This window comes from Mus musculus, chromosome 5 (genome assembly GCF_000001635.26).
Source record: "Mus musculus strain C57BL/6J chromosome 5, GRCm38.p6 C57BL/6J".
Lineage (NCBI taxonomy): Eukaryota > Metazoa > Chordata > Mammalia > Rodentia > Muridae > Mus > Mus musculus.
Genome location: NC_000071.6, coordinates 106,599,480 through 106,743,658, shown reverse-complemented (window position 1 = coordinate 106,743,658; position 144,179 = coordinate 106,599,480). Strand labels below are relative to the sequence as shown.

Genomic DNA, 144,179 nt, shown 5'->3' with positions numbered 1-144,179 from the left:
GACAAGATACTGCCCCCTCAAAAAAAGATAAAGAAATCTTTAAAAGTTTAAATTAAAAAATATATATATATATAACCAAAAATTCAGAGTTCAGAATTCTCTCTCAAGCATGAACTAGGAGACAGGAAACTGTGAACCTGGCTAAAGGCAGTTCTCACGTATGCTTTGGCTAAATTCTAAACTGTAAACTGAAAGGCAGACAGGACTTACCACACATATGTCACACAGAGAGTTTTGGCTGCAGAGATGGCGGTTTCACAGTCATCTCGAGCTTCCACTGAAAACATTTAAAACAAACAAAAACAACAATAAGACAAAACAATCCCCGTGGGTGAGACTGTAAAAGCACTTGTCACATAAAACTGGGCCTGAGTCCCATCCCAGGACCCAGGCAAAAAGCCCAGAGGGAAACGGGCACAGCAGGCAGGTCATCTTAGTTTGATGATCAAAATGCCTCTGCGGCTGGAGAATCCCCCAGCAGCCAACGGGCGGGTCCCTGAGCTTAGAGGAAGGAACAAGTTAGTCAGTCCATCATGGGTTGAGAACCAATCTCTTAAGCCAAACATTATGGCCCAAGAGACAGACACACAGGAGGAGATGGCCACGCCATTCTGCCCACACGGCTAGAGTACAGAAGAGATGTGTAGCCTCCCAGAGAAGGGGGTGACATGCATGGTTCCATCCCAGGGAACCAAGGCAACACTGTTATCATAGTCAACTGCATGGTGGCTTCTGAGCTTGGTACTAGGTTCCAAAGTCAGAGGGAGGGTGGAACATCAGAAACATCTTAGAGAAGTGTCTGTGGTGGGCTTTTAGTCATACAGAGGACTGAAAAAAGACTCTATGGAAGGAAAGAGTCCATCTCCAAGCTGATGCTTGGGTTGAACAAGCTTGCATAGCTAGGAATGGAGAGTCAAGTCTATAAGTGACTCTCATTAACCACAAGCGGAACTCTCCCACACGCCCCGTTAGCTATCTATTATCCTAAGGCCTATCAATAAAATAACTGTAGCCAGCAGGATACGTGAAACTCTATGTTCAGCTTAAGGTCTGGACATAGGAGACTGCTCAGTTTTGACACTACCAACCTGGAGACAAGTGTCAGGTTCCTCATGCTGAGGGCTTCACACTACAAGACCGCCTCTGCCTTTGGGGTCCACATGCAAGTGCTGGTTGTGACCCATCCTTCTGATGCGCAGCTGTAAAGTGGGGTCCCATTGACCCCTTTTATGTTTGATTTATTTGCTGCTATAGCCCACAGAATTCAGAGAAAGATTTCAGTTCTCAGCTTATTATAAGGATACAACAAAGGAGAGTGTGGCCCACAGGCAGGAGTATGGGGCATTAAGCACTACACTTTCTGGGAACTTGCATGTGTCCAGCTACCCAGAAGGTCTCATAACCCAGTCCCTTTGACTGTTTATGGAAGCTTTATTATACAGGCATGAATGATTAAATCAGTGGTTACTGGTTTATCCGCTCAACCTTTGACCTCTTTACCCTCCCCAGAGATATGGGGATGGGATGGGACTGAAAGTTCCCATCCTGCAATCACTTGCGTGGTTCCCGTGGCAGCCTAGTCTAACTTGAGACTTGCTAAGGACCCCAGCCATCAGTCATATCCTTAGGACACAGAAAACACTTAGCACTTGAGAGGCTCCAAAGATTTCTGGAGCTTTATGTCAGGAACTTGGAAGGAGAATGGAATTGATTATTTTATACATGCAGCTGAAATTTTCTCTTTCGCAAGTTTTTCCTACTTTCTTGTTCCAAAATATTTTAATTTTATTTATAAATATTTTATTGCTCATGCGAATGTGGATAACACTTGCTACATCTGAGGAGGCTTTGGGCCACAGAAACCCCGACGTGGCACATACAGCACGGGGCCCCTGGCAATGCCTGGGTTGGAGAATAAAGTCAACCCGGGATCAATTAATTGGATGTAATTCAATCTCTCAGAAATATAACTGCTTTAACATTACATTACTGAACAGTTAATTCGGATAAAGTGAAAGTCTTCCCTTCTTCTCCTTTCTCTTCCCTGATAAGTGTGAATTAGAATCCCAGGCTGATTTTACAGAGGAGATTAAGTTATTCATTTCATTTTAATGGCCTTCTAGGACCCCCGCTCAACCGTTGGTGAAATTTACTATTGCCCAGTAAGGTGACACCCAGGTTTAATGAGTTTCCTGGGAAAATTATTATAAGGTGGCATAGACCCAAATGGCAGATCCCATTTGAAAAACACGTATCATATGATATTTATTTTCTTGGGTCATGTCTCCCCACTAATTTATCTTACCGCTGGGATATACATTTCTCTAAAACAAATAGAACACCCATGATCACTACAGATGTTAAAATACCTCCACCCTAGAGGAAGATCCATCATGGGCCTCCAAATTAGACAGAAGGTAGTGTGGCATAAAGCCACAGAGTCAGTTACTCCACCTGGTCCGAGGTCAGGTGGGGTATGTGCCAGAAATCAGGCCAAGCACATCAGTGACTTTTTAATAAAAAATCCAACACTTAGTCTTCTTGTCTTTTTGGAAGGGTGGGGTGTGTGGCCATCGCCTTACTGTGTATCTAAGGAGAATTTGAATGTTGGACTCTCTATCTGCTTTTTAAAATTATCATCATCATCATCATTATTATTACAGACATGTGCAAGAACTACTCAGACCTGGAACTCCATGCATAGCTCCTTCTGCCGCCCCAGTTCGGGCTGTTTAGCAGTCTAGTCCCTCTCCCCATTCCACCTTGCTCCTGTTGTAATTGCACGCAATCGCACACAATCACACACACATCCGATTCAAATATATCTCTGTCAGTGTGAGCCAGAGAGAGTTGAACATTCAAGGAAGACAGAGTCCTAAGAGGTAAGACAGAGCACGGGGCTCTCACAAGAAGTCCGGGGCTGCTGGGGCAGAGTGCTAGAGGGCAGAGTCTGGAGAGGCACAGCGGACAGGGGCTTGCCTCATTATAAGGACAGTGGGAAGCTACTGGAAGGTTAAGGAGCTCATATGATTACAGCTACACTAATGGGCTGATCTCTAACTGCTACATGGAGACAAGGAGGCTGGTAGAGGCTGAGGTAGAGAGAAGGAAGCCTCTCAGATTTTCGATTTGAGCCACGAAGCAAGTGGGACTCTGGACCGCAGGCAGGCAGGCAGGCAGGCAGGCAGGCAGGCAATGCAGGAGTCTGGGGCATTTTGCTGCGTTTTGTTTATTTGGAGATCATGGGAGCAGAGGATGAACTGTTTCAGATGCACAGAATTTGAGATGTCTAGAGCCCATTATGTTAATTAGGTCAGGGTACAAAAGCAGAGATCACAGACTGGTTGGCTTAAGCAACAAATAGCAGAGATGGATTTCTTACAGCTCTGGAGGCTAGGAAGGCCACAGTCAGGGTGCTGATGGGCGAGTCCTCATTCTAAAGTTCTTTTCCCTTTGATAGTCTGTATTTTAAATCTGCACTATGACACTGCACATAGGATAAAACCCATTGTGAAAGAACCATGTAGACTATTTTCAGTCCAGTAACAGAAAACTCAAGGACTCCACCCTGGTAACTACATCAATCCTGATTCCTTGACACGTGAGAGTTGTCCTTCCACACACCGCTCTCCGTCTCCAGTGTATGATACTTTCAGTCTCTTCTAGCCTCCTTTCCCAAGGGACTCTGGCTTCAGCTGCCACAGCTAGGGCTGAGTCCCCCGAAGAAAAGGTCACGCTCTGTAAAGCCAGGCATACACTATGGTGCTGAGCTTCCTCCTCTATGTTGCCTGGAGGAACCCAGAGCCCTGAGAAGATCCTAGTGTAATAAAACCCTTCAGCAGGCCGCCTGCACTGCTCCCTGACCTGGTCATCTCTCTCCTCCCTCCCTCTTCATGCAGACACAGCCCTTTGAAGTGACTGACCTTTTGACACTGGGATAAGGGAGGTTTGTTTTGTTTTGTTTTCCCCCTCAAACTGTCCCTTGAGACATCTCCCTTTGCTGAGTTTCTGTATGTCTTCTTCTTCTTCTTCTTCTTCTTCTTCTTCTTCTTCTTCTTCTTCTTCTTCTTCTTCTTCTTCTTCTTCTTCTTCTTCTTCTTCTTCTTCTTCTTCTTCTTCTCCTTCTTTTTCCTGATGGGTTCTTAATCCATGTTCATTTTCTGCTTTTCTCTCTAAGAGAAGAGAAAGAGTGTAGGAAACCAGATATCCTTGATAAAGTCTGACACCAATTTTGTCTATGGTCTTTATAGCGACTCACATCTGTGGTACCTGGATGACCAGTCCTAGGAAGAGAAAAAATGTCTAGCATATGTCTGCATGAGTCAAAACCAGGAGCAGGGAAGCAAACTAATGCTTATTGACATTTATTCTAAGATCCAGACATTCTGTTAGACACTTTTTTTTTTTGGTTTTTCGAGACAGGGTTTCTCTGTGTAGCCCTGGCTGTCCTGGAACTCACTCTGTAGACCAGGCTGGCCTCGAACTCCGAAATCCACCTGCCTCTGCCTCCCGAGTGCTGGGATTAAAGGCATGCGCTGCCACCACTGCCCGGCTTAGACACATCTTATATGTGAATTTTTATGGTTAGACTAAGATAAATATTATCAACATCATTTTACAAATGATGAAATTATATAACAATCCACAACCATTAAGCTAACTGTGGAAGAGGTAAAGCAGAAATCCACCTCCTTCGAGTCCTAGGATAAGACTCTTCTGAGGCAGCAGCTGGTTATTGGATTCAGTGAAACCTGGGAAGGGAATCTCAATGAGGTGTTATCTAGGTAAGGTTGGTTCATAGATTTGTCTGTAAGGGATTGAGTTGATTGTGTTCGTTGATGCAGGAGACCCTAACCTAATAGTGGGTGGTATGTTCCCTGGGTTGGGTTTCAGAAGGGTGGGGCCAAAAGGCTCATCATCTCTGCCGATGCTCCCATGTTTGTGATGGGTGTGAACCACAAGAAGTATAACAATTCACTCAAGATTGTCATCAATGCATCCTGCACCACCAACTGCCTAGCCCCCCTGGCCAAGGTCATCCATGACAACTTTGGCATCATGGAAGGGCTCATGGCCACGGTCTGCCACTCAGAAGACTGTGGATAGCCCCTCTGGAAAGCTGTGGTGTGATGGCCGTGGGGCTGTCCAAAACATCATCCCTGCATCCACTGGTGCTGCCATGACTGTGGGCAAGGTCATCCCAGAGCTGAACGGGAAGCTCACTGGCATGGTCTTCCATGTTTCTACCCCCAATGTATCGGTTGTAGATCTGACATGCCGACTGGAGAAACCTGCCAAGTATGATGATATCAAGAAGGTGGTGAAGCAGGCATCTGAGGGCCCACTAAAGGGCATCCTGGGCTACAGTCAGGACCAGGTTGTCTCCTGCGACTTCAGCAATAACTCCCATTCCTCCATCTTTGATGCTGGGGCTGGCATTGCTCTCAATGACACCTTTGTAAAGCTCATCTCCTGGTATGATGCTGAATACAGCTACAGCATCAGGGTGATGGACCTCATGGCTTACATGGCTTCCAAGGAGTAAGAGGCCCTGGACCACCCCTCCCAGCAAGGACACTGAGAGCAAGAGAGAGGCCCTCAATTGCTGAGGAGTCCCTGTCCCAACTCAGCCCCAACACTGAACATCTCCCTCACAATTTTCATCCCAGACCCCTATAATAATAGGAGGGCCTAGGGAGCTCTCCCCACTCTCTTGAATACCATCAATAAAGTTCACTGCACCGCCCCCCCCCCCCCCACACACACACACAAAAGAGAGAGAAGTGAGGGACTGGAGAGATGGCTCAGCAGTTAAGAGAACTGGCTGCTCTTCCAGAGGACCCCGGGTTCAATTCCCAACACCCATATGGCAGCTCACAACTGTCTATAATTCTAGTTCCAGGGGATCTGACACCCTCACACAGACATACATGCAAGCACCAATGCCCATAAAAAAAGTAGATAAATATGTTTTTAAAAAAAGTAATTTAAAAACAGAGAAAATAAGCTGAGAGTGTGCCTTCCCTTCTCTGTCTGCCTGTGGCTGTGGGCGAGATAACAGCGCACAACCGCTTCAGGCTCCTGGATTATGAACCTAGAATAAACCCTTTCTTCTGGAGTTGCTTTTGTCTGGCTATCTTTTTACAGCAATAGGAAATGAAGAGAGTACCTCAGGGTGATCGCTTTGGGGAAATGCCCCACAGTGATTTGAATGGCACTGGACTTGACTGGGGCCAAGAAGGAATAAAGACAGGGCAGACACACACATGATGGAAAAGCTGGGACTGGATAGGCCATGTGCTCTGATGGAGTCAGACCAGCAGCAGCCTAAACCTCATCTCTTTTATTTTATACTTCTGAATCAAGAAGGTGGGTTGTTGTACACAGCTGAACAAAGAGGCAGGTTTAGCTAATCCCAGCAGGGTGTCTCTGTGGGGAGCAGCCACAGGTTGCAGAAATCCAACATGAGGAAGCTGTGGTTGATAGATTCTGTACATTCTGACTGGGACCAGGGGAAGGTCTTGCCTCTCCCATTGACACTGAGGCTCTGGGGTTTTTGACGTGGCTGAGCCCATGTCAGCAATACATATTCATTCTGGAGTGCATCTGATCTATCCCTGCACAGGGGATTGCTGGTGACCTCTGGGTAAGACCTTCCAGGATAGCAGGATGTCAGGGAACATAATGCTGTAAGAACATACTGAGGATAAGGCCTCAGCTCTGCAGATAGAGCTCTGTTCATGTCAGTGTACCCTGAAGCAGAGAAGCCTCACACCATCTGCACCCCAAAGAGGACTATGTAAACCAGAACCCTGTTTATGTGACTTTCCAGAATCTTGTAGCACTCACTGTTATAGTCCGAGCCTACGGATATTTCTCAGTTAGAAATAAACTTCTAATCAGCAGGAGCTTGGGAAAGATTTTGAGCTAAAGAATCAGAAGCGGAGAAGATGGCCCTGGTCATCTCTCTTGCTGGAGCAACCACTAGGTCATCTTAAATAACAAAAGGGAAAGCGGAGAACCAAATGTTTCCCCTACTTGTGAAGTGGGCAAGTGCTCACTCAGAAACCTCTAGATTGACCCTCATCCTGCCTTCTTCTGAGATGTGTGATTTGGGGCACATGGTAAACTGTGGGAATAAAGATAGTGGAAGCGCGGTGAGTCGGGAATGATGGTAGGCTGTGTTGAAGGCTTGTACCTGCAAGTGCTCAGAGAACTGAGTTTCCTTCTGTCTTTATTATGAACCATCCCCAAGGCTTGGCTACTCAATCCTCCCAGGGAAACAGTTTCCATTTGTACCAAATCAGCTGTTTCTGCTTGCAAGAGATGGTCAGCAGCAAGCCAGCCTTTGACGGCTTTCACGCCCTCAGAGGAGACGGCGGGGAGGGTCATTGGACCCTCCTCTGAGATTCTAGCTGCTCCTTCCTGCTCTTCCCAGCCACTGGTATGCAATTCTAGTCCTACTGCACATGACCTCAGAGTCATGTATGCAGGCTGGAGAAGGTTAATGCAAGAGGGACTCTATCCTTGTGGCTATGGGGCAGATGTCATCTATGCTGGGACTGGCTTTGTGTTCTCTGCAGTCCTGTAAATAGCCCTTCATCCATGCTCTGTGCATAAGAACGATAAACTCACTGGCTCCCCAGGATGAACTTAGATGGAACTGTTTGTGGTTAGAGACATATAAGGAGGATAGGCACGTTAGGTTTCTCTAAGGAAGGAATTCTCACAACACTACTCAGGCCTTCACAATGGCAGCCCAGGCAGTACCTGGAAGTTTGTGAAGTGGACAGAAGTCCAAATGGGCCAGTTTATGCTTAGATAATAGGGTGCTGATACGGCTATGTGTCAGTTAAAACATGGCTAACACTGGGTTCTGGGGAAACCAAAAGTAAACAGTGATATAAAATCATATTGTTTTTCCTGGCAGAATATCACTTTTTTTTCCTAGAGATTTTATATGAATACAGCTTCAAGGTCAGAGGCATAGGTCTTCTCATTTGCCTAATTCGAACTATGTGTGCCAGTCTGTGCATGTGCCTGTGCCCTCCTGTCTGTGGCCAGTTGTCTTAGTTACTGTTCTGTTACTGTGAAGAGACACCATGACTAAGGCAACTCTTATAAAAGAAAGGATTTAATTGGGGGCTTGCTTACAGTTCTAAAGGATTGATCCATGACTGTCATGGTGGGAAGCAGACAGGCATGGTGCTGGAGCAGCAGCTGAGAGCTTTACATCTTCATCCAAAGGCAGCAGACAGAAAGAAAAGGAGACGCTGGGCCTGAAGGGAGCTTTTGAAACTTCAGAGTCCCTTCCCCACCCCCCATAACACACCTCCTTCAACAAGGCCACACCTCCCTCCTAATCCTTCCTAAACAGTTTATCAAACATGCACCCAGACTGACTTGGGAGAAACCATGTAAATTTCAGATTTTGATTCTGTAGGTTTGTATCTGACACTCCTATGGGGGCCTATGGGGGCCATTTTCATTCTAACCACTATACTAGTGTGCTAAGGAATAAAACTTCATATCTGCCTACAACTCTTTAAATTATCTTCAATTCCCTGGGACCCCTGGACCCTCTTCCTTTACTTATTGTGGTGTTTGAACCCCACAGTTTGGCAGAACTGAGGAGTGTCAGTCAGATGCATACCTATAAATTCAAAACTCTGCATTTAACATGGTTTCTCCAAGTCAGTGAAAAGACGAGAGAGAGAGAGAGAGAGAGAGAGAGAGAGAGAGAGAGAGAGAAACAGAGACAGAGACAGACAGAGAATGTGTGTATGCATGCATGTGTGTATGTGTCTTGTGTGTGTGTGGTATGTATTTGTGCGATGTGTGTGGTATATGTGCTGTGTGTGTGCTGTGTATGTGTTTGTGTGATGTGTGTTATGTGTAGTATGTGTGTCTGTGTGTGTGGTGTATATGTGTTTGTGTAATTTGTGTAGTATGTGGTGTGTGTATGTGTGTGTCTATGTCTCTGTGTCTGTATGTGTGGTATGTATGTGTTTGTGTGATGTGTGTGGTATATTTATGTGATGTAAATGTATAATGTGTGTGGTATGTGTGGTATGTGGGTGTGGTGTGGGTGTATGGCATGTGTTTTTGTAGTGTGTGGTATGTGGTGTGTGTGGTATGTGGGTGTGGTGTGGGTGTATGGCATGTGTTTTTCTTGTGTGTGGTATGTGGTGTGTGTGTGTGTGTGTGTGTGTGTGTGTGTGTGTATGCATGCGTGCGCGCGCATGTTCATGCAGTCACATGCTATGAAGAGCAGAGAGCAGCTGCAGGTGCCACTCCTCGGGTACCATCTGTATTGTTTCTTGTTTCTTTGTTTTCATTTACCTTAGAACAGGGCCTCTCACTCTCCTGGAGTTTGCAAAGTAGAATAGGCTATCTATTGAGTCCCAAGGACCTGGCTTAGCCTCTCCAGAATGGACGTGGTGACCATGTACCACCACACTCCTATATGAGTCCAGGCTCTGGGGATCAAATTCTCTGCAAGCACTGTAACAAGGAAGGATCTCCTAAGCCCTCTGTCACCTCCTAATACATATTAGTTTGAAAAGAACTGCTCTGTCATTCTTGACCATAGAAATGAAGCACATTATAAATCATTAATAAAAGCTCACTAAGATCTCTCACAAATGAACTGGGGAGATGGGTTTAAATTCAGTCAAGCCTGAGTACCATGGAATGGGGATATGCACAGTCTTTATCCTTTGCCAGAAATAAAGATTTTGGAGACCGGCCCCAAGATTAGCAAATAGCATGTTGGGGGTCAAGTCGTGTATTATTCATTGCGATAGGCTCTGCAGGTAATTCTTATGAGAGAAGTTTGTGAAAACCAAACTAAGATGTGGCTCTAAATTAGATTTTATATATTCCCAGAAATGCCTCTTTCCAAAAGCCATCTCACCTGGGATACCAGCAAAGCTCTCGGCTATGGAGCGAGACCTCATTTCTCAGCGCATCTTCTCATTTGCTTCATCCTTACAATACATATTCATGACATCCTTACTTGCATACTTAAATTACCATAAAGAGTGTATAAAACTTTAAAAACCCTAAGAATGCTTGACAGCCTAACCTTCATAAAAATCTAGACACTGGAAATCCAATTATCAGGTGAATGGGGAAATTTAAACCGCCAAGTATAATTTAAATTACAAATCCAATATCCCTTAATCAGCAAAACCACGTTCACAGTTTTTAGAACAAAGCAAACCCAACAGTAAACAATTATTTCCAAGATAGAGGAAGGCACTTGATAGTCTGTGGGCACTATGACAGTATCTTAGTGGGCCGGGGGTGAGGCTCACTGATAGACCTTGGTGGAAGCCTAAGTTCCATTTCCAGCATCACACACACACACACACACACACACACACACACAAACACACACACACACACACAAACACACACACACACATATACACTATATACACACTCACATATACACACCATACATACTATATACACTCATACACCACACACACACATCATATACACTATATACACACTTACATATACACACCATAATACTATATACACACATACACCACACACATACACACACACCATATACATTATATATATACTTATACATACTCACCATCTCACCATACACACTATATACTCACATACACCCCCCCCCACACACACCATACACACACACCATATACACTATATATACACTTACACATACTAATCATCTCACTATACACACTATATACACACATACGCATGCATTATATTTGAATATATAGTCATATAACTTCTGATTTTATTGCAAATCCAACTTTGGAAATAACTGCATAAAGACAATTTATTAGCACCTCTAGGATCCTCAATAGTGTATACTGCTGCCTTCTTACTTGAGTATTTGGATACACAGTTGTATGACAATGTAGTTGGTGGGTCTTTGAATCTATATATGTCACCATAATACTCTTTCAACACTGTTTTATCCTCATAATTTTTATAACCAAATTTGTGACAAAGGACCTAAGTAACCACCTACCACTAACTGCTGTGTATTAGACTACACAACTGCACAGGACAACTGTACAGGACAACTGCACAGGACAACTGTACAGGAGAACCTGAGCACCACTGTCCCTCAGCCTGGGACACTCATCTCATCCTGGACCTCTAAGATTTCATTCAAAGCTCATGTCACTTCAGTTCTACGAAAATATACAGTTTCCCAACATGGAATTGTCCGGAGCGTCCTCTGTCCTATATTTTTTAATGACTCCTAATATATACTTATGGGTACTTCATTGGTGAGGGCAATGCCCACATTCCTGTGGGTATGAGGCTACAGCCAGAGCTGTAGAACATCAGTTTCCTTGCCCATCGGCACCACACTCCTCTCAGAGGAGTGTGAGGATCTGGTGGGCCCAAAACAAAGTGCTTGGGAAACCATCCTAAAGCTGGGTGATCAAGCTAAAGCTGACAGAAGTAGTTAGACATGATGTCTACCTTTCCCAAGCATTATGGTGCTGTGCCAAAGATTGCTACACAGAGTTAAAAGGCCACATCCATGAGCATACCTAGCCAGAGAAAGCTCTCTGCTAGTTTGGATACATATAAGGAACCATAAGATTTAACTCCTAAAGCCAGGATTATGTATGCTAGTGTCTGTGTTGGTCGTGGATAATTACAACATCCACGGTGTCCTAACACAAAGCAAATATCCTCTTTTACAGACCTGTTCCGAAACTTAGAAGTCCAAAGTCAGTTTATGTCTCACTGGAATGATGGATTGCTTTTGGCAGCCCCAGCAGGAATCTGGTTCCCTTCTCAGCCTTAGTGGCTCCTGTGTCGCATGGGTTCTGAACTGTTCCTGTGTCTATCCACTCTATCACTCTGGCCCCTGCTTCTCCCATCTGTGGCCTTCCTCTCAGTAAAGCATGACCCACTGCTCTTCCCACATAAGGATATTCAGGAGTATGAACTAATATGCTCGGGAAAATCTTCTCATCCTAAGATTATTAGTAAACTTCTGCAAAGTGTCCGCTAAGGTAGTCCTCATAGGTTCTGATGTTAGTATGAGGTCCCTTTGCAGGTCATTTTTAAGACTACCACATAGATATTTTGTAAAAACAAAAGCTTTGACATTGTTAATTTATTCCCAACATTTATAACAATATTATTATAACATTTTTCTCTTACCCTGTTTGTCTTAGTGTGTGCAAAATACATATTTACAGTATGTAGTAACACAAACATTACAAATCTGGATTGAAGCAATACATTTCAAAATGTTCTGTAGATGGAACTAATGAGAACTAAAAACATACAGGACTATGATATACATTAGGTAGTTGAACACTATTCATAGAGTCAATGAACCCCTCCCCAAAACACACACAGATATGCACACGCACATGAACAGTCACAAGCACATATAAATACAGGACTATTGTCCTTCACAAACAAAAGCAAACTCTTTTCAGGAAAAATTTAAATAATATTGTATTTTTTTATTTGTTGGGATGTGCACATACAGCGGTACACGTATGGCAGTGCACATATGACAGTGCACATGTGACAGTACACATATATAATGCCCATGTGGCAGTGCATATGTGACAATGCACATGAGAGAGTACACATGTGACAGTGCATATGTGGCAGTGAGCATATATAGTGCACATGTGGCAGTGCACATATGACAATGCACATGAGACAGTGCATATGAGACAGTATACATGTGACAGTGCACATGAGACAGTGCAATATGACAGTGTACATATGGCAGTGCACATGTGTGACATTCAGATGACAACTTGCAGGAGCACATTCTCTCCTACATGTGGGTCCTGGAGATCAAACTCAAGCTGTTAAAACATGCCAGCTAGTGTTTTTCCCAGTGAGTTATTTCACTAGCCCTCACAAGATCATACTTGTCTTGGCCAAGGCTGCTGTCACCCTAATGAAACACCATGACCAAAGCAAGTTGGGGAGGAAAGGGTTGATTCAGCTTACACTTCCACATCACTGTTTATGATTAAAGGAAGTCAGAACAGGAATTCACACAGGGAGGGAACCTGGAGGCTGGAGCCAATGCAGAGGCCACGGAGAAGTGCTGCTTACTGTCTTGCTTCCTCTGCCTTGCTCAGCCTGCTTTTTTGTAGAACCCAGCACCACAGCCCAGGGGTGGCCTCACCCACAATAGGCTGGGCCCTGTCACATAAATCACAAACTTAAAACATGCTCTACAAGTTTGTCTACAGCTGAATCTTTTGGAGGCATTTTCGCAATTGGGGTTCGCTCCTCTTTGATGACCCCAGCTTGTGCCAACTTGGCCTAAAACTAGCCAACACAAAACTCTTATGGCCATATTTACCCTATGCATTTTATGCTCAGTAGATTAGATTAAAAACTAGATGTGTGGAGCTAAATTAATCAGATGGTCGTCCATCTCCCCCCTGCCCCCCCGCCCCAGGGACCTTTTACATATGAAAAAGCAGGGAAATTGTCTGCCAAGAGAATGAGAGAAGCGTGTAAAGGAAAGCTGTCTTGTTTCATAGAGGAAAACAGTGGGCAGAGTCAATGGTTGAGAGCTCTTGTTGGTTCTGATTCTCCTTAGCGTCTTTTTTTTGGTTTTTTGTTTTTGTTGTTGTTGTTGTTGTTTTTTGTTTTTGTTTTTCGAGACAGGGTTTCTCTGTGTAGCCTTGGCTGTCCTGGAACTCTGTAAACCAGGCTGTCCTTGAACTCAGAAATCCTCCTGCCTCTGCCTCCCAAGTGCTGGGATTAAAGGCGTGCACCACCACTGCCCGGCTGAGAAACCATGTCTTATGAAACCAAAAATATTGGGGGCTGAAGAGATGGCTCAGCGGTTAAAAGCACTGACTGCTCTTCTAGAGGTCCTGAGTTCAATTCCCAGCAACTATATGGTGGCTCACAACCATCTGTAATGGGATCTGATACCCTCTTCTTGTGTGTCTGAAGACAGCAAAAGTGTACCCATATTATTAAAAGTAAATAAATAAATAAATCTTTAAAAAAAGAAACCAAAAAACAAACAAAAATTTAAATAAATTTAGATTTGCAACGTCTAAAGAAACAGTAGAGAAGCTTTTTGTAAAGTTTACATTTTCACTGTTTGAACAGTAGTGTTTATAAAAGATTTGTTGTTGTTGTTGTCGTCGTCATTGTTTCCTTTTGTTCTTTAAGTAGGTATAAAGCAAAATGAGTACCCAAGCAATCACTGAAACACCAATCTTTATATTTGTTTTTTATTTACTACAATCAAAGTTTTTCCTTTTGGAAATGGAGTAACCTTGGGTTTGTCTTACAAAGAATTATGGGATGACAAGCAAACCTGACCTTTCTGTGTCTGTGCAGCCTCTTCAAGGGCCGGGTTTGGAAACTCTCTCACCTGTTTGGTCCAGTGAAGTTACTGATTTCATACTCTTTTGCTTTGTAGAAGCAAGACTTTCAAGTCATTCAACCTAAAAGTTTCTGATTTGGTCAGAGACTTGCTCTGTTTCGCTCTGCGTGAGAGGAAGCATTGGGTAGTTGCTGCTAAGGAGGCTGATGGGTTTCCTCTCCTGTCCACCTATTGGAAAATACTCTGGATTTGCTTTCCGATCTCAGTTCCAGCTGTGCTGCCTCCATCCCTACCTAGGTCTCTCCTGGTCTTCCCTTTCTCTACTGTACTCCTCCACAGCCCTTCTGAAGGGGAAGCCAGACCAAGGCCCTTACATGCCAATCACTTGCCTGCCTGTCTCATGCACTGTCTTCCCAATGGATTCTTTTTGTGTTTAGTATAAAATCAAAACTCCAGGGCTGGCGAGAAGACTTGGTGGGAAAATGAACGTTCTGCAAGCCTGAGGAGCAGAGTTATTCTCGCTGCTCTGAAGAGTATCAGCTCAGGACTCCCAAGACCAAGTTCTCAGCACAAAGGAGATTCATTTGCTCCGGAGGGACAGAGCGCAGGGGATAAGAGACAAAGACAGGAGATAGGGAATGAGGGAGAAGGGGACGGGAACAAGGGAGAAGGAGGAGGGGTATTTGTCTCAGAGGGGGACTGCCTCTGGATAGAGAGGAGACAGACAAGGCACACAGGAAAATTTTATAAAGGAAAACCCATGTTAGGATGACTGCTTAATTTTAATTGGGCATGGTAACTAGGTGAGTCGAAGGAGGCTTTCAACTGCTGGATTTCAATACTTTGATAGTTGGACCTTGGTAGTCAGCATCAGGAAGAGGAAGTGGCCAAATAGACCTTGGGGGCTGGCTCTAGGAATGTCATCTAAAGCTTTTTATCAAGGCAGAGGGAATGGGGGAGAAGGGCAAGGCCTGCCAGAGCCATGCTCTCCACACTCAAGCTGGCCCGAGTCCCTTCAAGCTCCATGAGAGGTTGGGCTATTGAAAGTTTTGTTCCAGCAGGGAACATGACTCCCTGAGTGAGACAGTTTGCTGTTCAAACATGGAGACCTGAGCGCAGATCTCCAGTGACCAGGTGAAACACCGGGTGTCACTGTGCACGCCCCTTACCTCCATGGGGTGGGGGGTGGGGGGTAGAGGTAATGATACGGAAAATTTATCATGTGTCTCACTGACTGCCAGCCTTGTCAAAAATTGGCAAGCTCTAGGTTTCATGAGAAACCCTGTCTCAAGGGAATGAGGTGGAGTGTGACAGCACAGGACTCCTAACATCCTCTCCTGGACTCCACACCGATGAGTCCACCTGCACATACATCATATATACACATACACAGTCGCACAATACATACTCACACACATATACACTCACAAACATACATACTCATACACATACACACTCATATACACACACACTCACACACATATACACTCACACACATACACACTCACATACACACATACACACTCACATACACATATACACACTCACACACAGTCACACACATATACACTCACATACATACACACTCACACACATACACATTTATTCACACTCACACATACAGTCACACACATACACACAGACATACAGTCACACACATACACACATACAGTCACACACATATACCATACCCACTCATACACATACACATTCATTCACACTCACACACATATACACTCACACACATATACACTCACTCACACACATTCATACACACATATGCCATACACAAGCATACATAGTCATGACACCTAAAACTACATCTGACAGTAGGTGCTCAATAAATAACTATTTATTAATTGAACAAAAGAAAATTTGCCTGAATTTGATGAGACAAAGTGGGTGGCTTTTGCCCTGGATGTGAGTAACAAGCTCAGCTCTGCTGCTGGGTCAGTGCTGGCATGTGGTTCTTACAACCAGCGAGGGAACATGAACCCCACCCATCTCCTCCTCTCTAGCCTCCTTGGTGCAGTTCCTTCCATTTTTGTGTTGCTGGAGAAATTTTTCTATTTTCTATTTTTTTAGTATCCTTGTGTGTATATGATGGCTCCCATAGGGAGGTCAGAGGGACACTCAGAGGGGACTTACATCACTCCTTCTTGTCCCTGGGGCTCAGGAATCAAGTTCCCAGACTTCTTTATTAAACATTTTAATTGCTGAGCCATCTCACTAACCCAAACTTGTTTTATTTTTTAAAAAGGATTTATTTTCACTTATGTTTCTATGTGAGTATGTGCTACATGTATAAGGATATCTGCAGAGACCAGCAGAGGGTGTCAGAGACCTTGGGCCTGGAGTTACAGGCAGTTGTGAGCCACCCAATTGATTATGGGTTCTGGGAACCAAACTCTGGTCCTCTGGAAGAGCAGCAAGCACTCTTATCCACTGAGCCATCCCTTCAGTCCCCTCTCTGTTATATATGTGATTAAAGTGTGTCTTCTGCAATAGCCCAGCTAATAGAACTCATTCAGAGGTTCCAGGGATCTGTGTGCATTAGGTATTGGGGCCTCTCTGCCTCAGAGGTGATAGACTACATTTTTATCTTATTTAATGTATGCTGAGGGAGTGGCTAGGGGGTTGTTTATGCACAGGTGGAGGCTAGAGGTTGATGTCAGACACCTTCCGCAATCACTCTCTACCTTGTAGATTCTCAGGGGCCTTTGAGTCTAAGGATCCTCCTGTCTCCCCATGTCTCCCACTCCTTGAGGCTGGGATAATCACACACACACACACACACACACACACACACACACACACGCACGCACGCACGCACGCACGCACGCGCGCGCGCGCGCATGCACGTATATGTGTATATCATCGTGTAGCCCAAGCTGTCCTTGAATTCTGGGTCTTCCTGCCACTGTCTCCTGAGTGTTGAGATCGTGGCTGTGTGCACCATGCCCAGTCTCTGATCAGATTTCCCAACAAGCTCTTTCGGGTCATGTAGATAGAATTAAAATGGATTAAGACTGGCAGTTAGGTGGCTGCTCCAGGTTTATTATGGTAAAGGACTGGGCCTGAGGGACACTGGAGAGATGCCATCTCCAGGGCTGGTTACTAGTGCTCCAGCCAACTGGACTCAGAGATGACTCAAGCAGAGTGTCATTTGGTGGATAGGGTGTCAGGACAGGTTTGAAAGAACACTGTAGTAACAGACCTCCTATTTACCTAAAGATTTTGCTGCTGAGGCGCTCATAATCTAAAGAATGCTGAAGCAGTTATAGTAATCATTTTAACAAGATATCTCTTTGAGGGACTTCTACCATGTTAAGATAGTACTTAAAAGCAACATTACTAGTATCCACATATGATTTCCAGATTATAAACATTCTGTTCTTTTGTCACACACAGTTGATAAGCCCTATAAAGTCCTTCTTTCTCCTTTCTTGTAAATGATCTTTACAGATGTTCATTTTCTATCTTCTGTTGACAAGGACAGAGAGCTGAGTGCCTGAGAAGTTACTGAAGGGCAGTCCAGATGCTGCAGGAAGAAGACATGGGGCCACGTGACCCTTATCTTTGTATCTATTGATCTTTTAGGGTTGTTCCAGTGTGAATCTAAAATGTGCCCCAACCCTAGTTCATGTGTTGAAGGCGTGATCCCGAGTAAGCTAAGATGGGCCTGGAGTTACAGGGAGGGTGACTGGGTTACAAAGGTTCCCTCCTCCACAATGGATTAATCCTTCTGTGGATGGGATAATAGGGTTAAGTGGGATATTGAGAATTGAGGTCTACTCAGAGATGTGTCTTTGAAGGTATTGCCCTGTTCCTCAATCTTCCGTGCTTTCAGAAAGGCTCCATTTCATGCCCTCTACCATGATGTTTTACGTTATCACAAACCTGAATGAAGGTCCAGATAAACCACTGACTAAAACCGAACCAAAACAAATACTGTCTCCCTAGAGACAAGAATTTGATTAAGACAAAGGACATTGCTGGTAATCCATACAGTAAGTAATCAGCACATATTTAAAGTCAACCGAAAGGCACGGCAAGTCTTTCCAAGTGCCTGATACACAGGTGCCACTTGTCGACACAGGACACATGGATTATAGCAGCCTTCTTTGTTGGTTTGTTTTCAAGACAGTGACCACTGGCTGGGTATCTTGTTTTATTCTTTAACGTTATCCTCACAGTAAGCCAGAGGAGAGGGACTCATTATCCCAATATTCCAGAAAAGGAAGCTTTAGTCTAAGCAAGGTTACACGTGTCTAAATTCTATAATTAGTAAGAAGTACAGACTGAGGAAAGCCAGGGCTGATCGCAAACCCCATACAAGGCCAGTAGAGGAACTTTCAAACTCCTATATATGACTTCAACCTCCTATATGTGACTTTATCTTGGGGACTCATCTTTGACCCACTTGAGTTTGATGGGCACATCCCCACAGCAGTGATGTTATAATGCAATTGCAAACATGACATCAATTTCCCTGCTAGGCTGAAATTCCACACACTGGACAGTCCCCAGGTCCCCTGGGGCTTGTATACAGCAAGTGCTTAGCATTTCTTTGTCCACAGTTGTGTGCACATTCACATGAATGAGTGCCCTTTAACTTCCAAGAACCCCCTAGTCTGCACTCAGTCAAGTGAAGAAATGAAGACAGATTATAGCATTCCTATGCTACATGGACAGCTGCAGGAGAGAAGTAAGTCTTGGAAATTCCATGCTGCTCTGGGAAGTGTGATGGAGTCTCACTGTGTTCTGCTGCCCCTACACACCCAGCACATACATGCCGCATGCACCTGGCCTGTTAGCTACTTGATGGTTTTCATGGTTATTTGGTCCACTGCTCTGGTGTTCCAAGTCACCCCGAATTTACTGAATAATGACCCCAAAGCACAAGGCAAAGATATTTGTAATTGGATGAAAGGGAGAGCTATGAAGTGCTTCCTTTAAGTGAAAAGGGAAGGTTCATCGTATCTATGTATTCATGGAAAAAGACATAGAGGGTATGTGTTACCTCTACAGCTCTACAACAAAATACCCAACAGATGCAAGGAGATAGGAAAGATGCTTCTGCTCACAGTTTCGGAGGGCTCTGCTTTTTGTTTTTGTAAAACTTCCTTTCCAGCTAAAGTTATTAATTACCACTCTGTTATTAATAAAACCCTTCTGTGAAAGTTATTAAATATATGGAATATTTTTCCTTTGTTCTTTTTCCTGATTATGTGGAAATATTTAAATCCTATCCTAATATGGTTCATTAGTAATGCTGTAGATGTACTGTCAGTAACAGTATCAGGGCTTTTAAAAAATGTATCCTTTTATTTTTTTTTTTAAAGATTTATTTATTTATTATATGTAAGTACACTGTGCTGTCTTCAGACACTCCAGAAAAGGGCATCAGATTTTGTTACGGATGGTTGTGAGCCACCATATGATTGCTGGATTTGAACTTAGGACCTTCGGAAGAACAGTCAGTGCTCTTACCCGTTGAGCCATCTCACCAGCCCCCAAATGTTTCCCTTTCTATTTGAGAAAATGCTGTAGATTTAGGAACGTTGTTGGGCTAGATTTCTATCTTCTCCCTTTTCACTCCTCTCTTTAGTAACTTAAACTGATAATGTAAAGCACTGACTATGTGACACTGATCATGTAAAGCCCTGACTGTGTGACCCTGGTAATGTAAAGCACTGACTGTGTGACATGTAAAGTATTATTATATCTGCTGCATCTCATTCTCTCTAGCAGTTCTGGAAAAGGAGCTATGGAGTGCTACAGTTTATTTTCTGCAGGCTATTGCTTGCTTGCTTCTCTTCACCTCCTCCTCCTCTCCCTTCTCCTCCTCCTCCTCTTCCTCCTCCTCTTCTTCCAATAAAAATCTATCTATCTTAGTGAAAATGTGTTTTTCCCCCAATCAGAAACATCATAAGAAGAAAAAAGTCGTTGACACCATGTGGAGAACAATTTGGCAGCATGGGTCATTTGTGCACACAATGACTAACAGAGCATTCCTAGGAGTTCTGCCTCACAAGTTGAGGGTACAGCAGGGCCCCACGACAGGGCAGTCACGATGTGTGAGGCAGCTGGTTGCACTGCAGAGGCTTCCAGGAAACAGAGAAAGATGGGTGCTGGTCTCCAGCTGGCTTCCCCTCTATTTTCTCTGGGCTCCCAGCCTATGGGATGGTACTGTCCTTACTCAGGGCAGTCTTCCCTGCTCTGTGAAAGCTTTCTGGAACCGTCCTCACAGACACACCCAAAGGCATGTTTTCATAATAACTACAAATCCCATCACGCTGACATGAAATATCAACTGACATTCAGCATCATAAAAAGAAAAAAACAAATTTCCTAGCTGAGCCCAGCACTCAGGAAGCAGAAGCAGGCAGAGATCTCTGTGAGTTCGAGGCCAGCCTGGTCCACTGAGCAAATTCCAGGACAGCCAGGACTACAAAGAGCAACCCTTTCTCAAAACACAAAGCAGAACAAAACAAAACAAGGCTTTCTTATCATAGTTATAACCGAGGGACTTCGTGGTTGACATTTAACTGACATCCTTTAGTGGGAACTTTTTTTGGTTTGGGTGAAAACAACCATCTCAAGATAATTATCATTAAAATGCAAGAACAGACTTAAGGTAAAAACTTCTTAAAAGTCAGCAACGTCTTCACCCGTTCTTTATGTATTAAAGTCATAAACAAGTATTCCAGAATTTTTCATTGATTTTTTTCAATAACTGTAAACTAGTCACCACTTCAATGCTTATTTCCTATAAGGTGATATATTTAATATCGATGGAGAAGGACTAATTTTCTGATCCTTTCTTATAATTATCTTAAGCAAAGAGAGAAGCTGTATAGCAGTGCATGATAGGACTCCCTGCCCCCTGAGCCCACACTCTATCTACATGCCCTTCTCTTTCCCACAGTAAACAGTGTCAGAAATGTTCTAAATAAGTGAGAGCACTTTCCAATATTTCACTGTATAACCCTTAAATTTATTGGGAGCTAGTAACTACTGAGAAAGGCACCATCATTGAAGAATATGGCATATGGTAAAAGACTTTTGGAGAAAAGAGGATGTTATGGTTTGTATATTCTTGGCCCAGGGAGTGGCACTATTAGAAGGTGTGGCCCTGAATGAGTAGGTATGTCACTGTAGGGTAGGCTTAAAGACCCTCATCCTAGCTGCCTGAGGACAGTCTGTTCCTGGCTTCCTTTGGATGAAGATGAAGAACTCTCAGCTCTTCCCACACCATGCTTGCCTGGACACTGCCATCATTCCTTCCTTGATGATAATGGACTGAACCTCGGTGCCAGTTCCAATTAAATGTTGTCCTTTATAAGAGTTGCCTTGATCATACTGTCTCTTTATAGTGATGCAAACCCTAACTAAGATGGAAGTTGGGACCAAGGATTGGGGTATTGCTGTGATAAGCCTGGCCAGGCTTTTGCTTGGAGCAACGTGGATTTGGGGACTTTGTAAAGCAGCAGAAAGCTTTGAGTGGGACTTACGGGGCCACACGGGTGGAAGCATGGAAGACAGTCCCTGAGGATGTTTTGACTTTGGGGACCTAGCTCAAGTGGTTTCAGAGAAGAAGACTTTTAGTATGTGGCCTAGAGACTGTTTTTATGAGATTTTGGTGAAGAATGTGGCTGCTTTTTGCCATTGTCTAAAATGTCTACCTGAAGCTAAGGTAAAGAGACCTATATTAACTGTGTTGACAAAAGAAGGCTCAAAAAAGCCCAGCAGAGACTTTCTCTTCTGGTTTAGTCTTATGAAGAACGTTTTAATGAAAAGGAGCAAGCTGAGAAAGGAAAAAATAAAAATAAAATTATAGTTCAAGTAATAAAGGGGCACCAGGAAGTGGAATCAGATGCCCTCTTCTGAACTGAACGAACCACATTCATGAATTGGAGGACTAAATGCCGTTGCAATGATAGATCTTCTCAAACTGAGTAGTAGATTCAACTCAGACCTTAAAAAAGCATTTGCTGGGCTGGAGCGATGGCTCAGCGGTTAGCAGTCAGATGCACTGCTCTTCCAGAGGTCCTGAGTTCAAATCCCAGCAACCACATGGTGGCTCACAACCATCTGTAATGAGATCTGATGCCTTCTTCTGGGGTGTCTGAAGACAGCTACAATATACTTATATATAATAAATAAATAAATCTTTAAAAAAAAAGTATTTGTTTGCCCCACCTCTACTTTTAGAAAATGATTCTAATCTTTTTCTTTTCTTTTCTTTTCTTTTCTTTTCTTTTCTTTTCTTTCCTTTTCTTTTCTTCCCTTTTCTTTTCTGACAGGATCTCTCTATGTAGTCCTGGCTTGTCTGTCATTTAGGCCAGGCTGTCCTTGAATTCATAGAGATCCACCTGCCTCTGCCTCCCAAGTTCTAGAATTGAAGGCTTGTGACACTATGATATTATGCCCGACCAGAATCTAATTTTAAAGTGTATATTAACATTGAAAATAGCAACCAGGTGGTAGTGGTACATGCCTTTAATCTCAGCACTTGGGAGGCAGAGGCAGGTGGATCTCTTAGTTTGAGGCCAGCCTGGTTTACAAAGCAAGTTCCAAGACAGCCAGCACTACATAGTAAGAATAAAAAAAAAAATCTAGATTACTCTAAACACCTTTTTAAACTAAGTGATGGGTGGGGTATCTGTTGGTATAAGGAAAATGCTTGTAGAATGTTGTTAGGCACTCTGCTGGGTCAGTAAATTAAAGGTTGTAGATTTTCATGTAGATAACTATAATTTCACTGGCACTCGTGTTTAGCTAGGTATCCAGTACCAGGCACAGTGTCTCTGTTGTTTAGCTCATCTTCAAGTCCATCTAGAGAGCTGTTGGTCACCTCCAAGGTTTGTGTGTCATCACGGCACCCTTAGGGTTATTACGCCCTCCTGGCTGTTGATGTGTAGGACTGAAGGCTGTCTCCCACCTCCTCTGGAAGCTTGCATGGCACCTTCTTCTTTTTTTATTTATTATCATATGTAAGTACACTGTAGCTGTCTTCAGACACACTAGAAGAGGGCATCAGATCTCATTACAGATGTTTGTGAGCCACCATGTGGTTGCAGGGATTTGAACTCAGGTCCTCTAAAGAAAAGTCAGTGTTCTTACCCGTTGAGCCATCTCTCCAGCCCCCGCATGGCACCTTCTGTTACCATGAAAGCAGATCCTCAGGTAACTGAGTAAAGCCGGAGGGGTGGCTCTCCTCATAGATGAGCACGCCAACTGCCTGTCCAGAGCCAAATCCTCAGACCTGCATACATACAAGTAACACTGTATCAGTGGGTCACAACCTTCCTAATGTTGGGGCCCTTTAATATAGTTCCTCATGTTGTGGTGACCTGCCCCTACTATAAAATTATTTCACTGCTCCTTTATAACTGTAATTTTGCTACTGTTAGGAACTGTAATTTAAATATCTGATATGTGACCCCCTAAACTGGTCAAAATCCATAGAACTGCTGCACTATATGGACATAACAGGTTTTATTTAGGAATATCTATGTATACATTAGTATGGGGGGGGAATGAAGGGAGGAGGGAGAAAGGGCCATGAGTTTGCAAGAGAGCAGGGAGAGGGTATATATGAATGTTTGGAGGAAGGAAAGGGTAGGGGAAAATGTAATTAAATTACAATCTCAGAAATAAACAACAAAAATAATGAATAAGCCTCTGTTGTTTGTGTTCTTGCAATAGTGGTTGTTGTGGCTATTCCTGGTTGTCAACTTGACTATATCTGGAATGAACTACAATCCAGAATTGGAAGGCTGACCAGGGATCCTAATCTGGAGGCTGGGAGATAGATACAAGTTTCTGATCTGGATCTTGGCATGGAGATCTTGAGGCATAGTGGCTATGAATTCCAGAAGTTTAAGACAGGGAGATCTCTGAGTTCAAGGTCATCTGGGATTAAAGGCATGGTGGCACACACCTTTAATCTGGGCCACATCTTCTACTGGAGACCTACATAAGGACATTGGAAGAAGGAAGATTTACTCTCTCTCTTCTTCGACTGCTTGCTTTGTGGGACTGAGCAACTGCTAGATCTTTGGACTTCCATTCACAGCTGCTGCTGACGATTGTTAGGAGTTGGACTACAGACTATAAGTTATCAACAAATTCCCTTACTATATAGAGACTACCCATAAGTGACTCTAGAGAACCCTGACTAATACAGTGGTATTCTACTTTTTTTGTTTCATGGGTTTCCAATAGGAAAGAGAAGCTCATTATAAAATTCACAAATACAGCTAGACAAAAATAGAAAAAAGTGTGTGTGTGTGTGTAAAACAAACGTGCCAGGGGAATTCTGAAGAGGATGATTTGTCTCCGGGACTTGGAGATTCAGGCAGTTGTGAGCCAGCTGACATGGGTGCTGAGCATCAGACTTGGGTCCTCTTAAAGAGCAGCAGGAGCTCTTAACCAGTAAACCATTCTCCAGCCTCCCAAACAACTTTTAACCAGGAGAAAACCGGAGGCTGGCTCAGTCCACAAAGGGTTTACCTTGCAAGCAGGATACCTGTGTGATGCCAGCCCAGGAGAGACGGAGACTGGTAGATCCTGGTGGCTTGCTGACCAGCCTGGCCTGATTAGTGAGTTCGAAGCCAGTGAGGATCCTACCAAAGACAAAAACCAAAACCAAAACCAAAACCAGAAGAGGTTAATGGCCATGGAGTGACACCCAAGCCTGCCATTGTTCCCTCACATCCACATAAACATGTGTGCCCCACAAGCATGCATGTATACAAATAATGAACTAATCACTTAGAACTACTGTGTAGAACAGGTAATCTGTTCTTCTTTACTTACCCAGAAGAAATTAAAATGCATCTATAAACCCCTTCACAATAGCATCACTAGTAACAGATGAAAGTTGGAACAATCAAATCAGTGCCCGAGACCTTGTCCACGAGAAGTATTGTGGCTGCATCCATATAATGAATAAAGGAAAGAAGCAACGGTCTTACAATGCACCCCCGTAGGCAGATCGCACAACCCCCATGCTCAGTGAGTGAGGCTGTGCACAGAAGGCTCAACTTGAAGGATGCTGTTGGCCTGGGCAAGGCACGTAGACAGAAGATGGAGCACACATTCCTTGGGTAGAAGAGATTGGGGCAAATAGACATGAGGGAACATGTAGGATGAGAAAGGTGCTCTGAAACTTGATTGTACCATAGTTTGCACAACCGTGTATTTTTCGGGTACAGTGAGTGGTACATGCCTGTGATCTCAGCTCTCGTGGGGAAGAGGCAGGAAGATCAGGAACTCAAAACTATCGATGGCTACAAAGGGAGTTAGAGCAGCCTAGGATACAAGAGAACTGTCTCAAAGCAACCCCCCAAAACAATACAGAAGACATGTAAATGTATTATGCTCAGTAAGTTTTGCGCTATGTAAATTACACTGCCGTAAAGTTGTTTTTAAATAAACACAGTTAAAAAGATAAATGCTAGCTGGGTGTGGTGGTGCATGCCTTTAATCCCAGCACTTGGGAGGCAGAGGCAGGAGGATTTCTGAGTTGGAGGCCAGCCTGGTCCACAAAGTGAGTTCCAGGACAGCTAGGGCTATACAGAGAAACCCTGTCTCGAAAAACCACACACACACACACACACACACACACACACACACACACACACACACACACAAAGATAAATGCTGTGAGAAAGTATCTATGACCTACAATCAACAAAAGATTAATATCCCTCAAATCTATAAACTCCGTTAAAACGAATAGGATAACTAAACATGTAGAAACTAGGTAAAAGGGGACCTTCCTCATGCCAGCGTGCTCTCAACTCCCTCACCCACTTGCTTTAATGCATATTTTAACAGAGTTGGATGATGGATTTTTAAAAGCCAGATATGTTTTAGGGGGCTGGAGGATGTTTTCAATTGTTTGATAAGAAGTCCATGAAATCAGATTTTAAACTGTAACACCAAACAAGAGTTCTAGCTTGAACAATGGATAAGGGAAACAACCTGTCTCCCCTCGCCGCCAGTTTCTTATCTGTGAGTCTATAATTAGTGCTAACCTAAAAAATGCTGCCAGGCTTCTTTTTCTCTGGTCTCTTTACAGTTCAGTTAGAGAAGGAATCTTGAAAACTGAGTCTCAGCTGGGATGTAGGTCAGTATTGTGCTCATGGCCTGGCTATGGTCCCCAGCACTGAGTAGAGCAGGCATGACCGCCTATATGCCTATAACCTCAGCTCTCAGGAAGATGAGGAATTCACGACTGTCCTTGGCTGCCTAGTGATTTGGAAGCCAGCCTGGAACACAGGAGACCTATCTGAACAAATCAATACAGTTGAGTCTGTCCTCTGTCTAAGGAATGGTTGGGGGTTTAGTGTGACAAGAAGGAACATCTTACATAGGCTTTTCTGGAGGGGAAAAGAGGCATGATTACAATAAATAAACAATGACAAATTATTGAGTAGTTAAAAGCTTTGAGATCTTATTTGAATACATTCTCATTAGTCAGTTTCAAAGCATTAGCCCCTTCTTGGCATTTTGACATGGGCTCTGCTGCCCTCCTTACAACACACTTGATTTCCCTACTTCTTCAGTTCAGCCTTTCTTCTGCTCATCTTCTAAGCCCCTCCTCTTTGACCTCTATAACTACTTCTCCCTCAGCAGACTGGCCTTCATTCACAGACCACCCTCCTGATGAACAATGTACCTTGTAAGGTCAGACCTAGCTCCCTGCCTCTCCCTACAGCCCCTCCTGAGTGCCATAAGACATGCCTGTGGGTACGATCTATGGGCTGATAGCTCCCAAATTTCTGTCTCCATCCCTAGAGTCACAGACCTGTGTACACAATTGCCCATGTGACATTTCCACATCAGATCTTTTTTTTCCAATTTTTTTATTAAGTATTTACTTCATTTACATTTCAAATGTTATCCTGAAAGTCCCCTATACCCTCCCCCACTCCCCTACCCACCCACACCCACTTCTTGGCCCTGGTGTTCCCCTGTACTGCGGCATATAAAGTTTGCAAGACCAAGGGGCCTCTCTTCCCAATGATGGCCGACTAGGCCATCTTCTGCTACATATGCAGCTAGAGACATAAGCTCTGGGGTACTGGTTAGTTCATATTGTTGTTCCACCTATAGGGTTGCAGACCACATCAGCTCCTTGGGTACTTTGTCTAGCTCCTCCATTGGGGGCCCTGTGTTCCATCGAATGGCTGACTGTGAGCATCCACTTCTGTGTTTGCCAGGTACTGGCATAGCCTCACAAGAGACAGCTATATCAGGGTCCTTTCAGCAAAATCTTGCTGGCATATGCAATAGTGTCTGCATTTGGTGGCTGATTATGGGACGGAGCCCCGGGTGGGGTAGTCTCTGGATGGTCCATCCTTTAGTCTCAGCTCCAAACTTTGTCTCTGTAACTCCTTCCGTGGGTGTTTTGTTCCCAATTCTAAGAAGGGGCAAAGTGTCCACACTTTGGTCTTCATTCTTCTTGAGTTTCATGTGTTTTGCAAATTGTATCTTGGGTATTCAAAGTTTCTGGGCTAATATCCACTTATCAGTGAGTGCATATCATGTGAGTTCTTTTGTGATTGGGTTACCTTACTCAGGTGATACCCTCCAGGTCCATCCATTTGCCTGTGAATTTCATAAATTCATTGTTTTTAATAGCTGAGTAGTACTCCATTGTGCAAATGTACCACATTTTCTGTATCCATTCCTCTGTTGAGGGACATCTGGGTTCTTTCCAGCTTCTGGCTGTTATAAATAGGGCTGCTATGAACATAGTGGAGCATGTGTTCTTATTAACAGTTGGAACATCTTCTGGATATATGCCCAGGAGAGGTATTGCGGGATCCTCCAGTAGTACTATGGCCAATTTTCTGAGGAACCACCAGACTGATTTCCAGAGTGGTCGTACCAGCTTGCAATCCCACCAACAATGGAGGACTATTCCTCTTTGTCCACATCCTCACCAGCATCTGCTGCCCCATGAATTTTTTAATCTTAGACATTCTGACTGGTGTGAGGTGGAATCTCAGGGTTGTTTTGATTTGCATTTCCCTGATGATTAAGGATATTGAACATTTTTTCAGGTGCTTCTCAGCCATTTGATATTCCTCAGTTGAGAATTCTTTGTTTAGCTCTGTACCTCCACATCAGATCTTAAAGTTATCTCAAATTCAACTTGCCCAGGACTGAACATGTGAGTTCCAGTCAGCCCATCTGAAAAAGAAATGAGAAGAAAATAAGACCTCGGTAGCTGCACATTGGCAACTTTGTAGGTTCTTTTTTATTCCACCCTTCACCATCCCTTTTCAGCCATCCCTTTTTGGTTTTATTTATTTATTTATTTATTTATTTATTTATTTATTTTGGTTTTTGGTTTTTGAGATAGAATTTCTCTATATAACAGCCCTGGCTGTCCTAGAACTCCTTTTGTAGATCAGGCTGGCCTCGAACTCACAGAGCCTGCCTTGAACTCACGGGCCTGCCTCTGCTTGCAACTCTTAGTGTTAATTCCAGATCAGTCTGTAGGTCTAGGTTACTCATCATCTCCTGTGCTATTCGAGCCCTTCAAAGCATCACATACTTCCATTTCATGGTAAAGTTCAAATTTTAAAATAAAAAAAATGTACTTATTTATTTTGTAAATGTAGACATCATGAGGGCCACTTGCAAGAGTCTGTTTTCTCCTTCCACTGAATCCCAGAACTAGGCCTTAGGCCATTGGGCTTGGCAGCTGGTGCCTTTACCCACCAGTTCATTGACCCTAAAGTGCATTTTTATGTGTTGATCATTTGATGATTTCTGTCTCTGCTATTAGGCTCTGAGCTACATGAGTGGAAGCATTTGTCCTCATCGCCTAACCAAGCTAGATCTCTGTTTCCAGATATCACAACTACCTGCAGGTTCCTGATAACCGTCTGTTACATTGTAACTGAGGAATGCTGAAGGTACCAGAGAGGCAAGGGCCTTTAAGGCGTAGTCTAGATGAGAAGCAGTTAGGTTAAAATGTGAGGTTCTCCACAGAAGGAACAACAAATGTGCGGGCAACTTGAAAGGGGAGCCCCAGGTCATTCGTGTGCCCCATGGAACAAAGCATCAGAATGGCTGGAGCTGGGAGAATTAGGGACTCAGCTCCATAAAGAGCTTGGAATTTATCTGAAGGGCAGTGATGAAGCCTCTGAAGGGTTTGCTTGTTTTCTTCATTGGAAATCACTTGGAGGGCTTCACTCAGGCTGGACAAACCCTCCATCATTAACACACTCACAGCACTTTAGGAAGGAATTTTTAAAAGCTATCGATCACCATGGTCAGATTGACATCTTCTGGCTGCTGGGAGGGGAGGTTTGAATGTAGGATGGCATCGCAGTGGTCTGGTGTTGGCTGCAAGGATAGAGAAAGGAACGGACTTTGGGTATCCATACTGAAGTGGTACAAGGGACAATCCAGGTGACAGGTTAAATGAGATCTCTGGGGGTGGGGGGTGGGGCATGGAATCAGGAATCCAGCGCTGGGGTGGATCTTGCTGGCTTTATTGAGATTTCAGGTGCCAGAAGGGGCTTGACAAGGAGAAAAGTGGCGTTTAAAGATCCTAATTTTGAGGTATTCACAAGACAATCAAAGGGAAGTCTACTCCCTAAACAACTGGAAATTTGAGTCAACTGAAAACAGAAATAATCCATACAGAAGGTCTGCGAAGGAGATAGAAGTTGTGGGATTATATAAATGGCCCTTGCTGCCCTGGGAAGCAGATATTAGATGAGCACATAAAGATGAATTCATGGAGGAAGGAAAGCCCCTCGCTGGTCCTGAGGAGTCCCAGCATATACTGATGGGTAAGAAGGACCCACTGCAGGGGACAAGAAAAGCAGGACAGGGTGGTGCCATGCAAGAGTTCAGGGGGCTTTGTCCTCTTACAGGGGATCCTAGATCCCCTGGAACTGGAGTTATAGACAGTTGTGAGTGGCCATGTGGGTGCTGGGAACTGAACTTCGGTCCTCTGGAAGAGCAGCCTGTTCTTCAGCCAGTCCACCATATGTGTGTGTGTACACATATGCATACACACACACACATACATATGCACACACAGTGTACATGCCGGGCGGCAGAGGGTAACCTTCAAGGGTTCTCTCTTCCCACTGCAGTTACTGGGCTTGAACTGAACGTATTAGGCTGATGGCAAGTGCTCTGACCTGCTGAACCATCCCTCTCAGTGAGACACTTTCATTTTTTGAGGCAAGGTCTCCTCACTTAACCTAGAACCTGGCTTTGGCCAGACTGACTGGCCAGTGAGCCCTGGGAACTGCTGTCTCCACTTCCCAGTGCTGGGGTTACCCTTGTGAGATGCTGCCACAGGCTTTTCTGTAAGTGTTGAGGCTCAGACTCAGCTCCTCCTGCCCAAGCAGCAAACACTGTGTGCACTAAGCTAACTCCCCAGTTCCTGATAGACCTAGCTTGCTGTCATTGTCGTCGTCGTCTTCTTCTTCTTCTTCTTCTTCTTCTTCTTCTTCTTCTTCTTCTTCTTCTTCTTCTTCTTCTTCTTCTTCTTCTCCTTCTCCTTCTCCTTCTCCTTCTCCTTCTCCTTCTCCTTCTCCTCCTCCTCCTCCTCCTCCTTCTTCTCCTTCTTCTTCTTTCTTCTTCTTCTCCTTCTTCTCCTTCTCCTTCTCCTTCTTCTCCTTCTCCTCCTCCTCTTCCTCCTCCTCCTCCTTCTTCTTCTTTCTTCCTCCTCCTGCTCCTCTTCCTCCTCTTCCTTCTTCTTCTTTTGATTTACTTATTCTTACTTTATTTGTATGGATGTTCTATCTACATGCACATTGTGTATTATGTTTCCCAAGGAGGCCCAAAGAGGGCACTGGATCTACTGGAACAGGAGTTAGAGATGGATGTGAGCCACTTATGTGGGTGCTGGGGGTTGAATCTCGGGCTTCTGGAAGGAGCTACTGAGCCATCACCTCAGCCTCTGATATAAACCTTTAAAACAGAAACTGAAGGGCATAATTAGTTCCATAGACAATGCAACTGAAGCCAATAAAGCAGCCCGGTCTTCCAAAGACACAATAAACTGCAGGGAGGTGATTGACAGGCAGGCCTTCCTGAACCCAAAATCCAGGCTTTCAGCCACCACACCTCCCCAAAGAAGGAAATGCTCACACTTCCAGACATCTGTGGAGACTTTTTTTTTAAACTGGCAGCTTTCCTAATTTATCTCAAATTATAGCACGGGAAGAGCAGCCTGCTTTCATTCCAAGAATGCTTTGTTCTGAGCCAGGCCCCTTCTGAGCAGCCTTCCCCGCTCTCCCCTTCATCCCCTCCCCTCAGCCTGCCTGCCCCTGCAGATTCTGGCTCCTTTAATTCCAAGTGCTCATAGTAGTTTACCTGCACCTAGTGTGGTGTTACACCATCAACAAGCTAGCTTGTAGGCTCCATCAGGGATGGCGTGGCTCTCCCTGAGAGCTCTGCGCTCAGGCTGCTCCGGGGAAAGTAAACGCCTAAACCCTTGCTAACCAGACAAAAGCTCGGCAGAGAAACTCCTTTTTTATGAAGGTTAGCCTGAAATACCCGGCAGGCCAACCCTCCCTCCTGTGAAGAGAAGAAGCCATGGTGCCACCGGGGTGTGTGTGTGTGTGTGTGGGGGGGGGGGTGGTGGTGACAAACTGAGGAATTTAGCTGTTTGTGAAAGTATGTGCTCTAGTATCTAAGCAGAAAACCACCGAAAGTGTGCTTAGAACATGGCAACTACTTCCTGTCTTAGGTAAGGTCCCAGCTGGGTGTAGTGGCACAAGGCTGTAGTCCCAGCTACTCTGGAGACAGGCCATCAAGAGGCCTAGACTCTCCCCTCCCTGATCCCTCCTCCCTGTTTCCTCCTTTCCTCCCCCCCCCCAACCCTCTCTCCCTTCCTTCTGGGCTAGGGTTGAATCCAGGGCCTCATGCATGCAAGGCAGGCTCTCTGACACTGAGCAACAGCCCTAGGTCTCATCTCTTTAAAAAACCAAAAAGTTCTGAATAGCCGGAGGAAAGCATGAATCCCAGCACAAACCTTCTCCTCTTTTAAAGGGCTTTTCACTGGCCCTTGCTTATTTTCCGTCAGTACTTCAGCGATTTCTCCTGGTACATCTACCTGCATGCTGGGTAACTTCGGCTAGAGTTCACACTTAACACTTAGTTCTGGATGGTGAGCAGCCTGGAAGTTTTGACCGGATGACTTTTCATTACAAAATGGAGAATATATGCACAGGCCCACCTCGGGCAGCTACCGGATACATTTACTATCAAACAGCAATCAGTGTTGCTGCCTAGAGAGGCTGAGTTTATTTCAGCGTCAACCTATAGGTCGAGACCCCTTTGAGAGTCTAAGGACTCTTTCACGGGGGTGGCCTAAGACCATCAGAAAGCACAGATATTTACGCTAGGATTCATAACAGGAGCGGATGTTCTGAAGTAGCAATGAAATAACTTTAAGGTCGGGAGTCAACGCGGCACGAGGAACTGTATCAAAGGGTGGCAGCCGTGGGAGGGTTGAGAGCCAGCCCTTTATCTCCTCCTTCTGTGCTGTTCCTTAGTCAAAGCTTGGGATAGAGCTGTCACAAGACCTCTTCACTCCTAAGCAATTCAAAACCTATGTTGCTTTTCTAAGTTCCTTCCAACATTCTTCTCATATTAGCTAGATCGGCCTCCGCTGCTCATTTCCAAAGCAGACTGCCAAACTCATCAATTTCTCTTCCCACCCTTAGGGCTGTGCCTTAGTTTCCTCCTTATTAACAGGATGTTATTAAGGATCCTGTTAATCTTATTCCTGTATGTGTTTTTATGTGTTCGAGCATTTTCTCTTTTTTCTTTGTTCTTTCCTTTCTTTTCTTTTTTTCTTACCTTTCTCCTTTCTTTCTTTCTTTCTTTCTCTCTCTCTCTCTCTCTCTCTCTCTCTTTCTTTCTTTCTTTCTTTCTTTCTTTCTTTCTTCCTTCCTTCCTTCCTTCCTTCTTTCCTTTCTTTCTTTTTCTTTTTTCTCTTAAAACTGAAGAGGAAAGAGTATTGTTTCAAGAATTTCCCCCAGAGTAGGGGTGTGGTAGGAGGAGAGGCACTATCTCCCACATACAAGATCCTAACAACAAAACACTGTTTGATTCTGCCAAAGTTCCAGATAGGTTACCGGTGACGTGAGCCAATTTAAACCAGATTAGATTATATTAAAGGCAGGTTTATAGGGAAGCTGCTCTCCAGATTCACTGGCCCAAGGACCAAGGCCCGGGAAGTCGTCATGGGGAAAGGGGAGGTGGTAGGAGAGGAAGAGAGAGAGAAAGGGGAGCAAAGGAGAAGAGAAAAAGAGGAGAGCGAAATGTCTGGTTATATAGGGAAGAGCCTCTGGGGGAAGGGCAGCCCAGCCGCTGGGCTGGAAAGTTTAGGGTTGGGGGCAGGGTGTGCCAGGTATGGAGTGGAGGATGTCAGGAGACCCTGGAAGCCAGGACTGCTTTGGTATGTAAAATATGCCCCTCAGTTTCATGTCCCCTTGTCGAAACCAAACAGTTCCCCTTTGGGAGCCAGTGAGAAGCTCTCTTGGTGAGAGGTTGTGGGCGGAGCACGTGCTTATCTAAGTAGCTATACTAGGGCGTCAGTGCCCAGCAGGGTGGCTTCCTCCCATAGGTGAAGAGAGAGAGTTCCCTCTACTGTTCCCTACCATATACTCTCGCCCTTCCCTAAAGCCCAGGCCACCCAGGAATTGGGGCAGAATTACGCTGTCCCTGCTTATAAGAGCTCACAGTGAACAAGTTCAGCTGTGGCAATCATTTGCAAGCAGGCATGAAGATGGAGGTTGTCCTGCTCCCGGGAGGACAGGCCTGTGGAGTATGAACACACATCTTTGTCCTTATGTGATGGCTTTTAATTCCCTTCCACTGTGCCTTTGTAGACAGCAAATTGACTAGATTCTCACCCAGAGTCATCTTGTGTAGGATTTCCTACAGAGCTCCAAACATGCTTGTATTTGTTCTCTGTCTCTGTTGCTGGGATTGCTGGGATTGAACCCAGGAACTTCAATAGCTGAGTGCCAGTAAGCTATAGTTTCAGCCCCTGACATCCCTCTTTTGAGAAGATAAAGGGATACATTAACCTGTCACTTCCATTTGATGCATAATAATTAATTATGTGATATGCAGGCTTTCTAACAATCTGTTATCCAAACTGTGGCTGAAATTAAAATTAGCATTTGAAAAGTTATTTGCATATGTGTTTGTCTGAGCGCTAGCTTGTACGTGCAAGTGCAGTAGGTACAGAAGCCAGAAGAAGGGGTTGGATCCCTAGGTACTGGAGTTACAAGTGGTTGAGTCACCTAACACAGATTCTAGGAATTGAACTCTGATTCTCTGCAGGAGCAGTCTGAGCTCCTGACCACTGAGCCATCTCTCCAGCCCCAGCATCCATCTTTAACCAAAGGTTAGGGATGTAGCTCAGTTGGTAAAGTGCTTGTGTGGCATGCATAGATCCCTGGAGTAAGCCCATATAAACCAGGCATGCTGGCTCGGGAGTTTGAGGCCCATATATATGTTACACACACACACACATATATACATATACACATATATATGTAACAATTTCACATCTATACATCCTACGTACTGAGCACATGTTGACCCTCTCCCTGCCCAACACTCTCTAGCACATTCATGTTTGTATGTTTCATTCTGTGACTCTCCTCCCTGAAGATTAACCAGGCCCATTTGTGTAATCGGGGGCTTTGGAGTCATCTGTTGCAACCTGGTGTGCCCCAGAGAACACACAACTAAAGATTGATTCTTCCACTCCTAGGATCTATCGATTGCTAATAGTTCAGTTGTAGCAACCCCCAGCTCCCCAACTGTCTTGTGTTGGTGTAGGCAGACAACTACAGTTGATGTGAGTTAATGATTTCAGTACTTCTGTGAAATCCAGACAGTAGTACTGCAAAGCCTTCAGCCTCTCTCTGACCCTTACATACTTCTGCCCTCTCTCCCACCACACTCCCTGAGCCTCGGAGGAGGTGGCATAAGTTACATAAGTCTGGGGTCCTCATCCATCACTCTGTTTAGCAGAGTTTGGCAGTTTCTGTATCCTGGGAAGCCATGGGTCTCCGAATTGGCTACTGTAACTGTTAGAAGAGGTTTTGCTGACTGGGGCTGGGGGCTGCTTTTGTCTATGGATGTAAGTGTAGTATTTAGAATTCACTTTGCAGCTATGCAGGCCTGCTCCAGCCACGTCACTAACCTCACAGCAGAATGATTTCATACTTTCTGAAATTGAATTCCTGGAGCCCTTTTTATTTTTCAAGTACTGTGGGACTGAGTGTCACATGAGGAGAGTAAATGTAACGAGAAGCACAGAATGCAGTGTGAGGCCGAGGAAAGCCTCTCTGAGGGAGGGATGTTCTGTTGAAATGGTGGGCCCTAATGCTTCATATGCAAGCATTTATAGAATAGTGTATGAAAAGAAATGCTCAGAATAAGGGCCCAGCTCTGGCTTGGGCCATGAGCTGAGGCTGTGCAGGTTCCTGGCAAACAGTGATGGTACTGTTCTAGTGATGCAGGGGAGTTCCAGCGAAGGGTCACAGTGGCTACTGTATAGTGCCTGCAGGGGTGGGATAAGATAATTAACAGGACCTGTTTCTATTGTGTCTTAAGAGACTGAGAGGGGAGCGGTGGTGGTACACGCTTTTAATCCCAGCACTCGGGAGGCAGAGGCAGGCAGATTTCTGAGTTCGAGGCCAGCCTGGTCTACAGAGTGAGTTCCAGGACAGCCAGGGCTACACAGAGAAACCCTGTCTTAAACAAACAAACACATACACATACACATACACACAGACACACAGACACACACACACAGACACACACACACACACCAACAGAGGTTGGGCATGGCAGCGCTCACCTCTCACCCCAGGATTCAGGAGGGAGAGGCACAGGAATCTCTGTAATTTCCTGGTCAGCGAGGGTTATATAGTGACTCCCTATCATAAAGCAAAGAAAAGCTAAACAAAGCAAAAACGAAAACCAACAGAAAGTAGGCACGGTAGACTGTGCTCTTGGGAGAAGGTCTGATGGATGACCAGCAATTTCAGCACTTACTATGGGACCCCCACTAAAACACCAAGCTTTCACAAGAATTAGTAAAGTGTCCTAACATTTGTATGGAGCCACCAAAAAAAAAAAAAAAAAAACCTCCATGTGTGTTGGTTATATCCAAAGGCCATTTCGTTAGGTTTCTATTGCTATGACAAATGCCTAAGGAAGCCATCTTTAAAAGAGAAAGGACTATTGCAGGCAGCGTCTGATCTGCCGCCCAGTCCCCCACCCTTACTTAGTGTATTCAATAAACTGTCCATAAACAAAACAACAGAGACTTACACAGAGGAGAAAGGAAGAAAGACTTGTTTTGGTTGATGGCTTCAGAGTTCTCAGTCCACGATGGCTCTGCTCAGTTGTGAACATAGCATGTCAGAGGCAGGAGTAGATGGATGAAGACTCATGATGCAAAGACAGCAAACACCTATCCTGGGGTCCCAAGATAGCCCTCAAGTGCATGCCCCCAGTAAGCTGCGTCTTTTGAAAAGCCCCATCTCCTAATGTTTCCACAACCTCTCAGGTCTGCAGTATGACAAAGAGACATTCAAAATATTGAAGAAACATCTGTACTCTCATATTGCAGCCAGGCTCAGAAAGACAAGCATTGCACAGTCTAACTGATATGGCAAAAACAAATGCCGAAGACGTTAGGAGACGAGTGCTGTCTAGGTGATTATCTGAGATGGAGTAGTGAGATAGGAAGCCATGGTGGAAGGTTGATGTAGAGACACTAACTTAGGAATCAGAAGCTCTGCTGTGCACAGTAAAATGACTGTAGGTACTAATATGCTGTGTATTTCAAAAACCTGTAAGAAATGATAAAATGCATAAGAAGATAGATATGGGATTTACTTATTAATTATCATGTTCTGCATAGGTCTCTGTGTGACAGTATGTGCACAGATGTGTGCCTATGCCCACAGAGACCAGAAGTGGGTGTCAAGTGTCCCTGTCAATCACTCTCCATTCAGTCCTTTGAGTCAGAGTCTCTTCTCTGTGAACCTGGAGTTCACAGTTTTCTCAGCTAAGCTAGCTACTGCCAGCAATTCCTCTGAAGTCATAGGAGCTACTATTAAATGCACATGTCAGATGCCCAGCTTGTGACAAGGGTGCTGGTATCTGACCTCTGGTCCTCATGATTGAGAAGCAAGCACTCTTAACTGCTAAGCCATCTCACCACTCCTGAGATGATTAATCTGATATAAGCATTCCATGATGCATTCATATATCAAAACATCACATGGCACTCTATTACTATGTATAGTTTTTAAGTTTTCCACATGTCATTTAAACATGTCATTTACATGTCATTTCCCATGTCATTTTTTCACATGTCATTTAAACATAAAATTAAAGGGTAGGATATACCTCAGTGATAAAACGTTTGCCTGAGGTCCTGAGAAGACACACAGACAGACATACAATAGACAGATGGATTGACTGACCAACAGCTAGATGATAGACAGACAGACAGATAGATAGACAGACAGACAGATAAAGTACCGAGCACACCAAGAAATCAGAGTGTGTGCTTACATCAGTTGGTAGGCAGGCTGCTTTCTCCAGCAATCCAGATGGTACAAAGCCCATGATTTGGGAAGCAGACAGGCTGTCATCAGCACATTTCACGTACCTACCATACCTGTGATGAATAACCGGTATAATCATTCAGTCTGGTAATGCTGGCAGCAGACAGTGACAGAAAGCTACCCGAGAGGAGGTAAGGAGTGTTTTTAAAACAGACAAAGCAAGAGTGTGGCCCTGTTGGCCCCTTCTTCCCTGAAGACAGTGGTGTCTATGTTTCCTATGTGTTGTTGGGGCGTTGGCCTCTGATTAGAACTTATCCTAGGCAGCTGGCGAAGGTCAGTGGTTTGTCTCCTTGGCCCAATGCCCTGTGCGACTTATCTTCTTTCCCCTTCTCTGATGTCATGCTCTGTGTTTCTGATCCCCTTATGCCTCTAGAGTGTCCCGATGAAGTCCTCAGCTTGCCAGGACTTCTTAGCCTGATTATCCTTGGCCCCACTTTGCCTGGGTCTTATCACTTGTCTTTATGGATATTTATAAAGAGTCCTGAAGATAAAACGCCTGAAGAGAAAGGACCTGCTGTGTCAGAATTCCTCAGCTTGAGGCTACATTGTAAAACTTTGGGAAAGGTTCTTAATTAATGAGCCTCCCATTATGAATTTGTCATGTGGAAGGCTTATTTCTTAGGGCAAAAATAAATCATCCTGGGACTGAGGTTGTGGCTCAGCTGGCAGAGTGCTGTCCTGGCATGCATGAAGTCCTGGGTGGGATCTTCAGCACTGTGTAGGTGTGGTGGTATGTGCCTCTGAAATACACTTGTGGCTGAAGTAACCCTGATGTCCTGCGTCCTTTTGGGACTTACCTAGGTTATGAATGCCCGATGAATTGTTCCTTCACTGGCATTAGAGCCTACTTCTTCCAGATTCCAGCACCTACTGAAGACCAGCTGAGACATCCAGCCTTGTGAAACAACCACTGGATTCTTGGAACTTCCATTCATAGGTGGTCATTGTTGGATTAGCTGGACCACAAACTGTAAGTCATTCTAATAAATATGTATAATATAAATATGTAAACATATATTCTATAAATAAATATAGACAAATATATGCATTATGTCTCTCTAATATATATAGTTAGTTCCGTTACTCTTGAGAACCCAGAATAATACAGATTTTGATACCAGAAATAGGGTGTTGACTGATAGACCTGGCCATGTTTTTGGGAGGATTATGGAAGGACTTTGGAACTTTAGGCTAGAAAAGCCATTGAGTGTTGAGAGCTTAGTTGGGTGTTCTGTAGGAGCTTATAAGAAAAGACGGGACTGGAGAGATGGCTCAGCGGTTAAGAGCACTGACTGCTCTTCCAGAGGTCCTGAGTTTAATTCCCAGCAACCACATGGTGGCTCACAACCATCTGTGATGGTTGTGATCTGATGTTTTCTTCTGGTGTGACTGAAGACAGCTACCGTGCACTCATATACATTAAATAAATAAATAAATCTTTAAAAAAAGAAAGAAAGGAAGGAAGGAAGGAAAGAAAGAAGGAAGGAAGGAAGGAAGAAAGAAAAGACAGCTGAGATCAGTGCAGATAACAGAGGCTTAGCTTGTGAAATTTCAAAGGGAAGAGACCAAAACCAAAAAAAGTACAACCTTTGAGTTACTGGGTCAATGGATGCTGTTCAGCTGGAGTTGTGAAATTAGTGGTGATTAAGAGAAGAGAATATCATTGAGGTAAATCTTCTGGAATGTTTTCCTCAGGGTCAGCACTCAGAAGCTGTGTTCCAGAAATAGTCAAGGTTGTACCTTGTGCTGGCAGCCATACTTGGTAGAGTAAGAGTCACCCAGGTAATACTGACTTTGAAGGCATGAAGGCATCATGGAAAGCAGCTTGGCTTGGCACTGTGTATGGCTGGGCTGGAGTCCCTGAAGAGACTCCAGGAGAAGCTATTGGTGAAAGTGCAGCCCAGTTGCAGCAGAGACCCCAGCGTTGTGGAGATGCAGTACTAAGGTGTGGTCATGAGGAACAGCAGCTGTGGTGGAGTGGAGCCAGCTGGGGTATAGAAGCCAGGCTGTGTGTGCTGCCGCGGGCGGGGACAGAGAAGTGATCTGTGCCCTTTAGATGACCAGAAGATTGTGAGTCGGTCCTAGACATTGGCCATTGAGTTATTTACACAGTTGGAGTTTGGTTTTTTGTTGTTTGTTTTTACTTTTATTTTTTTTATTTTTTGGTTTTTCAAGGCAGGGTTTCTCTGTATAGCCCTGGTTGTCCTAGAACTCACTCTGTAGACCAGGCTGGCCTTTACTCAGAAATCTGCCTGCCTCTGCCTCCTGAGTGCTGGGATTGAAGGCGTGCAACGCCACTGCCCGGCTGGAGTTTGGTTTTGCTTTCATTGTATTGCTACTGTGCCTAGTTCTTCTCTCTTGAAGTAAGAAAAGTATTTAGCATATTTTTTTATTTTATATGAGCCCATTGCTGAGAGAGATTATATGGTTAGAGACTTTGGATTTTAAAAGAGACTGAATTTTAAAATGTTTACATTTTTAAATGTTTGAATTTTTGAAGGCTGAGGGATGTTTTACGTTTACCAAATGTTTTATATTGTGATGTCTTTATTAATGCATTTTTTTAAAAAAGAGAATTATTTACTTATTTTATGTGTATGAATGAGTACACTGTAGCTGTCTTCAGACACACCAGAAGAGAACATCAGATCCCATTACAGATGGCTGTGAGCCACCATGTGATTTCTGGGAATTGAACTCAGGACCTCTGGAAGAGCAGTCAGTGCTCTTAACCATCTCTCTAGTCCTAATGTGTGATTTCTGGGGAATGAATAAGAGAGGAAAGATTGCGGCTTAACAGGGATGTGTTTGTGCATCATGTTGACAGGGGGTCAGTCGTGCTGGCTGGTTTTAGGTCAGCTTTACACACGATAAAGTCCTTCTCAGGGAGGGAGTCTCAACTGAAAAAATGCAGCTGTAAGATCAGGCTGTAAGTCACTTTCCTAACTAGTGATCAATGAAGGTGGAGCAGCCCATTGTGGGAGGAGCCATCCCTGGGCAGGTGATCCTGGTTTCTATCTGAAAGCAGGTTGAGCAAGCCATGGGGAGCAAGCAAGCCAGTAAGCAGCACTCTTCCATGGCTTCTGCATCAGTTCCTGTCTCCAGGTTCCTGCCCTGCTTGAGTTCCTGATCTGACTTTCTCTGGTGATGAACAGCAATGTGGAAGTGTAAGTCAGAATAACCCTTTACTCCCCAAGCAGTTTTGGTCATGGTGTTTCATCACAGCAGTAGAAACACTAACTAAGACAAAAGGTCACAACTATCACTCTTTCCTTCCTTTTCAACATAGTTATAGAATTTTAATTAAATATCTATCTCAGCTGTTTGAGTATTTGCCTAGCATGCACAATGTCCTGAGTTCAAGTCTTAGCTCTGTATACACAGATATTGATAAATGGTAGCACTCAGGAGGTCAGGGCAGGAGGATCTGAAGTTTGATGTCATCTTTGACTACAAAGGGACTTTGAGTCCATTCTTGAATTATAAGGCCCTGTGTCCAAAAATAAATAAACAAATAACCACTTATAAAAATGATTTGAGAGTTCATATTCCTTTGGAAGTGATTTCATTTCATCTATATTTAAACCACCCAATCTGGGGCTATTGATATGTAGTTAAAGGAATCCATTTGTTCAATGGGATCTCCCTGGTTTTGATTACAAGCAGAATCAGTTCATGTGACCTAATTCACTGGCATACTATTCTACACTTTTTCTTTCTTTCTTTCTTTCTTTCTTTCTTTCTTTCTTTCTTTCTTTCTTTCTTTCTTTCTTCCTTCCTTCCTTCCTTCCTTCCTTTCTTTCTTTCTTTCTTTCTTTCTTTCTTTCTTTCTTTCTTTCTTTCTTTTCGAGACAGGTTTTCTCTGTGTATCCTTGGCTGTCCTGGAACTCACTCTGTAGACCAGGCTGGCCTCGAACTCAGAAATCCACCTGCCTCTGCCTCCCAAGTGCTGGGATCAAAGGCGTGTGCCACCATGCCCGGCTCTACACTTTTTCTTAATAAAGCAGATGGGATAGCTGAAATTACAGATGCCTTTCCCCCCCCTTTCATGGATGTCAAGAAAATATTATAGAATATTTGGAATCTTTGACTGAAAAAAGAAAACATGGATGCTCACAGTCAGCTATTGGATGGAACACAGAGCCCCCAATGGAGGAGCTAGACAAAGTACCCAAGGAGCTGAAAGAGTCTGCAACCCTATAGGTGGAACAACAATATGAACTAACCAGTACCCCCAGAGCTTGTCTCTCTAGCTGCATATGTAGCAGAAGATGGCCTAGTCGGCCATCACTGGGAAGAGAGGCCCCTTGGTCTTGCAAACTTTATATGCCCCAGTACAGGGGAACGCCAGGGCCAAGAAGTGGGAGTGGGTGGGTAGGGAAGGAGGGCAGAGGGAGGGGATAGGGGACTTTTGGGATAGCATTTGAAATGTATATAAAGAAAATATCTAATAAAAATAAATAAAAGAAGAAGAAGAAGAAGAAGAAGAAGAAGAAGAAGAAGAAGAAGAAGAAGAAGAAGAAGAAGAAAACTAAGTCATGTGTCAAGTTCTCTGTGTGTGGAAATTTGGTGAAAGTATTCTGGAGGTGGCTCTTATCCAGGAGAAGCCTGGCTGCTTTGATATAGAGAACCTCTGGGTATTTACCTTTAACTTTCTATTTGTCTCTCAGTTGTGTAAGTCAATGGCTTGATCTTATCAGCTGTCTTAGCCAGTGTTCTATGGCTGTGAAGGGACACCATGACCACGGCAGCTCTTATAAAGCAATGCACTAACCTGGGTCTTGCTTACAGTTTCCAAATTTTAGTTCACTACGGTCATGGCGAGAAGCACGGCAGTGTGCTGGTAGACACCGTGCTAGAGAAGTAGCTGAGAGATCTACATCTAGATCTGTCCATAGGCAGCAGGAAGAGAGCGATACTGTGACTGGCTTAGGTTTTTGTAACCCCAAAGCCCACACCCAGTGACATACTCCCTCTAACAAGGCCATGCTTACTTCAACAAGGCCATACCTCCCAATCCCTCTCAGGCAGTGACACTTCTTGATGACCAAGCATTCAAATATATGAGCTTTGGGGGCCACTCTTATTCAAACCACCACATCAACTTTCTATAACTGGTAGTCTCTCTCTCTCTCTCTCTCTCTCTCTCTCTCTCTCTCTCTCTCTCTCTGTGTGTGTGTGTGTGTGTGTCTGTTTGTCTCTTTGCCTTTTATTTACTACCAAGAACCATTGGAGTCATTCATGTTTTAGAACTTAACACCTTGACCTTGTACATACTCTTGACTCTCCTATCTTTTTTTTTTTTTTTCCCCCTGAGACAGGGTTTCTCTGTGTAGCCCTGGCTGTCCTGGAACTCACTCTGCAGACCAGACTGGCCTCAAACTCAGAAATCCACCTGCCTCTGCCTCCCAAGTGCTGGCTGGGATTAAAGGCATGCGCCACCACTGCCCAGCTTTGGACATCCCTATCTCTCACGAGCCTTTTGCTACATTTACTTAGGAACTCGACTTTTTCCCCACTTACCTCAGTGGAATAGAATAAACTACATTCTGGAGTCTGTCTTTCAGTGAGTAGGGTCACGTGCCTGGATGGCTGACTACTGAAACTGAGAAGTGTTTTCTGTCCATGTCTGATGTATATATTATGCACTGAATAACAGGGCATAATAATGTTGATTATTATGCCCTGATTATGCTCCGTGGCCTCCTCTCCCTCTCCAACTTACTGCAGAGGAGTAGTGTACGAACAAGCTTACTGTTGTTATACCACTGAAATTTGGGGCCAGTTGTCATAACACGAAGCTGTTACCAGTACTTCCTTTGCTACTGCGGTATTACTGTCTTGCTTCATCTTTTTTTTTTTTTCTTTCCGTCCTTTCATTTGTTTTCTTGTGCTTTGTTATGGTTTAAATCTGAATTCTCCCGATGGCTCATGCAGGAGAGGCTTGGTCCCCAGCCGATAGGCCTTTGGGACGTGATTGGATCATGAGGATTAACATCGGTAGTAGATCAAGCCATTGGTGAATTCACAATTTGAAGGCATTATTGATAGTGATGGGGTCTATTTGGGTGAATTAGGTCACTGAGGTGTTCCTTGGAAGAGTGGACCTCGACTCTGACCCCATCTTTCCATTCTTTCTACCTTCTGGTTCTGACGTGATGGCTAGTTTTTCTGGCAGTGACTGGTGACTTTGCACCATGTTTCTGCCATTCTCTAATCTGGCAGTGGAGCCAGTTAACCATGGACTAACACTGCGAGCTAAGAACAGTCCTCTCCTCTCTTAAATTGTTTCCTTGTGGTATTTTGAAATTAACAAAACTAACAGGTCCTTCTGTGTGCACTGCTTCAACGTTCTACGTGTAAGGTTCCCTGGCTCAGTGTTCCTTTCTCTCAGCATCCGAGTTTGAGATGCTAAAGAGAATGACAGTAAACATGCTCCTTTGTTTTTGAGTGAGTGATTACACATATGTGGAGGGGTGCACCTGCATACATGGATGCCTAGAGTCCCGAGGGTGGTACGACGTCTACGTGCTGGATTGCTCATGCCTGTGGAGTTCCGAGGTTGATATGACATCTTGATTGCTTTCTTTTTTCTTTTTTTAAAGATTTATTTATTATATATAACTACACTGTAGCTGTCTTCAGACACACCAGAAGAGGGCATCAGATCCCATTACAGACGGTTGTGAATCACCGTGTGTTTGCTGGGATTTGAACTCAGGACCTCTGGAAGAGCAGTCAGTGCTCTTAACCGCCGAGCCATCTCTCCAGCCCCCTTGATTGCTTTCTATCTCATGTATTCAGCAGTGTCTCTTGCTGAACCAAGAGCATTTAGTGAGTCTGGCTAGCCAGCTTGCTGTAAGGATCCCTGTCTCTGAGCCTCACAGGCTACAGTTACAGACCTGATGTCATGTCCATCCAGCTCTTACAAGAGTTCTGGAATCTGAACTCCATCTAGTCTTCACACTGAACAGTGCGCTTTGCCCCCTGGGCCATCTCCCCAGTTCAATTAAACTTTAGATATATTTTATAGGAAAGTATTTGCATACTGAGTCTATTTTCTGTTTTATGAGGTTATTTATTCGTTTATTTATTTATTTTTCTCAACAGGATTTCTTTGTGTAGCCCTAGCTATTCTGGAAGTCTCTTTATAGACGAGGCTAGCCTCAAATTAGCAATTCCCCCACCTCCATAGTGCTGGGAATAAAGGTACTCACCACCGTGCCTGACTCTCATGAGAGCTTTTGTTTATAATTTTAAAAGCTTTATGTTTTTAACCTCCCCACTCCCTACTAAGATGAAAGTAGACTCTTTTCTTAGAACTATGGAAACTCATTTATTCAACACTTTATATAATCTGAATACACACACACACACACACAAAGTATCTGGAGATCCCATACATCGATATATTTTATATATCTGAAATGTGCCCTGAAGTATGCAAGGCTTGGTTCCAGGTGATAGGCCTTTGAGTTCTGCAGGTTAACAGACCTGGTGGGTCAGGAGACATGGCTCACTGGCCAAGAGTACCTTATGTGCTTGCTGGGGACTCAGGATCAGGTCCCTTGTGATATTTCCACATGATGGCCTGTCATTTGCAGCTCCAGTTTCAGGTCCTTCCTGAGGCTCATTTGGACTCTGTGGTACCAGGCATGAAGCATGCGGTGCACAGCCATACATTCAAGCAAAACCCAAACTCATGAGATGAGAATAAGTCTCTAAAGTGCATCTCCTCCAAGCAGTTGGCTGAAAATGGACACAGATTTATTTGTTGTGTATCTATCTATTCGTATATATGAAGGAAAGCTTTCATTTTGAAACAGCTCAACAGTCTAATCTCTCTTTGCCACTTTAGGTTGTAATGAACTTGAACAGGTGACAAGAATGCCTGACACACACACAGCATGAACTCTAGTTGTCAGCAGTTACTAGCAAGCGAAATAATTAGAGTGGATAGTGAAATGTTCGTTCTTTGGGATACATTTGCTGCTTCTGAAGGCACCGTTTTTCAGGAAAGATACTCCCATTCTTGACAAATAAATGTAATTATGGTGTATTCCTGTGAATGTTAATAATATCTCGAAGGCTTGGAGGTGCATAGTTCATGATTACTGCTTAACTACTAAAAAACGTTTTAAAGTTTTTCATGAGAAAAAGTTCAGCGAAACCAAAGAATTTAGTAAGGCAGGCCCATCAGAGTATTCTAGAACGTTTAGCTCACCTTCAACAGGTTAGGAACTTGTTGACTCGGTTCAAAAGCAAAGCGAATACCTCTAATTAGTGCGCTGCTTCCCTCAGAAGCCCATGGCTGAATGCTTGTTAAAAGGGAGATTTAGAAGACCCTCTGGGGAATCTATTGATTACCTGAAGAGTTAACCAGCATTTCTGACGTCTCTTTGCATGACTCCAATTTGGACAATCAAGGCATGTTCCTTAGTGCAGAATCTGCCCTTGCAGAGTCCAAGGAACCCAAATCCGGGCCTTCTTTTTGGGTGTCTTGTCTGGGTAACTGAATTTCTATACCTGATGCTTTTGCCACCTGGCCTGTTTAACATCATAAAACCTGTCTGTGCCAGTTCTCCAAGGTAGGCCTGATATATGTTGCTGGTTCTTTCAACAGCTGGAAAAGGGAACAGGTTTTTGGCAAACTAGCGATTGCAGACACCAGAGATGGGCCTATTCCACCTTAAAGGGCCTAGGCATTCCTGGTACTTGGGTCTTGCAGAGTTTGGTCGCCACCATATTTGGAGCGTGCCTACTTTGGGGCGGGAACCTCCTCCGGAGTGGTTAGGTCACCGCTGGGGGAGGTGACCTTGTTTGGTTTTGGCACGGGAGAGCAGCGGTGCAGCGTTGCTGCCGCCCCCCGTGGGTCTGATTGGCACGGGAGCTCCGGCGGCCCGAGAGCACGGGCGCGCCTCGCTGGCTTCCCCCGGCGGCCGGCGGCCAGGCAGAGGCGGGAAAGCCGCGCGCCTGCGCCGTGGGAACCGAGGCCGGAGGCGAGAAGCGGGGAGCGGAGGGGGCCGTTGGAGCCGAGTAGCGTACAGAGCGGCGTGTGACGCGGGGACGCCGCGCGCTCCCAACGTCGCCCCGGTTTGACGCACACGGCACCAAACTGTGAGTTTCGGGGGTCTTATTCGGTCGGATTAGCCCCGGCCCCGGCCGCGTTTCGGACGTCCGGGCTGAGGCGGTGGCGGGACTGAGGGTGGCGGAAGAAGTTGTGGGGGGACCCGGCCCGCGGCGCTCGGGCCCGGGGAGCTACGCCCTAGGCTGGCTCCCAACCCTCGGAAAGGACGCGTTTTGCCGCACAGGCTAAGATGGCGGCTGCTGCCGAGGAGGCGGAGTTGCTGCTGCACAAGGAGCCCGGGCCGCGGGGTCCGGGAGGCGGCGGTCGCGGGGGGCCGCGGAACCTTAGGTGAGCGGCGGCGGCCGCCGCGGGGCGGGACTCGGAGGCGGGCGCGCGGGGCGGGGGGTGCCTTTCCGCTGCGGCGGCGGCGGATCCGGTGGCGGACACAAAGGGGCCGAGCCGGGCTCTGGACTCGGGGGGTTTTGTTTAGTCACATGTAGCGGAGCAGCCAGTGAGCGGTAGGGGGAAGGGGGCCGAGACCCGGAGGTCCGGGGAGCCCTGCGGTCGCCATTGTAACTCCCCGAGTAACGGGGGCGGTCCGAGAGCAGTCAGGCGGCGCCCCGTGCGCGGCTAGGCTACTCTGTCCGGGCCTGTAGCCCCGGCCCTGGAGGTAACTGTCCACACCCCTCCCCTGACTTTGGGACCAGAGCGCATAGCCTTCCCCTTCTTCCCACTGGTCTGCAACATCTTGTGCCGCTAAGTGCCTGAGAAGTAACTCCAAGAGGTAAAAAAAAAAGAAAAAAAAAGAAAAAAAAACACTCGAAGTGTTTGGGTGGCCACGGGGCTTGGTGGGTATCTAGCTAAAGCTTTTTGCCTCTCCAGGTCTGATTCCCTGGCCTTTGTGTCCCTGGGAGCTTAATCTCTGCCAGAGGAAAGCAGGTGTGTGCTCCGTCCACTCCTCCCGAGAACATGAAGATGAGTTGTCCCAGACCCTTCCCCGTGATTGGAAACTTAGGTGGTTTCTTGTTGCGAGACTTCCACAGACGACTCTCGTGTTGGGATCCATCCATGGTTTAGCGACATTAGTGGAAAAGTTCTCTTCAACTGTTAAAATAATACTGACTTAAATGTAGTTGTTATAAAACTTTCGTATTAGCTTTCAAATTTTATGTGATAAAACTCAACGAGGGGATGCCCACGGCTTGTGGCCCTGAAATGATGTTGGTCCTGTTGTGTGCACAAGTTAATTTCCACAGAAGTATCCAAACACCATCACGTGTTGTGGCCAGTCCTGACTGATGCCAAGTTTACTGCATCTGGGAGATGTGTTGGATTTGCCTTAATCGTGTTGTAGTTTAGTTAATTTTGGCCCCACGAAGGAAAGTGTTTCAGAACCTAAACAACTAAAGTTCCCCAGATCAAGAAAACCTGCTTCAGGGCCATGTGTAAGTATCTAGGGAACTAGGTGTCAGCTATACAGCTGTACCTTATTTCCAGTAGGTTTGGTAAGAAAGAAATGGAGATTCTATATTGAAGTTATAATTCAGTGTAGACCTTTAAACTGGTGAAACCTGAGTGCTTGACTGGTACTAATGCAGTTTGTATGTTGCTGTTGAAAATATGGCTGTAAAAAGTTTTAAGTACTTTATATTGTGTTTGCATCATGCATTGTATTTCAAGTAATACTGAAGTGTGAATTCCAAAAGAGCTGGTGCCTTGTATGTGCCATTAATATAATCACATGAAGGAATATTACACCTTTAGATCTTTGAATTTTTTTTTTTTTCTTTTTTTTTTTTCTGAGACAGGGTTTCTCTGTATAGCCCTGGCTGTCCTGGAACTCACTTTGTAGTCCAGGCTGGCCTCGAACTCAGAAATCTGCCTGCCTCTGCCTCCCAAGTGCTGGAGTGCTGGGATCAAAGGCGTGCACCACCACCGCCCAGCTAGATCTTTAAACTTTTTAACATTACTTAAAACTTTAGTTTTCCTCGTTTCTTAGCTTTCTTTCAAATACAGAGAAGTTTTGTATTAGGAGGCAGGAGATATGCTAACAATCAGATGTGTCCCCTGGATCATACAGTATTAGAAAGGAAGATGGCCAAGAGCTACTGTTCTTACTCATGGCCTTAGCCCTGTAGTGAGCGAGTTAATGCTGGGATGGAAGACGGTCTCTAACTCCTACCCTAGTTCTAGTTTTGTTAGCACCTGGTAGTGGTTTTAAAAACAAGGGGCATTACTGAGCATACCCGTTAATTAAAGTGTCATTAGTGAGACCTTCTGAGACAATACATTTAATGTTATGTAATTTTTAGCAGTGCTGCTTATGTATATATTTTGAGCACTTTCCAACACTGACATGACCCAGAAATGTAAAAGTTAAAAACAAGGAACATGCTTGATAACTAATCTTGGAAAGTTGGAGATAATTGCTGTTACTGCTGCGAAAGTCCAAGGAATGTTGAAGGCCACGCTAGTATCTCTCACTTGGTAATGCCATTTTGTTGGATAAACACATAGGCCTCTCACACTACTATTTAAGTGACTTTTTAAGACCAGCTACTGCTAGTACAAGTCTTAGGAAATGCAACAAGCGGTGAGATCACTCATGGTGGAGTTCACAGTGCTGCTTGGTGTGAGGCTTGTGTGGGTCATTTACAGTGCTTTTTAATTTACTCTAAGAGGGCTGAAAGGCTAGTTCACAATTTTCAACCCTGTGTGTATTTGATTACACTTAGTCTTGCACTAATTAGGGTTACTTTGAGTTATTTTGTAATTATACAGTGAGTGTCACCTGCATGCCTTAATTGCCTTCCAGGTTTTTGAGTTTGTTCAAGTTCTAGGAGAGCTTGGGTAGCAGAAGAAAAGCTTGAGAGACACAAATGGTGGAAGGTCTATTATACCAAAGGCACTGTTACTGTGTAGGATTAAGAGTCCGGACTCTTCTCACAGTGTGACTGGGAGGAAAAGGGTTACTTGCTAAGTGTACCAGCCACACAGTAGAGACTTGGTGTGTAGAAGTTGGCTTGTCAAGTTGTCTATTCTGAGTTTATAGAACATTCTGAGTGGTTTACAGTCCTGTTAGAAAATTAAAAAGAAAGATTTAAAATTAACAATGGGGTTAATGGTGGATTTTGTAATTTGGATATTTATGAGGTCATTGTTTTTCTGCATTTATCTGGTATAGATGTATTTTGTATGTGTAAACATTGGACAGTTTATGAGTTGTAGTCCTAAAGGTGCTGTTTGTGACTAGAAGGAGATAGCTGCTTTTAGTACTACCATTTATGTCATTGAATTTTGGGAGATTTTGAAAATGACTGATTCTAGCGATAGCTCACCCTGCTGGTTGGCTGAAGTATCTCTCTTCTCTTACACAAACAAGTACCTCATCAGATCTGGAGGGTGGAACACCACATTTAGTTGAGTGTTTCATCAGGGCATGGAGTCTGTGTGAAAGGATCTTTTCTGGTGTCTGAAGGTCTCGGTTTCTCTGCTCCTTGGTTTTTCTCAGCCCTCCGTAGTTGACCTGTGGGGTTGCGTGTTTGAACTTAACCTGGAACTCTTAGGTGATGATGGGGTTTGTATGCATCTGTGTTTTTAAATTGTAGATCTCTTGAGATTTGAGACTTGCCAGGCTTGGAAGCCCACACTAGCAGTTCTCTCACTGGTGTAGCTAAGGCAGGATTGTGAATTTGAGGCCTACCTGGGTTATAAAGTTCCATGGCCCCTACAGTCCCATCTTCTTGGTCTCCCAAAATCCCCTCCCAGTTGGTCGATATTAACAAGAAGTCCTGTGATATAACGGTTGCTCTCTTAGAAGAAACGATGAGATTTCAAGAGGAAAAAGAGTGACTTTGTTGAGGTTGGGGAAGGAGGCTAGATTAGGCTAGATTGTCTTGAGATTGCCTCTGCTAATCTTTGACAGACTTTTCTATCTGTAGGGAATTGTTGAGGATTCTTGGGTCTGTAGTTTCATAAGTAAAAGTCTAGATAAGTGATTCATTCTATGGCACTTGGTTCCATTAACATAGAGTGTGTAGAGTTGAGGTCTGACAGTCTTTATGGAATGTGCCTTTCTTAGCATGCATACCACTCCCTTCCTGTGCAGCGTTAGAGAAACCCAGGGTGGACGAGTCTTGGGACTAAAGCACCTTTTACCAGACGTGCTTACCTGTATTCTATCAGGTATTGAACTTAAAAGTTTTTGTTTTGTCTCTCCACGTAGCTCTGGCTGTCCTGTAACTCTGTACGTACCAGGCTTGCCTAGAACTCAGAGATCCTCTTGCCTCTGCGTGGGGTTGAAGGTGTGTAAGACAGGTGCTGGGACCCAATACAGTACCACTCCTTGCTCAGTTATTTCAGTCTTTGACTCTTCCTCCATGGTGTTTACTTGCGGACACACATACACATGCTTTCTGTTTTTTAGTATCAGACCACCATTAATTGGAGAGGGAAGTGGTTCCCAATTTATTTGCAAATGGTTTATGAAGGTTTAGAGGAAAATCTTGCTGGAGTTGGAACTGATTGCATTTGCTAATACTGATAGATTTAAAGTGTGTCTGTAAGCATGCGCATACAGAATCAGCTGAGGCAGGGAGAGAGAAAAGTTTAGCAATGTGAACCTTCAGGTGAAACTGGCAATGTTCACACTCACACTGCAAGCACTGAGTAGATCTAACATCACCATCTATTGTAGAAGTCAAGTAAAGTTAGCTCTCCTAATCAACAGTAGTTAACTGTCATTGTGCATTCCTACAGGAACTCAGTTCTTATTGTGGTAGGGTTAGAATTGCTGGCTTTTGTAAATGTCCTGTTTTTAGGCTATATTTACAAAAATGAGAATGTTAAAAGCATCTTAGAGCAGGCATACAAGTGTACCTCCTCTGATCATAGAGTAAAACCTGTAACCAGGTCAAAATTCATGATTCTCCACTTACTGAAAGTGGATGAGCAGAGACTTGGGAGTGACTACTTTTTAGTGTCAATGCCTCTGTTTACACCATTCTGAACTTCATTACTGTCCTTTAACATTTTGATCATGTGGCTGTGACCATTAGAGGAAAGAGGGTAAGTTGGTTATGTGTGTTTCAGTGTAACACACAAACACGTGCACGAGCACACACAAACACCCTAGGGAGATGGCAAGCATGGGGACCCTGAATGACATTCTCAGTACCCATGTAAAAACCAGCTGAGGTATGTGCCTGTGAGTCACCCCAGTAATAGGCCAGTGAAGACCTATTCCCAGAAACTGGATCTTGAGTTTCAGGATCAGGGGAAACCCTGTCTCAAAAAAGTAAAGATGGAGAGCTATTGAAGACCTGATGCTAACCTCTCACCTCCATAAACATGTATACAATGTCACCACCTAGAAACACACACACAAAAACAGGTGAGGCAGGAAATGAGATCTTTCCAGAGTGGGGTTTTTAATTTCTCTGAATAGAGCATTTCTTTGCCCATTTTCCTCTTTTTTTTTTTCTGTCCCCCCACCCCTATTTAATATGATGCTATCTTTTCCCCTTTTTAATATTCTTTTTCTCCATCACAGACACAAATTCTTAAGCTAAACAATCTTGTACAAGCTAGTAAATTTTTTATTTTACACAAGGAGATATGTAAAGATGAAATGTTTTATTTATATTTATAAGTTGTTTTTGGCAATTTAAAGAATCAGGAAAAGTCCTGAATAATCTTTTTCCAGACAGGGTCTCATGTCGTCCATGCTGGAGCCCACTTCATCATGTAGCTGAGGGCGACCTTGACCTTCCTGCTGCCTTCCACGTGCTGGGAACAAGTCTTCCATCACTCCTGGCCTGAAACGTTGCCTCTGATCCTAGCACCATCATAGAGTAATGAAATTCATATAAAGTGAAATTTGTCTATTATGTGTTTCTGTGATGCTAACGAGGTATATATATCTCCACTTTACATATAAGGAAATAACTCAGAGTTAAAGCATTATAGTTAACAGGTCACCAGGTTTGAATTTGATCCCAGAGATGGGACGCTTTTATCTTCTCAGCTTGTGTGTGTCTGTCCATCTCTTTACCCTCTTGTATAGTGCTTATCTCCTGGTTCTAAAACTCTGCAGTATAAGAAGCATTTTCTGCCTATTCTTATTTTAAGTAGTATCTTGATGCCCATTATGGTTAATTATGACCATTGTATAAAGGCTCTTTGTCTCAATAGCTGGATATTGGTATGATGATATTGGCCAAAATTGAAGCTGCTTTTTCTTTGCTGAGTGACTAAGATGCATAAAATTAATTATAACAGAATCTCAGTGGACTAGGATTGCTACAAGTTTAATCATGCTTTCATGCTCTGTGGAGGACATTTAATTCAAAATTAGATATAGGTAAAGTGTACATGACATACTGAATGTAGCCATCTGAAATTAGTTTCTCTTGTATCTTTTTTGTTTGTTTTTTTTGGTTTTTCGAGACAGGGTTTCTCTGTGTAGCCCTGGCTGTCCTGGAACTCACTTTGTAGATCAGGCTGACCTCGAACTCAGAAATACGCCTGCCTCTGCCTCAAAAGTGCTGGGATTAAAGGCGTGCACCACCATGCTGGGCTCTCTTGTATCTTTATTCTCTAAAATGCCATAATCTTTGTTAAAAATCATTAAGATAATATTAAAAATAGGCAAGTATAGGCCTATGCCTCTAATTCCAGAGCTTAGTAAGTCAAGGTTAAGTGTTTGGTTACATAGTAAGCTCTAGGCTATCCTGGGTTACACAGTGAATGAACCTTTATCTCAAAAACAACAAAATAACAAAGAGCTGTAATTTTAAAAATCAGAGGTACATTAGATTATTTTTAAGGAATTGTTTTACAAACAATAGCTATATTTACTTTTACCTCTTTTGGAGGAAAAATTTCACATATTCAAAGATAATCTGTGGGGTATTACAATTGTGGGTTAGTATTTTATTCCTGGATGTTGTACATTTTAGATGCTCTTACTGTTATAAATGTGTGAGCTATTATATACCTTAAGTTTAGTTTAGCTATTCTACAATATATATATTTCATATATGTGTATGTGTGTATAACCCCTCCCCCCCCCCCCCCCACACACACAGAGGCAATTTCTGTCAATTTGAAAGAGAAAAGGCATGACAGTGTGTACCCATAATTCCAGGGCTGGGGTGGTATAGACAGGTTAATTCTCGGGGCTTGCGAGCAGCCAGTCTAGTCAAGTCTGTAAGTTCCTGGTTAGTGAGAGACCTAGGGTAGAGCAGTTGAGGGGACACTCCAGCTTCTGGTCTCCACGTGACTCTCAGTACAGGTCAGTACTGCACAATAGAGGTGAGTTATAAGAGTTTAAATTGTAGTCACACTGAAATAAGAAATTGGCCAAAATGTAAATATATTTCAATCCAGTATATCCAAAATGCTGTTCTAATATATAACTGAAATATTTACATTCGATATCCATATCAAATCTTTAAAATCACATGCTACTACAGACATAAAGCACATATTTCTATTTAGACTAGACACATACTGTTACTGAATTGGACGTGTGGGTATAGAAAGTCGTTTCTAGGGTCTGGAGAAAGTGTCAAGTTGAAATTTAATTAAATGCGGTTGAGAAAAAGGAATGCCTGAGAACTCAGAATGTCACTTAAAAATAGGGATGAAATTTAAAGCATTGTACCCAACTGATATATTGGAATTCTGGGTTAGGATATGTAAGGTATAGAGACACAGGCTAATAATTATATAGTGGCATGTGCATAATCTACTAGTTACTTTATGAATATTAGGCTGGTATTTAGGAGAATTAATACCAGTGCAGAATAAGTAAAATGCTGAAAAAATACCAAAGGCGTGTAGAGGATAATGTTGTGTGATGGCAACTGATCAAGAAGATTGAAAAATAAGGAATAGATTTTAGTGATTTACAGTGATTTGTTTTAAAATGCTTTATTTAGGCAAAGCTTAATCCAAATCTATTAAATACCAAAGAATATACAAAGGTAGCTTTTTCCCTAAAATCTAGATCATGAGAATGGACATTTTTTGCAGGGGCTGGAGCGGTGGCTCAATGGCTAAGAGCACTTGCCATTCTTCCAGAGAATCTGGGTTCAGTTCCCAGCACCCATATCAGGATATTCACAACTACTAACCTCAGGCTCCAGAGTACTCTGTGGGTGCATGTGTGTACACACACATACACACACACACACACACACACACACACACACACACACATACACACACACACACACACACACACACACATACACACACATACACATACACAAATACAATCTTTAAAATTTTTTTCTAATTCTAGCACTTTTATAGAGGCAGGTAGATCTCTGTGGGTTCAAGGCTAGCCTATACTCTGTATTTCAAAACATAACAACATTTCTGCACTAAAAAAGGTGTTGTGTATTGCCTTGCCGTAATTCCCTGTCAGACAGAGCCAGCGTTCTGACCTTTCATCACCTAGGTTGGCTTTGTCTCTGAACTTATTGATGGCATACCTAGCTTTCTTATGAAGGGTGGGAAGAGTTAATGAGTCTTATGTCCTTGCTTGCCATTGTATGACTTTAGACCTAAGTCAGATGACACTTGGTAAGATGGCTTTTTACCCCCATTGTGGTTTATGTTGGAGAAGAGCGTCTCTGCTTTTTTACTGGCAGTAATCCTTTAGTGGTTAATGTTATGACCTGGAAGTTTATTTAGAATTTAGAGATTCGAATTTCCCCTACAGATAACAGCTGTCTTTTCATTATAGTATTATTTATGCATATAGACAAGAAGTATGTGGATTGTCCCTTTAATTGATGCCTCTTGGACCCTTTTTAATAGTTACTTCTAGATTAACTGTGAGGTTTTTCAGGGAGCTTAATAAGGTATTTGACGATTTCTTACTGTAATTGTGGAGGTAGTAACAAATTGTACTTGTTTTACAATTTAAATATCTTACCTCTTAAGTAAAAGGATTCTGGCATTTGTTGTTATCCTATGAATAACTGGAGCCTAAGTTTATAGGCTGTTGCATATGAGTATAAATAGTTAAAAGCTATAAAGGAAGCTTTACCAACTAAACATTGTGATGGGACTGCTGGCCAGGATGATGTTGGCCTGTTACCCTAGCACATGGGATTGGGAATTGAAGGTCAACTTCTGGCTGCAAGGTTAATGAGGCCATCTTGGGCCACGCTAGCCTGTCTCAACCCTCCTCCCCACCCCTCATCTCCACAGAAAGAAGGAAGAAATGGAGAAATGTATTGTTTATCATGATTTTTGCTTACACTGTTTGACTTTTCTCTTCAGTTGGAAGCAGTAATTACATGACTGTTACTCATTAATGCTAAGCAGTGGAAGTCTTATAATAAGCTTATATTAAGTCCTAAGGTTATATTAAGCTGGTGCTTTGGAGAAAATTTCTTTTTCCCTGAAATCTAGAAGACTTAGAATTGTAAAGGTATATAGTAAAGAAAATATGCATCTTTATATTTTATTATACTTAGTTTTGAAGAATGGATGTTTTGTATATTCTGTAGAAATTGCCATAAAATATTTTATTATTAATATTTAGATTATGAATGTGTTTGAGCTAATGAATAAAAATTTGTATTCCATGTGAAAATTTTTGTTTTTGTTTTTGTTTTTTGTTTTTGTCTTTTGCTTTGAATAAATGTATTTAATATATTGCTGCTCTTGAGAATTTGCATAGTTGTCTTGAAGAGATGGCTAACTGTATCTGCTGTATGTTCTTAGGGTAGGCGACTAGGGCTAATGTACAGTTGGGTAGACCAGACATTAAAGTACATGCTTTGACTTCAAAATGTTAAGATTTTTATAAAGGTGGGGGTCTTTTTGTACTGGATTTAGGAATTCACAAAATAATTTGGATGCCATTGAAGCTTTTGTGTAGAAAACCTGAAGAATGTGTTTTATGTCACTGTGTTGTGTGATAACCATTTGTGAGTTTGGTTTTGAGAAAGTTGATTTTGTTTTCAGAAACATTGTTTGTATTATGGCATGCTCCACTTTTCATAGCCTTATTTTTTTTAACTGTTTGAAACTTTTTATTGCAAAAAATAGTTTTTACTGTAGCATGTGTTTTGTTGAATTTTCTAGTTGAAGGTCAGTATGTCACACTTTGAATTGTACCTGAGCCTGAGCAGCCTACCTTGACAAACAAGCAGGAGATGCAACAAAAATCAAAGTCGGAGCCAGGGAGATTAAATGCAGAACAAATCTATAAACGTTACAGAGTTAAAAATTACAATATCGGGGGCTGGAGAGATGGCTCAGTGGTTAAGAGCACGACTGCTCTTCCGAAGGTCCTGAGTTCAAATCCCAGCAACCACATGGTGGCTCACAACCATCTGTAATGAGATCTGATGCCCTCTTCTGGTGCATCTGAAGACAGCTACATTGTACTTAGATATAATAATAAATCTTTAAAAAATTACAATATCAGTAAGAGTGATATGGTTTATAGGGGAAATCTGCCTACCACATGTATTTGAACCTGGAGTGATAGAATACGTTATTTATGTTATTTATTATGTTTTAAAAGTTTTGTTTACATCAATTGGAATTGGCAATCTGTGCTTATACTTTTAAAAAATAGAGGCAGGGCAGAAATCTGGACTAAAAAGTAATTTTCTCTATGGAAATCCAAAATCTTACAGCTTCTTCGACCAACTATTTGTTAAAGACCCGAAATAATTAACAAACCCAGAAAACACAGCTATGCTGCAGCTGCCCTGCATTGTCTTCATCTAGGGTGGTTGTGCAGTTGATTCAGTGTCTGCTGAGGGTGCTCTGCAGAGCTGTGTAAATGTGTGTGGATTGTTTAGTAAAGCTGTTTTGTAAACTAGTGTTGTACCTACATTTTGAAGAAGTGCTATGAGATACAAGGACTTAGCAGGGAGAAATGGTAGTTCAGAGAAAGTCGGAGGTGGGAATTATAGGATGTAGTAATTTTTCTTTACTAGAATTAATTTTAAAACAAAGGTAACACGAATAAACTTGATACATTGTAGCCTGAACTGGAAGGATCTGAAATTTTCCTTGGAGAATTGAAGTAAAAGGTTTCACTGATCATTGATTGACCAGAATTCTATGAAAAAGAAAAAAAGGTAGGGAGAATATACTTGGGGAGGTGGTGAAGCTGCAGGGCTAGGCAGAGCAGAGCAGAGGAGGCAGAGGCACTAAGAGAGAGGATGGGTGGTAGGTATGCTTCTGAGACCAGTTTTCCAGATGCTGCCTTAAACTCACCATGTAGATGAAGTCAACTTTACATGCACAGATATGTACTTGCCTCTACTTCCCAAATGCTGTGTGTCACCACATCCAGCAGAAGATGGATTTTAGAAAACAAAACAACAACAACAACAAAACCCAATTGATAATATGAACTGGTGAGGCTCCTAATCAAGTAGTACAGAGCTAAATTAAAACTGAGCCACATGGTGCTGGAGAAGTGGCTTGGTGAGTAACACAAGGGTGAAGACTTGAATTTGATAAATGCTGAGTACAGATTTGTGCATTTGTAGTTTCAAGTTCCTGTGGGGGAGGAGAGGAAAAAAGGGGGGAGGGGTGTGTGTGTGTGAAGGAGAGGTGTGTGTGTGAAGGAGAGGTGTGTGTGTGAAGGAGAGGTGTGTGTATGGGTGGAGTGGGGTGGTGATTGAGGAGACAGGTGGGTCTGTGGAGCTCCTTTCCAGGCCAGTGTCAGTCTAGCTGAATTGACAAGCTTCAGGACATCTCCAGCCTCTACAGGCAGGCACACCTGTGAATAAATGACCAGACAGAACACATGCACTCACAGGAACATATACATACCAGGGTACTATTCACAAAGTGGAACAATGTTACTATTTTCTGCCATTCAACTATTTAGTTGGTGATAGAGTTTACATTTGAGCTATAAATTTTAAAAATTTATCCATCTATATAGATATGGGTACTTTTCTGCATGTATATCTGCACACCAGAAGATAGCATCAGGCATTGTAAGCTGCCATACAGATGCTGGGAATTGAACTTGGGACCTTTGGAAGAGCACTGAGCCATCTTTCTAGCCCTTAGTTATAAATTTTAGAATACATGGTTTTTTTCCATAAAAGACTCAGTGACTTGAGTTTTTGTTAAGTTTGGTGTAAGAACACTTGAGACTAGCCTGGTCTACATAGTGAGCTCCAAGACAGTCAGGGCTACACAGACCTTTCTCCAAAAACAAAACCCACATTGATACCCAAGAAAGTTGTACTGTAATGATTGAATTTTGAATGAAATATTTGAGTTCAATGGAATGTGATGCTGAATTTTAATTTAAAAAGCACTTTAGTCATAGTGTAAGAGATAATTGATATAAGAGCTGATAGAAAACCAGGCAATAGTTAAAGTTAATTATCTGGGCCATCATTATTAAATAGGTACCTATTTTGAAAATGTAGAGCACTTGGAGACACTTAGCCCTGCACTAGAGGTGGGAAGAAGTCAGGTCTCACGCTTGGTCAGGTCTGCCTCTGAGCTATGCCTGTGCTCAGCATTAGACAGAGATACGCACGTTTACTTCCATGACTGGTACGTGTTTTTATAGTTCAGATCATTTATCTTTACTAGAATTTTTAAAAGCTCCTTAATTGAATGTGTATGTGTAGAATATTATTCTTGGAATAGAATTAGGAGAAACATGAAAGTTACAGCCATAACAACATTTAAATATTTTGCTTTTTAAAGAGTTCAAAAATATTGGAGTAAATGGAGTCTTAACAGCTTTAAGTTGGTGACATGTTAGTTTTGAAATAAACTTACATTTTAGCCATAACAGTATTAGCTTACAGAAGCTTTTAGAAACATGGGAAAATAGTTAAATTTGAGTGTCTGAATTACCTGTTGTCCCCCAAATCAACTAAAGGAAAGACATTTCCCTTGCTGTCAAGTGGAAACTAGAGGTTTCATCTATATTTTTCAACCTGGGAGTTCCTATAGATTGGATGGGTGAGGAGAGGCAGCAGACAACCACTCTGAGTGTGTGTGGGCACCAGGAAGCAAAGCTTTTCTCAGGTCTCACTCCCGCCTCTGTGGCTCCTGAGCTGTGGGAGTTGCAGACCACTGGCATGCTTGCTGTGGCCCTGGGTCCTTGTCAGTAGTAATGAAAAATGGGTACCCACAGGAGCAGACAGCACCCTGTGAAGGGCACCAGGACATGACGTGACTGTCAGAAACTCTGTGGAAGCACTTAGCCTAGGAGTGGTGGAGGACCTAGAGGCAATCTCAGAAGTCCTGTGTGATCTGGTGAATGCCTTAGGCTTGCTGTGCTGTTATAAAGGTGGCACTCTAGGTAGACACCGTTTGCTAGGGGAATTGTTTTTCTGGCTGCCTCCTGGTTATCTTGTGTTCTAAGCCCAATTCACCAGTTTTCTTTTCAAATGTAATTACCTGAGACTCAATCAGAATTGATTTCTACTCCTTATCCATTAAAAATTTGCTGGATTTTGTTTTGTTTTTTCTTTAGTTTCCTTTCCCTTTTCCTTCCCCTCCCCACCTCTCTGTTTAAGGCAGGATCTCACTCTGTAAACTAAGCTGGCCTGGCTCAAGCTGGAATTAAAGGCTTGTGGCACTCTGCCTGGCCTTGCTGTGTTTTTAACAAGTGATAACTAATGATGAAAAGAAAAAATGGAAAAACCATACTAAAACACAAAAGCAAACGGATGATACCTCTGTGCTAAACTGATTGAGTGAAAGAGGAATTTAATTGTTTCATTATTCAGTGCATTAAACACAGTTCTAGGCTTAAATTTGTGATTAAAAAATAGCTTTGAGACATAAACAATATTTCTCAAGTTGATAACCACCCTAGGGTTGGATTTTAATTTGCCTTTCGAATTTTATAAGTCAAGTAAACCATAACTAAAGATAAAGACCGGAACGATTTGAATATAAATGTATTTTCTCAAATTCCTGTGATTCCTTCTGTTTTATTAAAAAATGTTTTGGAAAGTTTTCTATTGGGGGTTGGAGAGGTGACTTGTGGATTTTGAGCACTTGTTGCTCCTGCATAGAAATCTTTTAAAGAAGGTTGTATATTGGCCTCAAAGAGGGTTTTAAGTTTATAGAAGTCCATTCTATGGACTGTTATTTTACTGCAGTGTAGTAAAACTCAGTGCTAAGTGGTAGTAACCAAAGTAACCACTGTGCTTTGCTCGGACGTGAAAGCAGTAGCATCCTTTATGTGAACGTGGTCGGTTACAGAGCCGTTTAGTATCAGCATTCCACCACCGCTGAAGTAGACCTTGGCGGCAAGCGGTGACGGCCCTTGTAGAGAGACCTGCTAATGCTCAGTGGAAGGGGCCTAGAGTTGGTTGTGAGTTGGTGGGTGCAGGGACTAGTAAGTCTGTGAACAGGCAATACTCATGGATCTTTTCCCTTCAAATTTCTTTTCTTACTCTGTATTGGAAGATCTGTGTAGATGAGAATAACTAGGCACAGCTCAGGGAAAGGATATCATACCTGAACTCAGAGACGGTAGACCAGATAGCTACACGCTGCACTAGGAATCAATACCAGCCCATTTTCTCTTCTCAGTAGTGGCTGTCAGGATCCTATCCCAGATGCAAGACTGGAAAATTCCTCCTCCTCTAGCACACTGATGTGATAAAGAAAAAACAAATCTCCATTGATAACAGAAGACCCAGGTAAATGGTTCAGATTGGCTGCACTGTAGTGGAACCTACGTACACAGCTTCTGAGCAACTTTTGAAAGAAGTATTTACTCTTAGAACTGAGGATCGCCAAATATTTGATAATAGGCCAAAAATGGTAGAGAAGAAAGTAGAAATAGAAATGCTGTAAGAACACAGTAAAATGTTTAGAAATTAAGGAAGAGTCATAGAAATGTGGACTATGGAGTAACAGGATGGGAATTTGAAAACACTACACACTTAAGAAAAGAGTTGGGAGTTCAGAATCTTAATAGAAGGTTGAATGATAAAGTCAAGTCTTCAAAAAGTAAAAAGGGGTGCACAGCGGAGAAGGTAAAATTAGAACACTTTGGAGGTTCAACATGGGAAAACCAATTACAGACTAGGAGAAATGGATGGAAGAACTAAGTGGTTGAGCAAGAGTTGAGTTTTACATAACAGTGGGGTTCACTGGAGCCTGATGATGGTACACATGTACCTGAAGCACATGTACCTGATTGCAGTTTGAGAACTGTGTGGGGTATGGAACTAGTTGAGGTTCAACTTAGGTGGTGTAGCAAGACAATGTCTCCAAAAAAAAAAAAAAAAAAAAAAAAAAAAAGTGAGGGGTGTGGTCGGGCTGGGCTGTAGCGCAGTGATAGAGCACTTGCCTAGTGTGCTCAAGGCTTTGGATTCATTCCCCAGGAAAACACAGATGCCTTACAGAGTGTTTAGCATAGTGTTTGAAAACATGACCATGTTGAAGTTCTAGACAACAGAAATAAAGGGAAGTGCTTTCCCTTAGTCATGAAAAGGATTACAGATCAGCATTGGGAAGTAGTTGGTGATGGGATAATGCTTTTAGGACTCTGCAGAAAATTACTCTATTCCTCCTTTTGTACTCTACTAACTTGTCAAGTGTGGGAGCGGGTATAAAGCCAAAACCTGGTTGGAATGTTTAGTTCAGATGCAGTATGCCTCAGGAGGTCACTGAAATGCACACATTAAATGATGGGATAAATGCAGAGAGGAACGATCCCATTCTAGACAGGAGTGCATAGAATGTTTGCAGTGGAGGCAGAGGGGGAACCAAGGACCGAATGTGGAAAGTAGCCAAGTAGCCGGTTCAGATTGGGGTGGGGGATAAACAGTTCTATGTGGTTTTGGGGAAAACAAAACCCTGGTTGAGCCCTTTCCAACCCCTGGAACCAGAACTGTTATAGGTTTCAGAGATGCCCCTAAAGTTTTGGATTTAGGAGCTTTAGATTTCAGATTTTTGGATTAGGGGTGTTTATAGAGTGAAATTTTATGGATTATATTTGTAAGGTATATATATATATATATATATATATATATATATATATATATATATATATTTTAATGGTTGCTTTTGGCGTGTGACTTCCTAGCAGAGTTCGGGAATATTCTAGTTTTTTGAAACTTTGAAGAGTGATGCTCATTCTTCAGATTCTGGCATAGATGTCAACCTCAGAGATGTCAGCTGAACCTCTTCCTGATAGATCTGTTTAGAGTCCTTATATCTTGAGTCAATTTTGGCAGTCTATGTTCTTATTTTATGGGTTTTTTTTTTTTTTTTGAGACACAGTTTCTCTGTGTAGCCTTGGCTATCTTGGAACTCGCTCTGTAGCCTACGCTGGCCTCAAAACTCACAGAGATCCACCTGCCTCTGCCTCTTGGTGCTGGGATTAAAGGTGTATGTTACCACTGCGTTGTATATGCTTGTTTTAAATAAGAAAGTTTTACGATTTGCATGTAGGCTATGTTAATGTGAAGAAGTTTAGATGAGGTATTACTGTAAAGTACCTTGGTGGCTGAGAAAGGTGAATTAATGTGCGATTAGAATGAGTGGCTGAACTGGCCAGCAGTGTTTGTGGCCATGAGTCTGCATTCAGCAGCATGTCAGGAAGGTGACTGTCTCTGTGGATCCTGACTAGCTTCCTTCCCATGACTAAGGGAGTTCCTTGGCTATAGCTACTCTACAGTGGGTGAGGCAGTGAGACATCTTGTCAGACTCCAGCTGAGTAGAGTGTTTGAATGGTGGTGGCAGGATTCTGAAAAAGAGAAGTGGTCTATGTGCCCTGTGACCTCCTGCTGAAGTCTGTATGCCTGTGACATGCTGCACCCCATGACAGACTCTTCTACCATTCCTTACAGGGTCAGCTCAAGAACCGTTGTGGTTGGAGAAAAGACTACCTACTACCTCCTGGTGGGTTTGGAGGTGGGTTTCATTGAGGGTGTCTTGATGAGTGATAACAGAATACATTTGTGATTTTATTCTATTTATATGTGTAGTGTATGGGTGCTTGGCTGGCCTGTTGGTTGGGTCACTAAGACTGAAGTTACAGGTGGGTGTGACTGTAGGTGATGGGAACAGAACCCAAGTCCTCTGGAAGAGTAGACAGCCTTTTTTTGTTGTTTTTTTAAATCTTACTTTTGAGATTATAGTTAGATTTCTCCCTTGGTCAAACCTTCCAGTATACCCTCTCCAGCTCTTCTAATTCATGACTTCCTTTTTCCACTAATTGTTATTGCATACATGTTATATATTCCTAAATAACCTTCCAGTATACCCTCTCCAGCTCTTCTAATTCATGACTTCCTTTTTCCACTAATTGTTATTGCATACATGTTATATATTCCTAAATATATTGTATACAGTCCATACATTTTATGTGTGTCTTCAGAGCTGACCATTGGGACTGGACAACCAGTTGGTGTGCTTTTCTCTAGGAAGACTCTCACTCCCAGCTTTCCTCTGCTGCCTAGAGTTCTTTTTGTAGAGTTGAGGCCCTGTGGGTTTTTCTTTCTCCATCTGCTGTGGTGTGTCCATCATTATCATCCTGAGTCAGCTCATGTTCTGGCAGTCGTGTTGGTGAGGCTTGTGGGTGCAGCTTCTGACATCACTAGGAGACACAGTCTCACAGTAAACTCCCTGATCCTCTGGCCCTTAACATCTTTCTGCCCCCTCTCTGAAATGTTCTGTAGATATGTCCACTGGGGCTAGACTCCACAGCTCTACATTTTGATTGGTTGTGATTTCCTGTAGTGGTCTCTGCCTGATGCAAATAGAAGTTTACTTGATGAAGGATAAGGACCACATTTATCTGTGGGTTTAAGGACAAATGTTTAGAAAGTAGTTAGTGATTATACTGGTTTAATAGTGATGGGAGGTTCTCCTCCAGTAATTGAGTTCCCTAGCACTGAACAGTTAGCTAGGTTTCCAGACATGTTTCCCTCTTGTTGAATGGGTCTTAACTTCTATTAGAGAGTTGCTGGTTACTGCCAAGGTTCGCAGGCCTCTGCTGCTCCCTTAGTGTGATTGTACCCTGCTGTTGTTGATATGGTTCAGAGGCACCTTAGCTGGGTATGATTGTTGGTTGTCTCCCTCCTCTGGAAGCTCGAATGGTGCCTTCCAGTGCCATGAGAGCCAGTCCTCAAAGGGGGGTGTTCAGGTCAGCTCCAGCTAAAGGGTTTCCTAGGGTGGCCAGTCTAGTTTTAATTGATAAGCCATTTCTTCAGCTCCTGAATTCTGTTTTGATTCTGCCTATTAAAGTAGGTTAATTTTTATTGCAATTTAACAGGAATTTTATGTTGTCCATTTAATAGTACAGGTGATTTCACTATGTTTGTTTAATAGAGTATGTTATGAGACTTTGGAAGATTTTGTTTACATATTGGGTTACAATCTCTCCAATTGTTGAAATGTTGGCAAATTACAGATTATGAGCGATAACTCATTTGTACTTGACCCTTCTGGTTGTCAATTGCATTATTCTTTTTGAGTTAATTTATTACCATTTTTCAAGTTTTCTGTTTGAAATTGGATTTTTCTTAAATGGCATAATGTGAGTATTTTAAGTATTGAGAAGTAGCTGTCAAATCATACATTTAAAATTACAACTAGAACAGATTTGGTAGCTATAGACACCCATGTAATTAGCACTATGTCACGCTAATGAACGTGTCCTTTACTTTCAGAATTCTTATGTCCCATCAAAATAATCCTTTGTTACTGTACTTCTCTGTGTCCAGGAATTGACTGATTGCATTTTGTCATTTTTGGGATAGTTTGCATATTCAAAGTTTTATTAAATGTTATTATTAGGTGAGATCAGAATTCTTTTGCGTGGAGTTTCTCACACAGCATAATTTTGAGATTCAGACATCCACTTCACTGACACTTAGTATGATTGATCTTAACAGTTGTATAATGTATGATATCTTACTGTGGCTAGTGACAAAGATGCCATGTATCTTTTCAAATAAGTCATTCATGAATGAAGTAAAAATCTTAAAATCTTCTGCCTATTTTGCAGTAGTTGTTTTGTTATTGAAAGTGTACCAACAGGCAATAAAGCAGACACTTATTTGTAGCCTGTTTTATGTCCATGGAGCATTAGTTACAAGACCCTGAAAGTCTCCAAAATAGATGCCGTTCAAAAGTCTTCTATGAAATGGTTTAGTATTGGCATTTAGCTTTAACATATCCTCCTGTATTGTTTAATTCCTGACACCAGCTGAGTGCTCTCCAAAGTTTGTGCTGGGAAGTTGTGTGAGCCACTTTCCTTCTCTTTCCCTCCCCTTTTATTGTGTTTTTAAAACAGCCTGTCATTTATTTACTATTACCTTCTGTTTTTACTGAGTCAAGGTCTCCTTTTATACTGAGTGTTAACTAAATTATGGATGTTTTCTATGCTATCTGAAGGAGACAGGCATTATTTCTGGCTCGTTTGAGTCAAGGACAATCTTCGTTGTCTTCTTTGGGGATGATTTCCAGGTTTGACTCGTTTCTCTGTAGGTTACATCACGGCTAGTGCTCACGGCTCGACACAGGTGTTCTTTCTCTAGTCGGTTCTTCCACACTTTGCCCTTAAGTTGCTGGTTGTGTGGTTTTGGATTGCAGCCGAGTCTCTTGTGAGAGACTACCACATCCTCTGGCTGTGTTCTGTGAGTTGGGGCTGTGTCTTTTTCAGGTACTGTGCTGCTGCTTCCTTATTTCTCTTGTAGGGTCACTCTGAAGACCGTTGTGCTGCACTTTTTGGGGTGGTTCTTAGGCTGCTCCAGCAGAAGAGCATTATATGCACTCTTTCTCTGTATGTTTTTAGTTGGTTAAGTAATGTAACATTAAAAAACTTTTAAAAAATTTATTCTATGTTTGCTTGTATGCATATCTATGTGCCATGTGCATATTTGGCGCCCAAGGAGACCAGAGGAGGGTATTGAATCCTCTGGGACTGGATTTACAGGGGTTGGTGCTGGGAATCAAATCTGGGTCCTCTGCAAGAACACTGTCACTACTGAGCCCCAGTACTCTTCAGTACCCTCCTCAGCTCCAGGAGCATAGAGTTAAGGCACACCCACCCCAGCCATTCGCAAGGGTGCAGTTGACCAGGCTTAACCACCGATGCAGCAGGTCTCTTCAGCTTTTAGTACTAAAGACTGAAATTCGGCTCCCAGTAAGTTCTGACTTTTTTTTGTGTCCATTCTCCATTTGGATTTTGTTAACCATCTTTCTGTTACTATTCTGTTACTAGTTTTGACTAGATATTTCATAGGAATAGAACCAGATAGTATTAACACTTTTAATCATCTTATTTGAGTAAGAATAATGTCAAGTTTCATCCATATTCTTATATATGACATATACATGTAATTTTTGAAGACTATATAGTCTTTTATTACATATAATTATATAATCTTTATTTGTTAATGGACTGTTGAGTTGTTTCCATGATATGAGTATTGTGACTATGGCTATGTAAATACATGAAGTTCTGCTGTGAGGTTTTTGTTTTTTTGTTTTTTACTTATACACTTGCTAAGCACATGCTAATTTATTAAATTCTTTTAGGTATTGCTATTGTTGTCTAGAATGGTCACATCTTCTTATATGGTTGACAGTGTACCATGTGTTCAAGTGTTTTTGCATCCTCACCAATGCTGCTTTCTGTTTCTGTTTATAGTAGCTGTCCTACTGACTGTGGGGTAATGTCTCAATATGGCTTTGATCTGTAATGCTCTGTAATAAATGATGTTGAATTTTTTTTGTAGGCTTATTTTTTACTTGTCTTTGGAGACTCGCACCCTATCTTCCCCCATCCCCACCCTCACCCCCCCCCCCCCCACACACACACAAATATTACTGTTTCCAATTGAGTTTGGAATCCTGTCTGCCTTTCTTGTTGAATCAAGGAACTGCAGCTATGGACAGTTTCAGGACAACGACCTGAACCTTTTCCCCTAGTTTTTCTTTTAGGCATTTCATCTTTTTATATTGTGTGTCTTGATTTTTATCCATTTTTAGTTAATTTTTGCATATGATGTGAATTGTCTTTGTTTTGTATGTGGCTATTGGGTTTTACCAAAATCATTTTTGAAGAGATGTTTTTTCCCCACTGTCTATTCTTGGTATTCTTATGAAAAACCATTTAGCCTTATGCTGGGTATCTTTCTGGGTTGTTTTGTTCCATGAGTTTGTCTTTAAGTCATTATACTACTCTGTTGATAATACTGATTTTTTACTATGGTTTGAAATCAGGAAGAGTCAAGTCTCCAACTGCATTGCTTTTATTCAAGATCCATTGTCTTGGCTCTTTGGACTCTTTCTGTTACTACAAAACTGTCATGAGGTTTTGATAGGGATTGCATTGATTGTAGATTGCTTTAGGTGATTTTGCTAGTTTAACTTTATATGTTTATTCATGTCTCTAATATCATTATTACGATTTTCATAGTATACTTTCTTGGTTAATTCCTAAGTATTTTTGGTGCTATTATAGATGAAGTTGCTTTTTCAGTTTTTTTCCCCCCATTGGTCATTGCTGTATATATAAGTAATGGGTGTTTTTAATGTGTTGACTTTGTATTTTGCCATGTTGCTCAATTTCTTAATTAGTAGCAACAGGATTTTATTTTGCACTCTTTAGAGTGTTTTTCATTTAGTATCATATCATCGATAGAGAAAATTTTCCCTTTCCTGAATTGGATGCACTTTAGTCCTGTCCTAATGACGTCATAGGAATGTCTGGTGCTGGGCTGGATGGGGATGGGAAGAATAGGAAGTTGTGTCTTCTTCCTGATCTTAACTGAAACATGTTCAGTCTTTGACTCTTGTGTGTTACTTGTGGGCTTTTCACAGATATAATCCTTCCAGTTTGTGGTCTGTACACATCAGGTGTCCAGGATAGCTGTGAATGTTGCCAAACATGTTTATAGATCACAGCATCATGCTATGGTGTAAGAAGGTTGGATACCCTTTAATTGTATAGTTTTTATTAGCTTGAAGTGGTTACTATATTTAGTTTTATAATAAAACAGTGCTGAGTTTGGTTGGGTGGGTTTTGTGCATCAACTGAGAAAGCTACCCCCCCCATTACTGTCGCCGTGTTGATTGTTCTTATGTTGAGCTGCCCTTGCAGCCCAGGAACACGACTCACTGGGGATGGTGCAGACTTGTTTACTGTGCTGGTAGATTGTTTTCACAATACTTTGCTCAAGTCATTTGCATCCTCCTTTAAAGATATTAGATTAGTTTTCTTCTTGTGCCTTTGTCTTCATTTAGTTTCAAGATAATGTTAACCTCATGCTAATTCTTTTTAAGTGTTTGGAAGAATTCTCTAGAGGCTTTTTTTAGTTGGAAATTTTCTAAAAAGGAGTTTTGCTTGAATGTGTATGTGTGATCCCCTGGAATTGGAACTAGATAGTTGTGAGCCACTGTGTGTGTGCTGGGAATTGAGTCTGGGTCCTCTGCAAGAGTACCAAGTGTTTTGAATCACTGAGCCCTCTCTCTAGCCCCTTAGTTGAAAATGTTTAATTTCTGCATCTTGTTACTCATATCTCCGTGGACTGAAGTGCTTGACAAGACCAACTTTAGGGGAGGAAGGTTTCTTATGGCATGTGATTGTAGAGCTTGTCAGTCTGGCCGCTCAGGTCATGGCAGTGCAGTTTGTGACAGGAACCTGTAAGCTTTCAGAGGCTCACCCCAGCTGACCTACATCGGACATTCAGCCCCACATCATGAAGGTTCCACAGCCTTTAAAAATAGTGTCACTAGCTGAGGGACCAAGTCTTCAAAGCACAAGTGTTTGGGAGGTGTTTCAAATTCAAACCATAATAGCATCTAATCCTTTCAATAGTTATGGATTATTCAGAGGTTTTACTTTTCTTGTGACTTAAGTTTTAGTGTATATATATGTGTGTGTATGTATGTATATGTATATATATATATGATATATATATATATGATATATATATATGATTTATTTTTAAGTATGCATATATACTGTGTCTGTGTGTGGATATGAACATTTGAGTATAGGGGCCTACAGAGTCTAGAAGAGGACATTTTATCCCCTGGAGCTGGAGTTAGAGGTTGTGAGTCACACAAACTAGATACCAGGAGCTAAACTTGGGTCTGCTGGAAAGACAGCACATTCTGTTAACTGCTATTTCTTATCCCTAGTAGTTGTGTCTTTATATATTCACTTCTGGGTGTTCTGATCTGTTGGTCACTGTGGTTCACAACCTTTGAGTATGACCTCCCAACATCAGCTTTTTTGCAGTGTCCTCTTTCGTTTTTGTTTCTAGTAGAGTCTTCATGGTTTTTAGTTTTGCAGGCCTTTTTCATTTATCAGTGTTTTAGTTTTTTTCCTGTCCTTCTTTCTAATTTGTTTTAGCTTAGTTCTTTTTCTAGTTCCTTGGCATAGTTTCTAAATTCCCTAGTGATGTCTATTTAGATACAGTGATTGGCTAAGAGTGAGGTTTTAGGTCAGTGGTACAGCAAATGCCTATGAATTGTAGGACGTGAGGTAGCCTGGGCTACATATTTATCCAGGGCTTGTCTCGGAGGTACATTTCATAGATTTACTGAGAGAACAAGATGCTAAGTTTCCACTGATATATAAATTTTCTGCTTCCCTTCTGCTATTGGCTTTAGTTTCATTGTATTAAAGTCAGATAGATGCTTTTATATCCTTAAATTCTTGACACTTGTTTGGTAGTTTATGTGTATCTGAATGTCTGATTATTTTTCTGAAGTATGTTGATTTCTAAAATATATTTGTCTGTTCAGCATATTTTCCCTTTTCACAGCAGATGTTATTATGGCAGTTTTGTTATCATTACTGAACAGATCTTGTCACATACTACTAACTAAAGACCTTTCTTCCCTATTATTTCCTTTCTGTTCAGTGTAGTACCTAACATTTGCTGCTCATTTTTCTGTAGATTTCTCATGACATTTTTAATGGCTTTAACACTTTGAGATGTATTGGTTAGCTACATTGGAAGATCTCTGTTGGAATTTGTTTTTCCATTGATTAGAATATAGTGTGTGGTGTTAGGAAGATGTATTTGACAGTTTCCAGTCCTCTCCCAAACACTGCTGAGCTACAGTAGCCATGCTGCCCGCTCTTGCTTTCTCCTTTCCTGTGTCCCTTCCCTACTGCTTACGTAGAAATATTCCTCTTCTATTTCCAGTTAGGTATTACCTTGAAAGTGCTCCTTTCAAAACAACAGGAGAAGTTGAAGGTGCTGGTTTTGTTAAGAGTGCAGAGAAAAGAGGACACCTGTGGACTGCAGTGGAATGTAATTTAGTAGAGCCTTTATGGAGAGCAGGAGCGGGAACAGATTGGTCAGTGCAGTCCAGCAGCCCCACTTGTGCTTGTGTTTATTTCCACAGGAATTGAAGTGTGCATGCACAGAGCTGTCTGTGCTCCCAAGCAACTGTAGTAGTAATTATGATAGTTAGATACATGGATGAAGGCCAGTCGTCCATTGTCTCATACAAGAGTGAGGAAGGAAGTGTGTACAGACAGAGTGGACTGTTTGCTGTTCAGCTTTCAGTTGAGACTATGGGGATGAACACGGCAGACCTTATGCTGAGGGAAAGAAAGGAGCCAAAGAAAAGACAGCAGCACATGGCTTCCTATGTGTTCTTACAGGAAGCTGCAGGAAGTTGAACTCAGAGGACAATAATGGTTTGCCTTAAGCTGGATGTAGATATGTATGGGAAAGCATTAAATATTGATCAAAGAACACAATATTTTGTTAGAATAGGAGATAAAATGTATTAACACAGAATGGTGACTGATAACGCCTTGTGTATTTCAGAGTTTCTAAGAGTAGAGGAAAATGTTTTACCACTAAACCTTAAGTTATCTGTCAGTGTAAACCTAGGTCAAAGCATGACATTTACCCCTTCAGTAATGTGTCTGGTTTTGTTTGTTTGTTTGGTTTTGGTTTTTTTGAAACAGAGTTTTCCTATGTAGCCTTGGCAGTCACAGAATTTGCTCTATAAACCAGGCTGGCCTCAAACTCCAGATCTGCCTGCCTCTGTCTCCCATATGCTGGGATCAAAGGTATGCACTACCACACCTTTATATAACATATATTGTAACAATTATTATTTGTTAGCTAAAAATAAGTTTTAAAGCATAAATGTTTCTGAAGTGTGATTTTGGGTGAACATACATTTGAAAAGTTTGTTCTTCTTCCCTGATTGTGAGGAGAAGAGTGAGAGGGCAGCAGGAGCTGTTCCACTTGTGCTGTGACTGTGACCAGAGCAGTGAGAGGGAGGGCAGCAGGAGCTGCTTCATTTGTACTGTGGTTTTGTGTCCTCTTGGGGTACATGTACTTAGCAAAATTTAATGTTTTAATAAGTTTTACTTATAGTTAGGCAGATTTACAATCTTTTCTAACCATAAGTGTCCTTTTATGTGTATTAGTCTACTTGGCCTGCTGTGATAACAATGCCTCATAGTGATGGAGGCTGGAAGCTGATGAGTGTAAGGTTTCTCTGCTGAGGCGTTTGCAGGGAGCCTTTCCTTGTGTGCACAACTGGTGTTTGTTCTCGTGCTGTCACTCCCAGTACTAGATTATGGATTCATTCTTGGGCTCTGGCTCATTATTTGCCTCCTAAAGTGCTCTTCTTCCACACATAGTCAGGGGGTTGGGGCTTCCATGTAGGACATTTGAAGGAACAAATGGATGGCCAGTTGTGGAGGCTAGGAGTCAGGTGTTACAGCTTTTCAGGAGGCTGGGGCAAGATGACAAGTTCAAGGCCTGGCTGAGCTACAAAGTGAAAAGCCTGGGGTGGAGGTGGGGAGAATCAACAAAATAGACCCAAGCATTTGCTGTATGTGTGAGGTTGTAGGTCCTGTGCAGGGGGTGGGTGGGGGGAAGGGGTGGTGTCTGCTTGTATGTTCATAGCCTAGTGATGCAGAGAGAAGAGGGCTGAAGTTGTACCCATCTCTTGCTTCTTCATGAGGCTGCTGGTGGTGCTCCTGCTTGTGGCCATACTCCCCAGTCATCAAGGCCATCATGTATTCTCCTTGTCTGTGTGTATTCTGTTTTCCTCCAGCTTCCTCACACAGTTATGTGCACTCTCACTCAGAATGCAACAGATAATCCAGCTGTCCCCCTCCCCTCTCCATAAACCAGATGGACTGGTTACACAGTACACCAATGATTTCTGCATAGAAATCATTCCCATGGGGGCTGGAGAGATGGCTCAGTGGTTAAGAGCACTGGCTGCTCTTCCAGAGGACCTGAGTTCAATTCCCAGCAACCGCATGGTGGCTTACAACCATCTGTAATGGGATCTGATGCCCCCTTCTGGTATGTCTGAAGACAGCAACAATGTATTCATAGACATGAAATAAATAATTCTCTTAAAAAAGGGCAATCATTTCCATGAGTTTGTGCATCTGGGTCTGTAGATGTGTTGCAGTCTCTGCTTCCCATCTTCAAATCAACATTCTCAGGCCACAACAGTAAGTAAAAACTTACTATGGGATGGCACCGAGCAGATGGCAACACTTTAACTGTGTGTATTGTCAGGCCCAAGGACTCCTTCCATCTTTGTCAGGGTCTACTAACTTCTTCGTGTAACATTCCAAACCATTTATCAGTCTTCTCTGCAAAGACTTTTTTTCCTATGGGAGACAGCATGCAGAGGTTGAAGAGATGAGGATGGTGTCTTTTATGGAGACATGCTTTAGCCTATCACACAGAAGTTTATAGTGGACCTTGAAGAGCATTGTGTTTGTTTTTTGACAGGTCATGGTATGCAGTTCCAGGCAAGTGGAGTAGCCCTGGCACTGGGGAGGAGAGAGTGTTCTCATCCAGACAGCACAGGGAAGTGGAGGGCTGTGGTCCTCAGTGTGATCTCCACAACAGCATCACCTCAGGAAACACATCGCCTCTCAGAAGGGCAAACCTGCAGGTCTCAGTGTAGACCCTGCAGAAATAGACAGTGGCAGGGCAGGCAGTACAGAAAACCCCCAGGTCGTCTTTCTCTGCACATTTAGAACCTCTTTTCTAAAGTACTGGCATCTTCTGTGCCTGCACTGCATTTGCTGGTCTCCAGGCTTTCCTACAAGATACTAACATGAGTTTAGGGTTTCTGCTTCACAAACTTCTATAGAGATAGAACCCCTTAATAACTAATTCCTGGTCCTAACGAATAGACTGATTCAGTAGAAGATACCTCTGGGCTGTTTATTATCAGCTGTCATTGTGAGTTAATGTGGTTATTTCTTAGTGTTCATATATCCAGAGATAGAAGTAGACTTTCATTTATTTCTTGAAAATGTGAACTGAATTTATTACCCCGAGTTTTACTTAATTATTTTATATCAAATACATGTTAGAATTTGAAAATGTGAATCTCTTAATCAGTCTACATTGCTATGGTTTTACAAGTGTGTCAGTAGGGCATGATGGCGCATGCACACCTTTAATCTCAGCCTGTGGGAGGCAGAGGTAGGTGGATCTCTGATTTTGAGGACAGCCAGGGCTACTTAGACCCTGCCACTAAATAAACAAACAAACAAACAAACAAACAAACAAACAAACATGCACACCTTTAATCTCAGCCTGTGGGAGGCAGAGGTAGGTGGATCTCTGATTTTGAGGACAGCCAGGGCTACTTAGACCCTGCCACTAAATAAATAAATAAACAAACAAACAAACAAACATGCACACCTTTAATCTCAGCCTGTGGGAGGCAGAGGTAGGTGAATCTCTGATTTTGAGGACAGCCAGGGCTACTTAGACCCTGCCACTAAATAAATAAATAAACAAACAAACAAACAAACAAACATGCACACCTTTAATCTCAGCCTGTGGGAGGCAGAGGTAGGTGGATCTCTGATTTTGAGGACAGCCAGGGCTACTTAGACCCTGCCACTAAATAAACAAACAAACAAACAAACAAACTGTATTAAACTAAACAAACCAAAAACCCAAAAAAGTATACCAGCTAGTTGAGGTACTAAACTGAAATAAGAGAGTTTATGTCTCTAATCTGTTCACACTGTAGGTCAAGAAATGCACAAGCAAAAAAGTAGTCACTATTTTAGAATTACACAGGTTTCACAATTCAATGAATCAATTGATCTAACCCTTTTTGATAGAATTGATGGTATTAAAATCTAGTCTAGTCTGTCAGGATTAATTCCAAGGAAAGGCTTTTGCAAAGTTAAAGATAGTAGAAGGTAGGTGATGCCTGAGAATTTTAGATCAATATGTGAAAAAGCTTGATAGCTGAGAGTTTGGTCTGTCCTAGAAACTGAAAATGTCTAGAACGGTATGTGCATGGGCTGTTGAGAAAGTGATGTCTGTGTAGGATGACCACTTAAAATGACTATTGAGTTCTAGGAAGGGCAGAATTAGAGGCTAGTAAGTCTTAGAATGGACCTGTTGGCGTAATCTAGGCTGACAGTTGAAATAATGTGTGGTGTCCTCCAACCCCTGAGAATACTAAACTTAACAGGTTGCCTTTTGGTAGTAGGAGGAGATTATAGGATTTTCGGTAACACAAAACTCAGTTTTCAGAATTGGTAGAAAAAGTTTTTGGTAAATCTACTTTTAGTGGATTATTAAGAGTAAAAGTGTTAAATATTAACTTGAAGACTGTTGACTCAGAGTTTCTAATGATTCATTCCATACATTTTATGCTTAGTTGCTGTTAGCTGCTATCACAATTCTCACTTTATATTAATGTATCCTTTATTTTGGTGTGGACACAATATTAAATTAACACTCAGGATGCAAGGCTTAGAAGTATGTTTTATTCATAAACACTCAACTCTCATACCTGGGCTCTGTATCCATGGATTTAACAAACCCTATATTAAAAATATTTGCAGGGGCAGGGGAAGGTTGTGTTTGTACCAAGTACGTACAGAGTTTGTACCTATTACGTACAGAATTGTCTCTAAATGCAACAACATGTTCGTAGCATTCACATGGCACTCATTTTCAGAAGTACTGAAGCAATGGTGTAAAGTACATGGAAGAGGAAGCGCGTGCATAGGCTGCACATAAAGACTATGCCATTACATATAAGGGATCTGACTGTCCTCAGACCTTACTATCCATGTAGGTGCAGAACTGATGGCTCATAGTATTACCATTGCTATTTTATTATTAAAAAAGATAATATTAATAGTATATACTAAATATATAAATAATATATCATCTAAATATCGATGGGCATATTTAATATTTAATAAACAATGCATTTATTAATAAATATAATATAAATATTATCAATAGTATTGTTAAAATTAATGAAAATAATTAATATAAACATTTTTAAGAACTGCAATTATGTTTCTTTTAAAAACATTTTATGTGTACAAGTGTTCTGCAAGTATGTTATGTGTACCACGTGTGTGCAGTGTCCACAAAGGTCAGAAGAGGGCATCAGAGGTCCTGGAGTTACAGATAGTTGTTGCTGCCCTATGGGTGCTGGGACCCGAACCTTGGTCCCCTGCACGAACAGCAACTGCCTGGAATTACTGAGCCACTTCTGCCCCCTCAACTTTTAAGTTTCTTGCTGGGATAGATTATTGCTCCCCTTGAAAGGGTACTTAACAATTTATTGAGCATTAAATTAGTCATGTTAATTGTTGAACACTTTTAGATATTTTATGAAAAAGAGAAATTACAGTTCTAAATTTAAAATAGTGTATTATACAGTTTTTTTTTCCTACCTGAAATGAACCAAAGAAAACTAAGCGATTGTTTTTTATATGTATTGTTTCAGGCTTGATTTAAATTTGGATGAGATTATTCTTGCATCAAGATGTTAATAAGCCAAAATTTAGGTAAGTAGAACACTTTATTAAATGTTACATATCAAAGTAGGCATAATAAAAATTTTTATAACTTAAAACTGTGCCTACAAGTCTAGGATTAAAGAATTTCAATGAACTTTTGCAATATGGTCTTAACTCTTTGACCACCTTGGTTCAGTTGATTTAATAGGAGTGAGCAGGTGCGAGCGGAGAAGCAGTCTTAGGGTTCTTTCCTTAGTACTGAGGTCTCCTGATGCTTACAGGGCCCTAGTGTTGTAGCATGTCAGAAAATGTAGTTGGTCTTGCCTTAGCCACTGCTAGTGATCTCCCACTAGGGAGTACAGGATGTGTTGACTTTTGTTTGTTTGTTTTTGATTTTTGTTTTTCTGTAGTAAAGAGAATATTGTATCGTTTTGTTGATTTTACTTTATTTCCTTAACAAAAAATTTAAGCCATAACTTCTTTCTGTTACTGTAATGTTGAGAGCTGGCTGTTAAGTCATATGTGGATAGGTGTGTGGAGGCCAGAATTTGATGTGAGGTGTCTTCCGTAGTTACTTTGCATTTTGTTTTGGGAGGACAGCTCACTAAAGGGACGGCTGTCTCTGCCTTGTGAGCACTGGGATTACAGGGAGGCCACCATGGCAGCTGTTGCGCAGGCTGGGGATCTGAGCCAGGGTCCTCAGACTTGCACATTTGCACAGCAAGCACTTCGTCTACCAACCTTCTCCTCAGCTCTGTCGTGACTTTTCTCATGGAACATTCTAACTGGCTTTCTAAGGACCGCTGACTTTTAAAAACTTAATTTTGCTGATGTTTTGTGTCTGATATGCGAAAGAATGCTTTTTAGAAATATAAAGCTTTTGAAATGATAAAAATACAGGAGTCAGTAAACATGGCCTTAGAATATAGAGTAACAGAACAACATACGGTGGAGCTGCTGAGTGTCTGAGGTAGAGAAGAGGCTTACACTGTACTTTAAGGTCTTGCGGGTGTCTCAGTAGTTGTTAAATATGCAGTGCCTTCCCCTGTGGTTACATGTCTGCAAGGACATACATCTGGTTTATTTGGGATTATGCAGCACTGGATGTGGGCCGTTCTTTTTGTCATATTATAATTAACTTTTAGTGATGTGTGAACGAACTTTAAAGGACAGAAATGAATGACTATATTGTAATTTACATTGATCCACTCATGTATATATAGAAAATTTCATTATCTCAAAGTTCCTTAACTCTTTTCAATCTGAATCTAATAGCCTTATTAAATTTCATTAGCTTGGTTTAGTTTAGCTGTTTTTTTTGTTTTGTTTTTTTAAGATTTATTGTTTTTATGTAAGTACACTGTAGTAGTCTTCAGACACACCAGAAGAGGGCATTGGATCCTATTACAGATGTGAGCCACCATGTGGTTGCTGGAAATTGTACTCAGGACCTTTGGAAGAACAGTCGATGATGCTCTTAACTGCTGAGCCATCTCTAGCCCAGTTTTAGCTGTTTTTGAACTTCATGAACATAGAATTATATATTCGTGCCTTTTTTTAAAGTTTTATTTTGATATTTTTGTTTCATTCATGTTATTAGAATACCATTATTTATCTTGTGTGTTCTGTAACCTTTGTTCTCAGTTCCAGTTCTTATCCCTTCTACCCCTCTCCTAGACTCCTTTCTGTCTTGCCTCATTGATAGCAGAAGAAGATGTAAGCTCTCTGTGCTGTGGCGTGTGATTACTTATCTGTGCCCACATGCTTGGGTTAGAGGCACTGCCGGGATCCTTTCTAGTTACAGCTTTTCTTCTGTAGTGGTCATTCATTATTTCTTGTGATGTTTCTTAAACCTGGAGCCAGGCCTGGCCTTCTGCAGTACGTTGTTTGAGTCATTGTTTCTGTTGCAGTGAAGTGACACCATGATCAAGGCAACACATTAAATTAAGCATTTAATTTGGGACACACAATTCCAGAGGGAGAGTCTGTAACATTCATGGTAGGGAGCATGGCAGGAGGCAGCAGGCATGTTGTAGGAGCAGTGTCTGAGAGCTTACATGTTGAGTGAGACACGGCTTTTTAAACCTCAAAGCCCACCCTCCTCCAACAAGGCCACAACCAATCCTTCCCAAACAGTCCCACCAAACTGTGGTCCAAGCATTCAAAAATACGAGCCTGTGGAGGTCACTCTTATTCAAACCACCACAGTGGTCCTCTTACCTGACCGAGATCCAGTTGAAGGTAGACACCAACCCTGTTGCATTCGTCTTAAATAGCCCAGTGAATGTTTGTTCAGCTGAGGTCAGTAACAGTTCTTCCTCAAATAGGATTTCAGGATTGTGTCCATGACGGGCTGGGCGGCGTTTCAGCTGTCGTTTGGCCGTAGGAAAGAGCCAGTGAGGACAGCATGGAGACAGTTTGGAATGAGGATGTGCCTTCAGTCTTTTGATTCAGTTGAAGTAAATAATCTTACTTTTAGATTTAAGCTAACTTGACTATCATTAATTTTTGATTACAATTTCCATGCAGAGGTGTTAATCTGTTTTATAAAAATTGAATTATTTTTTAGTAGAGTATTCTCAGGTTGCTTTACTGGTTATTTCTTTAAGTTGAAAGTTTAAAACGATGTGTTACTAATGTAAGTGAAGAGAGAGGGAGGTTGGCCATATAAGTCAGAGTGAAGGGAGCTCCCTCCTGCCCCTGAAGGTGGGGATGAGTAAAGCCCAGAGCCCTGTGACCCAGAGCTGTGGGTGCTTGTGTCTTATCATTGCAAACATGTTACATACATATACATAACTTAGTAATGAATGACTTGTTTAAAAAGTTAAAGTATTTTGACAGGTTTTTTCTCTCAATATTTGAAACTTGGCTAGTTGAGTTGGCTATCACAGCAGTCGCCTGGGGTTTTTATGCCAGAAACTAGACCACCTTGTGGCAAGTCCAAAGCAAGAAGAGGATCTTCCCCACTGGGATCAGTTTGTGTCTTTTCTTCATTGCAGCTTTGGCAATAAAGGCCAAATACAGAGTTAGCTATGGACCCCCTCTCGTACTGTTCTGGCTTCTTGAAGGATTTTTGTTGTTATTGTTGAATATATATCACCTTGATTAACTTGTGTTTCCTTCTGGGTATAAAGTGTGTGGTGGTGTTAGACTGCTTGATTTGCATGTCTAGAGAGTTTAGACTAGATTTCCTCTTCAGAGGTCTTTAGATGTACCTCAGTTTCAGATTTTTCCTGTTTGAATATGGCCTTGGATAAAAGAACTGTTTCATTGGTTGGATGGAAATTATGCGCAGAGGGAAGCTTGCACTAAAATTTTAATGTCAAAAGTTACTTTATAAAGATTTCATTTAATTAGGTATTCATGTTGCCAAGTTTATTGGCATTTTATTTCTTCATGGTTTTGAGATAAGGTCTCACTGTGTAGCCTAGGATGGTCTCAGACTTGCTGCGTGCAGACTTCCTGCCTCAGCTGCCTAAGTGCTTAGCATGGCAGGCGTGTCGGCAGACCTGGCTCACTAATACATTCTTAGATGTTACGGTTATATTGTACTAAACATAGGGATTATTTCAATTGTTAATTTGTTTCAGATTGTTTAAACAAGTCTGAGTTTGAGCTCATCAAAAAATAATGTAGTGATTGTCTTCATATTGATACATAATTATTTCAGTTTTATAGCAATGTCATTGCCAGGAAGCAGCTGCTCCGCAAGCCTGCTGCCTTCAGCAGTTCAGAGCCAGTAGCCATGTCATTACTGCTGCCAAATGTGGCACATGCTCACTGTGCTCATGAGTTATGTGGTCTTTATAAGTCTCCCATAATCACACATACCATGTCTGTCTGTCTGTCTCCCTCCCTCTCTTCTTTTGTCCCTACTCAAATGCAGCCTTTTACTACCCCCCCCCCCCATAAGTCTCTTGTGTGAGGTCTGTTGTCTGCTGTGATCTTTGTGGTATTCCTTGGCTCCCACCCACCAAGGTATTCTTCCAGTGTGAAATCCTAACTGTCATGAAGTTCAGAAGTAGTAATGACTAGCTTAAGGCCAGGTGGATAATTGCAAAGCTAGAACCTAGGTCTTTTGACTTCTTCCATACTATTCTTTTGAGAAAACCAGTTAAGCTTCTAGCTAGTCTGAGGATTGTGGAGCCTTCCTACCACATGTTTTTAAATATCAGTTGATTCATTTAATGGCATCTGAATTTATTATTGTAGTTAAGTTGTTTTTAACCTATCCTTGTTAATAGTTCTTAGACTTAGGGAGAAGGATGATTGGATATGTACTACAGTCTTGAATTCCTGAAAGCCAAAGGCAATGGGCTTTATAACCTATATTCGAGCATTTAATATAGTACCTTACTCATAGTAGAAGTTTGTTTTTGTTTGATTTTGTCTGTTTCTTTGTTTGTTTGTTTGTTTGTTTGAGATGATCTTGTCCCAAAATCCAGACTGGCCTAGAACTTCACTATATATCCCAGGCTGACCTAAAATGCAAGCTTTGGAAGTTCTGGAATTAGTCTGAATTCTGCTCAGACTAAGTAGACACACTTCAGGGTCTCCCATAGAAGAAAAGCTTTATGATTTATCTAGATACACTAGAGGACCTATGGTAGAAGAGACAGCCCAACTAAGAAGTGAGATTAAAAAAAAGGGAGACTTGGTGGGACCCGGAGACCCACATCACTTTCAGTGTAGCACTTGCTCATCATGAGGTAAGAAGGAGGGGTTGTAGTGCTTGGTGCCAGGGAATAGAGTAGAGAAGAAGGCTGGGGCCATTTTATTACGGGTAATAGTAACCATTTAAAGAGTTTATATTAACAGAATAATAATAAGCAGTTGAAGGCGCTTATGTGGAAGTGATGGGAATACATCTGAGGGGCTGCTGTTGTTGCTGTTGCTGCTGCTGCTGTTGTTTCGGTTTTGATCCCAGGCTCTTATGCTAAATTCTACCTTAAACATCTCAGTGAAAAACTAGAGAACACATCACAGGGATGCTAGATTGTGTTCAGGAGGAACAGTCATAAGAGGATAGATATCTAGACTGACTTTACAGTATTAAAGTGCAGTTATGAACAAGTGGTCGCAGCTTTGGCATTTCCTTACAGTGGAGTCGGGGCTGGGGGGGGGGGGAGTTAAGGTAGCAGTTAGGATGCTTTGTGCTTCTAGCTTTGGCAGTGGGACTGCATTCATAAATTGGAACCGTGTGGGTGATGAGTGTTTGGAACAGACAAGAACTAAGTTAGCTGAGCTTGAAACAGCATGAGCCAGGTGAGCTGAAGTGGTAGGTGGCATTGAGCTCTAAGAGAGACCCGGGAGTTATCTGTGCCTTTCTTTCTCTTACACTCATTTTTGTTCATTAGTATTTGACCTAAAGATTGTTGAAAATGAATTTACTTCTGTTTTGGTTAAACCTCTGTGCAGACACCACCCCCTGCCCCCCTTTGGCTAGACGTTGTTTCTTTTGATATCTTTATAAAGTAAGGTACCTGTCATAAGAAGTTCTTTCGGGAAGACAGGAGAAAGTCAAAGAATGACCTTCCCGTGTATCGGGGCCTGCTGCTCATCCTGGGTACATGTACCAAGCCTCTGATGAACTAAATGACTTAAAACCTTGGGATGGTGGTTTGAATAAGAATGGGCCCCAGAGGCTCATATATTTGAGTATGTAGTCTTTAGTTAGTGGCACTACTTGAGACACATTAAGAGGTGTGGTCTTGTTGGAGGAAGTGTGCCACTGAGAGTGGACTTTGAGGTTTCAGAAGCCCAAGCAAGGCCAAGTGTCTCTCTTCCTGCTGCCTGCTGTAATGTAATGGACCAATAAACCTCTGAAACGGAGCAAGCCCTAAGTTAAGTGCTTCCTTTATAGGGTTGCTGTGGTCATGGTGAGTCTCTGCACAGCAACAGAACAGTAACCAGAGGACACATGGCAAGAAGAAAAAGTACAAAACATTGTTACCTCCTGGCAGCACCCTCTGTAGCTTCACAGACGTTTATAGTTTGCATTCTCTGGTTAAAATGTAAGATTGTGGTAAGCTTAGAATTACTATTTCTTAAAAGATTTTATTTTATGTATATAATGGTTTTGCATATTTATGTTTGTATACCACATATGTATGCCTAGTGCCTACCTCTATAGGGCAGAGAGGCCAGAAGAGGGCACGGGATCCTTTGGAACAGGATTTATGTGTAACTCTACCTTTTGGGGACTTTATTGGATTCTTTTACCCCAACCCCTTCCAACCCCACAACATTAGGCTGAGAAAGAAGGTTAGAGGGGAAAGGGGGTGTCCATCTCTTTAGACTACTTCCTGCTGATTAGAGCAGTTATTCCTAGGGCAAGTGCACTCTCCATTGTCAGGATATCTAACCAGCAAACCAGGAATTTAGCAAAAGCAGCAAAACTGTGAATGCAGCAGTAGGAACAATCAGGAGCAGAGGAGCAGCCGCCACCACCTCTCTCAGGCCTGGCCTTTTTATACCCCTCAAGAGTCCCCAGAGTTCTAGAGTAAACTGTCTTCAGCTGGCATAACCTCACCTGTGCCAGAGCACAAGACAAATCATAGTCAGCTGCTGTGGACAGTCTGACGCAGATCCATATCCCACACTTGGGTTTAAAACAAAAACACGTTCATATAGCATAGGCTGTTTTTAAAAGAAACCAAAACTTCTCACTACAGTTATGCATGGTTGTGAGCCACCCTGTGGGTGCTTTGTCCTCTGCAAGAGCCAGCCAGGGCTCTTAATTGCTGTGCTATGTCTTCAGCTTTTAGATATATTATTTTTAATTTTCATTTTTATTTTATATTTCTGAGACAGCATCTCAGTCTATAACCCTGGCTAGTCTGCAAGTTGCTACATCCTAAAGAGCTGTCCCTAAATCTCTCGTAGAAGGCATTCTCTCTTCCAGCTGCTCTATACTCTGAACACTCACTTGGAATCAAACGGGGTTCTGCCCCCATACTGGGCTCTGCCTCCCCCTTCCTGCCAGGCCTGTGGATGGGGACCCCCATTCCCAACTCCCAGTGCTGTGTCAGTGGCCCCTGGGTGCCCAGGAGATGGGAACCACAGACAATATCCCACACTCTGCTGTTTCCCACTCCCCACCCAACAGCAATGTGATATCATGTCCCCAGATTTACATTTTACGTGTTTAACGGGAATTATTGTGTGGGGCTTTTTTTTCTTGTTTTTTACACTTGAGAAGCTTTTAGACTTTTTTCCCTGTTTTAACAAAACCATGATATTCAGGCTTACTTTATTTAACATTTATTCAGTATCAGATTGTATCAGTACCATTGTTACTAATATTTTATAAAGATTAATAATTTATTCTTTGTTTCATAATTAACAAGATTATAATTGTTATACCACTCTTATGCCAGTAAAATAGATATGAAATAAAGTTTTTAAAATGGAGGGGTTATATTAGAGTTCTCTAGAGTCACAGAACTTATGGAATGTCTCTCTATATATTAAGGGAATTTATTGGAATGACTTACAGTCTGCAGTCTAACTAATGCAACAATGGGCAGCTGTGAGTGGAAAGTCCAAGAACCTAGTAGTTGCTCAGCCCCATGAACTTAACTGTCTCATCTGGTCTTCTGTGTAAGCTGGAATCCTGAAGAAGTAGGTTCCAACAGAGGTGCTGGCAGTAAGTGCAGGCAGGCAAAGAAGAGTGAGCCTTCCTTCCAATGTCCTTATGTGGTTCTCCAGCAGAAGGTGTGGCCCAGAGGAGAGGTGTGTATCTCCAGGCCTGGATTTGGAACTTGCTCTGTCCCAGGCTGGCCTTGAACTCAGAGATCTGCTTGCCTCTGCCTCCTGGGATTGAAGGCATGAACTACCTTGCCCTGGGCCTAAGCCCATTACCACTATGCCTCAAGATCTGGATCATAGGTGTGCCTTCCATTTCTGGACTGTAACTCATTCCAAATGTAGTTAAGGTGACAACCAGGAATAGCCATCACTGTGGGCTTGATGGTACTCACCTTTAATCCCAGCATTTGGGAGACAGAGGCAGGTGGATCTCTGAGTTCAAGGACAATCTGGTCTACATTGTGAGTTTTTTGGAGAGCCAGAGATGTGTATCAAGACCCTGTCTCAGAAACACAAACAGACAAACAAAACCCCACAAAAACTATACACAATTAAAATTGTTAACTCTATCCGCATGCTTATGCGCCTTCCCCAGGTTATTCTGGAAAGTACAGACATGGTATTTGTCCCCACTAACATAAACTGGCATTATGTTTTTAAACTGGTTTTAATTATCATTTAAATAGAACCATTAAATATTTTCCTTTTTATAATTGACTTGTTTCACTTTGTGCTTAAGGTTTTCCATATTGTGATGTTTTGCCAACCTCCTTTTTAAGGCGGTTGTGTGTATGAACTACATTTTATCAAGCTTATTTGCCAGTGGGCATGTAGGTTGCCCTCAGTCTACAGCTTGTGAATAATATACATGCTGTGAGTGTATAATCTGCTTTCAGTTTCCTGTGAGAGCTGCACCACTTGATGTTGCCTCCAACACTAGACAGATGGTTCTTTTTCTGTGTCTTTGCTCATCCTTTATGTTCTCATGTGTGTGTGTGTGTGTGTGTGTGTGTGTGTGTGTGTATGTGTATGTGTGTGTGTGTGTGTGTTGAGGTGGTGCCTCACTGTACTTTTGTTTATTTGAGAAGGAGTCTTGTAATTTCAAGCTGGCCTCAGACTCCTGGGTTCAAGAGAACCCTGTAGTGTTGAGCTTTAGCCTCTGTAGTGTTGAGCTGCCAAGCTGGGTCTTTTGATGATGCTGATGCTGAGCATCTTTTCATGCGCTTGCTGGCACTTGTATATCAGTATTAGAGACATGTCTATTCAGATTCCTTGCTCATTAAAAACCCCACAGATTATTGGGGTGAGTGTTGCTTCCAGGTTGAAGTTCTTTATGTTGTGAGTGTAAACTTCCTATTACGTATATGACTTGAAAATGTTTTCTCTCTCCACAAAGATCACCTCACTGCGGACTGTTTTGAGGAACAGGGTGACAGTTGCTGTACTCTCTCCTCCACTCACATCTGTCCAGGGAATCATTGTCATGATCCAGGAAACACATGTCATGATGCTTTCCCTTTATTTTCCTCTAAGAATTTTGTAGTTTTGCCCTAGGGTGGTCCTGAACTTGTTACGTAGCTGAGGTTTATGTTGACCTTGTGATCGGCCTATCTGCTTCTCACCTGGTATCACCATACTTGGTTTATGCAGCATTTGTGATTGAACCAGGGCTTTGATCCTTCTGCTACTTGATGCAGGTCCTCAGCCCTATTTTTAGTTTTTGTATGTTTGATCTTACTCATTTTAATGTTGTTTCAGTTGTTTGCTGTCCAAACAATTTATAATTTATTTTTATTTTATGTGCATTGGTGTTTTGTGTGCATGTGTGTCTTTGTGAAGGTGTCAGATTCCCTGGAACTGGAGTTACAATTGTGAGATTCCAGATCCTCTGGAAGAGCAGCAGTGTTCTCAGTCACTGAGCCTTCTCTCCAGCCCTGCCCATCGAGGTTTTTACGTGAATTTCAGGATGGGTTCTTATATTCTGACATAAATGTCATTAGGATTCTGATGAGGGGAATGGCATGGAATCTGTAGGTTTCTTTATACAATGTTGACTTCTGTGATGATTAATTTTTGTCAAATTACTACATGTGGAATTAACTAAGCCAGGATAAACCCGTGAGGGATTGTTCTTGATCAAATTATTTGAAATGGGAAGACCCCATTTTTGATATGGGAAGATCCACCTCATTCCTGGGCCACACCTTCTGCTGACAGCCTATATAAGGGACACAGAAGAAGGACGTTCCTGCTCACTGCCTGCTTGCCCTCACTCTCTGAAAAGTTCATTCCTTCACTGGCATTGGACCCCACTTCTTTGGGATTTTGACATACTGAAGACCAGCTGAGACATCCAGTTTTGTGAACTGAAGAACCACTGGATTCTTGGACTTTCTGCTGATAGACAGCCATTGTTGGACTGGCTGGATCACAGCCTGTGAGCTACTGTAATAAATTTTATTCATATATATTCATATATATCTTCAGACATATATTCATGTATATACTCACTTTATAAATTGTGTTTCTGTAGAGAACCCTAAGTAATACAGCTTCTCAATAAGTCTTAGAACCTCTGTTTTCATTTGTCTTTACTTTCTTTTAGGACTGTTCTGTAGTTTTCAGTCTGCAAGCTGTCAGTCTTGGTTAGGTTTATTCCTGAGTATTTCTGTCTCTGGAATACTTATAGGAAGCAGAATTGTTTAATTAATTTTCTTTTTAGTTTGTTCATTGTTAGTTTCTTTTTTTTTTTAGATTTATTTATTATTATAAATTAAGTACACTGTAGCTGTCTTCAGACACACCAGAAGAGGTAATAAGATCTCATTACAGATGGTTGTGAGCCACCATGTGGTTGCTGGGATTTGAGCTCAGGACCTTCAGAAGAGCAGTCAGTGCTCTTAACCACTGAGTCATCTCTCCAGCCCCTCCTTGTTAGTTTCTAATAGAAACAGCTTGTCTTCGTGATTGATTTTTGTGTAGTAGCTTTGCTAAATTCTTTATTCTAACGGGTTTTGAATATGTTTTAGTTTTCTGCATGTACGATAGTATCATGTGTGCAAACATAATTTTCCTTGTGACTTTGCCCATTGACTGCCTTTCCTTTCAGCCCTCCCCATCCTTCCTGTTGTCCCTGGTCCACTCCTCCTCTGCTCTCCAGCTAAAGTACAAGAGACAAACAAATGGCTGTGTGCTTTATCCCTAGTCTTTGAGAGAAAGCTTATCATTGTCACCATTGAGTATGGAATTAGCTGTGGTCTCTTTATTGGTTCATTTCTGATTTAGAGTTTGTTGATCATGAAAAAGGATGTTGAACATTGCCATATACTCTTTAAGGAGATGTGATGTGTTACATTAGGTTTTTATGTTAAACTATCCTTAAATTTTAACAGTAAATCCCAGTCAAGATTTTAATCTACTGCTAAATTATCTTTGCTGGGAATTAATTCCCGGTTCTTGGTTTCTTTCTACCTGAATAAGTGAAGGCTTACAGATGACTTTAGTAATAAATCCATGATGTACTACAGACTGTATTTTACTCTACTGTTTGGGGAAATACGTATGACAGGATGTAAGTGATAAGATGTTTCACATTAATCACAACCCATGACAGTTACAAGATACCTGGATTTTAGCTGTCATAGCTGCTTGTTACAGTAGATTACATTCAGTCACTTGCATGCATATGCACACTATATTGAGAATGATTTAGGCCAGGTGGTGGCATATATTTAATCTCAGCACTCAAGGCAGATCTCTGTGAGTTGGAGGCCAACCAGCCTGGTCTACAGAGCTAGTTCTAGAACAGCCAAGGCTATACAAAGAGACCCTGTCTCAGTAAACAAAAGAGTGATTTAGAGAAGGACTGAATATCAGTACTTAAAAGGTTTTAAGTACAAACATACTTCAGAAGCTGACCTAAGAGATCCTGGCTATCTAATTATAAAAAATGGAGCTGGGAATGGTGGTTGTGATGGTTTGTATATGCTCAGCCCAGAGAATGGCGCTTTTAGAAGGTATGACCTTGGAGTAGGTGTGGTCTTGTTAGAGTAGGTGTGTCACTGTGGACATGGGCTCTAAGACCCTCATCAGAGTGCCTGGAAGTCACATTTCTCCTAGCAGCCTTCAGATGAAGATGTAGACCTCTCAGCCCCTCCTGCACTATGCCTGCCTGGATGCCGCCATGCTCACACCATGATGATAATGGACTGAACTTCTGAAATTGTAAGCCAGCCTCAATTAAATGTTGTCTTTATAAGAGTTGCCTTGGTCATGGTATCTCTTCACAGCAATGCAAACCCTGAGTAAGAGCATGGTACATAATGGTAATGTCAGCACAAGAGTTTGAGGCTAGAGTGGGCTGCCTAAGGCTTTAATGGCATAGAATATAATTTCAGGGCAGGAGATTATTATACAATCTTGTTGTTGTTTTTGTTTGTTTGTTTGTTTTGTGTTTTGTTTTGTTTTGTTTTGTTTTGTTGGTCTTTTTGAGACAGGGTTTCTCTGTATAGCCCTGGCTGTCCTGGAACTCACTTTGTAGACCAGGCTAGCCTCGAACTCAGAAATCCGCCTGCCTCTGCCTCCCGAGTGCTGGGATTAAAGGTGTGCTCCACCACACCCAGCATTATTATACAATCTTATCTTTTGCAGAAGTTAATTTTCTGAAGCACATCTAGGATTTTTTGTTTTGTTTTGTTTTTTTGTTTTTCTTCGAGGCAGGGTTTCTTTGTGTAGCCTTGGCTGTCCTCGAACTCACTCTGTAGACTAGGCTGGCCTCGAACTCAGAAATCCACCACCTCTGCCTCCCAAATGCTGGGATTAAAGGCGTGTGCCATCACTGCCCAGTCACATCTAGGATTTTTAATACTGATCTAGAATTGTTTCAGGCACAGAAAGGACCTTTAGTAGGGGTCTAGGTCTAAGTTTTCTTTAACATGGGTCAAGTGGATATTCACATATTTCTATATCAGATATTTAGAAGTTAAGCTATTCTTGCAATTAAGGAAATTGACATGGATCCCTGTCTAAGCTGGGGTCCATGTCATTGCTCTTGGGTTTGTAGACATACTGTGTAAACAAGGATCATCACTTTTCATGGTTTAGCTGTGCTCTGTTTATATCAACATTTAGTGTGGTAGAGGTGGGTGACTTTAGTTTGGTATTTTCAGAGAGTAGAGATCACTAATGTGTTGGGTGAAGCATGATGTCACCTGCCTTTAATCCCAGCACCCAGGAGGCAGAGGTAGGGGAATCTCTGAGTTTGAGACCAGCCTGGTGTACAGAAGGAGTTCTAAGACAACCAGGAACTTCACAGAGAAACAAGGAAAAACAAGGGGATGAATCACTAATGTGTTACTTTGCAGTTGAATGTTTGTATAAAGTTTGGTTGAAAACATTTTTTAGTGTGCTTGTATAACTGGGCTGCCACAGAGCATTCCACATGGGATCCCTCACCTGCCTTCTAGAAACAGGTAATCTGAGAGTGTGGTATTTGCAGGTGTAGCTTTTCCCCAGGCCTGTCACCTTCCCTTGTAGATAGTCGCTGTCTTTCTTTGTGTTTTGGAACATTTCTGGTATCCTCTCATGTGTACTAGTCTGCCCCTAAAGAGATACATCAGACTGGATTAGGGCCTGCCTATCAGTTTCTTTCAACATCAGGCGTTCAGAGCCTTTTCTGGATCCTGTTTTTTTGAGGTATTGGAGGTTAGGGTTTCAACATGTAGATTTGGGATGGGCACTGATTTGTAAGGATAGATACATTCAGAACGTTCTCTTGTGCAACCGAATGGTTGCCTGTGCTGAAGTGACTATTCAGGGTGGTTTATCAGACACTGCTTACTCAAGAAAGTCTGCCAAAGAGGGTAACTTTTATTTTGTAATGAATATATATTTAACCAATCCCCTAGAACGAGATGACAAATGCAACACACTGATTAGATTTGTGACTTCTGTTTTATTATGTTCAATAAAGTATATGTCTACTTGTCGATATCTGGGAGGCATTCTCACAGTGAGAAGAGCCATCCCTCTGAGGAGAGCTCTAGGACAGCTTTATTTTGTACTATCTATGGTAATGGAGGAGTTGCTATGGGATTGGATGCGATTGGATGCAGGGTGCCGAGCATGTCCTCTGGCTGCCACTGAGTTACATTCCTACCCCTACACATTCACTCAGAGCTTTTTTAATTCTAATGACAATGACTGGAAAGAAAAGATAAAGACTTACAGTATTTATCAAAATGACAGTTTAAAGTAGAGATAGTCATTGTTTATCAGGCTGTGGATAGAACATGAGTACTACAGAGTTCTGACTTTCTTAGGAGATCAGAATGGTTACCATTAGAACCTCTATTACAGTCTACTCATTTCTCATAAGTTATATTAAAATGAGAGACTCATTGCTCAAATTGATATACATTAGAGAACATTTTACCAAAAGAGAAATTAAGACAGTTAATGAATTTTTAGTTTGGGGCCTTGAAGTAAATTTTTTTTCCCTCAATACAGTCTTTTGTCTTCATTTTATACTGCTGAAAATTATATTACATATGTAGCTTTCAAAGTGGATTAGTTTCCTATGTATGAATTTTGAAGCTTGTGAGTGAAGTCCCGACTTTGGGTATGTACTTAGTATCTGCCTGATTGATAGGAGGTGTGCACGTTCACCACATTTCCACAGAGTTGCATAACTGTGTCAGATGAGTGTGATCTTTGAGCACACTGGTAGCTAGACACTTGACAGAAACATTCAGCATATTTGACTAAACCAGCTGACATGAATAAAGAAAACATGAATCCCTCTCAGGTTACAGGCCTATATAGTCACCTTCACCGTGTTCTGTGTGTCCCACGTCACCTGACTGCTCACAATGCAGTGACTGGAGCAGAGGCTGTGGCTCTGTCCTTGTGAGCCATGGAGAAGTTTTTTCTTGATCTTACAGGTAAGTTAGAGGAGAGGATTCAGGAGCTGTCAATCAGGTGTTTGAAAGACAGCTGGAAGAAACTGTTGGCCTGAACATATGACAGAGGAGCTCAGGAGCGCACAGGCTTCTGTGGTAAGCAGCCTTGAGCTGATTTGAGGGACATTGTGAGTTAAGGGTAACAGGCTTTGTGTGAGTGAGAGCTGAGCTGAGGAAAGAAGAGGACTCTAGACCAAGTGAAGTGCATGTCCATGGCCTGTGACTGGAAGGGACACCGGGAAGAGGACCTAGTGCAGCTGATTCAGCTGGGTTAAGGATTTGAATGATGCTCTGAGAGGAAAGTGTGAAGAAGGACAAAGGTCCGTTGTGCTTACCAAGTGGAAAATGGTTGGAGAAGGGCTGAGCTTGGTGGGGCTGCCTGCCATCTCGGCACCAAGGAGTCAGACAGACACCTGAGGAGACAGTCTCTCAAAGAGAGGACTACTTGTGGGTTCCATTTAAAGTCTGAGATGCTGTTTGGATTCCTTTCTTTTCCATTAAACACACATGAAAGTTAGTTGTTATAGTAATAGTTAAATAATAAATCTTGGTGGCAGGTTTGCTACCCGCTTCAATGCTTTAAAAGTTCCCAAATGAAAGACATATAGACAGCAGAATAGCTGAACCATTTCCTAACCTCCATGTTGTTAATCCCAAGTTATTATTTACTAATTCTGTGTTCTACTTTGGCTGCCCTGGACCCAGTTGGGCACCCTCTGGGTTGGGCTCTCCCAGATCCTTCACATGGTGGCTGTTCCTCTCTGGCCTGCACTCTTCTCAGCATGGCATCTTTCCTCTCTTCCACACTTTCCTGGCATGGCGGACAGATATTCTCCTGATCTTCTCCTCTCTCCTCTCCTGGTCCCAAGCCTGGGAATCCTGAAATCCCACTTCTGTCTGTACTCCCTAGCTATTGGCTGTCAGCATCTTTATCTACCAATCAGAACCAACGGGGCAGGTTTCCCAGAAGTTTCATGGAGGTACAGTGTTTTGGGGGAACATAATTAGCATTTGTAGTATAAGCAGCTACATTTCCTCCTTTTTGTCCAGTTAAAAAGGGCTCAGAATTTTCTCTTAGATATATATTGAACATAATTATAACAAGTATGTAAATTGTAAGGTATGATATACACTTATAACATCCCATCCATCATATTTGGCAAGTATTCTGTCATCTATCCTAACCTAAAAAGTTTCCAATTCTCTACTTCAAATGTTTGATATTTAGCTTGTATTACCAATTGAAAACCGTCCTTTCAAATCTGAAATATCTTCCTTACCTGAATATGTAGGAAGTACAAAGACATAGCTTCCATATCTTATTTAGTTTGTAGAGACAGCTTGCTGATTGCCTGGATAGTCTGATATTTCTAAAGCGTTGGAGCATCTATCCATCTGTGAAGAAAACCCTGTTCTCCAGAAACTTGCTTTGTAGTCAGGAGAATAACATGTGATCAGGTACAAGGACATGATATGTCCAGTGTTGGAGCACCGTGTGTTAGCAGAGACGGTAGTTACTAAGAGTGCTGTTGCACTTTATGTAGGATGCTCTAGGAAAAGCTGGAGATAGCTAGGCACAAGGGTGATCCATACAAGTATTTGGAGGCAGAACTTGAGGGCAGAATACTCGGCGCATGGCTAAAGAACAGCAGAAAGGCTCAAGTAAAGTGAGTGATGAGTAAAGTGCTGTGCAGTTTATGATGAAGGGTACTAGAAGTAAACAGAACGTGAGCTTCGTGGCAGTCACTGCTGTGATATTTCCTATGACTTTTATGCTACAGATTTTCAATTCAATTAATAAGTTAGTAAAATTTAATAATTTAAAATAGCATTCTGTGATTTAAATTAATTTTTGTTCTTTTAAGTAAGAAAACATAAAAAAAGTCAAATACAGAAGGTGTAGTGTTTTGGATTGAATTGTGGTTTTTCTTTAAAGGCTACACATTAAACTCCAAGTCTCCTATACCCCAGAGTATGGCCTTATTGAGAGAGAGGCCTTTACAGTTGTAATCAAATTAAAGTAGATTATTAGAGTAGATCTGATAAGTTGTGGCTGGTGGGTTTTGAAGTGAGGAAGTTTGGATATGAAGACTCAGAGCTACAGGATGTGAAGTCAGAGGGGAAGGATGGTTGTTTATGAGCCAAGGAGATCTGTGACACAATACATTTGCTTTTAGGGTTTTTTTTTTTGTTTTTTTTTTTTGTTTTTTTTGATTGATTGTTTTAAGCTACCCAGTATATAAGACTTGGTTGAAGCAGTCCTAGGTTGCTAATGCCAGAAGTTACTTTACCCTGTTCTCCTGATTCTTTCCCCAGACTTAACAAGAGTAATAGGGTGGTGGGAAAGCTTCCCATTGTTTTATTGTGTGTCGTTAGTCTGTAAAGCAGGTTATAGAAATGTGGGTTAGAGCATAGCAAGTGGTCAGGGCTGACACATTAGGTAGGACTTGCCTTCCAGGAGAGTTGTAACTTTATAACTCTTAGATGGTGCCATGTGCTTCTTTAGAAATAAAAGACAGTTTGATTTCTCAACTTTGACTAGAATTATAAGATTGATTCCTCTCCTCCATTTTGTAGTTAACTTTCAATTACTTGAAGTATTTTTAGAAAAAAAAAAATAACTGTTGCCACTTGGTGGCACTACATGGCTTAAAAATGAGTTAGATTGTTATGTTAACTGTACTCTGCTACACATGATACATTCAGGGAAGAAACTAAGATGAGAAACTTGATGTTGTGTTTGATTCTGATTTATTAATTAGATAATTACTAATACCCTAAAGTAGGGTTTATAAAAATGCCAAAAACTATATAAAGTCTAAGCCAAGGCTTAGAAGTGTGCAGTCTTCTGCAGGAGACCTCTGTTAGTTCAGATACTGTCTGTCATCTGGCCTGAAGTCTTTCTTAGTCTAAACGTTGAAAATGACTTTAGTATTAGAAAGATCTTTCAAAGTTTTCTTTATTAGCAGTATTTTTCAAGGTGAACACTATATTTTCTTATGAAGCTAAGAATCAGTTATGTTTAGGTAATCAAGGTACACATTTGGAAAATAGAATTAAATATTCTTAATTAAGTCTTCCTACATCATATTGAGGGCTCCAGCAATTATTTCTAAAATATTTTATGCATTTTTGTCATGTACAGAGTGTAGTTGAAGCGTGAGAAGTGAATTGTGTTTCCAGACGCACTTTTACTCCCATCAAAAGACTTGCACAGCTCTAATAAAGAATCACACACAGTGTATACAGTGCACAAAGTGTAAGGCACAGCTCATTGGATACCACACAGTAATCACATCATGACCACAGGTCATGGGACAGATGCCACCAGCCTGGGGCACCCCATGTTTACCTTGCCAGTCACTAGGCCTTTCTTTCAGAGTAGCCTTGCCTGACAACTTTCATGTAAGTAGAATTATATAGTATTATGTCTCAATAGTATGTTGGGAAGTCTGAATTTTGTCAGGTGTAGCCATGGTCCACATTTACTTCTTAATGGTTTGATTTTTTTTACTAGAGAACCTTTGGATTGAGTTACACTGTAGAACATGCTTCAGAGTGTAATATGTTTGTTGGATCGTTGGAATTGGATATAACACAAGAACTGTTTCTCAGTACCAGATGTCTATAGTGACTCCCCAGCTCCTCACCAGTGCTGGGCACTCTGTCTCTTCAGCACTAGTATATACACTAGTGTACACACAAATATATTCTCCGGGTACTCTGGGTACTGTACAAATACCCAGGGTGGCCAAAAGAGGTGATTGATCTCCTGGAGTTAGTAAGCAGTTGTAGGTGCTGGGAACTAGGTTCGGATACTTGGCAAGAGCACTCTATGCTCCTAACTGCTGAGACATTTCTCCAGGCCTCTTTGCTTGTGTTAGTTACAATTAATCTTCTCTCTTCTCCTCATTAGGATTCTCCACCCCTTTTATGAGCTTGCTTACTTCTAGATAGAAACTGCTCAGAAACATACCTTAAGCCTACTTAGGCCAGACTTTCACTGTCTTGTTGCCTTGTGAAACAGAGACTTTCATTTTAGTGTAGTCTAGTAGGTCTTCATTTTGCTTTCTAGGCAGTGTTTGTTGTGTTCTGTTTATTTCCTGTTCTAAGGATGTGACTGTCTATAGTCTCTTGTATGTTGTATAACAGTGGTTCTCAGCGGCAGGCAGTTCTCTTCTCTTTGATCCCACATCTCTGCTTTGGCAATGCTTTCACAAGCAAATGGATAGGGTACTGTGGCATCCTATACATTGGGTTAGGGGTGCTACCAGGAGCATACAGTCTACCAAATGCTAAGCATCTACAGTACACAGAGCACGCATCAGGCCAATGCCATTGGCGGTACAGTTGGGAAACTATCCTAGTAGCTTTACTATTTGGCTAGAATCGATTTTTACAAACTGTCACTATTTCATATGACTATGCATTTTATATGTATTAAAAAGACTTGCTGTTGATATATATTACTTTGTCATAAATAAGGTGATTACGTGCGCGCACGCACACGCACACGCACACGCACACACACACACACACACACACACACACACACGGACTTGTTTCTCTTTCTGTGATTTATCTTTGGTCAGCTTACTCTGGTATCAGTGCCACCATGCCTTGATTTATGTGACACGTAAGTCTTTATATACAAGAAGTACAAGCTCTCTTTGTTGTTTACACTTCCATCAATGTTTGTTATATTTTAGGATTTATAAAATTGAATTTATTTATTACTGTGAAGTAGAATCGTATCTTCATGATATGGTCTTAAGTTTTTCAATTTTTATGAATGTTACCTCTGTTTAAGTGAATGAGTCTCAAATTATTTGTTGACCTTTTATAAAACTCTGATTTGTCTCAATGGTTCTATCAGTGTCTCCACCTCAGTGCAGTTATCTAGGCGCAGGCCAGGTATCAGGAGGGATTTGCCTCACAGATGCTTGGTGGCATAGCTGCCCTTACCTTGTCCACCCAGTGTGGCGGGCAGTCCAGGGTGTCCCTAGGTATTTGAGAAGGATAGCTATTGTATTTGAATGTGAGCAGAAGCTATATAAATACTTAAGAAGCTATATAAATACTATATCAATATTTCAAAACATGTTTGCATAAGTAATGCAGTTTTATAAAATACAATTTCTAGTAGAAATTTAGTGAAACTAGCATTACTTTACATTTAAGAAACTTTTTTAAATGTCTTAATTGAAGACCTTTCTTATATTTGTCTACCTATCTTTTTTTTCTTTTCTATCTTTTTTTTTTTTTTTTTTTTTAATATGTTGGGCTATCCCAAGTCATATTGCCTCTGGAAAATTTCATTATACACTTAGGAGAGAAGGAGAGCAAAACAGGCAAGGAAGGTGTTAGTATGAAAATTGCTTTAATTTTGAGGACTCCTGTGCAGAGCCTTGGGGATCCCCAGTGCTTCTCAGAGCACACTTTTGAGACTTACCCTTGAGGATTACAATTGCATTCTTGCCTATAAAATTTTAATTTAATTATGTCATTTTAATCTTTTTAGAGAAATGCAGAGATCTAGAATACTTGAACACCACTTGTATTCTCTCCCCTCTTTTACTCATTTATCTTTATCTAGTTTTGTGCTGCTTTAACAGAATACTCTAGATTGGTTCGTTTATAATGAACAGAGGTCTCTTTGGCACCATAGACGAGGAAGGCCAGAACTGAGGTGCTTGCTCCCTTGAGTGCCGCCTTGAAGTGCAGCTGAAGCCTCACAGGGCACTAGGGAGAGCAGAGCCCTGCCCTCTCTGACCCACCCATCCCCAGACAGCTCTCCTCACAGCTTCACTGTCTGTTCCTGCCTGCCTCCCAGTGCTGTGGTCTGACACATGCCCCTGAGCTCTCTGCCCATCACTCCTACTATTGCTGGCATTGTTTGTACTAGGATGCTACTGGTCCTTTGACCTGGCTTTTGCTATTGCTGTTGCGTGCTTCCCAGCCAGAAAGGCCTGGCAAAACACAACTGAAAAAGTTTTTCCCTTGTTCCAACTAGAAAGACCATGCACTATGGGACACATTGTTAATTTAATATTACAAAGAAGCCATTATGTGACTTGGAGTTTGGGTGGTTTTGGACAGATCTAGGAAGCAAAAATTTCTCCTACATCATTAGATATTGACAGAATGTACCACATTTTATGATTGTTCTCTTTAAAAATTGAAATAGTTCACATGACATACAATTAACAATTTTTAGAGTATGGTTCTTTGATGTATGGTGTATTTGCATTCTGAGGCAACCATCAGCTTGCATAGGTGAGTCATTTGGTCACTCCATAAAATACATAGCCTATTATATAACCATTTCCATTTCTCCTGTTTCCATCTTCACTTGGTGTGTTACTTCTGTCTCTGATGACCTTTTAGGATTAGCTACTTACTTGTGGTTGAATAGCATTCTGTTGCATCTTTTGGGTTTTGTAAATACAAGCTGTACATATATTTTAATGTAAGTTTTCCCTGTGAGTCAGGCTTACTGCTCTTAGCTACTTTTGAAACTGAAGTTTGGATTGAAAGTTAAAGGCCTGCCTGGACTTGGCAGGCAACTTTGTGAGTACTCCTCACAGTAAAAACGAGGACTGAGGATATGGCACCGATGAGCACTGGCTCCAGGTTTACTGTAAGTACTGGAAAACAAATCTCTCTGAGCACAAGCTCCTCATTTTTGCTGAGATTATCTAATATTATTAACTATCTAGATGTTGACCAGGTAGGTCACATGCTTCCATTTAGCCCTTTCAGAATCACCTAACTTTTTTTCTGCACACAGGCACTTCACTTTCTCATCATCTGTGTGTGAGAGTCTCTGATTCACATTTGTCTCTATTCTGGTTGTTTCTAGTGTATTGTCCGCTAAAGCTAAGGATCTTATGGGTATGAAGAATTTATCTTCTTGAGGCTTTGATTTTTATTTCCTCAATGACCATAAAATGAAACATATATTCGTTGGCTTGTTGGCTATTTGTAGATCTTCTTTAAACAGACAATTTGATCAAGTCTACTGGTTATCCTCCTTGTTGACCTGTTTATATATCTTGGTTATTTAACATTTATCTAATACATTTAAATAATGCCCTTTGATAAACAGGCCTTTCTTTTATTCATTCATTCAGACAGGGTTTCTCTGTGTAGCTGTCCTGGAATTCGCTCTATAGTCTAGGCTAGACTTGAACTCAGCTCTATCTGCCTCTGCCTCCTAAGTGTTGGGATTAAAGGTGAGCACCACTATGCCCTACATAGGTCGTCCTTTATTTTGATAAAGTCCATATAAGTTTTTACCCCCACCTGTGCTTTTGATGCTGAAGAATCCATATTCCATGACATCTTCTAAGAATTTTGCAAATTGGACTCTTACATTCAGATTGCTTTTTTGTTTTGTTTTGTTTGCTTATTTTTTGGTTTTTGGTTTTAGAGACATGGGCTCACTCAATACCCATGGCCTGAAACTCACTGTGTAGACCAGGCTGGGCTTAGACTCACAGCGATCCTCCTGCCTCTTCTCTGAGTGCCAGGTATTCAGGGTGTTGATCAGTTTGGTTTTAATATCTGATCTGGCTCAAAAGACAGTTCTTTTCATGTTCAGTTTTTTTTTTTTTAATACCTTGGTGAAAATTAGTTTGCCACGGATGGCTGATGGATTGGTTGATTTCTGGACTCTGAAATAGATCCCATCAGACTGTTTCCCTGCCTCGGCCACTGCCTCGGCCACTGCCACTCAACTACTGTAGCTTCGTAGCAACTTGAAATTAGCATGACTTGCCTTGTCTTTTTTAATACTAGTTTTGCTATTTAGGGGCTTTTTGAAATTTTACATGAATTGAAGATGAGTTGAAAGGGGAACATTTCTACAAAACCTTACGATTTTTAAATTTACAAAATATTTTTATTAGTTATTTGATTTCATACATTTATGTAATGTATTTTGATCATAGTGACCTCCTCCCAACTCCTAGATCTACCCTTAGTGAGTTTGTTTTGTGCTGTCCATAAATTCAAGAGTGTGAGGCCATCTATTTACAGTATCAACTTACCAGAGCCAGAGGCCACCTGCTTAAAGAAAACTTGACTGTCCTCACAGAAGCCGTCATCTGTCAGGAGCTGCTCAGCTCAGTGCTGCCTGGCTCCTCTTGGACTGGCCGTGCTCACATAGCCAGCTGCCTAGAGTTGATGAGCACAGCCGTCCTGACCAGAATCCAGTGCTTGACTCTGATGGTGTTTCCTGATCCCTAGCTCCTAGACTCTTCCTCTCTCCCTGACTCTCGGAAGGACTGGTGGGGGTGCAGGTGTTCTGTCTGGCTGAGTGTGCATGCTTAGCTCGTCCACTGCACACAGGAGCTTCTCTGGGTGGCTCTGAGATCTGCTCTTACTGTGGGTACTTAGAGGACAGTTTGGTACTATGTCCACCTAGCAAAATGACAGTAGTTAGGATCTCCCTTAACCATGAGTTCTTGGTCAGATTTGCAAACCAGATGAGCATTTCCTAGAATATTTAGTACTGTTGAATTTCTAATTTCTGAATCTCAGACCAGGAAGTAGTAAGATAACTGTGTAGGGAAGGAGTTGGTGCGGTGGCTCAGTGAGTAAAGGCACTTGCTACCAGCTAACAGACCTGACTTCTGTCCCCAGGCCCGAATGGTGGAAGGACAGATAAGACTCCTGGGAGTTCTGTGACCTGCACATGTGTGCTGTGAACAGCACAGAGATAGAGACACACCTTGAAATCTCACTTTGAGCTATTTTGAATGAAAGCAAGACTCTAAGTTGCCTGTGTACAATATTTGTTTATGTTTCACACCTTGACGGTTTTGTAGTTACCTACATGTGTTCGCCATTTGGCCTTAGGCTTCTTAAAGTCATGGTCAGAGGCAGACAGCTTTATGGTTCTGCTGTGTTCCTCACTTAGCACGGTGTTTTCATTGCCTGAGGGTCATCAGGAGTGTGTTCCAGTTGTCATTAAAAGATTGTTTCCAGTAGTCTTCAAATTAGAGTGTTTAAGGTCCTGTAGTTAAATTCTCCTCTTAGTTTTAAATAGTGTTGCTGGTTAGTGATGCAATTAAATTAACATGATCGTACATATTAGAAAGGACCTTAGTTACAGATCATCTTATTTGACCTTCAACCTCTAGTTCTGTTCTTCAGTGTTTCTGGCAAATAGCTACCTGCTGAGCCATTTGAGTTGGTCATTAGATAGGACAGCCATCTTTTGTATCAAGGGTTCCTCTTCCTGGCTTTTCTTAATCTTAAGGTGAAATTCTGCCATTATAATCTGAACATATTGACTACATGTTCTGCTTTCTGTGACAGGCTTTCAGTAGTTTATAGATTATTAACCCTGTGGGTTGTGAAGCTAAGCAGACTAGCCTGCTTCTTTGCTATATTATATGGCATGGTGGTTAGTATTAGCCTCTATTTTTGTAAGTTGTTTATTTTTTATAGTATTTCCAGTCAGTGTGACACCCCATCCACATTAAGATACTACCCAGTTGATAGGATTATGTAATATACTTTGTCTTCTAGTAGAATCTGGGTGAGAATTAGGTTTGTATGTTAGGCTTAAATGCTAAAGTGATTTAAATGTAGTTTATTGGGATTTATTATGCAGTTGACAGTTTGTGAATGGTTTTCTCTCTTTGACCGAGTCTTATACCTTACTAGTTGAAGTTGTCATCTGTTTTAAGGATAATGTAAATGAACATAGGGTTTGTGAAAACCCGACTAGAATTCAGCTAGTGGGCAACATTATAATTTATTTATAGCTATGTAATACAGTTACTAATGAACTAACTTAAAATGAGGGCAAAATTATACTACTTTTTTTGTGAAATTATACTATATAACAAAGGTTGGCATTATGTAATAAGTACTCATAAAATGTTAACCTACTTGCAATAAATACAATTAATAATGTACATAAAAGAATGAAATTAAGATAATTTTTATCAAAAAAGAATTATTCATGAACAGAAAGTGGACAGCATAGATTTGATGACAAGAAGGTTGTATCTAATCTGAATTACTGAGTGACCTAGGAAGCTTGCTCAGAGGGATTACAGAATAATTATGTTAATATGCAATTATCACCTCATTTCTTCTGTAGTAACCTCAAGATGCAGTGTAGTGAGGGTGTTATAGCAAGTGCTGATAGTTTGCAAAAATACTGATGTTTGAGATTTCTGAGACAATAAGACTAGCTTGAGGCGTGTAAGTGATGATCTGTCATCTTGAAGACAGACCTGACCTCTGTGCTGTGCAGTGCTCACCGTGTATGACTAGAGGCAGCTATAGCTGCAGAACTCATTATGTTTCTAGAAGCTGAAGTACGCTTTATGTAGATTTTAAACCCCCTATTTGCAGCTTTAAAAAAAGTATGCATTTTTTAAAGAACATGTTTAAATTCAGTTAAGAGGAAGATTCTGTGATTCTATGATTATAGAAGGATTTTAGTAGTGCTATCTAAACAGTTTTTAAAGAATCTTAAGTGGTACTTTGAATTAATCAAATTCAAGTTCTCTTAAACATTGAAATCTTTTAAACATCATACCATTATAGTATGTTTTAAATTTGTTAGCTTCCGTTATATTTATTTTTATTTTATGTACTTTGGTTTTTGCTTGAATGTTTCTCTGTATGAAGGCATTGGATCCTTTGGAACTGGAGTTACAGATAGTTGTAAGCTGCCATATAGGTGCTGGGAATTGAACCTGGGTCCTCTGGACTAAAGCTTATTGAACTATCCCTCTAGCCCTGGTTAGCGTCCTTAAATTGAGTGAGTAATGCTTATCTACAAGTATGTTTCTTTTGTTACAGCAACAGACTGGTGTCAGTTCTTCAGCTCTATGTACTTGTCCATATAGAGTAGTTGAAAACTGTTTGGAGAAGTGTTAAATTAGTGTATAAGTCAAATGTTGTTTTATCTGGATGAATACAGTCCTCTTTTAATCCAAGGAAGTAGATAAAAATTATAGATTTTTCAGAATGTAATGATAAAGATCCTTCAGAATGTAATGATGCATTGTTTTTCATTGTGCCCTGAAATTTGTATAAAATGCTCTAAGCATTTTATAGTCAGAATGTATTAGGAAAATTAAACCCAGAAAAATGTTAGCGTAAATACCAACTTCAGACTCCATTTCTTACGTCATGTTTTCCAGCTGATGAAATAAATTGCTCTTTTGAGTGGCCTAAGAAGGCCTTCTAATTTCTCCTGAGTAGAGACAATTATGAATTAGTAGATAGTTAAGTCACATTTCATTATGTGGACATGAAGAAAAACTGGTGGTAAAGACCTGATTTCATGTTTCAGCAGTGTGATTTAGTTTCTTTTGTTTACTAGATATGTTTTGTGGACCAAATATGTTTTTATACATGTATTTTTAATATGTTTTTGAGCAAAATGGCTTGATATCTTCAGAACGTGAAGTTAGATCTTATTAAGCCATTCTGGTAACAAGGATGCAGCCTTCAAATCAACATGATCTTCTCCTAGTTTGTCACCCTGCTGTTCAGGGGGCACCAGTGAAGTTGCTTTAAATGGAAGGCGTCTGTTCATCCTTCAACCTCTAACACCAGAACAGATGGGTAGAACACAGAACATGGAAGGCTTTACCTCTGAGGTGGTAACAGTGAAGCCACTCATTAACACTGAATTTACCACTTCGTTAGCAACGTTGCTTCCTGTTGAGAAAAGCTAATACAGGCTTCAAATTGACTGAGCATATATTTGACTACCTCTGTGATTATAATAAATAGAAACAGAAAGTGTCTTTCAGGCTAGTTAAAAACCTGTCATTCATCCCAGCTTTGTGCGGATGTTAGTACTGAGGCAGTTGACTGTTTCCTGAACTTGGCCTGCAATCCCAGGGTTTGGTACCAGGACAGCATCAGCCCCACTCTCTTCACACATGTTTATGTGCTGCCCATTTTTAACTTGTGTTTGTGATGCCGACTCCTGCTGGGTGCTGCATTAGCACCACTTTGGGGTGATACCATTGAATATGATCTTATTGGAAGTCTATTTTTATTACTGTGGAAGTTTGCCAGCTTCAAAGCAGAATTCTAAACTGTGTGAGGGAAGGAATAATGACTGTTGTTATAAATAATGCCAAGGAAAGATCTTTATGATAACTTGTTTGTAATCTTTGATGTGTTTATTAAGCATTTTGTTGAAAGAAGAATGTGTTTCTGTAACTTATGAAATGAGACAGTTATTCAAATCCTTTTTTTGTGCTAGAGTTAATATTTTACAAAACATGAAATTTCTACTCTAAGTGAAAATTATTTAAAATATCTTAATTTCTGAATTGAATTTTAGAGTCTTGCTGTCTTAAAATAGTATTGTTCACTATACAAATTAAAAAAAAAAACTGCAAAGATAATGCAAAGGATATATTTTTGTCTGCCAAGCAGAAACCAAGTCTGCCCTGTTTACTTGAGTGAGCGGCTTGTGTTCACATCTCATAGATAATAAAGCTGTTTGTGGTTTCCTTTTTCTTTTGATTTTGCAGTTGCATCTTTACTTATTCAACACTTAACTCCTTTACTCAACAAGCGCTGTCTTGCACCCTTGCCTTGTGGTTCAGGGAAACATGATGGTGACCAGGTTGTGTCCCTGCCCTTAATGAGTTAAGGACAAGCAGTTGTAGTGCAGTGTGTCCACTTTTCCTAAGAGCCATGTGGAAGAGCAAGAGCCCTGTGATGTAGGGAAGTGATATTCGCCTCACGGGGCAGCCTCATACGGCTCCTTTCTTTTAAGATTCTTTTGTCTTCTTATAACAGCTCAATATATGATCAAAAGCACTTTGCCATGTTAAATCTACATTATGTATGAAATACACTATTTATAACATCTCATAAGAAAATTCTAGGCCTCTACACTACTGTTAGATTATAAGTGATATAATTGCTTTTTGGAAATGCCTAGAATTTGGGATCTCAGAGTATGAAATTTTGACATAAAACTTCACTAATTTTAACATTAGCAACTTATAATTAAGAATAACTTGGATAAAGAATGACTAGAACTTTATGAGTGAGGCAGTTTTGTAGAATTTTGACAGAACACTATCTTGAGCAAAACAGTCTTAAATATTTTAGAAGTAAGAATTACTATATATATAAGTAAGCCATTGATGTTGATTGCAATTACTATATTTGACCCACGTTGTTTACCCTGAAGTGTTGTGTTACCTTCTTCCAGGAACGAGCTTCAGGTGATAAAATAGTTCTTTACAATATTTGATAATTCCAGTTCTTCTACTGTAACTGTCCTTGGGGAATCTGTTCAAGCCAGGGAATTGTTTTTATTATAAAATTATGCATGATATTTTAGACTTTTTTCAGTGTGTAATGCATTCATTTATATTGTATGTAAGTGTATGCTGCCTTTCCTTGGTAGTTTGTGTATGTATAATACTTAATTTCTAGGAAGTAGAAATAGCAATATTTGCTTTGAAAATATTTTTAAAGTGGTTCATTATTTGAAATGTTTTCTAATTCCTATAAAGTTATTAATATCTCAATATATAAAGAGTAGAAAATTAAACCAATGAAAATGTATACTTCCAATTTTCCATACATTCCAATAGTACTTTTTTGATGCAAATCTACATTTTTGTTTTCCATTTTCTAGACTAAAGGTGTTAAATGATCTTGCCAACAATATGGATGATTTGAAGATAAACACCGACATTACTGGTGCTAAAGAAGAACTCCAAGATGACAACAATTTTATCTCTGAGAAAGACAGTGGAGTTCATAAACCAAAAGATTGTCAGACATCATTTCAGAAAAACAGTTCATTGACTCGATCTGAGGAATTGTCAGAGGATCAATCAGAACAAGCCTTAAGTGGAGGCCAGTCTGCTTTGTTTCTCCCTGCCAGCACTCCTGCTGTTCCTACTGAAAACTTTCCCTTGCCCACAGGAGCTGTTGTTAATGGACCAGTCTCATGCTCCTCCTCCACAAAGACTTCCAATATGAATGAAGGTAGTGTTTCATTAACCCCTGGACAGCCTGCAGATCAGCTAGCAGCAGAGTCTTGCTCCACTTTGAAGGCAGCAGCTGATCATCAGCTGTCTACACCACAAAAAGCAAGTCAACACCAAGTTCTGTTTTTGTTATCAGATGTAGCACATGCTAAGAATCCAACCCATTCCATTAAAAAAGTACCTACCTCTGCTTTAGTTGGTTGTGATGTTCAGAATTCAGTAGGGAATAACATGAAGTCAGAGAGCACTTTACTAAGTCAAGCAGAGGTGGGTCAGGGCGACGCCTCCACAGTGGTCAGAGACGACTGTGTCAGCGCGTTAGCAGTGATTTCCTCAGGTACAGACGAATTTAGGTCAGAAAATGATACAAACTGGGATCCCCAAAAAGAGTTCATTCAGTTTCTTATGACTAGTGAAGAGACGGTGGATAAGCCCCCAGCTCATTCTAAAGTAGTAGGTCTAGAAAAAAAGAGAAAGAGAAAAATGGATGTGAGCAAGATCACTCGCTACACAGAGGACTGCTACAGTGACTCAGGCCGTGCACCTGGAAAATCAAAAATTCTTCAGGTTGACTTTCTAGGGCAAAACGAGGAGATGCAAGCAATAGACTCACAGAACTACACATTATCAAAAGTGAAACCCGAGTCAGCTGGTGGAGACTTGGAGTCTGTGGACACTTTTCAGCATCTAGTTTATAACTCAGATAAATGTGGAGAGGATAATTCACCTGTTCATACTCGCACTTTAATTTCAAATACCTTAAAAAAGAAATGTGAAGAGAGTGATCCTGAGTCACCTGTTGCTTTCAGTACTGAAGAGCCATCATTCTACCCCTGTACAAAGTGCAATGTGAATTTTAGGGAGAAAAAGCATCTCCACAGGCATATGATGTATCATTTAGATGGGAATAGTCACTTTCGCCACCTTAATGTCCCCAGGCCATATGCTTGTAGAGAATGTGGACGGACATTTCGAGATCGTAATTCACTACTAAAGCATATGATCATTCACCAAGAAAGACGGCAGAAGCTGATGGAAGAGATTCGTGAGCTGAAAGAGCTCCAGGATGAAGGCAGAAGTGCTCGACTCCAGTGCCCTCAGTGTGTGTTTGGTACCAATTGCCCTAAGACGTTTGTGCAACATGCAAAAACCCATGAGAAAGACAAACGGTACTACTGCTGTGAGGAGTGTAACTTCATGGCAGTGACGGAGAATGAGCTGGAATGCCATAGGGGCATCGCCCACGGAGCAGCAGTGAAGTGTCCTGTTGTGAGTTCAGAAGTAACTCAGAGAAAAACACAAAAGAAGACTTCAGTGAAAGACTCTGTTATAGGATCATCCAAAAAACCTGCTACTTACCTATGTAAGATGTGTCCCTTCACTACTTCAGCCAGAAGTATTCTGAAGAAGCACACGGAGTATTTGCATTCCTCGGCGTGTGTTGACTCCTTTGGTAATCCACTGGGACTTGACAAAAGAAAAAATGACAGCCTCGAGGAGTCTGTAGATGTCGATAGCACCAAGTCATTAGCTAAGCAGCAGCCAAGTACATTTCCAAAGAACTCTGCTTTAAAACAGGATGCTAAACGGACATTTGGATCAAGCTCACAGTCAAGTAATTTTTCAAAATTTCATAAGCGGCCACATAGAATACAAAAAGCCCGGAAAAGCATTGCCCAATCTGGTGTAAATTCGTGCAGTCAAAACAAGTCTCCTCACAAGAACGTTATGGTTAAGAGCAGCACTGACCAACAACCAAAGTATTTCCATCAGGCCCCAAGAGAAAAACCTAACGCCAGGGCAGACAGCAGTTATTTATATAGACACAAGTATAACAACTACCGGACGATCAGAAAATCAGGTGACTCATACCCACTTCCTTTCAAAAAAGAGGTTAATTCATTAAACTCTTTACATCTATTTTCATCAAGTAACTCTCATAATTTTATTTCAGACCCTCATAATGCAGACACCAAAAGGCCAGAAAACGAGAAAGACCACAAGCGTGTAGCTGTGAAAAGAGTAGCTAAGGCCTCAAAGAAGGAAAGCTCTGCTGGAGAGGACTTGGATAGCTATCCCGACTTTCTGCATAAAATGACTGTTGTTGTTTTGCAAAAGCTTCATTCTGATAAGAAAGATAGTTACGAAACAGAAGATGACAGCTCCTGGGATAACGTTGAGTTAGGTGACTACACTACACAGGCCATGGAAGAAGAAGCCTACAGTGACCTTAGTCAAGAACATGTAAACTTATTGCCCCTGTTTAAAAGCAAGATAGAGGGCCAGGGCCCTGGAGACAGTGCTGCCCTGAGTTACGATCAGAATGATGGCTTCTACTTTGAATATTATGAAGACGGTGGCACTAACAGCTTTTTACAGGATATACATGATCCTCAGCATTTGGAAAACCCAGAAACGCCTTTGTCAAAGCATAGTTCTGTTTTTCATTGGACTGATTTGTCTCTTGAGAAGAAGTCATGTCCTTATTGCCCAGCAACATTTGAAACAGGTGTTGGGTTGTCAAATCATGTCCGAGGACATCTTCACAGAGCAGGATTGAGCTATGAAGCCCGTCATGTTGTATCACCAGAACAAATAGCCACAAGTGACAAGATGCAGCACTTCAAAAGAACTGGCAACGGGACGCCTGTGAAACGAGTTAGAAAAGGTAAGTCCACTGTTGGAGATAGTTGGGGCCTAATAAATCTGTTCAGATTCAGAGGAGGTGAAAACTGTGTTTGAGTTTGGTCCTTTTTAGAATCACACAGTTTCCATTTATGAATTTAATCATTTACAGTGATTTGTAAGAGTCTGATACTACTCTTGAAAATCTTTTTTTAGCTATAGAGAAGTCTGAAACTACTTCCGAACATACTTGTCAGCTCTGTGGTGGTTGGTTTGACACAAAGATTGGGTTATCAAATCATGTCAGAGGCCATCTGAAAAGACTTGGGAAAACTAAATGGGATGCTCACAAATCTCCAATCTGTGTTCTGAATGAGATGATGCAAAACGAAGAGAAGTATGAAAAGATCCTGAAGGCGCTCAACAGTCGCCGCATTATCCCCAGACCGTTTGTAGCTCAGAAACTCTCCTCAGGCGATGACTTCCTATCTCACAATGTCTTACCTCTTGATGAATACCACAATGGCCTAAAGACAGAGGCTCTCTCAGTGTCTGCATCAGAGGAAGAAGGGCTGCATTTCTTAAGTGAGTGTGGTGAAAGAAAGCCTGAACTGCCCAGTGGGAGAAAGAACCAGTCTCTTACACTGATAGAACTTCTTAAAAGTAGAAGGCTAGGCGAAGAAAGGAATTCTGCAGTCTCTCCTCACAAGACCCATAACCAGACAGCAAGAAAGAGATTTGTTCAGAAATGTGTTCTTCCATTAAACGAAGACAGTCCGTTGATCTATCAGCCACAAAAAATGGACTTGACTGTGCACTCAGGTAAGGACACTTGTGAGTCTTTCAACACAGTTGAGTTGTGCTTTGTGAGGTGGAACATCCATGTGGAGTGCCTTCTGAGCATCTTCCTGTTCAAACTGCTGCATGGCAGGGCACACTGGCTCTGCTGTAGCTCATTAGAGGATGCCCAGCAGTACTGAGTCTCTGCCTCATTCTTGGTCTGAATGTAAGTTGACAACAAAAGCAAAGCGTGTGCACACGACCACACAAACACACACACTTCCCCTACCCCTACAGCAAGCCAACTGACCTGTAAAAGTCAGCACTGCTGAGGTGGATATGGGAGGCTCAGGGTTAGCAGCAGAGCAGTAGTATCGGAAGACCTCTGACGTGTTTCTGCCGGTGCTGCCAAGAACTGAGCTGCTGGTGTCCCTCTGCTTAGGCAAGGCAAGGCAAGGCAGTACAGAACAGCTCTAGACCAAAGGATGGTACCTGTTGTGTGATACTATTAACCCAAGCAAGAGTCTCCTCCCTGAAGCCTTATTGTGTTGTATTGGGTGACTTTAGAGAACTGTAGTGAATACGAATGTTGGTTTGGCCTTGTGAGTGTCACAGTTGTGCTCTACTGCAACAGAGCAGGTGCTTGGCTTAGTGCTGCTGCTTTCTGTTGAAGGGCTGTTTTGAATGTCCTGGGAAATGATGTGGCAGGTAGAGAAATACTTAGGTATTCTTAGGTCTCGTCTATACTCAAACAATAGAAGGGTGTTTGCTTGTTTGTTTGTTTGTTTTGAGGTTAAGAATGTTAAGGATTTATGTATTTATGTTGACTGTGTTCTTAGCCAAATAGAAATTGATCCGTGTATTAATAAAAGATGAAATTACTGTAATTCTGGTTTGCTTCTTGGCAAGCACTGAACATCTCAACGTTTGTATTGCCATTTTGATTTGGGGGAATGTTAGTAGTCTGAAAAAAATGCTTTCTCTGATTTAGGATTCTGGGTAGTAGGGTGCTCTCTTCCATATAACGGGTCTTTTGAAGTTAGTAGTAGTCTTTTTTTTTTTTTTTCTTTTTAAGAAGGGTAAAGTTGAGTGATCCTGTGTTGATTGAGATGCAGTCTTTCTAGTGGCCATCATAATACTGTTGAGACCCCGATTGAAATGTTTGGGGGGAGTGAGGGTTGTTTCTATGTGTTTCCTTTCCTGTAATGGTATTGGCTTGTTGATCATTTATTTAGTGCAAAGATTTTAGGGGGGAAAAAAAAAACTGTTGAAATCATTAGCTTTCATTATTGATGGTGCATTCAGAGTAATGAAGGTAAAACGCCCTGAATGAAACGCGTGTCTAGCAGCTGCTCTGTGGTGTCACCACCTCCTCTCCAGCCTTCATTGCAGAGCCTCATTTAGAATCCAGCCTTTTACAGTTTTGTGGGTAAAACACTTTAATTACCACTTTCTCAACTAGACTTTTTAATTCTCTTTATTGGTAAAACGCTTTGAACTGTGCTGTTCAAATCACAAAACTGGATTTTAGTATGTCTAAGAAAGGGTCTGTATAACTCTGCAAGGAGTGAGACAAGGTTCAACCTAGAGGAGCTTGAAGGTCCAGGCCACTCCCCTTGCATTTTCCCAAGCAGCAGCACTGGCTGACTCTCCATACTAACTGCCAGCTACTAAGAATTAACTCCCTTTCCTTAATTTAAGCTAAGCTAACTCAGTGAGCAAATAAAAGCCATCTTTATTGAGGTACTTTTCCACACACACACCAAACTAAGAAAATGTTTCCCTTTTTGAAGTGAGAACTGGATTATAGTTTTCTTTTGAATGATAGGTATGCCTGTGAAGCTCACATGTGTGCATTGCAATACGGCGTTTACAAGTGCTGTTAGCCTGTCCAACCACTCACGCGCTTGTGCACGAAGGAAGAGTGCTGGACTTTTGACTGGTGCAGGTATGTCTGAGCAGATGTCACAGCAAATCTGTTTTAACACCTCACCACAGTGGTGCCAATGTTAGATGATATCTATAGCTCCTTTTGGTAAGCAGCAATTGAATGCACATTAAATTTCAGCAACTTGTAAACTATTAGATAGGATTTCAATAAATGATTATTTCCATCTGGCTCATACTGATTTGATTTGGGGAAAAATAGCCTATTTGAGGTGAACTTTTGAGTCTGTATTCTACTTTTTTAAAAGTATACTATTTGATTTTTGAATTTACTTTTCTATGAGTAGATTCTAATAAAATCACCTACTTGGTTTACAAACATGAAAAAGATTACAGTAATGCTGCTTTTGAAAAAGGTGCTTTATTACAAAAGGAAACCACAATAAGGCCTCAAATATATAGAATAAGTCATTAGTCTATAAGTTGAATCTTCAGAGGGGGACAGGTCTTAATAATGCCCACTTTTGACCACTGTGCAGAGTTTTCTTTTAATGCCCCTAACCTGCATTTAGGATTAATAAACCTAAGCCTCCACATGCATGCTGAGTGCACATTTCTGTGTTACTTTGGTTGGCTAGTCCAGCTTTGCAGGTCACGTCTTTTGTGGATGTTTGTCAGCTTAGCCATGTAATACGTTTCTGACACCTTGCAAAATGCTTTGCTCTTTGATTTGTACTCTTTCAAGCTGCCTGCTTTACTGAATCCCATTCCCTGCGAATCTTAAACTTCTTTTTCTAAATAGAATTGCACAAATCTTTTTTTTTTTTTCATTAAAATCCTCTTTATAGTATTTTTATTTCTCTTGCTCCTTTGAAGTCATGACTGTGTGCTTTCTCGAGTGGTTGTTTGCCTGGCCTTTATGTTCTTCCTTGTGCATACAACTTATATCTACTGTGTCTTTGCTGGCAAAGAAACATTGTGTTCATACTGGGCTCTTTCTTTTGCTTCTTTGCTTTGTCTCTTGGATTGAGATTCAGAGACAGAGACACTGTTTATATACAAAGGAGGAAAACAGTTTTAGTTTACAGGCATAGAGCTCAACTAAGGTTTTAAGTTTATTTTACCTGTATTTGATTTGGTATGCAGTTGTAGACATGGGAGACAGGAGGCAACAAAAGAAGCTGCTGAACTGGCAAATCAGTGCTGAGAGCACCGTGCTCTGCTTTCCACAAGCGTGATGCTTAGGGACAGTGCTGTGAGCTGTAGGTCTAGGCTTCCCTTCTCATCGGTTAAGGAAGTTGTGCTCCAAAATGTGGTCATTTGTCTGCAATTGGGAGAGTTCCTGCATAGCAAAGCTAGAGTTCAAATCAAAACTATCTGACCTTGGCTTTCCCCCCTAGTTACTATTCTGTATTCTTGAATTTCTGTTGGATAATTCTAAAGTGAAAGTGGGTTTAAAGTGGGGAACATTCTGGTGAGTGTAATTAGAGACAGCAGGAGCCCAGCAAATTGGCCAGGCCTGCTTTATACTTGGGAGGGCTTGTGTCTCACTGAGTACTTAACAACATACTCTCCTCTGCTATTTAATGGGTGAAGTGTTCCTCCACTTGACTTACTTACTTACTTCATTAGAAAATATTTTTGTCTAACCTTAAAACTTTTCAAAAAACAATAATAGTTTAAGGCATTGGTAGTTGATACTACCTTTCATGAAAACAACGAAGGCCAATCAAAACCCTTCATTAAGAAAAGAGCATAAAATGAACTGGGTAAAGTCTAGGCCATTGAAGAAAAAGAAGACGCTGCAATTAAATCCTAACTACCATGTCCTAAGTCCTAGAAAATCAAGTGTGTGTTAGTTGTAGGCATGAAAAGGGCGAACACCACTGTGTAGACAGTCTAGGGTGGTGCTCTTCATAACCACGTCCCTTCCTTAGACACACTGAAAGAATGTGTCCCAGTTTCAAGTTAACTTCCCGCTTTCTCTTGCCAACCTAAGACATTTTTATCCAGCATTATTAATGTTTTTGTTTCCCAGACAGAGACTCCTATTAGTATCTATAAACTCCACATGCCTATTTATTTCCCAGTCTTTGGATTACAAGGACCCTAGAGGGTTCTAGATTATTGTAAGGGACTCATTGGTTCATATAAGTAACAGGCTTAACTTTTTAAGAGAGGGGGGGAGGGAAGAGAGATAGAGAGAGAGAGAGAGAGAGAGAGAGAGAAAATCTCATTTATAAACCATACATCCACACAAGTATATCACACAGTTGGAACAATGAAAACAAAAAATGGTAGGAACGAAGCCTCTAAGACTCTAGTGTGCTTCTTCCTAGTTCAGCTTTCATTCATGAATAGTTTTACTTGTGTGCTCCAGTCTTGAAGAAAAAGCTTCAGTAGGGGCTGGGAAACTGGCTCAGTGCTTAGAGTGCTTTTTACATATGCAAGGACCAGAGATTGGATCCTGGTGTCCAAGTACATAAGCTGAGTGTAGGAATGCTCATTTGCAACCCCAGTGTGGGAAGCAGAGAAATACTGGCCACTCTGTGCAGTTGAAGCTGCAGCCTTCAGGCTCGATGAGAGAACATCTCAGAGTAAACTGGTAAATAAGATGAAGGCATAACTTAGAGAAACATCCAACCTCAGCCTCTGGCTCCACATTGCATGGACTCGAATGCACACACATACATACACACAACACAAACTCAAGCTTAGACATTCTCAAGACTGACAGTTCTGTGGTAACCTGTGGTAGAACAAGCTTTTAAGCCTTTGTAGAAGCCATCAGCTCCTGGCATCTTCCACGAGATCTAGGGGTATTCCAGAGATAGAAATAGTCCTTTCTAACTTAGGTCTTTCCAGTTAGCCTTAGACTGAAAAGTCTGCTTCCTAAAATATCAATTTGGTGATGATTCAAATACATGTAATGGTTTCTTTACTTTAACATCTCGACTTGCATGTATAAATTCACATTTATACCTGTAGCCGATCCCTGTTCATCTGTTCATCTGATGCACTTTGGTACTTTTGATTTATTCTTTCTCATTAGAAGAGCAGTGCTTAGTATGACCCAGTAAGTTGGTCTACTCAACACTGAAAAGCTGCTACCTACATTTGAATACTCTGCCCTAAGTTTCTTTCTGTTTAGGGACTGGTATGGGTTAGAAGTAGTATCTTAGAATCCTAACTCTTGTGGCAGCGGCCACATTATTTCTTTTAGCCTGTTCATTTTTTTTTTTTTAAATCTACCAGCTATTGTCTTTTAAAGTTAGATACTAATGTAAAGTGGAAATTCCTAGTTACTTATTTAAAATTACTGGAAGAAATTGTTTTTAATCTAGAAGTATGTTGGGGAAGGATCTGCAGAACACATTTTTCATAACATTTTAGAAGTAGTACATACTAGTTATCCAAAGTGACCAGCCTGCCATAATTAGAGAAGTAAGAAAAGGGCTTAGAAATTAGTATTAGTCCTTAGTCAGTGCCACTAGTACATTACGACTGCTTTTGAAAAAAATACTTTACTTTTCAAATCATCCACTTTTAAAATGTAATTGTAGGTTGGATCTTACTGATGGGTTTTTTTGTTTGTTTTCTTTTTTCAGCTTTAATGATATAATACTCTTACAAGTGCTAATGACCGCAGCCAGGTACTGAGTGGGCTCATAGACCATTAAGATAGTCACTCCTGTGCTCTAGAAATGCTGTGGGCAAGCTTTGTGCCAGGACATTGTTGAAGTTCCTCATTATGCATCATTGGTTTGTGCATTCACAGATGTCTCCTACTCCTAAGTGCTGAAGGCTGTGCGTCCTCTGGAGTATAAACAGAAAATGTTGATCGATATTTAAACTCAAAGCCAGATACCTTGATAATTCTTGACTGGGTTGGCTTTGAAATGAATAAGAAGTATTTGCTAGCAGAGTTTAGCCCTGCTTCCCCTTTACCTTGTTTGTTAAATACCTGCATGGAAATGAGCATGCACATGGATTCACAGACACAGAAAGGGTCACGTGGTACAGTCCAACTTTTTTTTTTAAAGCTGTCTGTGACAGTGTCTGTATCTTAGCTGTAACGTGTCTCAGTACAATTCACTCAGTAAACCTGTGTTTATGAGGCAGCAATGTATCATTTATTCAGACTTTGCAACATAATGAGTTGTTCTGGTTGAGTGCATTTTCTAAGATTAGTTCTTTAGTGCCAAGGTTGATTTTTTTTTTTTAATGTTGTTTTTGCCTTGTAAAATGTATGGGTAAATGTAACCTTATCCCCTTTAGAATAACTTACAAGGGGATGCAGTAATTGTTTTATTATGCCAGGAAAGGCACCCAGAGATGCTTGGCAGATTACTCACTGGTTAGCAGGCATTCCTACAGCTCTTGCTGTAGTGGCCCACGTACTGTGCTAAGGGGCAGGTTGACCTTTCCATGTGGTAGGAGCACGTGTAAACATACTGTGGTACTAAGACAGCTGGGCAAGGGCCATGGGTGGGCTCTGTGGACTCCTCCCTGTGCCGACGGAGAGGGAGAGAGGGAAGAAGGATGCACAGTGGGCTTGAGCCAGACTAGCAAGGCTCTGACAGGCAGGTGGAGTGCATGCACCGAGCAGGAGGAAGAGGAGGGGGCAGGTGGGGGAGGAGGAAGAAGAGGAGGGGGAGGAGGAGGAAGAGGAGAAGGACGGGTTTGTTGTCATTGACTCTCTAAATGCTGGAATTTTAACCTATTGAGGTTTTGGGTTGTTGCTGTTTGTGTGTTTGGTTGAGTTGATCCTGTGTGTGTGTGTGTGTGTGTGTGTGTGTGTGCGCGCTAAAAATCAAAAAGGAGCTATACCCCATCCCAGCATGTGTCATTTGATTTGAACCTCAAAGTTAGCTGGCTGGAACAGAAAGTTAGGGTCTAGAGAGGAAAGGAATCATACTTGAAAAAGGAGGGAGTACTGTGGGAAAATGAAATGTTTACTAAGAATACTGGGAGGTAGGGGTAGGAATTAAATAAGTTAGATGGTGAAGTAAGTCACGTAGAAGACATAGGGATAATTAAATGCTGGAACTTACTTTGTAATGAAGCAAAGTCATTTTGTGTCTTTGGTCTCTACTATGCAGTTCTACTCCTAGAACCCATTCTGTAGACCAGGCAGCTGTGACTCGAGATCTGTGTGCCTCTGCCTCCTGAGTACTAGGATTAAAAGCATGTGCCACCATGCCAAGCTCAAAATCCCTTTTAAATCCTTCTTAAAAGGACTTATATGATGCTTTGGGAACTACTTTTTGAATAAAAATTTGGTTAGGAGAAGGAAAAATTCATTTAAGATTTAAGGATTTAAATTAATAATTTTAATACATAAGTCATTAAGAGTAATGACAATAGGACTGTGAAGTAGGATCAGCGGGTAGACAGCTAGTGGCAGTGACAGGAACAGTGTGGCTCGGTGACCGCCAGAGCACCACAGATGAAACTCAGTTTTATGATGCCAGCTTTTGCTTGTTTCTGTGATTGTGTTCTTCCCCACCCCTGTCTGACTCCAGTCTTTAGTTTTATTACTTGCTGATTTTCTAGTATTTACTTCTTATGTGTTATAGGTTTTTTTTTTAGTGTGCTGGGATTTCTCATCTAACATGAATTCTTGAGTGCTTTTGTGATCTGGATTAAGGTATGCTTATAGAATGCATTGTTAGTGAGAACTAAATGTAGGTGTTTGGCTGTCATTGCCTTTGAGTATTACCCTAGTTAGTACTTTTTGTCAGCTTGAGGCAAGCTACAGCTGTTTGAGAAGATGGATCCTCAGTTGAGAAAATGTCCTCACTAGATTGGCCTGTCTGGCGATTTTTGATTAACGGTTGATGTAGGAGGGTCTAGGCCTAGATGGTATGACATGTAAACAAACTGAGGAGCTGGGCAGGAAGAAGCATTCCTCTCTAGCTTCTGCTTCAGTTCCTGGTTCCAGATTCCTGCCTTGAGTTCCTGCCCCAAATCCCCTCAGTGATAACCTGAGAGTTGGAAGATGAAATAAACCCTTTCCTCCCCAATTTGTTGTGGTCACGGTGTCTTCTCAGAGCAACAGAGACCCTAAGACAGGCATGGTACAGGTGGACTTGGACCGCCTCTTGTGAGGTCAGGCCAGCACAATGGCTCGTTGGAGACTTCACTACTCACTCAGAAGTGCAAGAGTAGGATTTACTTTATTTATTGATTGATTGGTTTCTGTAGGGGGTTGAAGAATAATGTTAAGTCTTTCAGTTCCGTGTGATACTTAATGCCCACGCACGCACGCACGCACGCACACAAACATGCACGTGGCCTTAGCTGGAAGATTCTTTATAAAGAAAATACCATATCTGCCTTTACTTTTGAACTTTGTTGGAATATGTAAAGTCTTAAAAATGATTAAAAGCCAAATCAAACTCATTGAAACCAAAAATGTGCTGCATTAAGATTTATCCGCCTATTGAATTTGAATGTGACTGCGTAGGAGGTAGATTTGGCTTTCTTACTGAACACTTGTTTAATTGTTCCTAAAATGATGTCTTAGAAATACAGAAGCTTATAGAGGGCAGGGATTTGGTTAAAATGTTTAAGTAATTCTTTTTTAAAAGGTGACTCAAACAGATTCATTATTATTGTTTTGTGGTTCTATATTTTATATGTGCCTTAGTCTAAGAAAAGTAGTGAGTCTCCTTGGCAAATACTTGCTTTGCCAATACTATTGAATAAAACTGCATGTAGCCCCAACTCATCTTAGAAAGAAAAATTTAACTTGTTTCCTATTAACACAAAGAAATAATACGATTGTTGTCCTATTTTTGTCATCTATGTCTAGTTATCCTTCATATATCTGAATATGTTTGTACTTTGAAACAGTGTGTACATCTACAAATTGTGCTTCCCCACCACCACCACATTGACTTTAAGTGTAAATAAAATGCTACTTTCCAAGTCATTTACATAACACCCTTTCCAGGTGAAATATTAAAATGTTTTTAGGTACACTTGCCCCTGATTTTGATTTGGGGTCAGTTACTATTCTGAAGTCAGGGAGAATAAAGTGTTAAATTTGTTGTGTGCAATTTAGGATGCTAAGGAGAAATCTCCCCAATCTCAGAGTGAAAATATCACGGAGAGGCGGTGCTGGCCATCCTTCCCTTCAGCGCCAGCACTCAGGAGCAGAGGCAAGGGACCTCTGGGCTCTAGCGCAGCCAGGGCTACTCAGAGAAACCCTGTCGGGAAAGACAAAACAAACAAAAGATGATTCTATCTGTCTGTCTGTCTGTCTGTCTGTCTATCTATCTCCTAACTGTCTTTATGTTTAGTTCTTGGATAGAAGAGAAATGTGGTGGTGAAGGAATATGCCAAGAATCTGTGCTGGTGATAGGGAGGGAGTGCAGGGACCATTGTTCTTAGTAGCCTCCTTTTGCATGGGTGCTCCATGACACACCTCATTTCCTTGTCACGGTACTAGGTACTCAAGAGAAGGCACTGGATACAGTTGTATGGTCCCATGCAAAATGATTATGTAGCAGCTTTTGAAAGTTATGAAATGTTTCAAGACTTCAGCAGCAGAGCATTAAATGCATATGTGGAGCCCTTTACAGCTGCACATCTACAAAGCTAGTCTTCTGGACTCTCTGCAGACCGAAAGCTTAAATGAAAGCCCTCCTTCCCTTAATTCCTATGCCAGCTAACATGTTTCTTTAAAAATAACTACCCTCCCAAAACCTAGGGTATTTTTGTTTGTTTTTAAGTTGAAATGGAGAAAAATCAAATGCTTATTTGAACAGTCTTTTATTTGCTTTAGTCTTGAACCTTGGAGGATTACTGGCAGCAATGAGAACTGAGTTCATCAGCGAATACTTGAGGACATCTTGGGACATGTATCTTTCCCCACCTCACAGCTGCTGCATTGGCCTTCACCACCAGCTTCTCAATGGTGCTAGAATGGTGTTTACCTCCTTTTGATAACTTAATTTCTGCTATTCTTTCCAAATAAACTCCTAGTTGCTTTTGCTTCCCCAACTTAAACATGCAAACTGCATAGGAAAATCCTAGCTGGGCTATATAACATCATTCTGTTGGGGCTCTATCTAATGTGGCCATTATGCTTCATAGTAACCCAGCACTGTATGGTTTGAAGATTCCCCTGTAGAATTTGGGTTGAAGTTTAGTTACTGTTGTAGGTGTTGAGAGGTGGAAGCCGTGAGCACACAGGCCTTTGCTAGTGGAGGCCTTTATTATTGACGGATTGTCTCATAGAAAGGATGACTTTGTCCAGTTGTCTATGCCTCTCATGTGCTCACTTGTTCCTGTAGCATGATGCACTTCAACACAGAGGCCCTCGCCAGGTGTTAACAGAGGACTTCCTACCCTCCAGAAATAGAAGTGTGTTTAGTTGGAGATTTAAATTGTTGCCAAGAAGTAAGTAAGGCTGTTGTTACAAATAACTGGAAATGTGAAAACACCTTTAGAGCTGCATGTCCCGAGGAGGCTGGAAGATTTAGGCAATCCTGCTTACAAAAAAGCTTGTGTTGCTATGCGTGGAATCTCTGAGAGATTCTGATGAGGGGTGAGAAGAAAGCCAGAGTTCTTAAGTGGTTGTGATTGGAACATTGGTAGAAATATGGACAGAAAAAGTCATTGTGTTGAAGGCTCAAACAAAAATGAGAAAGGAGGTATTGGAAGCTAAGTGTAGAGCTCATCTTGGTTACACTGCTGCGAAGAATTGGCTGGAAGTCTGCGCTGTTGGACTTTGTAGAACACAGAACGGAGGACTGGGCTGTCTGTCTGGTGCCTTACAGTTCCTGACAGCAGTGTTAGGCAGCGGAGTATCCACCTCAGCTGCCATCATCTCTGAGAGGACCAACCACACTGCCTAGAGCTCCTTGAAATTAAAGTGAGGCTGGATGGCAGGTACAGAGTAAGGAAATGTTTGGGAGAAAACTCTCAATGTGCCAAGAGACCCTTTGCTGGAAGGAGTTTTAGATGGGAAGAATCCTGACACTGTTGTTTTACAGTGTGAAGCCTGTGGGCCCTTGGGCCTGTGACAGCTCACACTAAAGTGTCCTATGTGATCTGGTAGACTCACTGCTCCACGTGGGATACACATGGGAAGCTCTGCTGTTCACAAGTGGCCCTCAGAACCTGAGAACTGCAGGAGCAGTTTCCACAGGGACCAAACTGCTGCAAAGAACCTACTTAGCCTAACAGAGTGTCGAGTTGTTGGACTGAGAATCCTCTAGACCTTAGGTCTTTTGGAACACATGCCTGGGACAAACCACTCCAAGTGTGAGGCTTCCACTGACGAGAGTGGAACTTTGCTCAGAGTAGAGCAGAGCTGTAGGTGTCGCACTGTCCAGATGCCCGAGGGACCAGGCTCTTCAGTGTGTCCAGTGGGAGGTAGAATGCTTGTGTAAGGTCACAGAACTGCTTCTGGAGAGATGCCTGGAGGTGCGTCATGGCTCCAGTCTTACCCACTCAAGTGAATGGAGCTGGCTCTGAAGCTCTCAGCATAGAGAGGAGGTGTCTGGTGTGTTGAGGAAGATAAAAGTATTTAGGAGGATAGAAGTCTAAGTCTGGTTTTAAATGTTCCCTCTAAAACTCTGTTTTAACTGATGTGCAGTCTTTGGTTTATTTCAGTGAGTGGTGTTTTTTATTATTATAATTTTGTCTTTTTTTTTAAAAGAGTCTTCAGAGACCATTGGAGCTACAGGGCTCTGTCCTCATGAAGGGATTACTGCTGTTACTGTGTAAATGTCCTGGTTATTATAGGAGTGATGAGAAGAATGAGTTTGTCCAGTGGCCTTTTGGTTTTCTGTGTGCACACCCATCTTAATACCATGTTATTGCTGAGCAGGAGAAGATGGCGCCACACTCACAGACTTTCCAGCCTCCAGACTGTAAACCAAATACACGTTGGTGATTTCTATTCACTCAGTCTATGGTATTCTGTTACAGCCGCAGACAGCACACTAAGGCACACAGAATATACCAGTAGTCAGTTGAAGAAGATGAAATGGAGCTCTTAAGTAATTGGGTAGGGGTGAATAAGAGTAATTAAAAATGTTAGTGGTGAGTTTTAATTTAGTCCTGGTGTACTTCTGATCATAGAGGTTTTAGGTAACACTGAATAAGTCCTCATCCTCTGAAGTCATTTGTACAATGAAGAACAAAAAGAAACACTCTCCTCGCAGAAGCAATTGCTGGTACACAGCGAGCAGAACGATGGAAACGCAGAAGATCTCACATGATGACATCAGTGCCGAAAGTAACCTGTGTTTCTTGTATATAAAATGAAGTAGTTCTTCAGAAGAGACTTGACTCTGGGTGTGTTGTGTCATCTAATGGCATGCTTGTCACCTGGTTAGTGCTTAGCACAACACTGTGTGGGGTCTTTTGAGGTTCTTCCATGTTTAGTAAAACACAGCTGCTTTACTAAAAGATTGTAAAGCCTTTGTATATGACTCTGCAGCTCAATTCACTCTCGGCCAGTAGTTTTGCAGTAGTGGGTGAAGTCTTCCGATTTTTAACCAAGTCCTTTGGGTCCCTGGTTCACTGCACTTGTTCTGCATTCTAAGTGGCGTGTGAGGGCCTGACTCACTCCTGGGCCTGCTTGTGCCCCACAGCAGTGGCATAGTTACAGAGCGAGAAACCAACCCTCATCCAACACAAGCATGCAGTTAGAATGCTGAACATTGGTTGATCTAGAATGCTGCTGTGACAGACATGTTGGTACACTATTCTTTGCATTCAAGGGAACGCTTTATGGCAGTTGTCTCTGATGCAGCAGGTGCCATATGAATGTCTTCCTTGCATGCCATGTGTGTTACTCAGGTTTTTTACCTGTTTTTTCTAAATGTAGGGACAGCATTGCAGAGGTGGGCTGGATGCTAGTAATTAACCTTCTTGTTCAACGTACTCATTTCACCTACAAAACAATGTTTCCGGAACCAAGGGATTTTAAAATAATGAAGACGTAGACACTTAGACATTCAAGTTTTATTCCCAGGAGTCTGAGATTTGAAATATTTTAATCTTAGGAAAGGGGTGAATTTCTAAGAACTTGTGCAACATGACTTGGAAACCTAGTTAGCAGAGTTTATCAGCTACATTATAACAGTTGCCCTATTTTCTGGTGTCATGACACCTTCAAATGCTAACACTGGAATTTTGATGGCTTTATTTATAGTTTTAGATGTGATCATTCATAAACAGCTTGTAGAGTCGTACAGCATCAAAATTCAGAAAATACTGTTCTTGCTCATTCATGTAAATACTCTTTATAAGTGCAGGCTGTCCAGGTGCATGTTTCAGACATCACAGCATGTCTCTTCAACTGAGTTTGGTAGCATAAGACACATCATTGACCTCTTCTTACTATTCCTCTCCCCATTTGCTGACAGTGGCATTATGTGAAGCTCGTTTGTAAGGTTGCCAGTGCATTCTGTTTGTATCCACAGTAATTTACTTACATTCTGCAAGGATTTTTTTTTTGTAATGTGGCAAGTTTAACAACCCATAAGCTCTCCAGCTCTCCAAAGAAAGATTGTATCTGTGATCTAACACCTACCCTTGCTGTGTCCTACATCATAGAGGCAGACATTCTGTGGATTTACCTCAGAGGTGGAGGGAGTAACTGATCTCTAGTATTTCTCTGAACTCTTTCCAGAGTATGAATCACTTAAAAGTCATTCCAATTCTAAATTGCCCACTGCAGCCACTGTGGAAAAGAAGTGTATGGTGTTTGGTCGTCCATATTAGGTGTGATGAGGAACCTGGTTGCTGTAAGTTAGACTGTTCTGTGATACATAGCCAAGATAACGCAGAACTTGTGGTTCCAACAGTGCATTTACGCACATGATGGCCATGGTAGGAAGGGGTGTTGCCCATATTGCATTTTGGTAGCAGAGAGTTCCAGTTGCACTCCATCAAAATGCTAATGGATAAATTATTAGGTTTTACTTGATTTGTCTATTTATTTATTTTTTTATTTTTGCTCCAGAAGCATTTGTTGAGTCTCTGCTATGTACCAGGCTCTTGACTGACATAACTAATGACAACATTAGAATTTTCCAGAGCTGGGTTATTTATCTTTGAATTAGTTATTCTTCAATACCTTACTGTTAGTCTCTTGTTTTAATGATTAATAGGAAAAAAGCAAAACCCAGTGAGTCTTAGTTTTTACTTTGAAATAAACAGGTGACAAGAAGCTGGCCGTCGGGACTGTGCTCTTCCATTCACTACAGTTTGTAGTTTGCTGCGTGCATTTCTGTTACCTTCCCACTTGTCTGCTGTGAGGAACTGTGGTCTCTGGTTCTGTAATGGCAGCACCTGTTCTTTTGGAATCTGGACTTGGAACAGCCCACATGGCAGGTCCATTGAGCGGCCCATCCCTCTTCTCTTACTTGGAATTGTTTCAGGGGATTCCATGGATGAGAGAAGCCATTTGAAGGATTCTGGTGTTACATTTGGATCCTTCACTCGCAGCCCTAGGGATGCGCTCTTTCTTCTCCCTGCTCCTTGACAAGCAGCATCTGCAGTCACTGCCATCCCTTTGTCCAGAGGATCCAAGGACTGCAGAGCAGTGTCCTACCCACTAGTTCAACGATAAAGTGTTTTCTTTCAGTGACTCACAGACTGGAATAAATAATTAAGGGAAAAGTAATGGGAAAAATGTCAAAACCAACACTAAAATATTTGGTCTACCCTTAAAAAAAGCTTTTTGTTTAAATCACATTTTAAAAGCAAACCACTGGAGAAAATATAGTGTGAAAAAATGAAAAGAATAGTTGGCATCAAACACTGGATCCAGCTGTGAACTCAGATAATACAAATTTATAGTTACTTATACAGCTCACACGTTTGCATGATTGTACATGTAACAGGTTGTTTACAAAGGAAAACTGAGCTATGTTGGTCTTGAATTTCAGTGGAAATTGTTTCTTCGTTGAGCTTTGTATTATTACATTGTTGATATTCCATTGCCCAGTTTGCTAGGGTTACTTAATAGAATAATAATCAAGTGCATATTTAATTAAGTAACATTAAAAGTTGTGATTTTCCTAGAAATAAGACGTTTAGAATTATGTATGCTCAGAAGTTAAAGATTCTCTGTATTGTAATTATTGACTGAGCTCCCAGTTCTTTAGTCATATTTTCTCAGTTGTACCTGAGTGTTGTATTTGGAGAAAGCGACTCCAGGAGAATCTGCTCTAGAAGCCACTAAGAGTTAGTGCATACCCTGAAAACAGAGCTGAACAGAGACTTTCCTGGTGTAGTTGAGCTGTTGTGACCTCTCTGTTATGTAGGTGTGTTTTAAATATATGAGAAATTAAGTTTTTCTCTTCCCTTTTTAGCCATAGATTGTAAGCAGAAGAAATCAAGGTCAAGATCTGGAAGCAAGAAGAAAATGCTAACGTTGCCTCATGGTGCTGACGAGGTTTACATTCTCCGATGCAGGTATATGCCTCGGTTGCTTTGTGTGCTACGGTCCCTTTTCCAGGTGTCCTTTGAGACACAGTAGTTGGCATTTTTATTTTGTGGCTTGCTCAACAATAAAGTGATAAATGATTTTTTTCAGCTTAGAATCATAACTTATACTCATATGTTTGCTTCAACAACTGATAAAATTATGTCTGTACATTAGCCAACTGCTGTATTATACTGCAGTTGGTAGAAGTGGTGTATTGGTTGTTGTGCTTTATATACGTGGTTAATTTGGTTTGGTTTATTTCTACTGTTCCTGCTTACTGAGAACATATTTACACGTTTTCTTTTCCTTCATGCACTTTACAGATAGAAACACAGACATCATGTACTTCTGAATTAGAAAAGGGTCTTTCAAGAGATACACTTTGGAATAACTCTTGTGAATGAATTTAGATGGTCTAAAAGTATTGACTGGGGCAGGAAAGGTGGCTCAGTAGCTGAGAGCCCTGGCTGCTCTTTGAGAGAACCCATGCTTGACCTCCATCACCCACATAATGCCTCGCAGTATCTGTAACTCCAGTCTTGGGATCCTACATCCTTTTCTGGCCTATAAGGACACAGGCATGCACATTTGGTGCACAGACAATACAGGCAGGCAAAATACCCATTATACACGTACATTTTTTAGAAGCTTATTAATCTTAAATAATTTCCAGTCTATTAAAAATATTGACATTTCCTAAGTCTATTAATAAGGGTGTAAATTGATTGGTTTAAGTTAATTTAAACCAGTAGTTCTCACCCTTCCTTATGCTGAGACCCTTTAATAGAGTCCCCTTTGTTGTAGTGACCCCAGCTTATAAACTATTGTTGCTACTTCATAACTGTAATTTTGCCACTGTTATGAATTGTGACGTAAATATCTGATATGAAGGATGGTCTTTGGTGACTCATGTGAAAGGGTCATTTGAACTACAAGGGGGTTGCGACCCACAGGTTGAGAACCATTGATTTAAATTTAGGTGTGTTCCATGTGGTATATGGTGAGATTTATTTCTTACATTGTGGGCTTTATATATAAGTTAGTTTTAAATAGAGTTCGTTTAGTTAAGAAAACTATTATTATCTACTTCCCTCATAGGTTTTGTGGCCTAGTCTTTCGGGGACCATTGTCTGTTCAGGAAGACTGGATTAAGCACTTACAGCGTCACATTGTAAACGCTAATCTTCCACGGACTGGAGCTGGCATGGTGGAAGTCACATCACTACTTAAAAAGCCTGCCTCTATCACAGAAACGTCGTTTTCTTTACTAATGGCAGAAGCAGCATCATAGAACCAGGAATCCTTTTCAATAGCAAATTTAATTGGATGTAAATTTAAAATTTGTGTCTTTTTTTTGTAAGCCACATGAAAGTATCCATTATAAATACTAAAGTAGGAAGAATGAGGGACCGTAAATTAGAGTGGCATCGGAGCAAACAATACTTCAGACAAGACAGTAAGTAGTCATATATTTTATATAGGGTGGAGATGTGTTCTTAAGGTTTACTAAGTTTTGTTGGCTGAGTTTACTCAACTAAAGGTCCTACATCTGAGAGCCATTTGTAAAGTGTTGCACATGAATCCTTACAGACAGACTTACTGAAAGATTATGTTCTCTACAGTGTTACCAGAATCAAGGCTCTGGTTTTTCCCCACACATAGAAAAATAAGAAATTATATTTTGTTGGTATGTATTTAGTGTTTTGTATAATACCAGGAACTGCTAACTAAATTTACTCAACTTAGGGCATTAAATATCATGTACTTCATAGTTTGAGACTGTTCCCTCAAATAGGGCAGAGTACTATTCTATCTAGATGTGTTAAGTGTTTTTTTAAAATCATAATGGAACGGTTTTTTTTTATATATATATACATATATATATATATATACTAAAAAGTTGGAGCGAGATTTGTTTAAACAAGTATTTCTAAAAGAAATATTGTACATAGTCCTGGAAATTATTTGTGGTAAGGAAATATTCTTTAATCCAGTTGCATTTCTCAGACAATGAAGTGGTGCGTCCATGCTACCTCCTGCTTTGTCAACAAAGATGCTATTTACCCTTTCCATTTGTATCATAATAGATTTTAAAAATCTAATGTTCTTTATTGCAAGACATACTTTTGTTAACAGATTTGTTTCTTTGTAACGTTTTCCATACGTTTGACATGCTTACAGGACAGGGTTGTCTTTATTTAACATTGTAGAAATGTAATTAATAAACAAGGCTCACTACACAATTTAGAATAGGCTTTCTCATTTATATTCCAAATTTGATCATTTAGCAAAACTATTGATACACAAAATATTTCTACATATGAGAATGTTTACAATTTGAATTTTAGAAGTTGTTTTTGGATGTGATTCTATGTATGAAAATTGTGTAACACTATGCTCATGCTAAGAACCGACTTAACAGAATTACTGAAATAAATGTGCTGTGAGGAATGGACAGTACGGTGCAGGTGTCTTGGTCATGATAAACTGTGATGATTCTTTTAAACACTTTCCAAAAACAACTTAGTTCCTTTCATCCTGAATGAGCGTCGTTTACAAACAGCAGTTTGTATGCAAGCACCATTCCGCTTCATTTCATGGTGTTGCTAATATAGTTGAACCAAGGATATGCATTGATACTTTTCATAATTTGTAAATAAAGTTAAAAACAGTTAAAGGAGTGTTTGGTAGAGGTATATGTATATATACCTCACTGCCAGTGAAATTACTTTCCTATGGTATATCTCCTTGCCAGAAATCACTAAATAAAAAGACTTCAAGAATTACAGTGCCTCTAATGTGAAACATTTGTTATTTTTTTTATTTCATGGGAAATAGTCCATAAGGTTGTTTTATTTAGTTAGGTTGTTTATATTTACCAAGTTACTTTTGTTCTCTAAAAACACTACATTGATCAATATATTTCATGTGAAGAAATATTTTCCCATTATGGTTAATAAACATCTTAATTAGGTGCTAGTTAGTGTGTAAAATCAGGAGGTTGTGTTTTATTTTATCTGAGCCAAGGGTCCTGCGACCCCTAAGGAATAAGATAATGGAAGGACTTTTGAACTCCTGAAAGGCCAGGAGGAAACTTTGCTTTTGTCTGAAACTATGAGGTGTAACTAAAACATCACGTTTTGTTACTCTCAACTGAGAATATGCCACGTCCTTGTTGATATTGATCACCTCTTACTGAGGATGTCCCATTGGATTTCCATATGTGTATTTCCATATGTGTATTTCCATATGTGTATGCGCTCTGTTTGTTTGGGGAGGGTCTCACTGATTTCCCTGGGCTGGCTTTGAACTCAGAATCCTCCATTTCAAGCCCTTCTGAGACTGACTACACCAGTGTGCACTATCCCTGGCTCAATATAGTTTTTGAAACTGAACCATATGCAAACAAAGCAAGTAGAATTCAGAAGTTTAGAAAAAAAATTGACAGGATTCCTAGTTGGAAGACTTGGAATTTTTAGAGCCTCTTAGATTTAATTATGACTTTTTTTTTTTTTCCTAATCATGACAGCTATCAATGTATAGGAATGCAGGAAGAATTAGTATAGCCACATAGTTCAGAATTAAACCCAAGATCTTCCCACATAGTGTAGAGTCGTGTCCTTTGCAAATCAGGATGCTTGGACTTCGTCTCCCCACCCCACCCCCACCTCTCCTCCCCTCTTTTCCTCCGTATCTCCTTTCCTTCCATTATTTACTTTTTAGGAACCATCTCTTCACTTATTTTTGTCAGGAGGGCACAGCACATGTGTGCAGTCAGAAGACGCTTGCTGTAGTTACTCCTTGCACCACACAGGTTCAGTGGTCAGATGTGGGTTGTGTGCCTTGTACAAGCAGTCTCTGCTGAGCCACCACACACTCCTCCATGTCTTGATCTTGTTCTGTTGCTCTAGCCAAGTTTTGAACATTGTATTGGGTGAGAGAGACTAGAATGGGTACATTTGCCTCGCTCCTGGTTCAAAAAGGAAACACTCTGAGTTTTCAGTATTTATAATGTTGGGTATAGGCTTGTGTTGACATCCATTGTTACATTCCTCTCCGCCTGGCTTATTTTTCAGGAAAGGCCATTTCTCCAGTTGTATGCTGTCTGCCTTTAAGTCTGTACATTGCATTTAACATTTATTGACTTTCCTGTGTTGCACCAATCTCAGTGTAAACCTGTGGTGGAATCAAATCGGTCAGGGCATGTGTTTGTTCTTACTGCTATGTTCTTGAATACCAAATGGTTTGTGTGGATTTTATTGAATTTTTGTGCTGTGTTGCCTCTCTTGATTGCCAGCTTGACACATTGTAAAAAGGGAACTTGGGTTGCTTCCATCAGATTGGTCTGGGGGCGTCTTATTGATTAATATTAGAGGGCCCAGCCCACTCTGGGTAGTACTATGTCTAAACAGATGAACCTATGCTGTACAAGAAAGCCAGGGGAAGCAAGCCAGGAAGCCCAATGTCCCTCTGTGGTCTGTGTTTCAGTTGCCTCCTGGTTGAATTCCTGCCATGGTTTCCCTCAGTGAAAAAGGGTTTGACCTGAGAGTAAGAAGATGAAATAATTCACTTTTTCTTCTCCATGTTGCTTTTGGCCATGGCCTTCATCATATTACAGCACAGAAAGGAAACTGACATGGTCACGACTTACTTAGTCAGGGAAACTGATGTCATTTTCTCTTTTTGTTGTGTCCTTATCTGGCCTTAGTCTCATAAAATAAGTTTAGGCGTGGTTCCCTTTCCGTTTTGTAGGTTAGACAGAGAGTGCAGCAGCAGCAGCTTTTCCTTAGGAGTTGTGTAGATCCCAGCAGCAAGTCATTGGGTTCTGGGCGGCCCTTTATGGACAGGCGAGAGACGGCAGCTTCAGGCTTGTTCTTCTGAGTTATTGTTTGAGTTTGTGTCATCTGATGCTGCCGTGTCTTAAGTGTTGTCTAGGAGTGGGTCCATTTTTTTTTCTTTCTGTATTTCTCTAGTTTTACTTTTCCAGTTTGTTTTCAAATTCTTTTATAATCTTCCCTCTGGATTTCGTTGGAGTTTGTTGTAACAGCCTGTTTTCTGTATTTTAATGTAATATTTTCTCTCTTCCTTAGTTTAGGTTAGGAACTTGTCAGTCTGCTTTGTCTTTTCAATAAATGAACTTTTTATTTGATTGATACTATGCATTCTCATCAAAGGCTTTTTGTTTTGTTGAGGGTTTTTTTTTTTTTTTTTTTTTTGAGAATTGAGCTACCTGTGTCCTACATTTTAGCAGATTGTGTTCATTTTCATTTGATTCTACGACTTTTAAAACAGCTTCCTTGCTTACTTCACCGATCCACTGATGAATCAAGAGTGTAGGTTCAAGGGCTGCAGAAATGGCTTGCAAGCCTGTAGGAGGCCTGGATGTGATTCTCAGGATCCACTCTCTGACGCGCACACACCTTAACTCCAGCTGCAGAAGAGATGAGGTGCATCTGGCCTTCGTGTGCAGACGCCCACATAGAGACATGCATACAGACACATACAGTCTCTTTTTATAAGAGGAATAGATTGTTTCCCAGGCATTTATGTGGTTTTACTTGCTATTGATTTCTGCTTTATACCACTATGATCTACTGAGAAAAGAGCAATAATTTGACTTTGGCATTTGTTAAGAGTTTTGTGACTTAGAATGTGGTTCTCAGGCTGCTAAGAAAAGTATGCACTCCACATCTGTTGAATGGCGTATTCTGTAGCCCCGTTAGACCATTTGATCAGTGTGTAGCTTAACCCTCAAGTTTCTTTCTTTGTTTAGATGATCTGTCTAAGGATAAATATAGGGCATTAAACTCACCCACTATTTTAGTTATATTTGTATTTCTGAGAAGAGAACATGTGGTTCATCATTAAAGAAAGCATTTAACCAGGGGCTTGCTTATAGTTTTAGAGGGTTAGCTCCGATCATAGTGGGAAGAAGGCAGACATGCTGATCAAGCAGGAGGCAGACGCTAGGAGAAGTAATTGAGAGGGACAGAGACATGATTAATTTCCTGAGTCTGTCATTGTCCCAGAGTTTGAGGTCATTGCCCAGGGCTTTTGGCATCAGAGTGTTGGCCAATTGCTAGAGTCTGTTGGTCAGACACTCGAGCAGCATGGAGGCAGGCGTGGGCGTGTGCGTGCGTGCGTGCGTGCGTGCGTGCGTGTGTGTGTGTGTGTGTGTGTGTGAGAGAGAGAGAGAGAGAGAGAGAGAGAGAGAGAGCTTTTTAAACCTCAAAGGCCACTCTCAGTAACACACCTCCAATAAGACCACCATACCTCTTATTCCTTCCCAAACATTTCCACTCCCCAGTGACTAAGCATTCAAACATGAGCCTGTGTGGCCATTCTCACTCAAAGCACTGTACCCACTATTGTGTTTCAGGACCCTTCAAGCCTATTAATATTTGTGTTATGAAGGCATAACCCTCAGCATTCTGTCTGTCTGTCTGTCTCTCTGTGTGTGTATGTCCTCTTTATTCAGATGTGCTGACCTTTTCTAATTTTTTTAACTGGTCTTTACTAGATAAGAATAGGTCCGACATCTTAATTTTAGCTTCTGTTTCCTTCATTGACTTTTACCCTTTGAGTCCTAGGCTCAGTACCTATCAGTTGGGTTTTCTTGTATACAACAGATGGATTTGAACTTTTTTAGATGTATTTTGCTAATTGTTGTGGGGGCAGCGTGTACCATGGCACATGTGGTAAAAGGAGAGTTATATATGTCAGGTCTCTCCTTCCACCACGTAGATTCCAGGGGTCTGACTCTGCTTATCCAGTATGGCAGCCAGTGGCCTTACCCACAGAGTCATTGCATTGGCAACTGGTTTCCACTTTTTAATCGTCAGCTTGTCTGCATCTCTCTGTGGACTGTTTTTGTTTTGTTACATTTTAAACTATTGCTGAGAGAGGCTAATTTTTTTGTGATTTTACTGTTTGTTTTCTGGATGGTTTTATTACTCATTTTTCTTTCCTACCTGTTAGTATGAGGAGTATGCTAGTTTGCTATACTGGGAATGTTTGGTTTCTTCCTAGCTCTCTGTGGTGGTTTGAATATGTGTGACCCCCCAGAGATTTATGTGTTTTAAATGGTTGGCCCGTAGGGAGGGACACTATTGGAAGGTGTGGCCTTGCTGGAGTAGGTGTGACCTTGTTGAAGGGAGTATATCACTGTGTGGGTGGACTTTGCTCAAGCTCTGGCCAGTGTGGAATCCAGACTTCTGGCTGCCTTTGGAACAAGATGTAGAATTATCAGCTCCTTCTCCAGCACCATGTCTGCTTTGATGCTGCCATGCTTCCCAATGGACTGATCCTCTGAAACTGTAAGCCAGATCCAATTAAATGTCCTTTATAAGAGTTGCTGCGGCATGGTGTCTTTTTACAGACATAGAAGCCAACAGTGAGTCAGAAGTTGGTACGGGAACTTAGGTATTGCTATGATAGTCCTGACAGTGGAATGCTTTAAGCACTCAGGCAGGAGACAAGCATGCAGACCTCTGAGTTCAAGGCCAGCCTGGTCTGCAGAGCAGGTTCCATGACAGTAAAGCTTGGGCAGTGAAGGAAACCATGGCAAACAATGCTGGTCAAGATGTAATTGAATGAGAGGGCCATCTTCCAGCCCAAGCAAGCAGCAGAACTGGCTGTGTGGTTCTGGCTTTAGAATCAAGGATGGAATTTCTCACTGCAACTAAGGAAAGCCACAGAGGCCAGGCATGTGTCAGGGCTGTTCCTGTATAGAGGCCCAGAGAGACCATTGTGTGAAACTATACAAGGCTGTTGTGTGAAGCTATGAAGGTGAACCCTGGATTGCCTTGGAGACTCCAAGATGTTGGAGATGCCAGAGTCATGGGATACCTGTCAAGGAAAGCTGCTAATTGGGAGTGGAACCAGCCCATGGGAGAAAGAAGTGTGCTGCAGTCAACAGGACTGAAAGGAGTTGGAGATCTGCAGGGTACATTGACATCAGACATGGTGATGCAGTTTGGAGTTTGTTCTGCTGGGTTTCAGTCTTTCTTTGGCCCAGTATTATATGCTCCCTTGCCTATGTTTTGGAATGGTAATATATACCCTATGCCACTGTATGTTGGAAGTATGTGACCTGCTTTGTGATTACAGTTAGATTGCATAAATCTCAGAAGAGATTTTAAACTTTGGACTTTTAAACATTATTGAGACTGTGGTGGACTATGGGGACTTGTGAAATTGGACTACATGGCTGCAAGCTTGTGGGGGCTATGTGGTGGTTTGAATAGGTATGGCCCCCAAAGATTCATGTGTTTGAATGCTTGACCCATAGAGAGTGGCACAATTAGGAGGTGTGGCCTTGTTGGGATAGGTGGGGCCTTTTTGAAGGAAGTGTGTCACTGTAGAGGTAGACTTTGAAGGTCTCCTATGCTCAATCTCCGCCCAATGTGGAATCTAGTCTCCTCTTGGCTGCCTTTGGGTTAACATGTAGAACCCTCAGCTCCTTCTAGCACCCTGTCTGCCCAAATGCTGCCATACTTCCCACCATGATATTCATATGGGTAGTCTGCTGGATAATTGCTGTCACTGACTTCTGACCCATTTGTTCCTATGCCCTGGCTTCCATTTTGAAGGACAGGTTCTGTGAGGGCAGCACAGTACTTGGGGACATATACTTGCCACTCAAGGCTATACACAATCATTCCTGTCTTGGAAACAATTTTGTTGGTACCCATCTGTAGAGAAAGAGTTGACTTGTCCAGTGGCTGTAATGTTAGCCTCTAGAAGTAGATGTTTCTCTTGGTACCTGGTATATCTCTTGGTATCTGGTATAAGATCCCAGCCTGGCTGGCACATTTGTTGGTTCCCATCTATAAACCAATTACACTATGGCTAGCCTTTAATTTGCCTTTATCAAAACATATTTGTTTTTCTGTGTACTTAGTTCCAGTGTCAATGGTTGTATGGAATCCTTTGTTTTCACCAGATCTGCTAGATCTACCAACATAGTCTGAGCTTGGGTTATGTTGCTATTCTAAAAAAGATCATACTGTAAGCCTGAATAGCTTTAATAAGGTTGCCAGTAGTCTCCAACTGAGGCTAGTTTATTGCAGATTTGTTTAATTTCTTCACAGAGCCTGGCTGTAGCTTGTGTAGGAGTTTGCAGAGTTTTATGCCAGTTGCACAGATTTTTCCTCTGCCTGTCAATACGTGGATTCAATCTTGTTCTTGACCTCGGTGGAGGCCCTGTGAAGTGGAGGCCACTTTTGAAGTGTCATGGCAGTTGGGATGACAGGAAGAGGCTATGCCTACTCGGGGGGGGGGGGCGGTTAGGGGCTGGGTTAGGATCAGTGACCCTCGGTGTCCCTGCTCCCAGCCCTAGTGGAGGCATGGGGGGCCAGGGTGGGATGGAGATGTCCGGGAGAGATGCAGGAGCTTGCTCCTCTACATAGCAAAGTGCAGAGCAGCAAGGGAGAAGTCGAAATGTGGTGAAAGGATGTGGAGGCTCAGATCTGCTCTGGCTGGCTGCCTGTGTTCATACACATACACTGTTCCTATGGAACTTAACTGTGACTGCAGCTATCTTCGATGTATATGGTACTCCAATAAATGTCACCTACTTGGTGGTTTCTAAACTGCCTTAGTTTGTACTTGTCTAGCAGTGACTTTTTCTCTGTCAACTTTAAAAGATAGACCTGCTGGACATGGCAATCTTTTTTGGCAGTTATTTCCTTCATGGCTTGAAATGCTTATCCCAAGGTTTGCTGGCTGTGAGGATTACTAGTAAGAGATGTGTGTTACCTGATGTGTTTGCCCTAAGGTTGACATGCTGATGTAGTGTGTTATGGACAGGTTGCTCTGGCTATGTCTGGCAATCTGAATTCCTGTTGCATCTGGATAGCCATTTCTCTGTATATATTTGGAAGTTTTTCTGTCCCTTGACTTCTAGTAGAATAGCTTATTCTTTGGCAGTTTCATATATGTCAACAGTGTGTCTTGACCATAATCACCCGGCTCCCCACCTCCTGTTTTCAACAGGCAACCCTAATGCAGCTTGTCCATTGTATTTTTTTCCCTTTTCTCTTTTTGTAACCCATTGATCTGGGTCTGAGAAAATTGGAGCCTGCTGCTTTTCATTGACCTTGGAGATTTTTGTCTTTCCTAAACGTTGATTTTGAGCCCATAGTAGACAAGTTGATATCTGCCAGATCTGACTTCGTCTGAGTAGTTTTGTGGGGGTTTTCCACTTTGCTTGTGACATTTAGCATGGCAGTCTGTGAGGAGCTGGGCGGGTCCTCACGCCAGTCCTTATCCCCTGCTTTGATTGATGATGTTGGAGTGAAGCTTCCAAGTTGATTGGGAGAGTAAGAAGCAGCCTCTGCACTTGCTTATTCACACTCATAGTCACACGCGCACACACCACGGCCTCTCTGGAACTCTCTGTAGACCAGGCTGGCCTTGACCTCAAAGATTCACCTGCCCCTGCCTCCTAGGCACTGGGATTAAAAATGTGTGCTACCTTGCCTGGCAGCCTTTTTTGTACTTTCAGGTTCCTCCAAAACGTTGATCACTGCTTGAGGGAGTCAGTTCTGAGGTCAGGTAGGCTGAAGAGCTTGAGAGTGTTGAGGGAACAGCATTGAACAGATGATGCATGGCTCCAGAGGTTGGAGCTGATATCCACCCCACTCCCTTCCCCTCAACTCTTCCCTGATCCTTCTAACATATTTCTCCCAAATTCAGGTCTTCATTTTTTTTTCTTGCATTTTTTTAACCCATTGAGTTTAGCTGTGCAGCCCACCTGTGCGTAAGTGCGGGGTTGTCCACGGCAGCATGAACAGGTAAATAAGCTAGAACAGCCCCGGCTAGTTCTCTAACTGGTACATCAAAGAGCTGGTGTGCTGTCACAGTGGAGGCTTTACATGGGAATGGCAGTTGTTCAGAAAGCGCACCTCGTCACATCCTACCGTGTCGGATGGAAGATGGGTTAAGGGACTCTGGTCTTGACATTCACTTATTTAACAGCTCTAATTCTTGCTGTTTTGCTCAGTTTTGAGAGATGGATGAAACAGTATATGACTTTGTATGTTAAGGTGCTGTAATGTCAGCTGCACTTCAGTTAGCCTCCAAGACACTTCACATGGCTTTTCCAGGTAGACTCTGTGGCGGTTTGAATATGCCTGGCTCAGGGAGTGACATTATTAGGAGGTGTGGCCCTGTTGAAGTAGGCAAGTCACTGTGGGCATGGGCTTTAAGACCCTCATCCTAGCTGCCTGGAAGCCAGTCTTCTCCTGTTTGCCTTCAGATGAAAATGTAGAACTGTCAGCTCCTCCTGCACCATGCCTGCCTGAACGCTGCCATGCTCCTGCCTTGATGATAATGGACTGAACCTGTAAACCAGCCCGAATTCAATGTTGTCTTTATAAGAGTTGCCTTGGTCATGGTGTCTGCTCACAGCAGTAAAACCCTAACTAAGACCCTGCTTGAATCCAAACTCTGGTCCCTTGCAAGAGCAGCATGCACTCTTAACCACTGAGGCGCCTCTCCAGCCCCTTCACTAATTCTTTTTTGTTGTGGTTTGGTGTGGGGTTTTGTTTGTTTGAGACTGGGTCTCTGTGTAGACCAGGCTGGTATTGAACTCTCAGAGGTCTGCGTATCTTTGCCTCCTGAGCATTGGGTGTCCACCACCATCACCCAGTTAACCCTGGAGTGTGGAGTTGTAGATTGGCAATTAACAGACACACTGCAGTGATCTTGTTTCTCTACCATTATCCACCTGCCCCTTCCAAGACAGCTGTTGCTCATTTTAAAATAAGCTATATATAGGTCTAGGTGCGGTGGCCCATGCCTTTGATCCCATCGAAAAGAGGCAGAGGCAAGCAGATCTCTGTGAGGTCCTCTTGGTCTACATTCGGAGCCACGTCCCCTCAGAAAACTCCCCACCACCACCCTGTCTCTAAAAACAAAGGAAGAAATGCAAGCTTGCCTAAATTCCCTGGCCAGCCCTAAGATATTTATACTTAATGCTAGTTTTTTAAATTCATATACTCTATGTATGTGAGGATTTTTTTTTAATTGTCAAGTTTGGGATTTCTTTTGAAGTCTGGAAATTTCTTATCGCTAAACTTTTATTTTTTCCTCTTGTTCTTTTGAGATTCCAATTAAATAGATGTTAAGTCCTCATTCCACTCTGTGGGATATTTATAGCCTTGCTTTTAAATGTTTTTATATGTATGACTTGTGTGGTGCACTCAGACTGTAGAGGACAGCCTGTCAGCCGACGTCAGCCACGTTTTGTCTGTTGACCGCTTGACCTTTCTTCATTTCACAGCTCCAGTTGAGCCTGCCCACTGATGTCCTAATTTTGTACTGTTAATGGAGGCCTAGAATATTGTCTGGTTCTCTCTTTAGAGACACTTTACTGTTTTAGGTACACACACACACACACACACACACACACCTTTGGGCCAGAAAAATCTGGAATCTGAAATAGCTGTGGATCAGATTCTATAGCTAGTTTCCTTTCAAGAAGGACTTATATGTTTGAATGTTTTTCCTGCATACGTGCATGTGTAGCACACGTGTGCCTGCTACCAGCGGAGGTTAAAAGAGAGTGGCAAATCCCCTGGAACTGGAGTTATGGGTGGGTGGAAACCACTGTGTCAGCGCTGGGTATCAAGCCTGCGTCTTCTGCAAGAGCTATAAGAACATAACCGCTGAACCATCCGTCTGCCCCCACCCCCCAAGAGCATCTTTACCTTTTTTTTACTCACTTCTTTTTACTCACTTCTGCCAAGTGTTCAGGTGTTACTGCTTTAGATCAGGGTAAGGCACCTTTTGCGTTTATTTGGCCTAATCAAATGGCCCACAGGCAGTAAGATCTCGATCGTGGCAAACCTAGTTTATGTGCTGTTTGGTTTTGTCTTGATTGGTCCCCTGTGACCATGAGATCCAACCTAGTTTCCAAGCTTTCTTTCTAGGTCTTATCCTGAGGAAAAAAACAGGTTTCCCTGCAAGGGGCTGAACAGGTTTCTCTTCTTTAGATTTTGGCTCAACATTTCTTCACTGTCTTGTTTAATGCTTATGTGAAATATTAATTCAACATTTTAAAAAAGCTTTATTTTTGTTTATGTGAACTTTAGAGACCAGAAGAGGGCATCAGATCCCCCAGAGCTGGAGCTACACGTAGTTTTAGGTTCTGGAAACTGGTCAGGAAGAACGGACATGCTTGCCTCTTCAGCCCCATATTCATTGAGCATTTTAGGAAATCCTTATATAATTTTTTCCAAGTGGGGATTTTGTATGTTTTTTTCACCTCTGTTCCCTTTGAAGATCTCTGGTATAGAGTTTACATCTAGTAAAACACTTAGCCAATGACAGAGCGAGTCAGAAACATAAAGGGAAATTTAAAGACCAATAAAATTCATTTCTCCTTTGTTGTGCTCTTGACAAATGGCTATGGAGCCCTGAGGAGACACTGGGAAGGACGCTGTACTCCGGGGATGGCGACGGCACAGTCTTGCAGAAGAGCCTGGTAGGATCTTGCTTTATGATTGTATGTGGCAGGAAAGCCTTGTTGTCTTTACAGAAAATGACACGTTTTCTTTGAAGTTATCTGTGTATGTTTTAGATTTCTTACTATTGTAAATAAGATTTCCTCCCTAAATGCTCTCCGAGTTTTGCTGCTAGGATGTGTGGCTATGATTCTCTTGTGTGCCAGTATTTGTCTGTATTGGCTTCCGTGGCTTTCATCTTGCTGAACTCTTGTATATTTCACTTAATTCCCTTGAAACTTGTCAGTTGTATCATTGGGAAGATTGTGGCAGTGCCTGTTGGTTTACAGGTTTCATGTTGTCTTGTGTGTACAAGGAGACAGCTCCGTCGCTCTTTTGCTTGTGACTCTCTAATAGGCAAACGTGTACCTCACCTTGGTTCTTACTGGACAAGACTGTTAAAAAATAAATCTGGTTTTTTTTCTCTCCAGCCCCTGCTCCCGGCAAGACGTCCCTGAGATTAATTATTTAGTAATAAATGCCCTGGCCACAAGCAGCCTAAGATAGCTTGTTCTCTTGTACAAGTTAGTAACTTATTTAACCTGTTCAAACTATTCTTCCACATAGTTATAGTTACCTGTTCTCAGCTTCTTGTGTCCAAATCAGGGGCGAATCCTATTTACTCTGTCCTGAGTTCAGCTCCCTGCTGGCGTCTGTCCATCTGTCTCTTCAGCCCTCCAGCCAAATCTCGCCTTCATTCTGTCCTGAGTTCATCCATGCGGCTGTTACCTCTGCTCAGAGTCTGACCTCTAGCTCCACTCACTGTTTCCCAGAATCCTCTCTTCCTGTCAGTGTCCCACCTCCTACTTCCTGCCTCAGCGCATTGGCCATTGGCCTTTTTTATTGACTGGTGATGCTTACAAGTGATTCTCTCTCCGTGAGATTTTGCCCACTGTGGTGAAGAAAGCTATATCAGCTTCAGCAAGGGCTTCTCCACCATTTTTTAGATTGCCGTGTGGGTTTTCTTTAACTTGCTGATGTTAATAAAATACAAGTAATCCCATCTCTAAATTTCTCCCTACCTTAATATTGTGAGCTTGATTTACATCTATTTTATTGAAAACTTTTATAGATGTTTATGGGTAAATTTGATCTGTACTTCTGTTTTACTTGTCTGGATTTTGTGTTAAACTAAGTTGGGCTCGCCTCAAAAGATGTTGTGAGGTTTGACCTTATCCACGTTTTGAAAGTCTTCACACTCTGCAGCTTACTGCCTCCCTACGGACTTGGTTCTCACCCAGGAACTCTTCCTTCTACAATCATTAATCAAGTCATTAAACTTTTTTCCTACTTTCATTAGCTCAGTTTTTATCATTTCTGGTTTTGTTTTGTATGTCTAGTAAACACGAGGGGAGTTGTTTGCTGTGGGCATCCATTTGACCTCATTGCAGACTTAGATGCATTAGAGATGTCGTGGTTCACTTATTACACGCTAGCTCAGCATTGATTTAATCTTTAACCGATTTCTACTTGGGGTGTCCTAGTTAGGGTTTCTGATGCTGGGGTGAAATGCCATGTCCAAAAGCGAGTTATGGAGGAAAGTTTATTTGGCTCACACTTCCACATTGTAGTATGATGCTAAAGGAAGCAAGGACAGGAACTGAAGCAGAGCAGGACCCTGGAGGCAGGAGCTGATGCAGAGACCACCGAGGGTGCTGCTTCCTGGCCTGTTCCCCATGGCTCGGTCAGCCTGCTTTTTTTTTTGTAGAACCCAGGACCACAGCCCAGGGATGGTATCACCCACAATAGGCTGGGCCTCCCCCATCAATCACTAATTAAGAAAATGACTTACAGTTGGATCTTATGGCCATTCCCTCCTCAAATGACTATAGCTTGAGTCAAGTTGACATAAAAATAACCAATACAGGGGAGTTTGTAAAAACTTTCTCAGGATTTAACATGCAAATGTATATATTAGTAATAATTATATTTGAAAACAAACTCTGGATTTTAGATTACTGAAATATACATATTCAGGATTTAAGCGGAGCCATTAACATTGTCCATACAATGTCCTATGGCTTTTGCTTTACCTGTTGGATTCAGAAAGATTGGTTAGGGCCTTGGTATTGGGGCAGCTTGGGTCATTTCTCCCCAGCCTTAGCTTTGCTTTTTACATTTCCAGACTTTGTTTTAAGTGTGTAGAAGTCGATAACTATTTAATCTACTTAGTAGATTGTTTGGTATTTCAGAGACCAAAAGAAAGCTGTCTTTTCCCCCCTCCTGTTGCGTGTCTTCTAGGCTTGCCTTATGTCGTGAGCACATAGGTCGATTTTACCACTTCACTCCCTCTGAGACGAATACAGCGCATCCCCGTTCATGTGGAGACTTGGCTGGGTGTACTTACTCCTGCCACACTGTTAGAAACACCTCTGGTCTCATCTGAGATGCGTGCTTTCTAAAGTTCCTGGGATCCTTGGTGGCCTCCAGTCCACATCTGTCTCCTTCCCAGGGCAGTCAGCAGTGCTGCCCCCATTTACTGTCAGGTAGTAAACTCTCTAGTAACCTGGGGACTGATCTGAAATGGGTTCCACTGACCTGTTCTTTTTCTTTCTCTTTTCTAAGTCAGAGCAGTGCTCATTTTGTTACAGATTCATAACTGGCAAAACAGACTTTGTTCTTTTTAAAATGTGCTCAGCCACTTTACTACCCTCTGTTCAGTAATACCTTCAGCACCTGCTCATGGTGCGATCTTGACAGTGACTTCACTCCCGTCTGTTTTAAAGTCCTGAGACCCCGTTTTCATAATCCTGAGAAATCCCATCGCTGTCTGTTCGTTCCTTCATTGGTGTGTCTTTGAGTCAGTTTCTTACTCTGTATTCTTGGCTGGCTTTGAACTTGCTATTTAAGCCAGGATCTGCTTCTGCCGCCATGAGCTCTGGCACTAATGGTGTGTGTGACCACGCCCCAGCAAAATCCTGCATTTAAATGTAAATCTATCCGGTTCTCCAGTATCTCTGTCTCATTCTGAGTTAAGGTTTCATTCCTAGTTCCTGTTTTCCTTTTGCTTCAGAAGGTGAAGAACAGGTTGAGTAGTCCTCCCTCAGGGTATATGGGTGGTTGGTTGTTCATTGCCAGGTAGACATTTTTCCTTAAGTAATTTAGTCTTTCTGCCTGTGTATTTACAAGATTTCTATAAATCTAGCATTCAGGAACTTTACCAAGCATTCTCTCTCCCCATCTGTGTGGTGCACAGGCATTTGTGTGTGTGTGTGTGTGTGTGTGTTCAACCTAGCCTGAAATTGAATGAGCAGACTCCAGGCTTATTCTTAATTCAGATAAAATTTTCTGCCTTAACCCAGTGAATAACTTTTCCCTACTTATTCCCCTTTCTCCTTCCAAGACTCCCATTATGTGTTTATCAATTTTCAGATCTTCCCTCTTGATTCTGCTCTGTACTTGAGACGTTCCTGTCCTTATGGGAACATCTGCTTTTAAAGCTGGCATTTGAGACTCTACTCCAGGGGCTGGCGAGAGGGCTCAACACTTAGGAGCACTCACTGCTCCTGCAGAGGACCCAGGCTTGGCTCCCAGCACTCACGTGGTGGTTCACAGCTGCTTGTAACTCCAGTTTCCGTGTCATTTTCTCCTGCCTCTGTGGGTACCTACATGCATGCAGTTCACACACACACACACACATCCTACATCTAGACCCTTAGTAATGCTATTTCTGAAGTAGGATTTCATTTTGTTACAAAATGATGTGGATCCTAGGGATCCAACCCAGGCACTCTGCAGGAGCAGAAAGGGTTCTTAGCTGCTGAGGCTCAGGCCTTTAGGCCACGGGAGGGAAGAGACAGTCAACCAGGCTCTAACAGGTTTCTGCACCCTGCTGTGGCCCAGGACTTTCAAGGCCATGCTAATCTTTTTATCAATAACTTGAGCTCAGTGTCCACACTCTTCTAGACTTACATTCCCATATACCCTGACCTGGTAAAACTTGAACCTCATGGGGGCCTGTAATGTGTTGCTGTTTCCAGCTTTCCACTGGGCCCTGGTCTCCCACGCTGTGCCTTCCTCCTTTGCCCAAACTGTCCCCGGGTCCTGTATCAACAAACTTCCCAAATGCTCTCCAAACCTCTCACCTGCTCACCTGTGAGCTTCGTCCAAATCCCAACCCCAGTTAACCGACCCACCACACTTCCAGGGTTCTGTGCTCCCATCTTGAAACGAGCAGGGATCTTCCTTCCCACTGAGGGCTCTCAGTGTCTTTTCCAGCCATTACCCATTTCTGCTCTTCTTTCTAAAGCAAAACTTCTCGTGGTCAGACAGGATAACATGTTACCGCAGGGTACCTCCATCCGGACAGGATAATCTGTTGCTGCATAGCTGGTGCATGCCCGGTGCACACCTGGCTTGTGCCTGTTAGTGCTGTAAATGTCTTATGGATATTGATCCTACCTTATTGCTATAAGAATAGCAATCCTCTGAATTAGAAAGTATCATCTTTTCAGTGACATGAAGCTCAGCTGCCTAAGGGCTGATGAACAGTGAGGCTGGAATTCAGGTCCAGGGCCCTTCACTCAGCTGCCACAGAGCGCATTCAGATTGTCTGCCCTACAGACACTTGAGCAGCACACTCCCATTTCGACGTTTTATCAGACCGCAGTCTTCACTACTCACGAGGAATGCCACTTGCAGGGTCTGGCTGTGGGCCGTGTGTTTGGGTGAAATTTTTCAAGTTAGCAGAAAGTTTTACAAAAAGGATTCCTTCTAGGCTGTTTGTTTGTTTGTTTATTTGTAGCTTTGGTTTTGTGCTGATTTGGCTTTGCCTGTCTTTCCTTTGGTGTAAGTTCACGGGTGTGGGAGTCAAGGCTGGTTCTTGGTCTTTGGTGGAAGCAGAAACTGCCCTTACTGTATAGAGGGACAAGTCGGAGGAGACACTTCCCCTCGACCTATAATCCAGGCCACTGCCCCTTGGCTGTGTCTGTCTGTTTTGTTTTTATCATTACGTGCACTACATGAGCAGTACACAGGGCCTGCTTACTTACATATCATCTATTACTTGATCCAATTCTTGGGTAATTTGATGGTAGCAATAAGTAGGAAATTTGAAAAAATTCCAAGACATTGTACTTTCAAAGGATATGGGAGGAGAAAGAAAGAGACCCACTAGTGATGTGATTAAAGTTATTCTTCAGGCCCTAAGTTAGGTCCCTATAAAATGTCCTCCCCGGAGACCTGCCTGCCAAAGCTGGAGTGGTGCTCACTGTTCAAGAGCCCTCACCACTTTGTGTGGTTGGTTGGTTGGTTGGTTGGTTTTCAAGACAGGGCCTCTGTGTAGCCCTGGCCAGCCTTCAACTCATAGAGATTGCCTGCCTCTGCCTCCCAAGTGCTGGGGTGGAAGGTGTGAGCCACTCCACCTGGCTGCTCTTGCAAACCACCGCCGGTTTAGTTCCCAGCACTTCCGTCAGGTCACTTCTTTTCTACCTTTTCTGTTTCATTTTTTGTTTTCCCATTACTGATTCAGAAAATTTGAAATAGTAAATTCTGAAAATCAGCTATGAGTTGAAGTTCTGAGACCAAGGGAGATTAGTAGGCACATCCCTTCCTGGGCACTCATCAGTAGGGAAAGAGTTACTCCAGTTATCTTATCCCTTCTTATGTGAAGCAGGTTATGAGCAGCATAAGGCAGAGTTGTTAATACGCGCAGCTGTGGTCTGCTGTTGGTGAGAAGAAGACAAAAGCTGACTGCGATGCTGATGGTGGAGGCCTGTCTGAAGTCTGATGGCGGTTGCTGGGAGTAAGTCTACAAAGAGAGGCAGGTTACTAAACCAAGTGTCGTAACCTAGCTCATAGGCGTGTGTCGTTCCTGTGTTAGCCAAACAAAGTCCCAGATCTGTAGTGCTGTTAGTTTCTCTCACACTGGGACTGTTGGAGATGTCCTCCTGCCCTTCCTCTTCCAAATAAGGCTATTACAACAGCATCAGGAGTATTTAAAATGGCTTATGACAAGCAAAGTATCTCTCCACTCAACTCAGGCCTAATTGTAATTGTTTGCTTTTAATTATAATTAGTTTGTGTAACTCATTTGAGGGGGTGAGGAACATGGCACTTCTGAAAGATGGGCAGACGCTCATTTTGGCAAAAATATAAAAATCTGAGCTGATAGCACAGAATAATCCCCCACATGGAGGCCGGCAGTTAGATATTAAAAAGCCAGACAAATCTCGAGGCAAGCCAGTGACAGAAGAGGGCCTTAATGTGATTTAGATACCGTGACTGAGTTGCAGTCAGCATCAGCCCAATCACGGGGTTGAATGCCACATCATCCTCTATGGAGATATATTCCAGCAAAAGACTACCGCGGCCACCATCTGTCCCCCATTCAAGGAACACGTCTCACTGAGTGGCTGGACCCCAGTGGGATGCACCAAATTCACTTAAACATAGGCTTGTCTTCCCCTCATTACAGGGGCTGAGCATCACCCCAGCTTTGTGGGAGCTTTGTTGGGGGATTACCAAGACAACACTGACAACGGGGGACTTCTGGTCAACTTGTAGGCACCCCTTGGTCTTACATGTGCTTTAAAATGTGT

The 144,179-nt window shown here is 41.9% G+C and overlaps 1 protein-coding gene, 1 long non-coding RNA gene and 2 pseudogenes across 53 annotated transcripts in view; 3 read left to right on the top strand and 1 right to left on the bottom strand.

Annotated features, from left to right (window-relative positions):
• On the top strand, nucleotides 4,893-5,743 carry Gm8365 (predicted gene 8365; annotated as a pseudogene).
• Nucleotides 46,825-126,920, top strand: Zfp644 (zinc finger protein 644). Of its 52 annotated transcripts, none has more exons than XM_030254664.1 (11): nucleotides 46,838-47,127; nucleotides 47,960-48,016; nucleotides 52,782-52,929; nucleotides 61,646-61,755; nucleotides 63,916-63,979; nucleotides 76,814-76,874; nucleotides 105,024-108,049; nucleotides 108,223-108,828; nucleotides 110,615-110,734; nucleotides 124,017-124,119; nucleotides 125,231-126,918. In XM_030254664.1, exons 6-11 carry the CDS (start codon nucleotides 76,831-76,833, stop codon nucleotides 125,421-125,423), a joined length of 4,092 nt encoding a protein of 1,363 aa, XP_030110524.1. In that variant the 5' UTR covers nucleotides 46,838-47,127; nucleotides 47,960-48,016; nucleotides 52,782-52,929; nucleotides 61,646-61,755; nucleotides 63,916-63,979; nucleotides 76,814-76,830; the 3' UTR covers nucleotides 125,424-126,918. The 52 variants fall into 52 exon arrangements, 51 of the variants coding, with proteins under 51 accessions (XP_006535147.1, NP_001350247.1, NP_001350248.1 ...); XM_030254663.1 differs by having other exon boundaries at nucleotides 47,960-48,522; XM_030254684.1 differs by having other exon boundaries at nucleotides 47,960-48,522; nucleotides 52,782-61,755; nucleotides 105,024-107,242; nucleotides 107,336-108,049.
• Nucleotides 132,634-133,338, bottom strand: Gm17937 (predicted gene, 17937; annotated as a pseudogene).
• Gm42145 overlaps nucleotides 135,490-144,179 on the top strand; it is a 15,188-nt gene continuing 6,498 nt past the window's right edge. Inside the window, exons 1-2 of the long non-coding RNA XR_001784911.1 lie at nucleotides 135,490-137,621; nucleotides 143,255-144,179. The exon at nucleotides 143,255-144,179 is cut by the window's right edge and continues 6,498 nt beyond it. This is a non-coding gene — a long non-coding RNA (predicted gene, 42145). The remainder of the gene's footprint in view (nucleotides 137,622-143,254) is intronic.

What these genes read in the sequence shown, in the direction of transcription:
- Zfp644 (XM_030254677.1), top strand. Translation starts at nt 76,831, where the DNA reads ATGAGATTATTCTTGCATCAAGATGTTAATAAGCCAAAATTTAG. An exon ending in GGACTTGACTGTGCACTCAG is followed by an intron (nt 108,829 to 110,614) that starts GTAAGGACACTT and finishes TTTGAATGATAG; the next exon opens with GTATGCCTGTGAAGCTCACA. An exon ending in GTTTACATTCTCCGATGCAG is followed by an intron (nt 124,120 to 125,230) that starts GTATATGCCTCG and finishes CTTCCCTCATAG; the next exon opens with GTTTTGTGGCCTAGTCTTTC.